This window comes from Mirounga leonina, unplaced genomic scaffold (assembly GCF_011800145.1).
Source record: "Mirounga leonina isolate KUSES-001 unplaced genomic scaffold, KU_Mleo_1.0 Mir_169, whole genome shotgun sequence".
Taxonomy (NCBI): Eukaryota; Metazoa; Chordata; class Mammalia; order Carnivora; family Phocidae; genus Mirounga; species Mirounga leonina.
Window position 1 is genome coordinate 9,474,089 of NW_023270431.1, and position 144,179 is coordinate 9,618,267.

At 34.6% G+C, this 144,179-nt stretch overlaps 1 long non-coding RNA gene and 1 pseudogene across 1 annotated transcript; both read right to left on the bottom strand.

Moving 5' to 3' along the window:
* Window positions 1–52,581: 52,581 nt before the first annotated feature.
* LOC118017416 lies at window positions 52,582–119,508 on the bottom strand. Its single transcript, XR_004681144.1, has 2 exons — window positions 119,458–119,508; window positions 52,582–52,716 (listed from the first exon to the last, which is right to left on the bottom strand). It is a non-coding gene; the product is annotated as an uncharacterized LOC118017416 (long non-coding RNA).
* An 8,628-nt stretch (window positions 119,509–128,136) lies between these two features.
* LOC118017440 lies at window positions 128,137–128,289 on the bottom strand (annotated as a pseudogene).
* Window positions 128,290–144,179: the final 15,890 nt, after the last annotated feature.

The following is a 144,179-nucleotide window of genomic DNA, read 5'->3' on the forward strand; positions in this document are numbered from 1 at the left end:
TTACAATTTCCATCAAGTATCACCTTGTCCAATCATTAATGGCAAAATGTTAGCAATGAAAGAGAAGTAAGCCAAGTGACAGCTTTCCTTATGTTCACTCAGCAAATACATGCTTAGCCATTTTATACCATCTGGTACACAAGTGTTAGAGCAGTGAATGACTGGTGGAAAAATCAGTGGTGGGATATCAGTGGGGAGAGTCAACTAAAAAAGAGAAAGATTTCCAACTGTGACAAGAGATATAAACAAAGGACCTGAGTGGTCATGCCCCATAAAGTACAGATAGCTAAGAGAGAAATTGGAGGCAATGGGAATTTAGAGTTGATAATCTAGGTTGGAGGCCCCACCGCTACATCCTTTAGTCTGCTGTACTTTAAGAAATAAATAAACACTGTAAAAATAACACTTGGCTGAAAACCAAGCTGCCTTCCAACACACAAACCAAACTGTTTGTAAAAGAGGAATTTTTGCTGAGAGTTGTGGCTCATGCATGTTGTTATTGCATGTGTGACTATTTAGTTGGTCGGTTTTAATACTTTAATTGCAGTTAATTATGGCAGGTATTAGTAAAGGTAGAATTCATGATCCTGCTTTATTTTGCCATAATTATTTCCAGGTAGTTGAAAAATACTTCTCAAAAAAGGTGCTATAACTATCCTTAGTATAGATAACATGACAAGGAAAGACTGGGGGTACTGGCGGTCAATCAAATGGTAGAAATTTAAAATATCAGAGGAAAACAATAAGCTATGTAACTTGATAAAATATAATTTCCAAATTCCACTGATTTAGTGTATGAGGGTCTTCCTGCTACTGCACAGTGCAGAAATGGTGCTTCAGAAACTTAAAGCAACACGTTAAATCTAAATTACATTTGAGGTTTGTATCATTTTTCAAAATCTGGTATACCATTTTATGTGCCTGGTTATACCTCCCACTAAACTCCAAAGTGAAACCTCTATTACAACTAAGCTCATTTTTATTTTTCATGGTTCACATGTAGTGTTTGCTTCGGCAGCACATACACGAAAATTTTCATCATTCACGTGCAGAAGCTACTTCCAGTCTGTGCAGTGTCTTCTTCTCTTTTAGCCTAATTCAGCATTTGTCTGAGTTAGACATTCTCTGAGTTAAACATTGTTCCTCAAGAATGTTTCCCTCATGATGGCTGCCTATAAAGAGCATTTCTATTAAATGACACTCTATCTGTGACCTATAACTTACTGTCATGTTCTCTAATGGTATCAGCATAATTTGGCATACTTGTCATATCACTCTTCAGGATCATTTCATATTATATTGTTTTCCTACGATTTCTGTGTATGAACAATTAATCTCAAGTGGATTATAAATTATTTTTGAGAAAGGAGTGAAATGTAGTACCAGACACAAATTCATTTTAGTTAGGGTTTCATGACAAAGTCAAAGACCATTCTAGAGTTCCTGTTTGCTTAGCATGAGATTAAGCACAAGAATTTGGTGCTTCAAAATTACTGCATAGGCTGGAAGGGCAAAGACAAACATGAATGCCTCTAACTACCCTTTTTTACCTACAGCTTTCAGGGAATTAGAAAGATGTTCCTCCCGGGTGCCTGGGTGGCTCATTGGTTAAGCGGCTGCCTTCGGCTCAGGTCAGGATCCTGGAGTCCCGGGATCGAGTCCCGCATCGGGCTCCCTGCTCGGCGGGGAGCCTGCTTCTCCCTCTGACCCTCCCTCCTCTCATGTGCTCTCTCTCTCTCTCTCATTCTCTCTGTCTCAAATAAATAAATAAATGAAATCTTAAGAAAAAAAAAAGATTTAAAAAAAGAAAGGTGTTCCTCTCATTAAGGTAAGGAATTGCAGGGTTTCACTATTGATATGCACAGCTTCCTGTCATATCCAAGCAGGTGATTCAGAAGGGAACACTTCAAAATCATTTGGGAAATTATTTTCCCCAAGTTTATCTGTCTGGTGATGTTAGATGAAGAATAATATTTCTTCGATCTTACTTCTAACTTCCAGATTTCACATGATTTCATTTCATTGGTGGAACAAAAATGAGGTGTCTCTAAGCACAGGAGTCTGGCAAACATAGTTCCTAGACTTACAGCTCCGGTAAGAGAATGAAGAGTGCAATATGAGAGAAGGGTGGTGAAGAGATTTTTCTAAATTGTACCCAGCTGTTGGTTGCATATTTACATAAAAATGTGTCAATTATTTGAAGTCATTCATCTCAAAAAAATCCTTTCAGTAAATTAGTTAATTCTTATAAATTCACTATTTTAAGATTAAACCTACTATTTATCTGTATAAGAGTCCCTCAATTAGGAAGAGCTGATGAGAATAGTTTTGTGGTGCCCTGTACAGAATAACAACCCTACTTTTCAGATAGAACAGCTGGTGGCAGCAATACACCAGGAGAAACTCCTTGGAGATGCGTTCATGATCCCCATGGGTAGATGGGACTATGGGCAGTAAGTCGCTGAACCTAAAGTTTTATGATAACTTAAGATGTTTTAAAGTTTTAAAGATTTCTCAAGGAGCAGATCAACCACACTCCTTCCCCAAAGCATTCACACCACATCAGTTTCTTGTAAACGTTAACACCACCCTGGGGGTGGTGTGAAATGACGAGTGAGGTTCAAGTTAAGGTTTTCCACCAGTTCAGCCATCCATTTGGGATGGCAACCCAAACTGAAATTTTAAATGAGGTATAGAGTCCTGAAAAGTTCTATTTCTGCAATACTCAAGCATAAATTAAGATTAATACCTCCTAGAGAAGGATACCATATCTTGATTAGATCTTGAGTTTATGAAGCTGAAGGAAGAATTTTATGGGATTCTACATTTATATATATTTTTTAAAGATTTTATTTATTTGACAGAGAGAGACAGTGAGAGAGGGAACACAAGCAGGGAGAGTGGGAGAGGGAGAAACAGGCTTCCCACCGAGCAGGGAGCCCGATGCGGGGCTCGATCGCAGGGCGCTGGGATCATGACTTGAGACAAAGGCAGACGTTTAACGACTGAGCCACCCAGGCACCCCTACATTTATATCTTTGTACTTGAAAAAAATATCTATGTTTAAACAGTGAAGGTGAAAATGTGTCTCTAAGGCAAGAATGCTAGGTGCTTCTTCTACTCACACAGCTTTGGAAAACAGGTTTACATCTTCATTCAACTGCTATAGGATTACTATGTATAGCTATATAGTTGTAAATCGTACTTAATTCTCCCTCTTATGCCCCTTCCAGTAGTCCAGAGTGGTGGTGTCACCCTTCTAAGGCATTTTTGATCAACATTTCACTAGTCTATAAGGGACTAGTACACTGGGAATTATTTTTAGATTTTATTATAGATATTAAAAGAGTTATACTCATTTTTATATAGCTTCACTTTTAGCCTAATGTTCTGTTAGATTTGTTATATGAACTGTACAGTGTCAGTTATTCTGAATCTGTTGCCATTCATACCTCAAATGATACTAATAATAAAAGTTAGTAAAAGTAGGTGAAAGAACAAAAGAAAAGGAAAATTTACAGTATCACTAGATATCTATAATATGTTGTAATATATAAAATATTCCATTTTTTTCTACCATTTGAACTCAAGCCTTATATCTTTGTGGATAATTTGCATTTTACACTCCATCATTATATTAAATATATATGTATACATATATAAATACATGCATATATATATAAAATATATAAATAAATATAAATCCTGGGCAATTTATCTCAAAAACTCCTTTCAATAAATTAGTTAATTCTCATAACTATTTTAAAATTAAAACTACTATTTATCTGTATAAGAGGTCAATTATGAAGAATAGAGAATATATAGTCTATATAGTGTGTATATATACTGGATAATTTATATATATATATATATATACACACACACTATATATATATAGACAATGTTGATATTTATACTATGTGTTACATGTTATATATACCATATTTACTATATGTTACAATTATGATATAATGTCTATTAATATGATTATTTTTAATAGGTCATTTTGATATGTATTATTTTCACATGTTAAATTGTCAAGTCAGAAGATTTGGAGGGTCTGAAGTTTTACCTTAATAATAAGTTCAAAATTTAGTCCATCACAGTTTCATAGACCCTGGCAGTCAAATACAAGGCCTTTGGATCATAGACAAAAGACAGTCTATTGATCATAGCAATGGGTGTGAATAACATCTTGCATCTGTTCCGCAAGCCCTAATTTTCCCATGGTAACACATTAAAGATTGAATCATCTATGCATACAATGGGGTGCATTACAGGAGATAAACCCTAAGATTTTATTATGGAGACTGTTCATAAACTTGCCTATTTCTCCCACACTAGAGAAAGACATTTTCTGGAATGCCACTGAAACTTCTCCAGGAAAAGAGAAAGAAGTCTCTATCTTTGCTATCTGGAAATGTAAGTAAATCTGCTTCAGTGTGTGCCACTGTACTTTTCCAGGGCTATGCATTTATATAAGTACAAACAGAAGAAAAGGTAGTCTGATGGAATTTGCTATTAATACCTAATCATATAAGAACATGAAAGATCTATGGCCAATTGTTTCCTAACAACACATACACATACAAACCATAAATCTATCACATCTTTGTTTTTATAACTGAGTAAATATATGTATATAAATGTAAATATAAATTCTCCTTATGCTAAAGGAGTTATCATAGCCTTGGATTATATTATATCATAGCCTTGGATATGAAGCACATATATATAGTAGTTTTGTTAGTTAACTATACGTTAATTAAAATATTCAGAATAATTTATCTAATTCTTAGAACATACACGCTATTTAGATTATGCATTTATAGTGATAAAAGGCTAACAAAGTAAAAATGGTTGTGAAATCAGTGTTTATAATATTGTGGGTTGAATGTTCAGATTATAAACTTCAATTTACATAAAAATGACTGCTTTGAATGTGAGATTTGAAACTCTTTGTATTGAGAATTACTGTCTCATTGATTTTTTTCTTATGGAAAAGCAGATGCTCCATATTAGATGTGATTTCAATTCACATTCAACATTTTTATTGCTAATTATTCTTAACTAAATATGTTGTCCATATCAATAGCCCACTTTGGAGAATACAAAAAGGCTTTTTTTTTTTTTCTTAAAACTCAAAATATTTATGTCTAGGGTGGAAAGCAGTTTAATTTTAGTTATCCTCTCTGCCCTTCCCTGAGAGATTTCATCCTACTAGCTTTAGGCATAAGAAATGATGTTAATAGTGGTGGCACTTTGGAAAGCAAACCAATTATTATATTTAGAGGTAAGTTAAAAGGGATTTATTATACTTTAGCCTTTGACAATAGAGAATGTTCATAATGAATTTTTTCATAGGAATAAGGACAGTGGTTCAATTCTGGTTTTTAGTAGTTTGTGATTGGCAGGGATCCCATGCTACATAGGAAACTCCTTTTAATACTCATGATAGGGGCACCTGAGTGGCTCAGTCAGTTAAGCATTTGACTCTTGGTTTCAGCCCAGGTCATGATCTCACAGTCCTGGGAACACGCCCTGTATTGGGTTCCACACTCCGTGCAGAGTCTTCTTCAGATTCTCCCTCTTGATGCCCCTCCCTGTTTGCTCTCTCTTTCTAAAAGAAATAAATAAAATCTTTATATACTCCAAAAAATATATACCATTGTATTTGCCTGATTGATTCCTGTGGTAGAGAATTATCACTTTCCAGCTGGAATTTCAAATTCTTCAATTGCTGCATAGTTATCACAGATGTATTTTTGGTGTCATATTGTGCCAGTATTTGGTGATAGGTACTGTATAACTTCTAGAAATAATTTTAATATACAGTAATATACTCCATTTTGCAAATAAGAAAATTACCTAATATTATCTAGTGATAGACCAGGGCCAGAATTTATTTTTTGTTTGTCTCCAGTGTTCATCATCTTCAACGTGCCATCTGGTAAGAGAAGTTCTACTCTTTATACCCATTATGGCTTTTGCTATGGGCCTAGCTGACACTGAAAATCCAGGATAGATGTTGATTTAAAATATAAAGAAAACATTTCTAAAGTGAACTGAGGAATAAACTGAGCTTTATTTACCTTGAAGTTAATTTATCATCTGAAAGAGAGGGAAGAAAAAAGCATCTTTTGGTAATTGTATAATTGAGAAATTCATAATGTGTAAGACTTTACTATTTGAAGTGAAAGAATTGTTTGGTACAATATAGAGCATTTTTTTTTAAGATTTTATTTATTTATTCATGAGAGACAGAGAGAGAGAGAGAGAGAGAGAGGCAGAGGGAGAAGCAGGCTCCCAAGGAGCAGAGAGCCCGATGCGGGACTCGATCCCAGGACCCTGGGATCATGACCTGAGCCGAAGGCAGACGCTTAACCATCTTTGCCACCCAGGCGCCCAAGCATGTTTTTAAAAGTCTATAAGTCCCTTCATTTCAATCAAAATTATTTTTAAAAATATAGATTGTTAATATGGTAAACTCAATTTCATTATGTGCATTAAGTAAATAAATAAAATGTCTTCAAATTAGGTTACCAAAAATGTATAGAAGTGATTCTATATACTCTTGATGCTCGTTAATTTCTTGTTGAATCGGAATTACCAGTCTGAATCTTAACCTCAAGTGAGAATTCACATCTGAGAGCCTTTTATTGAGCCTGAATAGTGTGAATAGGCAGCCTAGATAGATGTTTTCTTTGGTCCTGCTCTTCTCCATATGCTTCTTTGCTAGGATCCAATTCCTGTTGTGAGGATTATCATCTATTGCCAGGATATCATAAGGAAGTAGATGATTCTATTCAACCCCAAATACTTCATATTTATTCTGCATTAGTAAAACTGACCAAATGAAATGAAATTATTTCACTGTGATTTTCAAAGAGTAAAATGTGTACAAATTTATTTTGTGCTTTTGTACTCAAAGTAGCTCCAGAAATTGCTTAGAACTTACATTCGCATAGTGTTCAACTACATCATAATTATTTCCCATACTATTAGAATCACTTAGTCTCCTTTTCCACTCAGCATAATTCTAAATCTAAATTATCACTCATACAGATTAAGATAATTGTAAAAATTATTTTTGTGCTTTTGCCACAAGTCATTATTCTAATGAATACATTTGTCTTTTTAAAATCTAGTGGGCTAAACCATTTTCCAGGTCAGCTTAAGTACCTTAAATAAAATCTACTGAATAAGCAATATCCAATCATGTCTTTAGTATAAATGCACAAATTTGGAAAGGTCAGGAAGCAGAGCTAAGCTTGGAGAGCACTAAAGTAAACAAACTGAGCAGGGTGAGCATTGGAGCAAAACAAAATGATGCTGAAACAAGAGTGAACAAAGCTCAGCTAGGTTAGAAGCCCAGCTAAGCAAACAGAGAACAGTGCTGTGCTCAAAAGAAGAGTAAGAACTCTAGGGAAAGCTTTGAGGCAGTTAACAAAATTCATTATGAGTTCCTCTACCTTCAAATGGACTTTAGCTATTTCAATCCCATCTGTGAACTGTCTGGACATACAGAGAGGCATTGCCAAAAACATAATAGTGATGGGCTAATTAGGGGAAAAATCAGTAGGCCAGTTTTATTAGACTATTGTTCTATCAATTCGTTTTTCAAAAATAAGTTATGTAGAGCTCCACTTCCATTTATAAGAGATTAAGTGCTACTTGATCAGCCCTACCATTGTAAATCATATTTAAAATAGACAAAATACAAGAGGCAGTTATTTTCAGGTATTGGATAACAGGAAGTTCAAGTTTGTAATTCATGATAGAAGAAAAATTCATGAGGTGAACCACATGATTAGTCTTGCTCTAAGCTGCATTGAGCTAGAGTCCAAAAAAACAAGGTGATTCCCTGCACAAAATGATCAGATCAGAAGAAACACCTAGAATTTTCAGGGTAGGTCCTTAGAAAGTAGATGTGTAGGTGGAAGGGGAGCATCAGAAATCACTGTGAAAGTTCCCCCATAAATCCTTAGATGACAGCAAGTCTGTATATGCACAGGGCAAAACCCGAGGCTTATCAGAGAGAGTATTCATTTGTCAGAACTACTACAAGTTTGAGAGACAAGTAGATACAGAAGAGGGCAAGCAGTGCTGGGAGATTTTAGATATTGGTTCATCCAAAGTAGAGCAATATGTTTATCACAAAAGGCATCTGGGTGAGATGCCAGAATTACATGTAAGAATCACAACTACTCCATGAGAGAAGAATTTATCTTCTAGACTTGCTCTAACAAAGTTGAAACCAAGGCTTGACAAGATCTTCACTGAATGCAGAGATTGGATTATAAGTCATGACAAGTTAGAAGGGCTTTGGAAACAACTTAGATCTTTAATTATACATTTGTATAATTTACAAATCCTAAATTTAAAGAGTACAAAAGATCAAAATGATTAGCCAGTAATTCAACTATCTGCTAGAACCAAAATCAATACAACACATGCCACAGGAAGATAGCTCACCCCAGAGTCTCTACAATAGTTAATCCATAATATAAGGCACATAATTAAAAATTATTGGACATGCAAAGAAACCAGAAAATGTGATCCACCAAGATTCAAACTGTCAACAGAAAGGCTTAGACACAAATTATGAAACTAGCAGACAGTGATTTAAAAGCAGCTATTTATAAATATGTTCATGATCTTTAAAAAATATAATCTTAGGGCGCCTGGGTGGCTCAGTTGGTTAAGCGACTGCCTTCGGCTCAGGTCATGATCCTGGAGTCCCAGGATCGAGTCCTGCATTGGGCTCCTTGCTCAGCAGGGAGTCTGCTTCTCCCTCTGACCCTCCCCCCTCTCATGCTCTCTCTCTCTATCTCATTCTCTCTCAAATAAATAAATAAAATCTTTAAAAATATATATATATAATCTTAATGAATAAATAGATAAGTGATTTTGTAACCCCTGAAAGAGTCTGCATTGTGTGAATGGAGGTCTCAGTCTTTGGATTCCCCATGAGAAGAGTTATATGGGGATCCACAATTGAATACAGACAACCAGAAGTACAGTAACAAGTACCAAAGCACTTTATTAAAGCAAAAAGTATTCTCTCAAGGTGGGAGAGCAGGCAGATTCCAGGAGGTGCAACCAGCCCTAGGTTGTTTTGGGATTGGATAGTTGTTGTGCTTCTCTGGGCTACAAGAAACTATAATGTACAGTGGGGTGGTCTTTATGGGAGGTTGCTTCCAACCATTTGGGGAACTCCTCTCAAGTTTTTGACCCTACAACATTTATACCAGAACCATCATGGCAGCATTCTTCAAGGGTAGAGGAAGGGGGTGGTATCCACAATGCAAATGCATTATAATAGGTCTAGGGGTTACCCTGTAGCAGAGGTAGTAGAAGAGAGTGCATGCTCCTTACCTGTGGCTCTTGATCTGTCAGCCCTGAGGTCTTGGAAGCCACAAGGTCAGGATGTGCCCCCCAGGGCTTTTAGTGTGTAGCTTATTTATCGTTGTCCTTGCCTCCAGCTCATGTCTCTATCATTCCCCTTCAAGGACTTGGGACTCTGCTTGGGGGCATTCTTTCCACTGCTCATGTCTAGCTTCTACCTAACAATCTCAATATAGAAACAGATGCTATAAATAAAGTACCAAATAGAAATTCTATAATTGAAGGGTATAGTCATTAAAAGGAACATTGCACTGGATGAGTAATACAGATTTAGTGAACTTGAGCAGTAACCAGTTTGAAAGATTAAATCCAAGAACCAGAGATGAAAAACTAAAGAAAATTAACGGAGGCCCCAGGATCCTGTGATAAAATACTAAATGTCAAACATACCTGTACAGGAATCCTAGGGGAGAAAGAATGAGAGTAGGGCAGGAAAAAAAAAAAAAAAAGAAAAAAAGAAAGAAAGAAAGATTTAAACATATAATAATTGAATTTTTCTAAAATTAGAGGGGGGGAATCAGTAATATACAGATTTAGAGTTTAGCTATCTCTTAGCAAGATAAGTACAAAGACAACCATACCTAGTCAAATCATAGGTGAACTCATAAAAACCAAAGATAGAGGGAAAATATTAAAAGTTGTCACAGTGACAGATATAAAGAAACCAAATACATAAAGAGTGGCTGATTACTCATTCATCAGAGACAATAAGGATAGAAATAATGGTTCAAGATTTTAAAAATACTGGAAAGGAAAAACAAAATAAAACACTTCCATCCCTGGAATAAATTTATTACTCATCCCCCATATACTTACTTGATTAATCCAATGCATTTTTCATATTACAGCTTTCTAATATGTAAATATACTCATATAACATTCCTGCTTCTAATTCTTTACTAACTTCCATTTGTCCCGATGATAAAATCTAAACATAGCATTTCTCAAGTTGTATACAAGACACTTCAGCCTAGTTTTTCAACTCCACCTTCATACTTTATATAAAATCAAGTTATATTGAACTCTTTTTTCCAACCAAATGCCATGTTTCCTCTTTCATCCCTGACATTTGAACATAAAGTTTTCTCTTATCCCAATCTCTTCTACATACAATCCTTCACATTATGTTCAGTTAGTATATTACTTAGGGTATTCTAGGTTATAATGTAGAAACAGACAACCCTCAATTAGAGTGACTTAAAACCCCAAAGGTGTAAAATTGTCTCATGCAAGTTATGGTGCTGGTTGAGAAAACTCACCAGAGAAACCAGCCTCCAGTCTTTATACCATGTGCTTCCATGATTGCTGGGGCAGAGGAAGAAAAGTGTAGAGTGGTGTTCTAGCATTGTTATAACTGTACTAGGAAGGAACATGTAACTCTTCTGCTCAAAATCCATTGGCCAAAAAGGCAGGAAAGTATCATCTCCCACTATGCTAGAAGGAGAAGACAATCAAATTGCCTATTGCAATGAATAGTAATTATTCATATCTAATAACTGCTACTGATCTTACCTCATTTTAATGTAGAATGTTATTTTCTCTTGAAGAATTTCTCCCTCACAACTCATTCCATTTCAGCCTCGATACTCCTCTCATATTTTTTCAAGTACATATCACAGATTTCTTACATCAGCAGTTATGTTGTTCTACTACTGTTTATTTAATTATATATGTCCCCCTTGGTAAAAGGAAAGCTACAGAAGGTCATTTTGCAACAGAATGCCTACTGTGATGGCAAAATTATAGTTAATTTATTGATATTCCTGGGCGCCTGGGTGGCTCAGTTGGTTAAGCGACTGCCTTCGGCTCAGGTCATGATCCTGGAGTCCTGGGATTGAGTCCCACATCGGGCTCCTGGCTCAGCGGCGAGCCTGCTTCTCCCTCTGACCTTCTCCCCTCTCATGCTGTTTCTCTCTCTCTTGCTCTCTAATACCTAAATAAATAAAATCTTAAAAAAAAAAAAGTCAAAATCATATCTAAAAAAAAAATTATTGATATTCCTTAAATACACATATATATCAGTCATAAAGCAAAAATCATCAATAGTTTTAGGAAGAATTTAGTCCTATACTTTCATAGTATTTTATCTAAAATGAAAAGTTAAAAACAACTTACATTTCACCAAAGTATTATGCAACTCATCATTCTTAGACATACTGTACAAAATAGTATTTAACAAGATAAAGAAATAATAAGCTAAAATCTACTCATTAATATGGAGAATTAAAAGGAAAATTAGAAAGTAAATAAAAATGCTGATAGTGATGATCTGATATATCATTTGTAACTATTTTATATCTAAGATTCTTGAAGATCTTGCAAGTATCCAATTTTTTTAGTCAGTAGTTTGAATTTCCAAGATTCCTATCAAACATATTGTAATCTAAAAAGTGTAAGATGACCTCTTTAAAATACATTGCAACAAAACATGTCACTCCATGAATGCTTTTGTGGCTTTAGTGTACTGTTCAAATACCATGCCCCTCAACATTATGTATGACCAGCGTATTTTAGATTTGCCCTACTTATATTATAGAAGGCATACAAAAAGAAGCAAAAACACGAGTTTGTTTGGTTATCTCCTATATTCACATTCCATATCCATCATAAAGGTTTTTTTCATGTTTAAACAGCAAAAACTTATTTATTCTCATGTTTGAAGGAAATAATGTAGTGCTAATACTTACATAACTGAAGCAGAGAAAACTATATTGAGTTTTACCAAAACAATCATGGAAATTTATATGAATCAAGAATTATCCAAATGCTTGGGAACAAATAATGGCTTGTGGAAATATTTATGAAACAAATAAGAGGGAATTCCAAAGATAATGCCACCAAACTATCCTTTACAAGTATGTATGTATATGTGTGTGTTTAGTTATTTTTGTCATAAAATAAAATTGATTCCTTAATTTTAATAAAGGTAAAATATAGTGGAATGTTTTGTACCAGTAAAATTATATCATTGAATATGATTAATAACTGTTTAAAATATATTATATAAGATGTTAATATAAATGTATGTTTGAGATAGGCTGCAAATATTATGAAAAATATGTAATCATGGTTAATAATGATATTTAAATAACAGCTGATATTCTTTGAAAGAATATGTCACTTGGCTAAGTAAATAGAGTATTTCTTTTTGTTTTTAAACTTTTTTTAATATGTTATGTTAGTCACCATACAGTACATCATTAGTTTTTGATGTAGTGTTCCATGATTCATTGTTTTCATATAACACCCAGTGCTCCATGCAGTATGTGCCCTCCTTAATACCCATCACTGGGCTAACCCATCCCCCTACACCCTCCCCTCTAAAACTCTCAGTTTGTTTTAAAAATAACATATAAAACAAAATTAAACAATTGCAAAAAAGGATACTCAGTATTTAGTGTTTTATGAAGGAACAAAAATTTATTGTAGTCATCGAATTTGAAGACTTTTTCTTTATATTCAAATTTAGCACCAAGAACTGTTATTAATTCTACACAATAAATGCCATAAAAATTTAGTTCTTTTTAGTCATCAATTTAACATTAAAGACCATGTACAAAATGAAAAGTAAATTTAACAAAATCCTTAATTTGAAGAACTAAAGTAGCAGTTGCATTAACAAAAAGAGAAACATTATAAATATAATCCAGGTAAATTTTGCTACCTTAGTAGTAATGCATTCCTTATTTCAGAAAACAAGCACTTAATATATAGAACTATAAACTTCATATTTTTTCTCTGTTCTCTCTTCCATTTGTATAATAATGGAGCCATTTGGGGTATGTACAGGCAATGTATGGTAAATTGCATCAGCCAGTAGAAGACAGTTGAGTTCTATAGTACTGTAGTCACATAGGAATTAGAAATCATTTTCTCTTCAGCAGATATTATGAGGAAGGAAAACTGTGAGAGTAAATACTTCCCTGGAAGACATTCTGAGTGTCAAGGAGATTATGAGTGTCAATGCTCTTTCTTTTGGGGGCTCTTGGGAGTGTGTCAGGCCAAAACATGCTAGTTCACAAAATATTTTTGTAATTTTTCTCCACTTCACAAATATATTCTTTATGTATTTGCTTATTTTTAAAAGAAGAAATTATTGCTGGGCAATGCCAAAAGAAAAGAAAATTACTTGTGTCAGGTCTGATCCCAAATTGACTATCACACTCAAGTAATCACCATGACTCAAATTCTTTTTCTTCAGAAGGCAATTTAGAGACCATCTGTCTTTTCTAAAGCCTAGATCTTAATGCAGGGGAGAATATGCATTGTTCTGACACTCCATTCCAAAATGTTTCAACACATACATTCATCTTCCTGAATAGTTTTAAATAAACACAACTTTCCTCACTTTGTCATATAGATAAGTACTGGATACCTGCAATGATGCTGATTTCCTTGAATCCAATTGTGAGCTATATGAGAGCCAATGCTAGACAAGGAGAAAGCAACTGATTCCAATGCAGATACAGTAGAAACGCATCTTGAAGGACAATGAGGTCCACACTTCAAGGAGAACCTGTCAAGCTTGAAGAAAAAAGCAGTTCAAGGTCCTGGTTTCTGATAAGATCACAGGGCAGAGAAAAAGTAACAGATATCACAAGTGAAGTAAATGAAGAATATATCTCTTTTCTGTCGTGTATTTTCCCAACTACACTTATTAGCTAAATTAACTAAATGTTTTAATATAACTTTTAGGTATTCATGCCTCTTCTGAAATTTGGATATTCTAAACTGTTTTTCCAAAAAGTAAATAAGGAGAACTGCAAAAATTTTATAAAAGTAATTAACTGTAAAAATGAATTTTAAATTGATTTTAGTGTTCTGATCATATATTCATGTTTTTATTTTCATAAAAATGAATTGAAACAATTGCCTAACTTTGAAAACTCTTTTTTTTTTTTTTTTGAGAGGGACAGAGAGAGAGTGCGGAGTGTGAGTGGGGGTGAGAGGGAGTCGGGGGAGAGGGAGAGAGAGAGACTCCTAAGCCGGCTCCACACCCAGAGTCGAACCAGATATAAGGTTCAATCTCACAACTCTGAGATCATGACCTGAGCCAAAATCAAGAGTTGGACACAACGAATGAGCCATCCAAGCACCCTGAAAACCCTTTATATCTCTAAAGGAAGAAGTACAAAAAAATGTTCTAGTTCTTTTGATAATTTGTCTTTTTTTCCCAGTCCTAACAAAAACATACAACTGCCTATAGAAAATAATGACATTTCGTGCGCCTGGGTGGCTCAGATGGTTAAGCGTCTGCCTTCGGTTCAGGTCATGATCTCAGGGTCCTGGGATTGAGTCCCACATCGGGCTCCCTGCTCATCGGGGAGTCTGCTTCTCCCCCTCCCTCTGCTTCTCCCCCTGCCCATGCTCTCTCTCTCTCTGTATCTCTGTCTCGAATGAATAAAAAAAAAAGAAAAGAATGACGTTTCCTTCAAAAAAAGAGAAGAAATATTCTAATTACTTAGTAAAGAGTGTCTTTAATTTCATAGTTGCTTAGAAGGTTCTTAAGGCATTGTAAAAAATTTTTTTTTAAAGATTTTATTTATTTATTTGACAGAGAGACAGCGAGAGAGGGAACACAAGCAGGGGGAGTGGGGGGAGGGAGAAGCAGGCTTCCCGCCAAACAGGGAGCCTGACGTGGGGCTCGATCCCAGGACCCTGGGATCATGACCTGAGCTGAAGGCAGATGCCTAACGACTGAGCCACCCAGGCGTCCCATTGTAAAAAATTTTAATTACAGAAGCAATGAAAGCCAGTTTCCAGTAAGATTCCATGTGTATTCATACATATATATGTATTTATATAAATATGAATACACATATGCATTGATTGCATATGTATTTATATGTTTGTATATAGCTGTATATGTAAATATGTGTGTGTGTGTGTATATATATATAGAGAGAGAATATGAGAAGTGAGGCACTTGGGTGGCTCAGTCAGTTAAACATCTGCAATCAGTTCAGGTCATGATCTCAGGGTCCTAGGGTCAAGCCCAACACTGGGCTCCCTGCTCAGTGGGGAATCTGCTTCTCCCTCTGCCTTTCCCCCCACTCATGCTTTCTTTCTCTCTCTCTCACTCATTCTGCTCCCTCTCTCAAATAAATAAATAAATAAAATCTTAAAAAAAAATGTGAGAAGTGATCACTATTTTTAAATTTGGAAGAAAGTTGATATAGAGGGTTTAAAATTATGTCATGGAAATGTGAAATGAGAGAATAATTTTTGATGTCTCTGATTGTTAAATAAGGTAAAAGCAGCAAATCCAATGAATACAAAAAATAACAGCTTAAAGCTGCATACATATAGGTTTCACAAGGATGATGACCTTAGCAAAAGTTTAACCATGAAATGAAATGGCATAAAAGGAAGAGAAAAAGAATTTAAAATAAGAATAGCCCTTCTTATATTTTTTACATATAAACAAACCTTAATTTCTCACATCAACACATATAAGTGTATAGTTCATTGCAGCTGCTTGGTTGTAAAAATAAAGAAAAGTAAATTACAGATAATTTTAATGAAATAAGCTGCCAGACGGTCATGACTCTCAATAGTGCTTATCAAGGAAGATATTTTCTTTGCTCTTTAAACATGAAAAAAGGAGGCACATTTAAAGGCTCCATAGGGATGATAGTTTGTTTTCAAATCTGCTTCGCAAAATGTTGGCTTTGAAGATGATTTTTTTTATGTTCTGAGATTCGAATTTTGGAGTTCTTGTTTTTCATACTGTGTTTCTATAATCAAAAGATAAACATAATAAAGTGTTTAAAGGAATAAAGAATAATTCTGTTTGAAATCATAAAAAAGTCCTAACAAAATATACAAAACCAAACATGATGTCTTTGTTTAAAACATCAACAGTAAGAATAAATTAAGTCAAATATTCAACACTTTCTCTTTTAGGAGGTTTTTATTTTTGAACAGATCCTTGCTATGTGTTTTGCATTATAAGCAATATGGAGAGAAAAGATTTTGATGAATGTTAGAACCTGCTGATAGTTAATGGTTGCCACTTTAACAAATGGATACACAAACACAAATACATATAGGTTAGCATCCCTGAAAATATTTTAATAAAGGACTGATTTGGAAATTTTTTATGACTTAGTAGATACATCAAATTATCTGAATTGTTCTAGTTCCAACTGTTTTTGAGCTCAAAAGATTGTTGCATTGTAGATCATGTGAGAAAAATTGGGAGACATTTATTTAAACCAGAGCATTCAAGACATAATTTACTGATCATTCTAAAATGATTTATTTATTTTTTTTAAAGATTTTATTTATTTATTTGAGAGAGAGAGTCAGAGAGAGAGCGCACAAGAGGGAGGAGCGGGAGAGGGAGAAGCAGACTCCCTGCCGAGCAGGGAGCCCGATGCGGGACTCGATCCTGGGACTCCAGGATCATGACCTGAGCCGAAGGCAGTCGCTTAACCAACTGAGCCACCCAGGCGCCCCCTAAAATGACATATTTATTAATTACTATTTTCAAAAATAAATCTGTGTTTTAAGATACTAGGAAATGGCTGGTTAATATAATGATTTTAGTGTTTTACTAGTTAAAAATTAATCAAACCAATAGTTAGTACTTTTACTTACATTAAAATGTACAACCTTGTAAAAAATAAATAATAAAATGTACAACCTTGAAAAATAATAGGTAGCACATTGAAAATTACTAGGAAAAAAGATAAAAAGGATTTTTAAAATCATCACACTTTAATCCAAATTGTGTCAATAATTTTACTACTTCTTCATCCTGGTATCTAAAATCTATTCACAGCTTCCAAGAAGTAGATATCAGAGATTAAGATCTAAAAACCAAGAACTAGTTCTATAATCTCTTGCTATTTATAATTCTCAAACTCTCAAGAAAAAATGAAGACCTTTAGAATGGTGTCAATTTCCCTGAATTTACATAAAAAGAAATTAGAAATAATGTTAATGTTATAGCTCTTGCATTGCACCACCCTGCATAACACACACCTGCTTTAAAAACAGTTAATTTCATCATTGGATTGTAGTAGCTAATTATTTATTTTAAAATATATACTTCCTTATCACTCTAATCATGATCCATTCACCTGTGTCTTTCTACACATCAAAACACAAAATTTATAAATTCATTAGAGTTGGGCACTATATTATTCTGACCCACAAAATACATAATATTCATCACCAGTTTTGATGCACATCTAATTTCGTGAACCTTTTTACTAGGTTCCAGAAATTGGTAAATATACAAAATAATAACTGTATTATAAAAATTAAAACACACACACACAAGCAAAAAAAAAAAATAGCTCAAAGATGAAGAGAGCTGGAAGAAGTAGTCTCCCCAACGTTACAGGAAAAAAAAAAAAAAAAGTTAGGGAAGTGAACATGATGATCATTCATGAACTTGTCAGAAAACTCAGGTCCCAGGACAGAGTCATATAAAATCTAGAGGTATAGAACCTGAGCATTTATTTAAATGAAGGAAATGTCAGTGGATACAATATAATCTGATAGACTATTTGACCAGTGACACTGACAAATTGTTGCGCTAGCATGAAAGTATGAAGCTCCTGAGTTTAGTCATAGAAGAATTCCCACTCATTTACACCCTTTCCTGCCAGGAATCTCACTAGGCTCTTCCAAGGAGGATTAGGGACAATATGAAAAAGTACCCCCCACTTAATTCAGGCTAAAGGTGGGGAATGGCAGCCTTTGTGAACTCCAGCCAGATTCCTTTCCACCATCTCCCTCACAGAACATGTTATTTGTAGGATAAAGGATACCAAGGCCTGTGGCTCAGTGCAATGCTGGGATTTTGTCACAGTTGAGAGAGAGGAAGGAAGGTCTCTACTGAGTCATCTAACTTATCTCACCTAAGTAACAAAATAATTAATCCTCAGAAGGAAGGGCTTCAACCATGTAACATAAGGATCCTAAGGTTTACCAACTGCACATTGGGGAAAGGAATTGGATGGAGGAGAGATCCATACTTTGATGAGAAGCAGGACTATTTGCAAGGGCCAAAACTGATATGCAAATCCATTGTGTTGCCCAAATACAAGCTTAATCGTATTCAGCTTAATCCTGAATTGACTATCAGGAAAGCCTCTATCACCATCACCATATAAACAAGCCTTGAGTAAAATAGGACATTGGGAGAACTGGAATAGCTGTCAGAAAAAGGGTCTCTCTGAGGAGCAGCCGAAGGAGAAGACCCAAAGTCGAACAAAGAGGGAAAAAAAAAAATGATATACTCTAAGAGGAATTTGAAGTTACTTGTGCCTATAGAAACAGCAAACTCTAACTCTGATAACAACAGGAACAAAGAACCACAAACAGAAACCAACTGTTGCTTCGAATAACAAAAATCCCTACATTATAGGTCCAGCAGAAACAAAAATAAGTATTCTTCCCCATGCATAATAAATATTTACTTCAGTATCTGCTATCCTATAAAATATGTCTGGTTTTCAATAAGAAAATTGAGGCATATAAAAAAAATGAAAAAATAGGCATTGTCTGAAGAGAAACATAAATCATTAAGATCAGATTCAGATGTTGCAACCATTAGAAAAGGAATTTAGGGTAACTATGATTAATATATTAAGAACTATCATGGAAAAAGTGCGCAACATGCAAAACCAGCTAGGTGATTCCATCAGAGAAAAAGAAACTCTAAGAAAGACTAAAAAGAAAGACTAAAAATCAAGACCACAGTAAAGGAAATGAAGAACGCTTTTGATGCGCTTATAAGTAGATTTGTCATAACCAAGAAAATAGTCCATAAACTTGAAGGTAGAGTAAGTGAACTTAAACACAGAGACTAAAAAAAAAAAAAAAGAAGAAGAAGAAAGAAAGAAAAGAAAAGAAAAGAAATAACAAAGAAAAACAATACATGTAAAACAATTCATCCAAGAGCTAAGGGCCAATAGCAAATGTTTCTAAAAATGAATGACAGAGGGCGCCTGGGTGGCTCAGTTGGTTAAGCGGCTGCCTTCGGCTCAGGTCCTGATTCTGGAGTCCCTGGATAGAGTCCCGCATCGGGCTCCCTGCTCGGCAGGGAGCCTGCTTCTCCCTCTGACCCTCCCTCCTCTCATGTGCTCTCTCTCTCTCTCATTCTCTCTCTCAAATAAATAAATAAAATCTTTAAAAATAAATAAATAAATAAATAAATAAATAAATAAATAAATAAATAAATAAAAATAAATAAATAAAAATGAATGACAGAAAGTGAAAAAAGAGAATAAGCAGAAACAAAAATATTTGAAGAAAGAATGCTTAGAAGTCTCCAAAATAGATGAATCCCAAATCACTGATTAAGATCAAGAACAGCAAGCAAGTTAAATATCAAAACACAAACACACACTCAGACACACCTAAGTGTAACATTTAGTATCCAAATTTCTTAAAACCAGAGACAGGAAATCATAAAAGCAATCAGGTGGTTTAAAAATTGTTTTCTTAGAGAAACAAGGATAAAAATTACAGCAAACTTCTTGTCAGAAATCATAGAAACAAGAAAAAGAATGACATTTTTTTAATTCTGGAAAGAAAAAAGAAATAACTGTCAACTCATAATTCTATATCTACTAAAATATTATGCAAAAAGAAAAAGAAATAAGGCCTTTCTCAGGAAAATGAGAGCTGATAGAATTTACTGTCAGACCTCTCCTACATGAAATGCTAAAGGAAGCTCTTCAGACAGAAGGATATGCTATGGAACAAAATATTAGATCTACACAAAGAAATGAAGAGGAGCCAAAGGAAAATTAATATAAAATACACTTATTTTTTTTATTGTAATGGCTATAAAAGTAGTACTGATTCTTTAAAGCAGCACTAGTAACAATGTGTTGGGTGATTATAGTATATGTAAGTATAACATAGATGACAATAGTGCAAAAGGTGGGAAGAGGAATTGGATTCTATATTTCACTACCTGTGAAGCAATGAAATATCATTTGAAGGTGGAAATAGCATATTTAAAAATTTATATTGTAAACCCTAAGGAAACCACTTAAAGTAGATAAAAATGCACACACAAGAGTCAACAGAGGAAATAAAATAGAATCATGAAAGCTGCTCAAACAAAACCATAGAAGGCAAAATAGAAGTCAAAGAAACAACAAATTCAACAAATAAACAGCTAACAAGATGGTTGATTTTAATTTCACTCTATCAACAATCACCTTAAATGTAAATTGTCTAAAATATATGAGCTAAATGTCAGATTTTCAGATTACACACAAAAGAAAAAACTATATGCTTTCTATAATAAACTCACATAAATATAAAGAATGAGAGAGGTTATAAAAAGGGATAGAGAACAAGACACTGAAAAAACTAAGAAAAAATTAAGTGTTGAAACAGCAATATTAATTTCAGAATGTGTTAACCTCATTACATGAGAGATTATCAAGGATAAAAAGAAACTATGCATAACTGATAAAGGAGCCAATTTGTCAAGAGACATAATAAGCCTAAACAACATGCATGTAACAATAGAGCTTCAAAAATATATGAGGTAAAAACAAATTGATCAAGGGGGGTAAACAAATTCTAAATTATAGAGACTTAAACACTGCTTCTTCAGTAGTTGATTTTTAAAAAATGGCAAAAACTCAGTATGCAAATACATGACCCCAACAGTACTATTAAATTTGATCTAAATGACATTTATATAACACTCTATCAAATATCAGCAGAATGTATCTATGTTTCTTAAGTGCACATGATACATTCACTCAGATTTTTAAACTAAAAATGACTAAGATTTTTATGTAAATCATACAAGGTATATTCTTGGACGTAATGTAATATAACATTCAGAAACAGGAAGATATCAGAAAACTCCACAAATACTTGGGAATTAAGCAATACACTCTGAAGTGTTCATTAGCCACACACACACACACAGGTGACCCTTGAATAACATGGGTTTGAACTGTGTGGGTCCACTTATATGTGAATTTTTTTCAGTAAATACAATACAGTATTGTAAATATATTTTCTCCTGAAGATTTTTTAAAAGGATTTTATTTATTTATTCGAGAAAGAGAGAACATGCTCGAGAGAGAGAGATTGAACATGAGCAGGAGGAGGGGCAGAGGGAGAAGCAGAGTCCCACTGAGCAGGGAGCTCAATATGGGACTCCATCCCAGGACCCCAAACAAGATCATGACCTGAGCTGAAGGCAGACACTTAGCCATTTGAGCCACTCAGGCGCCCCTCCTGAAGATTTTCTTAATAACATTTTTTTTTTCTCCAGCTTACTTTATTGTAAGAATACTGTATGTAATACATACAACATACAAAATATGTGTCAATTGACAGTTGTAAGACATCTGGCCAACAGTAGATTACTAGGAGTTAGGTTTTTGGGGAGTCAAAAGTTATACATAGATTTGCAACAGCAAGAGGGTAAGAGTGCTCTTAATCCCCACATTGTTTAAGGGTAAAACTACATATATATATACATATTTTAAAAACATATTTAAATCTACATATTAATATATACACATAAACTTCAGTCCATTTCTTATGAACATAGATCAAAAAATTTCAAATAAAATATTAAAACATGAAATTCAACAATACATAAAAGGGATAATAAATCACAACCAATTAAGTATCACCCCAGGAATGCAAGACTGGTTCAACACTTGAAAATAAATTTGTGTAATCATTATTTTAACAAAATAATAAAAACCATAATCATATCAATACATGTCAAAAACACATTTCAAGAAATGCAAAATTATATTGTGATAAATAAACCTGTCAGCAAACTAGAAGTAAATGCCCTTAACCCAATAAATGGTATCTAGAAAATTCCTACATATATTATCATACTTAATAGTAAGACATTGAATGATTTCCCACTAAGATCTTCAATAAGGCAAGACTGTTCTTCCTCACTCTATTCAGCAACAGGAATTCTCATTTATTACTGGTGGGATTGCTAAATGGTACTAACACTTTGGGAGACTGAATATATGGCCCAGAATTCAAACTGCATATTCACACTAAAACCAGTAGGTGAATGATTATAGAAGCTTGTTTCATAACTATTAAAAACTTCAACGAGGGAATAGATGCATAAAACTTGGCACATCTATAAAATGGAAAGCTATTCAGTTATAAAAAAGGAACATGCTATTGATTCATTTAACAACATGGATGAAAGTTAAATGCATTTTGCTAAATGAAAGACCCCAAAGGCTGAACACTGTAGGATTCCATACATTTGACCTTCTGGAAAATACAAAACAATAGAGACACAAAGACATCTGTGTTTGCCAACGGTTGGAGGATAGAGAGTAGTTACCATAAAGGGCATACACTGGGGAAATGTTCGGGTGAGGGAACTATTCTGGATAGCATTGTGCAGGTGGAATCATGGTTTTATGTATTTATGAAAACCCAGAGAAATGAACATTACAAGTGAACTTCAATCTTTTCAACACCCCCCAAACAAAAAATCCAAGATATTGAATAATCCTAAGGAATTCAGACTACGTCATAATTTTAGTTATAAGTTTCATTCTTTCATTGTTTTCTACATCTCAAGCTCTTAAAAAGGAATTTGATGTAGACTGTAAAGCTTCCAACCGATATTTGAAATTGGGTGCAAACTTTCAGGTAAATAGGATGATTACACTTTCATACTCCCTTGAAAATAGACATGCATATGTGACTAACTGAGGCCAGTAAAATGTGAGATGAAGAGGAGGGTGTCACTTCTGGATGGGAGCATTTAAGAGTTACTTTATGATTTCCCATATCTGTTCCTGTTATTATATAACAGGATATTATAATACTGGAACTGAAGGCTAATAGGAATGTCATAAAATCAAACTAGCCTGAAATGTGGCAATGCATTGTTCATCGATGCCCTGGAGAAACATTTAGAGACAGAGCAGAGCAAACATTGTATGAAATAAATTTATATTTTGTAAAGCCACTCATAATTTGAGGTTGTAGGTTATAGCAGCATAATCCAGTATACCTTTACTTATATAGAAATTTTCATTCAATTATTTAAATTTCCAAGACTCTCATTATTTAAAAAAGACTTTACTTATTTGAGAGAGAGAGAGCATAAACAGGGGCAGGGGCAGAGGCAGAGGGAGAAGCAGACTCCCCCACTGAGCAGGGAGCCAGATGTGGGGTTCAGTCCCAGGATCCCAAGACCATGACCTGAGCCAAAGGCAGACGCTTAACCAACTGAGCCATCCAAGTGCCCCACAAGACTCTCATTCTTATTGATAATTTGGTTCTACTCTCTCAGCCCTCTACTGAAAATGTTCTCTTGCATATTATTATTGTAATTAACATATTCCTAATGTATTCCACCTGGAGCCTTTTAAATAGCATTTTACATTGATAACCAACTTTATAAGAAAGTTTTCAATATAATACTGTCATCTCAGAAGTTTATAACAGATATGGGGGGGAATCACTCATACTCAGATCATTCAGAAATGTGGTCACATCCTCAACATCTTGAAATCTTCCCCAAAACATATTTTTATTTAAATATGTTCAATTTTTTTGAAATGTTCATTTTTATATTGTTTTGAAATATAGGTGTGTGTCTATGTGTGTGTGTGTAACTTCACCACCAGCATGTCATGAGAGTTTGTTTCCCATGTTTCTGCAGTACTTAATATTATTCAATCTTCTACTTTTCATAATTATGATGAATCTAAATGCCAAATCCATTTTAACTGCTTTGCCTGATTTGCTAGAAATGGATAATATCTGCTAATGTAAAAATAATCTTTGTCTCCACTACCACTGTATTTATGTCCATTTGCTATATTATGACAGCAAAGTTCAGTATTTTTGCTAACAGACCCGGAAAGCAAATTCTCCATGACACAGTTCAGAGGATACCTTTCCTTTGAAAACTCTTATAATATTCAATTCAGAATTAATTTTTACTTCTATGTTTAAAAACAAACAAAATACCCCACCCCCCAGAAAAAAGCTTTATGGGCTTTTCTGTATCCTTTTATATAAAGTATGTAACTGAAAAAGAAAGCAGGCTCTCTATCTTTTCCAACTTTGCATCCAGTGTCTTTCATTTTAGAGGTCTTCAATAAACATTTGGTTCAATTGATAAACATCTTAAAAACTCTTAACTAGAATCAAATAATAAGGAAAATAACTTTAAGACATCAGGAAATGTTTTGGGAGTGATATATTATTGAAATGATATTGTCTTAATTAACTTTTATAAAAAAATAATTAGCTTTTCATTATAATTGAAAACAAGTAAAATATCATGCAATAAGATGTTTAGCTCCAATCATTACATTTAACTGCAATCATTACAAATATTTCAACATAACTCTTTGTCTTTCCATAGTTGTACTTCAAATACAGTGACATGAAATGTAAAAGGAGATTTTTTATCCATTTTTTATCCCCAAATTACTGCATTTTGTCTTAACTTGTGCCTCAAGTACAATGGCTTTCAGAGTTGTGGGGGTTTTTTTTCCTCCTTAAATAGTCCCTCAACTTTATGTATTTGAAATGTCAGTAAATGTAAAATAAATCATGACAAATATTTTCAATCTAAATATTTATATTTCATAAATATTTTGCAATTGCTTCCACTGTTTGCTAAGAATTGCTAGCTAAAAAGGGTTTCAGATATTCCTTTAGGCAATCAATGTGTTTTCAGAGAAATACTGGAGGTAAGAGGCAGTTAGAAAAGCAAAACTAATTTACTCATTTAGTTTATTTAAAATGTACACATTGCCCAAAGCCAGTAGTGTGATGTACAGAACATAAATTATAACACTTAAACCAAATGTAGCACCTGAGTGGAATAAATAAATACTAATGGGTATGACATACATGGAAACAGTAGGCAAAAAAACAACGGTAAAAGGACATTCTGATATAAAGCTCACTTTATCAGAAAATCGGTTAAATTCCAGAGATAGTTTATCTGTAGAAGTTTAACACGAGGATACAGACATGGATTTTCAGCAAAGGAAATGCAGTTAATCTTAACGTTTATGTTGAGGAATATAGTGAAATATAAAATACTATAAAATTATATGTGAATTAAAAGTAATAATTCTCTTAAATATATTGGAATATGAAGAGATAAAAATTACTTAAATAAACAATCCCAACACAAACTGGCTATTTTTAGAAAGGGAATGCCATAGAGAAATTGTTAGCTAATTTTTCCCATGAAATCTTTGCATAGTATTTAGTAGGATTTATTCTACTTTAAATTTCTGTGTATTGAAACATTACTTTTAAATTTCCTATAAAAGAATGACAAAATAAACTTCCTTAATAAAAAAACCAAACCAGTAATGTTTTCATGGGTTCATGTGAATGGTGGGCCCATATTTCTACATCCCAATACCTGTGGGCTGTGCATGTTAAATGGAAAAAAACAAGTGTACATGTAATGAATTAAGGCTTTTGAGATGATGAGCTAATCTCAAATTATCTGGGTGGGTGGACCCTGAATCCAATGACATGTGTTTTCATAAGAGGGAAGCAGAAGGAAATTAGACCAGTGGAAAAGTTGCATCCACCCTGAGGAGGTGATCTGAAGCAAGTGGCCCTGGAATCAGGCAACTACCAGCTAAGAAACACCAACAGCAACCAGAAGCCAAGAAAAAAACATGAAATAGATTCTCCTCCAAAGCCTCTGGTGAGAGAGTGGTCCTATTAACACAATGATTTTGGACTTCTTAGCTCCAGAACTGTGAAAGAATGCATTATTGCTTTAAACATTGAATGTGTGTCTTGTTTTACAGCAGCCATCAGCTCTTCTTGTTAAGTTCTCCATGACAATGGAAAATTGGAAAAGTTCCAATTTATTCTTGATTGCATTTCCAAGTCAGTGGAATGCTAAAATATTTTAATAGATTTAATTCATTCCTGTGTAATCCCATCATCCATTCTTATTCCCACTGCTTATTAGAACATTGCAATGAAATTAAATAGTACTTAATAGTTATTTGAAAACACCTTCTCATAGTAAAATATGAAAGAGACTACTTGAATGTAAAGTGATGGAAATAAATTTCAGGAAATTAATAATGAAGATAAAATTACATAGCTATGTAAACATCAAAATAGCTGTAAGGCCAAAAGGCATTAGTCAGGATAAAGACAACAACATTATAATGACAAAAAGAAGGAAATTGAACCTGAATGCATTTAGCAAAATAGACAAAAGTATGTGGAATAACAGTTGTCAGAATTATAAGAATAATGGACAATCATACTGATAGATTTTAGGACCTTTCACTAAAAAAAATTGATGTGTAAAGTCACTATCAAGCAGAAAAAATAATATGGACAAAGAAGATTAATACGGATATAGAAATATTAATATGAATATAGAAGCATCATTAGGAAGCTGGACATGATGCCTGTGCATTAGTAATCTAAAAGAGGATTTAGGATCACATGGGTGGTGCAGTCGTTTGAACATCTGAATCTTAGTTTCGGCTCAGGTCCTGTTCTCAGGGTCATGAGATTGAGCCCCAAGTCAGGCTCCATGCTCAGTGTGGAGTCTGCTTGGGATTCTCTTTGCTTCACTGTCTCTTTCTCTCTCTCATAAATAATCTTTAAAAAAGTAAGATAAAGTAAAAGAGGTTTACATTCTGACTACAATGCTATTATACTGAAATCATTGGCAAGAAGTAATTTAATATACATCTTTTCAGAAATGTTAAAATACTAAAGAATATTTTTAAAATAAATTATGATATATGAGCTACTAGAACTAATTTGCAATAAGTCATATATTTTTTAAAGATTTTATTTATTTGACAGTGAGAGATATAGCGAGAGAGGGAACACAAGCAGGGGGAGTGGGAGAGGGAGAAGCAGGCTTCCCGCTGAGCAGGGAGCCCAATGCGGGGCTCGATCCCAGGACCCCGGGATCATGACCTGAGCCGAAGGCAGATGCTTAATGACTGAGCCACCCAGGCGCCCCTATGACAAGTCATATTGTGTGGCAAATGCTCATACTGTATCACTCCAAAAATTTCATTTCTATCTACATCTGAGATACCTCCTTACATATGTCCATCGGGAAATTTATATAAAAGGTTGTTCATTGTAGCAACTATTTGCATTTTTGAAAACAAATGTGAAAACCTAATACTTCATCTATAGGAAAACTAATAAACTTTATACAATATGGAACTAAAATTAATGATATAATTTCACATAAATCCTTGATAACGCAAATTGAAAAAAGCAAATTGCAAAAAATACATAAATTGATAATAGTTACATATTATTTAAGAACATACAAAACAATATTATCTATTTCCAATAAGTTCATAGGACTAACACAAATCAAAACAGGAAAGGCATCTATTTCTGGCCCATGAGGTTAGCTGGAAAAGGTAGAGTTGATAATAGAACTTTTATTTTATAGTTTTTGCAAACATACATGGCAAATGCATATTTGTTTTAAATAGCGTTTATGTGGAGGCCTTTTTTTAATTTGTATGCAAATATTTGTTTACTCACTTAAAATGAAAAAAAAAAAAAACACATGAAGAGATTTTTATGATGCATATGTCCTGAGTCTTTGAATTTTTTAAAATGTCTTTCTTTCACAAATAAACACTGACAACTTAGCTTAATATAGAATAAATGTCACAATATCTTTTCTCAAAACTATATATTGCTCAATTAAATTAGTAGCCATTACAGAGAAGTGTGGGATATCTGTTTTTCATTTTGTTTTGTTTTATTCGAAATTCCAGTATAGTTAACATACAGTGTTATATTAGTTTTAGGTGTGCAATATAATGATTGAACAATTCCAAACATCATCCTGTGCTCATCACAGCAAGTGCCCTCCTTAATCTTTACCATCTATTTCATCCATCTCTTCACCCATCCCCCCTCTGGTAGCCATCTCTTTGTTCTACATAGCTAAGAGTTTGTTTCTTAGTTTGTCTCTCTCTCTCTCTCTTCCTTTGCCTTTTTGTTGTTGTTGTTGTTTCTTAAATTCCACATTATGAGTGAAATCATATACTATTTGTCTTTGACTGACTTATTTCACTTAGCATTATACTCTCTAGCTCTGTCCATGTCATTGCAAATGGCAAAATTTCATTCTATTTTTATGGCTGAATAATATTCCATTTTATATATATATCACATCTTTTTATCCATTCATCTTTTGATGGACACTTGGGCTGCATCCATGATTTGGATATTGTAAGTATTGCTGCAATAAACATAGGGGTGCATGTATCTCTTTGAATTAGTGTTTTTGTATTTTGGGTGTAAATACCCAGTAGTGTGATTGCTGGATCGTAGGGTAGCTGTATTTTTAACTTTTTGAGGAATCTCCATACTGTTTTCCAAAGTGGCTGTACCAATTCTCATTCCCACCAACAGTGCAAGAGGATTCCTTTCCTCCACATCCTTGTCAACACTTGTTTTTTGTGTTTTTGATTTTAGCCATTCTGATAGATGTGAGGTGATATCTCATTGTAGTTTTGATTTGCATTTGCCTGATGATCGGTGATGTTGAGCATCTTTTCATGTGTCTGTTGGCCATCTGGGTGTTTTCTTTGTAGAAATGTCTTTGCTGTTTTCTATTTTTTAATTGGATTATTTGTTTTTTGGGTGTTGAGTTTTATAAGTTCTTAATATATTTTGGATACTAACCACCCTTTATCAGATAGGTCATTTGCAAATATCTTCTCCCATTCAGCAGCTTGCCTTTTAGTTTTGTTGACTGTTTCCTTTGCTATGCAGAAGCTTTTTATCTTGATGAAGTCCCAATAGTTTATTTTTGCTTCTGTTTCCCTTGCCTCAGGAGACATATCTAGAAAAGAGTTGCTACAGCTGATACCAGAGAAATTATTGCCTGTGTTCTCTTCTAAGATGTTTATAGTTTCAGGTCTCATATTTAGGTCTTTAATCCATTTTGAATTTATTTCTTTGTATGGTGAAGGAAATTCTTTTGCATGTTGCTGTCCAGTTTTCCTAACAACATTTGTTGAAGACACTGTCTTTTTCCCATTGGATATCCTTCCCTGCTTTGTTGAAGATTAATTGACCATATAATTATAGGTTTATTTCTGGGTTTTCTATTCTGTTCCATTGATTTGTATGTCCAAAGGTTCTACCAAAAAACTATTAGAACTGATAAATGAATTCAGTAAAGTTACAGGATACAAAATCAATTGTTGTTCTATACAATAATAATGAAGCATCAGAAAGAGAAATTAAGAAAACAATCCCAATTACAACTGCACCCAAAATAATAAAATATCCAGGAATAAACCAAAGAGGTGAAAGACCTGTACTCCAAAAAGTATAAAACACTGATGAAAGAAATTGAAGATGACACAAAGAAATGGAAAGACATTCCATGCTCATGGATTGGAAAAACAAATATTGTTAAAATGTCTATACTACCCAATGCAATCTACACATTTAAAGCAATCTCTATCAAAATACCAACAACATTTTGCACAGAAACGGAACAAACAATCCTATAATATCTATGGAGCCACAAAAGACTGCAAATAGCCAAAACAACCTTGAAAGAGAAAAGCAAACCTGAGGGTATCACAATTCCAGACTTCAAGTTTTTATTACAGAGCTGTGGCAATGAAAACTATCTCTGTTTTCTACATAGATTGACGCCATTTGTACTGCCATAAGAGATACAAAATTTATTTTTTAAAATTCAAAATTTCATCTTGATACACATGGAGGTGCATATCTCTGTGTTTTACCTGATACTAGTGGGGTCCTTTTTATATGTTGACTTTTTTCCTCTTGCTATTTCTTTAAGCCTTTTTTGTCTTAAAAAATTCTTTGTACCCTCTTGGGGCACCTGGTTGGCTCAGTTGGTAGAGCATGCAACTCTTGATCTCAGAGTCGTGAGTTCGAGCTCCACGTTGGGTGTAGAGATTATGTCAGTAAATAAATCTTTAAAAAAGTCTTTGTTATCCTGAATATTACTGATCGTAAAGTAAAACTTGTGTCTTACAGATTTTCTGTTTAAAATACAGTTTTCTTTGCATCCTTAACATTGTGTTCTTTACTTTTTTGTGTTATGAAATGCTTTCATGGCATTTTTTGTTTGTTTGTTTATCCATCTTGAAGAAGATGATTAAATAATTCTTATTCCTTGTAAGTGGGAAGCACATGTAATTTAGATTGTCCTTTTTTTTTTTTTTTTTTTTTTTTTAACTGGGCCCTTGTTTGCTGTTGGGATTTTTATTTGTCAGAAGTCTCATTGCTACTTATAACTTCTATCTATTCATGTGATATTATATAGTCCTAAATTTTAAATGTTAATTATTAACATAAGAGGAAATATCCTGGTCCCTCCCTCTAACATATTAACTTTATCCATTAATATACTTGTGAGGGTAAGAATTTATATAAAGATACTCTGAGAACATGTAAAACAATACTTTGCAAGGAACTCTGAATAAAAATATTTAGCCAGCAAATCCTAGCCATAATTCTTTTAGGCCCAACATTTTCTTCCCAGGACTTTATTTCTTCAGAAATGAAATATTTTCTTAAATCATTTTTGCCATAATATTCATTGAGTAGGTTGAAATATAGACTTAAGAATTGGTGTAAGTAAAAAATATTAATGGGCCAAATTTGAGAGTGAAGTTGTTCTAATTGACTTGGAAAGCAGAAGTGTGTTTTCTTTCCTGAGCTTTATCCTTTTCTAAAGTTCACAAGAAGAAATATGTGAATTGACAGATATTAGATATGGATTTTTCTCCAGTGACCCCACAAATATTTCTGTGGTTACTTCTGAAAATTCCTCATATTGACAAGCAGATAGACAATTTTTTTTTATGTTATGTTCATCACCATACAGCACATCATTAGTTTTTGATGTAGTGTTCCATGATTCATTGTTTTCGTATAACACCCAGTGCTCCATGGAATACGTGCCCTCCTTAATACCCATCACTGGGCTAACCCGTCCTCCCAACCCCTTCCCCTCTAAAACCCTTCCTACTTTCCCTTCCTACTCCTAATGTCCTCCATGCTATTCCTTATGTTCCACAAATAAATGAAACCTTATGATAATTGACTTTCACTGCTTGATTTATTTCACTTAGCATAATCTCCTCCAGTTCCATCCATGTTGATGCAAATGGTGGGTATTCATCCTTTCTGATGGCTGAGTAATATCCCATTGTATATATGGACCACATCTTTATCCATTCATCTGTTGAAGAACATCATGGCTCTTTCCACACTTTGGCTATTGTGGACATTGCTGCTCTGAACATGGGGGTGCATATGGCCCTTCTTTTCACTAAATCTGTTCTTTGGGGTAAATACCCAGTAGTGCAATTGCTGGATCATAGGGTAGCTCTATTTTTAATTTTTTGAGTAACCTCCATATTGTTTTCCAAAGTGGCTGTACCTACTTGCGGTTCCCCTTTCTCCACAACCTGTCCAACATTTGTTGTTTCTTGCCTTGGTAATTTTTGCCATTCTAACTCATTTAAGGTGATATCTCAATGTGTTTTTTTTTAATCTATTTATTGTTATGTTAATCACCATACATTACATCATTAGTTTTTGATGTAGTGTTCCATGATGCTATATATGTTAAGAAAAAAAAAAGAAGATGATAGCAGGAGGGGAAGAATGAAGGGGGGGAAATTGGAGGGGGAGATGAACCATGAGAGACGATGGCCTCTGAAAAACAAACTGAGGGTTCTGGGGGGGAGGATGGGTTAGACTGGTGATGGGTATTAAAGAGGGCACGTTCTGCATGGAGCATTGGGTGTTATGCACAAACAATCAATGTGGTTTTGATTTGAATTTCCCTGATGGCTAATGATGATGAACATTTTTTCATGTGTCTGTTAGCCATTTGTATGTCTTCTTTAGAGAAGTGTCTGTTCATGTCTTCCCATTTATTGACTTGATTATTTGTTTTTTGGGTGTTGAGTTTGAAAAGTTCTTTAAAAATCTTGGATATCAGCCCTTTGTCTATAGTGTTATTTGCAAAAATCTTCTCCCATTCTGTGGGTTGCCTCTTTTTGTTGACTGTTTCCTTTGCTGTACAGAAGCTTTTTATCTTGATTAAGTCCCAAAAGTTCATTTTCACTTTTGTTTCCCTTGCCTTTGGGCACGTGTCTTAAAAGAAGTTGCTGTGGCCAATGTCGAAAAGATTACTGCCTATGTTCTCCTCTTGGATTTTGATGGATTCCTGTCTCACACTGAGGTCTTTCATCCATTTTGAGTTTATCTTTGTGTATGGTGTAAGAGAATGGTCGAGTTTCATTCTTCTGTATATAGCTGTCCAATTTTCCCAGCACCATTTTTGAAGAGATTTTTTTCCATTGCATATTTTTTCCTGCTTTGTCGAAGATTATTTGACCATAGAGTTGAGGGTCCATATCTTGGCTCTCTATTCTGTTCCATTGGTCTATGTGTCTGTTTTTGTGCCACTACCATGCTGTCTTGGTGATCACAGCTTTGTAATATAGCTTGAAATCAGGCAACGTGATGCCCCCAGCTTTGTTTTTCTTTTTCAACATTTCCTTGGCTATTTGGGGTCTTTTCTGATTCCATACAAATTTTAGGATTGTTTATTCCAGCATCACGAAAAATGCCACTGGAATTTTGATTGGGATGGCGTTGAAGGTATAGTTTGCTCTGGGCAGCATAGACATTTTAACAATGTTTATTCTTCCGATCCATGAGCATGGAATATTTTTCCATCTTTTTGTGTCTTCTTCAATTTCTTTCATGAGTATTCTGTAGTTCCTAGAATACAGATCCTTTACCTCTTTTGTTGGGTTTATTCCAAGGTATCTTATGGTTTTTGGTGCTATTATAAATGGAATCGATTCTCTAATTTCTCTTCTACAGTTACATTGTTAGACAAAATTTATTACTTTTGCATCTTTAATATTGTTTTCATGAACACTTCAAAGGAAAGATTTTGTGAAGTAAACTACATATCACTAGCTTTTAGTCAAACTAAAATTGTTACAAAGGACATAAAATTTTACCTTCATGCATCAACTTTCTCATATTTTAAAATGCTTAAAAGCAGTTTATTCTTTAATTTGTTTCTTCGATTTTAGTGTTTAGTGCAGTACTTGCACATGGTGAAACTTCAATCATTTTTGTTCACTAAAATAAATGTTCATTGTATTTTATCATAGTCAAAATTAAACTTACAGGTAATAAAAACATAAAAACCCAATGACCTGAAGTTTTCATCTCTGAAGAGTTCTCAGCCAGTATAATGGATCTGTAGCTGATTATAATTATGAAAAAGAATAGTAGAATCCAAGAGGTATATTGATTGCTTCTAAAAATATGAAAAACATTAAAATAGCATATAAATTACATTATTAAAAAGAGCAAAATGGGGGCGCCTGCCTGGGTGGCTCACTCGGTTGAGCATCTGCCTTCAGCTCATGTCATGACCCCAGGGTCCTGGGATCGAGCCCCACATCAGGCTCCTTGCTTGGCGGGGAGTCCGTTTCTCCTTCTCTCTCTGCCTGCTGCTCTCCCTGCTTGTGCTCTCTCTCTCTGCCTGTCAAATAAATAAATAAAATCTTAAAAAAAAAAAAAGAGCAAAATGATGTAATGTTTTAATCATTGCTATTTCAAAACCTTTCTTTTGAACCCCATTTTATTATTTCATCTCTGCAAATTTTGCACTTCACTTCATAAAACTGCAAGGGAATTATTAGTGAAGTAACATATCCCCTTCATGGTAGAAAAACCATTATTGAAGTAGCCTAGAAAAATTTATCCCCCAAAAGGCTAAAACCATTAGATCACTGTAGCAACAGACCAATATATATATATATAAGCTTGTAATGCACGTATTGAAAAATTAAATGAAAGTAACTGAAGTAAACTTTTGGAAAGACAGAATTGAAGCAGAATTGTGAACCCAGCGATTTTACTGTGCAATGCTTAAAAAAACTTTTAATAGGAGGATGATAGAATTACTAAAACATGGAAAAGCAGAAGGTAAGTGTTTCACCAGCAATGGCCAGGAAGATACTGCCATAGAGAAAAATATTAATACCTTCAGCAGTTCTCTGTAAATTGGAGATGGTTACATGAACCCATCATAATCGTATAGCACTAGACATTAATATGATCCAATTGATTTCCCATGCGATTCAACAGTCATCAACAAACCTCCTAAATATAAATTTACATTGTTTTCAATTTTATAAGGGGAAATATATGGAAGAGTAAAAACTGCTTTTTGCTGTAAAGATGTCTCTTTCTATGACATTAATAGATACCCATTCAGCATAGATATAACCTTATTAGGTATGGGTAAGGATATAACAGATTATGTAAAAAAAATTACTCAGAATGATGAATTTTTTTTAGATGTGAAAAGCTAAAGACCAAAAACTGGATAGGTGTCCACACAAAGATAATGCTTTACAGTGATATCCTGCCTCTATGTATTAATGGTGCCTATATCAATACTGATAATTTCTATTATCTGTTAATATAATAATGAAAGACTTTGGATTTTATTACTGCATTGGGGAGAACTTTCATTGTCATGTGCACAGTTTGCACAGTTCAGAAAACATGGGATTTTAGGTCTGGAAATTTAAAATGATTTTCCCTGTTAGATATTATTTCATCATCATAACTATATATTTTCAGTTTTCTAATCTCTATGCCAATAATATCTGTTTTTAGCTACATCAAGATAGTGTCAAGATTTGCCAATTAAGAAAATAAATGTGAAAAATTTAGAAAGTGCTATGTAAAGAAAACCAATGTTTGAGGTGCTAATTAATGGATTTCATCAATCTGGATAAAAATTTATCTTCCCAAAATGGTCTTCCAATAATCTCCTATTCAGCTGCTTTATTGAAGACTCTTAAATTAATAGAACATACAAATTTTATTCAGGTCATTTTTCTTATTTCTTTTTCAGTAGAGCATGAAAAACAGTTGCCAAATTACTAATAAAGACTGAATGACTTTCATTGAGGATAGGACCAAAAGGAAGAGATGATAGTCGACTGTCCAATAATATTGTCCCAATACCTAAGAAAAACTTGAAAGCCATTAGGTGAATGGTTGTTGATGATTACGAAGCAATTCTGGTATGACAGATAAATAAATAAGTACTCAAAACAAAACAAAACAAAAATCAATACTTAAGAACAGCTGGCTTGCATTTACAATTAGATTTGAGCAATCATCAAAATGTAAAAGTGGTAAACAATCAAGCTTTATAAGACCTAAAGTAGTTCTACATATAGACATAGTACATTGTTTTATCTCCCTGTGATCTAATTACTACCATGAAAAAAAATGCAAACATAATGGAACAAAGAGGAATTTGAAAATTCTTAGCTAGCGTTTTTTTCTTAGCTAGTTTTTAAATGTACTTGGTCACTTCTAAGTGAGTTTAAGTTAAAACAAATCATTTTACTCCAACAAAGGAACAAGGAAATAGAACTAGATAAAGTGATACATTTTTAGTTAAAGAGAAGTAAAAAATCCAAGGTAAAAGGTCTACTTTCACAGGAGAACAAGATTCATAGGCTGTATACTAAATTGAAGGGAGAAAGCTAATGATTTTTAGCTGTTATTTCACTGTGAGAATCAGAACTTGAATTTTATTATTGTTGCTGTTATTGAAAGTATAAATAATTAAAATGTATTGCTTTGCTTATTAAAAAGATTAAAAGGCAAACACTTTTGTATTATTTAACATTTTTATATTACTGGAACTATAATAGCTATTTGCGTGTGTGTCTCTATATATCTACTTTAGACAACAATTTCTCAATAAGACACATTCATTTTTAGGCAAATTATTCTAATGCCACTGAAATTACAAAGAATGTCAACAGGGATGCTTTTCTGTCATTTTCCTCCTCCATATATATTAATTCAGTTAAGATTTTTCAAATGTCGGGGCGCCTGGGTGGCTCAGTCATTAAGCGTCTGCCTTTGGCTCAGGTCATGATCCCAGGGTCCTGGGATCAAGCCCCGCATAGGGCTCCCTGCTTGGCGGGAAGCCTGCTTCTCCCTCTCCCACTCCCCCTGCTTGTGTTCCTGCTGTTGCTCTCTCTGTCAAATAAATAAATAAAATCTTAAAAAAAAAAAAAAAAGATTTTTCAAATGTAAAAGTCCTAACTTAATCAAGTTCAGCTTTACTATAAAATCATATTTTAATCAATGATGCTTATCAAGACTGAACTTATACATTTTGATCAGGAGGGTAGAATATATCTGAAGAACATTTTTATTGGGGATTTGTGAAAGTAATGCATATCAAGCAGAAAACCTGATGGAATATTCTAATTTTGTTTAACACACACACACACACACACACACACCCCAAAAGTGAGAATTTCTCTTTTACTTCAGATTCATAAACATATAATCTAAGAATATTTAAGAATAAATATGAATTTAATACAGAACTCTACACTTTCAAGTTCGTCTTCATATTCAGTAATCAGAGCACTCGTTTTTCAATTAGTTGAGGTTACACAGTTTCATTTAATATTTGAATTATTCAGTTTAATTAAAGTAACAAATGCAGACTTAAATGTGCTCAAAGGGGTTGAAAAATTAATTGCAATTTAGAATGTAGCATTTAAAAAAAATATGTCCTCTAGCAGCCTGGAACTTAAAAATATTTCAGTTAAAATTTGAAGAGTTACTCTTTTGAAACTCAAGAAGTATGCCAACTTTATAAATATTAAATAAACAATGTTGTTGATACATTAGCTGATAACTTTATAATTTGTTTGCACAGTGAACGGCACAGGGACAATAGGACACAACATAAAAGTAATATAAATATTATAGCACTGTAAACTATTTTCAAAAGGAATAATAAAGTACTGCTTTTATTTAGAAATATATTTACAGATTGAATGTTCAATATATGAAAGCGTTCAGTATTTAAGTCACAACAAAAGTGCAAACATGTACTTTATGATACTTATAGAATACTTAATATGGGTCATTGTGCTAGAAATTGCACAAGTATTGCCTCCTTTTTATATTTCAATTACTCAATAAAGTATTATTTTTTTACATGGTACACTGATATAAAGCATTAGGATAAAACTTTCATATTGTAAAGTGTGTTTGCCATTTATCACTTAATTTTTTTTAAATTTTATTTTATTATGTTAGTCACCATACATTACATCATTAGTTTTTGATGTAGTGTTCCATGATTCATTGTTTGCGTATAACACCCAGTGCTCCATGCAGAATGTGCCCTCCTCAATACCCATCACCAGGCTAACCCATCCCCACCCTCTCCCCTCTAGAACCCTCAGTTTGTTTCTCAGAGTCCATAGTCTCTCATGGTTCGTCTTCCCCTCCAATTTCCCTCCCTTTATTTTTCCCTTCCTACTATCTTCTTTTTCTTTCTTTTTTTTAATCATTTAATTTTAACAGCAGCCTCAGATAGATTGCACAGGTACCATTATAGTAATTCTGGAGATCGGGAGACTAAGAATGAGAAATGCAAATAACTTCCTTATGTATGTACATCAACTGTCTAGAGCTAAAAACCTAGCTTTATAATTCACATTCTCTTGCTTTTATTAATGGCTAGGCCACATTTAGAGTAGTATTTACTGCTGATTATTAGTAGTAATGATGATTATTGATAATGAAAAATATAAGTTCTAGTATGTGCTAAAGGAAAATAAGATTATCTTAATTATCATTTGATCTTCAGTGTGTTATCATATTCCTATAAATATATACTACAGTATTTCTTTTAATGAGAGATGGATTCTTTTTATAAGTATTATGCTGAGTCCCCCACTTTGACTTTGGCATAACACTGCCTCTTAAGTATTTTTTTTCACCTTTTAATCTCTCAGAATTGGAAGGTATTGTACAATTAATGTATTTCCTTAATGTTTTACTGTGTTAGTGTTACAATCTGCATACCTCATAACAGCTAATAAAAACTGTTATCCAATCGATAACATTTCTTATAAGCTAGAACTTAAGATCATGAAGATTCATTAATTCTTATTAGTGTTCCTGCCTGTTTTCTATTGGCTAGATTCATGCACAATAAATTATTTTAATACTGCCAATTTATGACAATATCTGCTTGTCTTCTGGCAATAAAAATATTTTTTAAATACATAGTTTATACTGACGTAACTGACTCCTTTCATTTGACAGTGAAAGGGAAACATATATAAAAAAATTGTCTTTTTAATGCTTCCATGTGATTATCTTCAGAATTTCAGAATACTCTTCTCATGTGTAAATGTCTCTAGAATTTGCCCTGACTCTAATGTATAACTCTGGGAAAAAATTATTTTGGGTGTTGGTAAATTGTTATGTAAGTGAAATTTATGGGAAGTTATCAGGTTTCAAAAGGGGTGAGGGTGTTACCTGGGTTTGCCAAACATTTTATAAACTATTGAGAACTATTGCCAATAGTTCTTATCAAGAGTGAAAGGGGAGCTACTAAAATTGGGAAGAAGTTGATAAAACTTTCCATCTCAAATCAATTTTTGGAATTATACTGCCACAGATTATGGTATATCTGGGTACATGTATTCCTATGATACTATTACCATAAAAGCAAGAAATAATCTATCCCTAAGAAATTTAAAATTTAAAAACAATGTTAATAATCTAATAGAAAGTCATAACAATCTAGAATGAAGTTACCTACAGTGCTACCCTAACAATTGTTTACAAATTGCAGGTAGAATCAAGAGACAATTTATTCTTTCCAAAATTCCCTTTGTTCCCATATAAAAATGGACAGAAATTGAGAATTTTATCCTTCTGCTTTTCCTCATAAGGTGTGTTTTCAGTGCTTCTAAGAATTAAATGAAGGCAAAAGTAGATATAACTAGAAACTTATTAAAATTTCATCTTCAGAGTAATCCTATTTATCTAGAGTTTAAATGAAATAGGAAAAAAAAGATAAATTCAAAGCAAGCAAAGTAGAAAGGCTTATGCAAATAAAACAGTAACATGAAATATTTAACTTTTCTTATTGTGAAGATGGAGCTTGGCTGCCAAAACTATTTCATTTAACTGATGAGAGACAGTCGAGTTAAATATAAAGGGCCATGTTTTTAATATTAGCAGGTTTTTTGTTATTACATATTCTGAGTTATAGTTAAAAGATCCAAGTCCCTAGATTTGTTGTTAATAAATTAAAAAGCTTGATCTTCTAACTTGTGCTTATACGTTTTAATGAGATGAGAATTGAAATAACATGGAATATTGGAGTTAATGTGTTCCACACGTAAATTCAGGATCCCTCTACCATGTGCAAGATCATGATCCTTGCTGGGAGAAAGAACAGATAGGAGCCTTTATTTTTCCTCCTAAGAATAATGTTTCAATGTCTCCTCTACTAATAAGAACATAAAGCATAATTACAAATGAAATTAAACCTGTTTGGATAGTTGCTTTCAGTCATTTAAACTAAACATTTTTCCTTATTACTGTCACCTTTTCCAGGTAAATTTCTAGCATCCTTAGATTACCAATCATGAAAGATTAGAGAACATGACATTAATCTTCACTATCAACTCCATTTGTACCATTGCCTAAATATATGAAGGAAAAGAAATGTAAATACAATGTTTTTAAAAGAAAACATTCAAGAGATTGCACAATTATCACAATGTTGATCTATGGAACACACTCCAGAGCAAAAATTTCAAAGCTAAATTGCAGTTTAGAGCAAGAGTGGTCAACTGTAGTGTCCTTCACAGGTGCACAACCATATAGTGATTAAACAATAAAATGCTACAACTAGTGGACACACGTCAGGGAGATGTTCAGAAAACAGAATTTGAGCTGAGCCAGTTATGTAATGTGGTGTAGAAAGAGACTTAAAGTATCAAAAAAACTTACCAAGTTTATAACAAACAACAGTTTGTTCATGTTTTAACCAGAATATAGGATTGTGGTCAGGGCTGTAAAATTGCCTCTCAAAAGGTTTTAACATACTCGGGGTGATGAAGAGAAGAATGGATACCCAGGAACCTTTGCTGCGGTATAATTGTGCTGCAGTTATCACTGACTCGATTATCTTGAATCATTTAGTTGCCTTATAAAAAACTAAATCATCCTAGTATTTGAAATTGTACTAGGAAGACAAGAAAGGTGTGACAAGCTGATATAGAATCTGTAATTTTCAGCTTGATTTTCCACATTTTCTAGAAATATAATCATATTTTCTTGTTTTTGCATGAATGAGGGTTTATGTTGGAGGTGACAGAAAGCCCCATGTTAACTAGGTGACTAAAAAGAATTTATCTAAAACTGTACCTGAAGGCTCAAGACACCAACCATGACATTAGGATTTACTTTCTCTGCCTCTAAGCATTCTGGATCTTATCTTTATACTCATACTAACTCTTACAACATCAAAAAGATACTCTTATATTCTCACACTCTGCCCCCCGCCACCAAAGATATAGCAAATGACTCTTTATTTCTTCAGAGTTGACATCCTGAACTTGCCTCCCTCCTATCATTTCAGGGCTGATATATGTGTGGTATTTCTCCCCTCATATATATTTATCTTTATCCATTTTATCAAATATTTGAAAGAGATGTTAGAAGCTTGTATTCACCCTATAATACTTTTGAGATAAGTTTTAATAGTTATAAAAATGATGTTGATGCACTGTAAATAGCTGATTTATGGTTAAATTTAAAGTTCAATAGGCTAATTGTTCTCTTATGTCTTATATAGTTTAATACTTTTTTCATCATTTAAATATAAGTGTTTACTTGATATGCATTTTTCTTTATTTTAGTTGCAGATATGCAGTTTTTTAAAATATAATTTAAAAGGATTTGGTATATAAAATGAGAAAAATAATCCTTTCATTTATAAACTATTTTAAATAAAATTACCAGAATTTGATACCTACTGGATTTCATGAATCATGATTATTTTCCCAATTTACTGTCATTTTTGATTATGAAATATTAGAATATTCTTTTGCTGGAAGCTCCTTTTCTATTATTCTAGTACTGTATATGCAGTTTTGTTCATCATTCAACATGTTATTTTCTCTCAACACTATTTGCAGAAAACAACTATCAAATGTTCCTACTCAACTAACTAGATAATTACTACTTAACACTGACCTGTCTTTTCAATAAACACCTACTCATTTTCTTAATGTAAAAAGATCATGGAAATTAAAGATGCGGGTTTCTTAAAGCATTAAGAAATTATTATTATTTTTTAGAGATTTTATTTATTTATTTGACAGAGAGACACACAGCGAGAGAGGGAACACAAGTAGGGGGAGAGAGAGAAGCAGGCTCCCAAGGAGCAGGGAGCCGGATGTGGGACTTGATCCCAGGACGCTGGGAATCATGACCTGAGCCGAAGGCAGACGCTTAACGACTGAGCCAACCAGGCGCCCCTAGAATTAAGATATTCTTTGTACTAGTACAATGAATTAAGACCAAACAAAACAGCATAGCTAATATGTCTTGAATTCTCAGTGAATTATTCTTTTTCCTAAATTATGAAAATTTTTAAATGATTTTAGTTATTTGAGAGAGAGAGAGAGAGACTGGGAGAGAGACAGCATGAGTGGGGTGAGGGGCAGAGGGAGAAGCAGACTCCCTGCTCATCGGGGAGCCCAATGTGAGGCTCAATCAAGGGACTCCAGGATCATGACCTTGAGCTGAAGGCAGACGCTTAACTGACTGAGCCACCCAGGCACCCCCCTACGTCATGAAATCTAAGATAAGACATAACTTTACAAATTCCACCCTTTTAATTAACGTAATTGTTTTCCTTACATATTAGTGAGAGAACAATTAAATAATATGTATCATTTGAGAAGTAACTTACATATTTAGAATAACATAATTTAATATATACATATGTATTTCCTAATTTTCTACAACTGAGCACGACACACAGGCTGAAAATAATTTAACCACCAGTATCCCAATTTTTATTTGCTGAGTTTTTAACGCATTTGTTTACCAAGTACTTAATAATTTTTTTTCTGTGCCAAAATCATTTGATAATTTCTCCTGTTCTTTTTTAATGGATATATGCTTCGAGTGTACTTTGATCCAAAGAAATGGCTTATATAATGACAATGCAAGCTTTTGTAAAACATAGAAACCTATTATAATCAAACAACTCCTGTGTGTTAAATGGCTATCTAATTTATCATCCTTGTGCTATGCATAGTGAAAGAATGCATACAGCTCATGTTTAGTTTTTTTGTTTGTTTGTTTGTTTTTTAAGATTTTATTTATTTGAGACAGAAGGAGAGAGAGAGAGCACATGAGAGGGGGGAGGGTCAGAGGGAGAGGCAGACCCCCCGCCGAGCAGGGAGCCCGATGCGGGACTCGATCCCGGGACTCCAGGATCACGACCTGAGCCGAAGGCAGTCGTTTAACCGACTGAGCCACCCAGGCGCCCCCCTCATGTTTAGTTTTTAACACAGTATTGCAATATTGTTAACCATTTATTTTAAATTTTCCATATAAATGGATACACAAAAACAGTTCTATGTTCTGTGTTTTTTTTCCTAAGTCCATATTCCAGTGGCCACTGGTGCCCTACAAGATTTGTACTTTACAAAGCCCTTGAACTTTTAGCCCAATCACACTGGGCAGGCTTCCATATTCATTAGGACAGCAAGAAGATAGATTTGAACATGCTTCTAAAGTGACCAGTATATTTATCAGCCAATTTCCATATTCCTCAACATTTCCAGCTTGTTTAGGAGTGTTACCATATTGACTAATACAGGAAATCTTTTGTACCCAAATGCTAGCAATGTTAAACGGTTGCAATATTCCCCTCATTATAGGACTGTGATCAAATGTAAATAATAAGTACTTGGGAATACACAGTGAACAATTCATATTTCATATGTGCATGCATATTAGAAAAGCTAGTTATATAACAAAGATACATTTAAGCTAAAAAATATTTCACATAGGAATCATGGGAACTAGTCTATAAACAACAATAAAATTGGGTTTAAGATATTTATTTTTGAATATTGATTGGCACCCATGTAGAAAATTTGTTCTTTACTGAAATATATATTTCTATATATAGAGTATAAAGCACTTCATAAAGTTCCTGAAATATAATACATATTCAAAAATATTAATTTTTATTAATTACAATTATTGAGTGAAAATTCTATGTGCATGCACAGGTGATATGTGGGGAAAGAAAAAAATATTTGTAACAGTTTTAGGAGTTTCTGTGATTCATGTGCCTGTCACATTTTAAATAATAAGCATCACATTTTAAAATTATAGCCAAGGGGCGCCTGGATGGCTCAGTTGGTTAAGTGACTGCCTTCGGCTCAGGTCATGATCCTGGAGTCCCAGGATCGAGTCCCGCATCGGGCTCCCTGCTTGGCAGGGAGTCTGCTTCTCCCTCTGACCCTCCTCCCTCTCATGCTCTCTGTCTCTCATTCTCTCTCAAATAAATAAATAAAATCTTTAAAAAAAATAAAATTATAGTCGATAATTTATTTTTCTTTCAAAGAATATGTACTACTCTTATTAGAATAAATGTAATAATGGTTTGACTGGAGAAAAATTTTCCACATTCTATAAATGAAAAAATTCAAAGTAAATATTCACATGCAGGTCCAAATGGCTTCAGTCCACCAGAGAATATATTCAAAAGAAGAAGAGAGAAGGTATTTTTTTTCTCTTTCCAGTGATAGTAGAAACAATGATTCCTCATTCATTATTATAGCTATACTTCCTCAGAATGTCTGTCCATTCTAGCTTTTATAAGCATTTCTCTTGGACTAGTATTTCTCTTTTTTACTCATCAATTGAGAACCATTTACCAGTATTTATAAAATGTTGCATCAGAAAGTTCATCTCCCCTCAAATTTTCAGCAAATGGCAATAATCACAGAATGGATCTTGGCCCCCACAAACAATTAGGTCTCGATCTCTTTCTTGTCAGCCTTCATAGCCATGAGAAGATGGCCCCTACGTCACCTCCACTTTCTCTATTCATTTAAGTGCTTCTTGTCACAACTAACTTAAATTGCTCTTACCTACATAGAGATCTGACAAACGTGATTGTTTAAATATAGTCGTCCTATGGTAAGGGAAGGAACATACAAGGTAGTGGGAAGTGATGCTGAGTAACCATAAGCAATACTCATCTCTATCCCAACATGGAGTACAAACAGCAAAAACATAAAATACAGGGAAAATAATTAAAATTGAAAAAAAAGCCTAGTTAACATTTTATTCCACTGCATTTTAATTATCTAAATTACTTAACACCAAACAACAATATCTTTCTTATTCACATGTATGGAAAAATTGTGAATACATAATATACATATCAAATTTCATTGATATACCTTATATTAGTAGACTTTATCTCACTTATAGTATTTAATATTAAGCATAAGACCACCATAAAGGAAATACTTATACATTTGAAAATCAGAAAAGAAGACTATAGATATATTTTCAATTGCACATAGGTAAAAATGTAATATATTATGTTACCAAAGTAAAAGGTAAAAATACAAAATGGAAAAAAAGGAAACAAATCAAATCTAATGTGGGCATTCTGATAACTGTGAAGAGGACAATTTTTAGGCAGACTTGTAAAACCACATTTTGAGTGTAATTTTTCCTCCATATTTTTAAATAAATGTTAACTTTATCAGTGGAATGTTATTTTTTTGCTAAAAAAAAAATCCCTACTCTATTTCTGTTCAATTGTTCTTACATTATATAACTAAAGAGTTCCTTAAATGTTCACTGACTGGTCATAGCAATGCTTTGTCTAACTTTACATGTACCAGTTTCATTTTAGAAACTGCTAAGCGTCAGTTAAACTGATACTTGATTACTATGGGTAGTGAGTGTTAAATTGACACAGAAATGCAAACAATAATGTACAAAGTCAGGTAGAATCTTGGAATCACAGACTTACTGTCTAGAAGCGACCTCCAGGAGCAGAGATTTGGCTGTTTGGGTGATTCTGCAGCATTAGCTCTGGCGGCTGAGAGTCAAGCTTTTATAATGGGATTATTCACAGCTGTTCTCAAACTTGAGTGAGCATCAGAATCACCTGGAGGGTTTATTAAACCACAGATGGCTGGGCCCCACCACCGGTTTCTGATTTGTAGGTCTGAGTAAGGTCTAAGAATTTGCATTTCTAATGAGTTCCCAAGGGATGATAATAATGCTGGTCTAGGACCACACTTCAAGGTCTAGACGAAGCTTCTCTTTTTGAGATGGAGAAACAGGTCTAGCTAGTGAGATTAGAAGGAACCTGACCAGGGGGCACCTGGGTGGCACTGTTGGTTAAGCTTCTGACTCTTGGTTTCAGCTTAGGTCATGATCTCAGTGCCATGATCTCTGCAGGGTCATGAGATCAAGCCCCATGTCCAGCTGTGCTCAGCAAGGAGTCTGCTTGAGATTCTCTCTCTCCCTCCGCTTCTGCCCTTCCCACTCTTGCTCTCTCTCTCTCTCAAATAAATCTTAAAAAAAAAAAATAGTGAGTTGCCCAGGATCAATCACACTATCAGTTTTTGACACAGCCAGAAGTCAGTCTTTTTTTTTTTTTTTTTTTTAAGATTTTATTTGACAGAGAGAGATACAGTGAGAGAGGGAACACAAGCAGGGGGAGTGGGAGAGGGAGAAGCAGGCTTCCCGCAGAGCAGGGAGCCCGATGTGGGGCTCGATCCCAGGACCCTGGGATCATGACCTGAGCCAAAGGCAGACGCTTAACGACTAACCCACCCAGGCGCCCACAGAAGTCAGTCTTTTAAGCATGTGGCAGTTCTATTATTTCTCCTTGCTCCCTCTTCTTCCCATCAAATTTATATACACGTAATATATATATATGCATATACTATATATATCTATATTAGTTTTTCCTTTAAGACAACAGAAAGCTTGTCCCTCACAAGAATAAGTGTGAAGAGTTAGGAAATGATTGCATTGAAAAATACAGTAGGACCATGTTTCTACAATAAACTATCTCAGAGTTGAAAAAAAAAAATCTCCAATTTCAATACTTTAAAAAAACAAAAGTTTATTTTTCACTTAATCTGCATTGTCATCAATGGACAACTGGTTTTTCAAATCTGGCTCACCCATGGATCCAAGCTAAAGAAGTCATCGTTGGGATTATTGTTAGTTACAGAGAGAAGGAATGAGATATAAAAAATGCTCAGTGGCGGGCGCCTGGGTGGCTCAGTTGGTTAAGCGACTGCCTTCGGCTCAGGTCATGATCCTGGAGTCCCTGGATGGAGTCCCTGGATCGAGTCCCGCATCGGGCTCCCTGCTCGGCAGGGGGTCTGCTTTTCCCTCTGACCCTCCCCCCTCTCATGTGCTTACTCTCTCTCATTCTCTCTCTCAAATAAATAAATAAAATCTTTAAAAAAAAAATGCTCAGTGGCTCTTAATATTTCCACCTGGAAGGGGCATAGTTTACCTCCACTCATTTTATTATCTAGAGAAATTCACTCAACCACACCTAAAGTGTGACATCTTTTATGCCTGATCTCAAAACCTCTCAGCCCTCCTTTTGGCTTTGACTTTTGCTGTATGTAACCAACAATATATGTATATGTATGTATAGCCTTGCAGCTTAGTGGCAGGGTGCATATCTTTCTTTCTGCATAAAGGTTGCCCACCCAGCCATTAAAAGGCATTTGTAGGTGAACTCACTTAGTCATCCTGGGATGTGCAAAAACCCATGTCTGTGAAAGGATAATATCCCCAGATCAATCTTAGAGATATAGGAGATGAAAATAACCCCCTTTTCCTTCTTCCCAGGCAGTCAGTTCTATGTTTGACTGCCCTATTTCTCAGAGGGTTTTCAGAGAGATTGAGTCCCGGTTGTCCACTGGAAAGATCTAACGGCTCAATAACTCATGTTGAATTAACCTTGCCCCCTTTCTTGTTTTGTTCTTCCTCGTTTCTTCATTCCTATCCTCTGGAATTAGTTCCCAAAATAAAATACCTATATGTAAACCCATCTCTCAAACTCTATTAAGACACCTATCTTCAAAAAGTTTAGGAAAGTACATTTGTACAATATTCCCAGAAGAAAGAAAGCCAGAAATATTTATTGACCATCATTATTGATTAATATAATTAGCAAATGAATTATACCAACATATCAAAAGTAAAATATATTTTGATGAAATGAGATTTATATTAGGAATGCCAGGCTAGTTAAACATGAGGAAAACTATCCATATACATCAGATGTGTTTAACAAATATGTGAATATTTGTTAACTGAACACATTATTTTAGTAGAACAAAAGATAAAAACACCTGACCATGTGGATGAAAAGGCATTTGCAAAGTTATTAAAAAACTACAACCACTTCTCCTTCCCTTACAAATAAATATTTATTCTTCCTAGTTAAGAAGATATTTTTTCCTTTTGAATAAGAATTATGAATCATGAGATCCTGTAATATAAGTACATCTTTATTTTTAGCGAAAGAAGTATAATAGATATTGTATTATTCTGAGGAAAACAATTTAAAAGTTTTTTTTTTTAAATATTGGTTATTTTAAAATCCAAAACATTTTCTAGGAAAATCACACCTAATTATAATTATGTGATCACTCTAATGCATAGATGATTAACTTTTTAAAATTTACCTTACATTTTTTAATAATTTACATTACAAGGTATTATTCGAAGTGACTTTTTAATTAAATTTTAAAGATATGTATATATGTGTGTATACAAATTTAATAATTAAGTGCTAAAAATGTTGAACTCAAGACCATTTCGTTGTAAACTGCTACGGAATTTTTGTTAAGCATACAAAGATAAAACACAATATATAGCTTTAAGTTGATTTTAACTGATAGAAAATATATGATGTGCATATAAAAAGTGAAGATCTTACCTCATTAGAGTAGCTAGAAGGAAAAAATAATGAAATAAAGTTCAGAACTTTTCCAACTCTCTACAAATTTATAGCATGTCATATTTATCAGGTAAAGAGAATATTGGAACTACCATATTTCAATGAAATCATACCTTGTGTTTCATTATCAGAGGAAAATCTAAGGAGTCTGAACAAGTAACTAGTGAGACTATTTTTAATGACTTTACAGGTAGTGCTGGATACATTTCTACTTAAGAAATGTTTTGGCTGATATTGCCAAATATCACTGTCACCATGGCAATAGTCACTTCTAAAAATGATTTAAAATAGAAAGGGCAAAAGACAAAGTAATTCTCCAACATATGAAATATAATTGTATGAAGTCTGCTGATTTATTGAGGAAAAAATTCACAGATAAAAACACAATCACTTCCAGAGAATACAAGCAGAGGGAACAATTCCTAACTGTCTGTAAGGCCAGCAACACTCTAATATCAAAACCAAAGACAATTTGGAAAAAGAAAACTACAGACCAATTATATCTCTCATAAACATAGATACAAAAGTCCTCAAAAAATATTAGCAAATTGAATCCAACAATGTATAAAAAGAATTATACATCATGACCAGGTGGGATTTATCCCATGTATGCAAGGTTGGTTTACTATTCCAAAATCAATTAATATAATCCGTCACATTAACAGGCTCTAGAAGAAGAATCACATGATCATATAAATGGAAGGCAAAAAAGCATTTGACAAATTCCAACAACCATTTATGATAAAGACTCTCAGTAAACAAGGCATATTAGGGAACTTTCTCAGCTGGGAATATCTACAAAAACTGACAGCTAACATCATCCTTTATGATGAGACACTATGAACTTTCTTACTAACAACAGGAATACAGCAAGGATGTTCACTTTTACCAGTCCTATTCAATATCATACGAGAAGTTCTACCTAATTCAATAAGGCAAGAAAATAAAATACAAGGTATGATGATTGAGAAGGAAGAAATAAGTTTTTATTTGCAAGTGACACAAATGACTATATATAGACTCAAAAAGGATCAACAAAAAACTCCTGGAACTTACAAAAACTTAGAGCAATGTTATAGGTACAAGATAAATATAAAAGTCATTCATTTTCCTATCTACCACAATGAACAAGTAGAATTTGAAGTTAAAACATAATATGATTTACATTAACACATCCTAAAATAAAATATGTAGGGGTATAGTGAACAAAGCATCTATGAGATCTATGTGAGAAAAACTACAAGATCTGTTTAAAGAAATCAAAAATATTTCATGTTCATGGGTAGGTAGACTCAATAGTATTAAGGTATCAGTTCTCAGGGTGCCTGGGTGGCTGTGTCGGTTAAGCGTCTGCCTTCAACTCAGGTAATGATCCCAGGGCCCTGAGATCAAGCCCCACATCAGGCTCTCCACTCAGCAGCAAGTCTGCTTCTCCCTCTCCCTCTATGCTCTCTCTCTCTCTCAAATAAATAAATATTAAAAAAAAAAAGGATATCAGTTCTTCCCAACTTGACCTGAAGATTCAATGCAATTCTAATCAAAGCCCCAGGAAGTTATTTTGTAGATTTTGATAAATTCATTCCTAAATTTATGTGAAGCAGCAAAAGACCCAGAATAGCTAACACAATATTGAAGAACAAAGTTGGACGGACACTACCCAAATTCAAGACATAGAAAGCTAATCAAGATAGTGTGGAGTTGGTGAAAGAATAGATAATTAGGTCATGGAACAGACTCAAGAGCCCAGGCATAGACTCACATGAATCAACTGATCTTTGACAAAGGAGCAAAGGCAAAACAATGAAGCAAAATGTTTTTTTTTTTTTTCAATAAATGGTGTTAGAAGAATTAAACATCCATATGCATGCATAAAAAAATGAATCTAGTTATTAACCTTACCTCCTTCACAGAAATTAACTCAAAATGAATCATAGACATAAATGTAAAACACAAAACTATAAAACTCCTAGAAAATAACATAAGAGAAAACCTACATAACCTTGAATTTTGCAGGTACTTTTTACATATGACATCAAAGGTATGATCATGATTCATGAAAAAAAGAATTGATAAGCTGAACTGCTCTGTGAGAGATATTGTGAAGATAAAAAATACAACCCACTGCCTGGAAGGAAATATGTGCAAGAGACTTACTTGATAAAAACTATTATCTGTAAGACAAAAGAACTCTTAAAACTCAACAATAGGAAAACAAATAACTTGATTAAAAATGGCCAAAGACCTTAACAAATACCTCACCAGAGGAGATTTACAAATGGCAAATAAGCATAAGAGGAGATGCTCCACATCATGTGTCATTAGGAAAATGCAAATTAAAGCTATGAGACACCACTACACACTTATTAGAATGGCCAAAAACACTGACAATACCAAATGCTGGTGAGAACTTGGAGCAACAGGAACTCTCATATTCATTGCTAGTGGGAATACAAAATGGCACAGCCACTTTGAAAGTGGTGGTTTCTTACAAAACTAAATATACTCTTTCTATATAATCCAGCAATCATGCTCCTTGGTATTTACCCTAAAGAGTGGATGGAAAACCTGTGTCCACACAAAAAGCTGTATATGGATGTTAATAGCAACTTGATTTATAAATGTCAGGACTTGGAAACAACCAAGATGTCCTTCAGTAGGTAAATGGATAAATAAACTTTAGTACATCTAAATGATGGAATCTTATTCAGTGCCATAAAGAAATAAGTTCAAGCTATGAAAAGGCATGGTGGACTCTTAAATGCATATTACTAAGCAAAGTAAGCCAATCCGAGAAAATCACATGATTCCAACCATGTGTCATTCTGGAAAAGGCAAAGTTATAGAGACACTGAAAATATCTGGTTGTCAGGGGTGGGGTAGGGAGAGATGAACTGATGGAACACAGAGGAGTTTAAAGCAATGAAAATTCTCTATATGATACAATTAAGATGGATACATTATAAATTTGCCCAAACCCACTAAATGTACAACACCAGGAGCGAAACCTAATTTAATCTATTGACTTGGTGATAAAGAGGTGTCGATATAGGTTCATTAATTGCTAATAATTAGAAAGCCTATGACATGTGGGTACAGGGTATATGGGATATCTCTGTATCTTTCACACTTAAAATTGATCTTAAAACAAAGCTCTTTTCTGAGATAATTCAAATTCAAACATCAGTTCTATGGAAGCTGAATGCTTACCACTCTCCCAGGTGAGATTCCAAGAGCTGTGCCTGAGCGTGTGTAGGTTAGGGATAATTCAAGGGCAGCAAAGCAAACTGTCCTAGGTAGGAAACACACTTTGAAATGGAGATTTATATGCAAGCAGTTAACGGTGACAGTGCTGTCTGGGAAAAGTTATAAGGGATTGATGGAATTAGGATTAGGAGGAGGGGAAAATTTAACTAGTTAGAACAACAATTGAGGCTTCAGGAAATCCTACAGGAATCACTGCAGAGTTTTTCTAATTGGGACTAGAGAATCAGAGGTGTATTTTTGAATTCCCACATTAATCACACGTTGGATTCAACTACCTCTAGTGAGGAGTCTAAAATTGGGTGAGGCAGCTCTTTTTTTTTTTTTTTCCCCAAGATGTTACTTATTTGTCAGAAAGCGAGAGCGAGAGCACAAGCAGGGGGAGCAGCAAGCAGAGGAAGAAGCAGGCTCCCCGCTGAGTGGGGAGCCCGATGCAGGACTTGATCCCAGGACCCTGAGATCATCACCTGAGCTGAAGGCAGATGCTTAACTGACTGAGCCACCCAGGGATCCTGAGACAGTTATTTTCATCCATGTGCAATTCAACATTCTGTTGGTTTTTAATAATTCTACATATTTTTGTGAGTCACTAACTCCCCTTTGTTCATGATTATCTTTTCAAGGATGTTTCTATAATGAGCATGTTTGGAAGATAGAGCTATTATCTCCCTCCAGAATGAAAAGCAGGGATGCTTACTATTCAGTGTAATGAGACAATGCCTCCAGTTAGAGCCAAGCACAAGCGTGCTACCACCTATTATAAAAAATTCAAATTCCCTTAGTGAAAGGTCACTCTTATGTGCTGTAACCCAACACATGTATACACATCATCTTTCACTCTTTATGTTACTTTTTGGGAAATGGTGCTGATATACTGATTACTGTGATTGTACTGAATCAGGAGCCTTATGTCTTCTACTAGCATCCATCACATTGTGGCAGGCCAAGTTGGTAGTTTGCAAGTAGAGTAAAATCTCAGATTCTTCATAGTTCTGGACAGCCATTAGCAGCAAGCACACTTTCAGCAGCTGAGAAGAGTACCTTCATCCTGAAAGAAGGACCTGGGTAGTGCATCTTGACACTCATCCAGAGAACATGGGAATCTGCAAGAAAATGTTCAGGGAAGAATCAAGACTTGGGATTCAGTCTACTCATATGAGAAAACATCAAACAAAGAGAGATAGAGAGAGAGAGGGAGCACAAGAGAGCTCACCTAAAAAGCATCGGTATGCAGAATTGGAAAGCATTCATTAGAAAAATATTAAGAGTTAAATTCATCAGTGACTAAATACATGCTAGAATGTTGTTATAAAGTTATGGTGTGGGATGGTTTTGTGTAGGGAACTCCAGACATCCTTAAGCATATGGAGAATACTGTAAAGCCAGAGTATGCTCTGATAATTATGCAATATTTTAGAATACTTTGAACTTAGGATATATAATTAATACCATGTATAAACGAGAAGTACATTTTTAGCAGAAAACTGTGACTATCTCGCAGGTTACATAAACTTTAACACAGTGTCATAATAAACAAAGAAAGCAAACAAAAAACTAAGGAAATGTTATGGTTTAGCTGATTTTTTCCCCATACATATGTTATAGACCTCAATTATTTAATTTCTGCAGTGATACGCTACAGATTAATTTATAAAGCAGCCATGTTATCTTAAAAAGAATTTGGTAACTACTGAATTAACCCTAAATCATCATTTTTTAGATGTCAATACTCATTCTTTTTGCTTTTTCCCCAAATGTCAGTTAAGAGCTTTCTAGTTGCCAGTGATCTACTTGATGCAAGACATAAATGAGAAAGTATGACACAAAGTTCACTCACAAGCTATGGCTTTAAGTGAGGAAACAGTTGTTATTCCATGTGAAAAATTCACTAAGAAGATCTACAGCAACAGAGTGAACCAAAAATTTGCTGTGGTGAGGTAGCCGATAGTCCAAACCGATACAATGACTTACACATAATCAAAAACTCAAAAATTATAATACATTAAGTCATTTTAAAACAATTATATAGTCAATAGGATGCCAGAAAAGGGGTTAGTTATAATACAATACATTGCTAAATTTATGGAACTATTTTTTAATCTCACGTTTTTCTCTATTTGAAATACATGTTTTGGTTTTGTTGTTTGTTTTTTTCAATGAATTTTTAAAGAAGTTAAGATATTAACTAATATCCACATAAGGAGAAAAAATATCTGCATTAATATTTGCCAAGTAATTTTTTTAATGTAGTATTTTAGTTGACCTTGGATTTAAGCTGAAGTGTGGGGAAAGAATATGTAGATCTCTGAGAAAAAGTAATTTGAACCTAAGGAAAACCATTTATCATTTCAACAGTGAAAATTAGTTCATAATTACCAAATCAAAATTTATAAATCCTTGCAATGGTTAATTTTATGTGTTAACTTGACTAAAGCCATTCAGTGCTTAGACATTTAGTCACAGATTATTCTGGATGTGTTTGTGAGGGTGTTTCTAGATGAGATTAACATTTGAAATGGTAACTGATAAAGCCCACCGCCCTCCTGAATATGGGTGGGGCTCACCCAACCAACTGAAGACCTGAATGGAACCAGAAGGATGAGTAAGAAAGGAATTCTTTCTGCTAAGTGTTGGAGCTTGGACATTGCCTTTCTCTTGCCCTCAGACTGGAACATCATGAGCTCTCCTGGTTCTCAGACCTTGCGACTTGCTCTGAAATTACACCACAGGCATCTTCTCTGTCTCTAGCTTTTTGAGTGTAGATCCTGGGACTTGTCCCTCCAAAATCATGTGAGCCAATTCTTTATAATTATCTATCTATCTATCTATCTATCTATCTATCTATCTATCTATCTATCTATCTATCTTCATCTACTATCTATCTATCATCTATCCGTCTAGTTTATCTAGTTAGTTAGAAGCTAGATAGGACCAGTGGAAGGAACACCCTGAGGCAGAGCCCCAAGTCCTTGAAGGAAGATGACAGAGACATGAACTGTAGGCAAGGGCAGTGATAAATAAGCTATACATTAAAAGCCGTGAGGGTACAACATCTTGACCTTGTGGCTTCCAAGACCTCAGGGCTGACAGGTCAAGAGCCACAGGTGAGGAGCATGCACTCTCTCTTCCACCTCTGCCCCAGGGTAACCCCTAGACTCATTATAATGCATTTGCATTGTGGGTACCCCCACCCACAGAGGAAGGCTGGTTTTGGTACAAACCTTGTAGGGTCAAAAATGCCTTCCAACCTGTGGGAAGAGTCCCCCAAATGATTGGAAGCAGCCTCCCTTAGAGACCACCTCACTGTACATCACAGCTCCTCCCAGCCCAGAGAGACAACAAATATCCAATCCCAAAACAACCTAGGGCCAATTCCACCTCCTGGAACCTGCCTGCTCTCCCACCTTGAGAGTGTGCTTTCACTTTAATAAACTGCTTTGTCCTTGCTACTTTCCTTCTTGCTGTCTTTATTCAATTGTGGATCCCCACATAAATCTTCTTGGGGCACCCGGGTGGCTCAGTCATTAAGTGTTTGCCTTCGGCTCAGGTCATAACACCAGGGTCCTGGGATCGAGTCCCGCATCGGGCTCCCTGTTTGGCGGGAAGCCTGCTTCTCCCTTTCCCACTCCCCCTGCGTGTGTTCGCTCTCTCGCTGTGTCTCTTTCTGTCGAATAAATAAATAAAATCTTAAAAAAAATAAATCTTCTCATTGGGAATCCAAAGACTGAGACCTCCATTCACACAGTGCAGACCCTCACATCAGTAACACACACACACACACTCACACACTCACACACACAGATACATTTCTATCCTACATCTGCACTCCCCACCTTATTCAGAGTCCATATGTTGCAGGAATTCTCTGCCTTTAGTGCCCTCAGGTCTTGGTCATGCTGCTTCGAAGAATGAAGAGATAGACCAGACGAAGACTGGTGAGCAGCAAAGCAAAGTTTATTGAGCAATAGTATAAAGCTCCTGAAAGGGAGGGGGGACTCAGAGGGTTGCCCTTGGAGTTTCTAAGTTTAAGGGTTTTTATGAGCTCTTTTGTGGAACTATCTTAAGCAATCAGGGTGTGCTGAGTCATGCCATCAGGGCTTTGGTCATGTATCTGTCTAGGTTAATGTCAAGGTGTGGATGGTCTTTTTTGCTGACTTCTGGGGGCTTATGTCTTAACTGCCCCTTGCCTGTGATCTATTGACCAATGCTTTGTGGTTAATTGCTTTATTTTATGACATTTTGCAGAAGTCATTTCTGCAAAGGCTGCAAAGCAGAATGCTAGTGTGGTCCTGTCTAAGCTGCAAAACAGGATGTTAGTGTTGTTTTGTCTTAGTGCTGTCCTGAATCCATATTTTCTTGTTGGGGCCCCTGGCCCTAACTATCTAACTGTCCAACTAACTCCTAACACATAGAGAATAGTCAATTAATAAATATGTCAGCCTTTGAAAAGTATATTCATTTTAAATAGTTTGTAGTTCCCTGAAAATGACAGAAAGGTAAATATTTGACACACATGTTGGAGTCAAAATAGTGGCGTGCTGGTAAATGTTTGACGGTCAGCTCTCCAACTCTCCAAGAAGGTGGAGGAGCTGATTTGAAGTTTCTGCCAATTCCCATGGTGTAAAATCTCCCAAGGTCAGCTTTATGCTATCAGTTTAACATCCTTCAACACAAATTTTTAACCTATGAAAACAATACTTGTTTGCAACATTTTCCATTAAAAATGCTTTTCATTTTCATCATTGACTCTCTTTACTGAATCCCCAGTTTTTGACTAAATATTTTATAGATTTACACAATTATATGTCACATAAAATTTTATACCAGTTATTCAGTAATTATTTACTTCATTTGTAGCCAATATATAATGTTACTATTATCAACCTTAAAAATAAATAGCCAGTTATTTAACCAGAAAAAAATAAGTTTATTCAGGAATAACAGGAGAATGGCAGTTGAAGACACATGAACTATGGCAAACCATAGGCAAGTCTGAAGAACAAAGGAGAACATCCTTTTTATAGAAGAAAGTAGAAACTTGGGAGGGGTTGTTTTGAACAAAAATTCACCAGAGGAGAGCAAGAGTTTGGGCTTATGGAGGCCTCTCCCTGACTGAGTTGTGATGGGTTTCTTAGTTGCTGGTTTGTTGCTAGGCAGAGAGAAAATCTTTCTTTTTCTTTCTTTCTTTTTTTTTTTTTTATTTATTCATGAGAGAGAGAGAGAGAGAGAGAGTCAGAGGGAGAAGCAGGCTCCCAAAGAGCAGGGAGCCCGATGTGGGGCTCGATCCCAGGACCCTGGGATCATGACCTGAGCCAAAGGCAGACGCTTAACCATCTGAGCCACCCAGGCGCCCCAAATCTTTCTTTTTCTTACTAATCTATGTAAAATAAGCTTCTTCCTGCTGGTGTATGTAAAATCAGCTTCAATGAGTGGTGTGTGAGTGAGAGCCTTCCTTTTCTAGCTTCCCGGCTCCATTTTGAATTAGGCTTCCTTTATTCATTTTCACACTATAATAGCATCAATGTAGTCACAAAGAAAAAAAAACGTGTTTAATACTTGTTTTTGAATAAAGCACATGACATCACCATATTAACCTACCTCTCAACATCACTCAGGCTTCTTTGTATCATTCTCCTGTAAATAGAGGTCTGAATAAAGCACATGACATCACCATATTAACCTACCTCTCAACATCACTCAGGCTTCTTTGTATCATTCTCCTGTAAACAGAGGTCTGACCTACTTTCAAGGCTCCACTACATATTGCATATGCAAATGTCACCTTTGCTTTATTGTGTTCACGATCTGCAAATGCTAACACGCAGATTCTCTCACACAGTGTTGAAGAGTTTGCACTATGCATTGTATTCTAGTATCATTATTTTTCATCTCTATCAGAACATATACAGGGCCTAAGATGAAGTTGAGAAAACCCAGGCACCACCAAAGAAATCACTTATAGGCTCTCTTCCCTCCCCGGAAAACTTTTACATTACTTGTCAGCACTTGTCCAGTTTCTATGAGGAATACACCCCTTCTCCTGACCTTGGGTAAAGGAGAGGATTCTAAGAATGCCTCATTTGACAAACGTGGTTATTGAAATGGTGGTTTCCTTTTTAAAAAAGATGGAGGTCTCCCATCCAAGTACTAACCAGTCCCAACCCTGCTTAGCTTCCAAGATCAGACGAGATGGGGCGCGTTCAAGGTGGTATGGCCGTAGACTGAGGGTTGCTGGAGTGGTGGGGGGTGGGAGGGATGGGGTGGCTGGGTGATAGACACTGGGGAGGGTATGTGCTATGGTGAGAACTGTGAATTGTGTAAGACTGATGAATCACAGACCTGTACCTCTGAAACGAATAATACATTATATGTTAAAAAAAAAAAAAAAGGTGAAGATAGTAGGAAGGGAAGAATGAAGGGGGGGAATTCGGAGGGGGAGACGAACCGTGAGAGACTATGGACTCTGAGAAACAAACTGAGGGCTCTAGAGGGGAGGGGGTGGGGGGATGGGTTAGCCTGGTGATGGGTATTAAGGAGGGCACGTTCTGCATGGAGCACTGGGTGTTATGCACAAATAATGAATCATGGAACACTACATCAAAAACTAATGATGTACTGTATGGTGATTAACATAACAATAAAAAATAAAATAAAATAAAATAAAGTAGATGGAGGTCTTGGTTTTAATTAAAGATTTCATATTTTCCAGGGAGGCTGAAGAAATTAACAAGGGCTCAGAGACGAAGGCTCCCTTTGAAAAGCAGAGTTGGTAATAAATAACTCAGGATTACCTAGCAATCCTAATTTCAAATTCCAAAGCTGTTTCCTCTGGAGATGAGTAGTGTTGAAAGTAAATTTAGTCTTGAGATTTTTTTTGTTACAGATATCTTGTGTCTTACTCTAGAACACTCTGCACAGGTAATATCAGTAACTCCACAAATCTCATTTCACTTACATTGAAAGTTTGAATTTAAGCCGTGTTCTCTGAGGTAAAAGGGTCAGGGGTTTTATCCACTAAGCCACAAACCCCTCATTTCAAGTACTTCTGAGTCCTGGTATTTCTTTGTGACAGAAGATACTCATGAAGAATTATGCACTGTGCCTGAGGGTGAAGAAGTAAAAGAAAAACAGCCTTATTAAGAGTACATGTGCCACAGCCAGAAAGATTTTGACCTTCACAATGACTCAAAGGCAGAGAGGAATGCAAAAAAGCTCCATTGCTGTTAAACACTGTAACAGGACAATCCTTAGGGCATGTAAAAAAAAAAAAAGTGTAACTGTTTATCAATACTGGGAGGATGAAAACAAATTTAGGATTGGACTGAGATTAATAGAGAAAAATTCAAAGATAGAAAACTTCAAAAACTGAGAGTCAAAGAAGAAACTAAGGAGATGGGATAGGAAGTGATTGGTAATCTTGTTTCATACTGTCTGATACTTTTTGTCTCCCATAAATGATTAAATGGTCATTTAAACCATTTTGCTGCTCTCATTTTGAAAACAGAAATGATTATCATTCCCCAAGTAAGCACCCATGGACAGAATACTTTTCAGATTACTTTTGAAGAGCATATTCTGATTGAAAGATAAATATATCCAGATTTAAACACAAAAAGCTTTGAATAAATACAAGAACGCTAGTAACTTAATTATATTTTGATGCTAAATTAAGGGGTGTAAAGTATTATAAAAACAAGATAGGAAAAGCTCACCTGGTGCCATCAATAAGATGTTGAGCAAACAGCATTTGTACAGTTGAATAAAACCATAAAAATTCATACATTTAGCTTTAAGTAAAAAATATTGCCACATTCTGTCATATAATTTTTATTAATGAATTACACTACACTCATGTTCTCATTAGCAGCAACTTGTCTCCTCTTCCCTGACTTCTCACAGCTTTGCCCAAAGCATCTTGGCTTGTGTCTTGTGTACAATCTAATTTAAAGTGGTTTAATTCTCCCTTCAAATGCCAGGAAGAACACAGCATTGGAAAGCCCACTGCAACTATTGCTTCTCAAGCTGTCAGAGTCCTCATCAGCAGCATCCAATTACAATTGCTCACGCTAATATCGTAAAGATCTATTTTCATCTCAAAATAGAAAAATAATAAATCACAACCACCGATATGTTAAATTATTTTAGAAAAACCTAACACTCATCAAGATAACCTAATTTAAATTAATATTTTTTATCCATGAAAGCTTATATTATGGAATTTCTTAAGAACACAAATGATTCTGAATTTTCCATTCTTTTAATTAATTAATTAATTAATTAATTTATTTATTTATTTATTCGAGAGAGAGAACACGAGCAGAGGGGAGGGGCAGAGGCAGAGGGAGAAGCAGACTTCCTGCTGAGCAGGGAGCCTGACTCAGGACTCAATCCCTAGACCCTGAGATCATGACCTGAGCCAAAGGCAGACACTTAACTGACTGAGCCACCCAAGCGCCCCTGAATTTTCCATTTTTAAAATTACGACTATAATTAAATTTAAATTTAAAATAATTTTAAGTTGTATTCTAACATAATTTCTTAATGAAATTTTCAATTATTGATATTGTACTCATTAGGAGGAATTAATTTTATATAATTCTCATTGGTCAGAATTCATGACCATTTTTATTGGCTGAAACTATATCAGTTACCCTGTCATAAATATGGCAGTGATATATCCGTAAATTTAAAAGGTATATTTTAATTCCAGGACATAATTTCAATACATGTTTTCCAAACCTTCTATTTAAATTTGCCCGAATATATTCTTTTTCTGTTCACTCTTTAGGTGACATAAGAAATGGACAGATACTTCTATTTACTATATAAGGGCTCATAAGGTAGTTTTAAAAAAAGTTATGGAAGTAGCTGTTGATAACAGTAATCTAGAATGAACATCAACTTATCAACTATGTATGTAGATATAATCTCTTGTTCTTTGATTATTAATCTCCCACTGTTCTATATCAAAGGTAAACGTATTTCGTTCTATCAGTTAACCTGTAGGATAATGGGTCCACCTCTTTCTACAGCATTTGCATCTTTAGATAGGCAGTATTTTCCACACTCTTTATCAAATTCATTCTAAATAAATGCTAGATAAAAAAGAACACTGCCCAGGATAATTAACTCAAATCATCTGGGATGCAGTTCCCAAACTTTAGCCTAAAATCAGAATTACCCAAAGAGAAAACAGATTTCTGAGTTTCATCTCCAGAGTTTATGAGTCACTGGACCTGGGGTGGGATGCAAGAATCTGTATTTCTCAAAAAATCCCAGTGATACTAATATTACTAGCAATGGGACTTCACTTTAAGAAATACTGCCCTAGGGCAACTGTGTTTTTAAGACATTATCAGTTGCTTCTGCTGGTTTCCTAAGATGAGGGCAAAGCTTTTATACTTGCATCTTGGCCCATCCTGCCCTATTGCTGCATTTCTTCCTGCCACACTCCTCTTCATATATGAGCACGATATATCTGTGAAATATAAGTCAACACAATGCACAAATTAGAATTTGAAGAGATTAGTTACTTCTTTCTTCATTTGACATGTAACTCTTACAATTTTTATGATTATATTCCAGCTATGATTTAATATTCTGTCTCTCTGACCAGATAGTGGGTTACAAATGTAAACGCTCACAATGGCTAGGCAGACAAAATAAAGGGGATAGATGGGTTGGATGGAAACTGGTGAACTGGATGGTCCATGCCGTGTCTAAAGGTAAAAACAATTAACTATTACTATAAGGAATACAGGACCAATATTAACAAGCAATGAGGATTTTTTAAGAGAAAAATCACATTTAAATGTGTGAATGTGAGCATTTAATATTTCTTGAGTGAATGAATGAAGAAAATGATTACAAATCTTATCTAATTAGCTATGATTTTCATAAACTTTATTTTAGATTAGTTTTAGATCTGTAGAAAAGTTGCAGATAGTATAGAATTCCCATATACTCCTTATCATTTTTATTTTTAGCATTTTATATCTTCATGATACATTCGTCACAACTCAGGAGCCAAATCTGATACAATATTATTAGCTAAACGACAATTTATTCAGATTTCACTAATGTTCTTTTTCTGTTCCAGGACCCCATCCAGACAGACATAGTTAATTGCTATGTCTTCTTGGACTTCTTTTGCCTGGGATGTTTCTCATGATTTACTTGTTTTTGATGGCCTTAGCTGTTTTGAAGGAATACTGGTAAGGTATTCTGTACAGTGTCACTCTAATAGGGTTTATCTGGTATTTTTTTTCTGTGGTTAACCTAAGGTTATATGATTTGTAAGAAATTCCGCAGAAGTAAAGTACCATGTCATCACATTACCTGAAGTACATGTTATCAACAGGACTTAATCATTAATGATGTTAACAATTAGCTGCCTGAAGCAGTGTTTACCAGGTTTCTCCACAGTAAAGTTACCCCTGCCCCCTTTTTATAATCTACTCTTTCAAAGCAAGTCACTAAACAGAACCTACACTCAAGAGTGGGAAGAGCAGTTATACCTTCTTTTTTTTTTAAAGATTTTATTTATTTATTTGACAGAGAGAGACATAGTGAGAGCAGGAACACAAGCAGGGGGAGTAGGAGAGGGAGAAGCAGGCTTCCCACGGAGCAGGGAGCCCGATATGGGACTCGATCCCAGGACCCTGGGATCATGACCTGAGCCGAAGGCAGACGCTTAACGACTGAGCCACCCAGGCGCCCCGCAGTTATACCTTCTTAAAAGGAGAGTATCTTCATAAATTATCTGTGATTCATTTGTAAGAAAGATTTGTCTTTTCTCCCTCATAACAATAATCTTTTAATAAAAAAAAAAAAGAAGAAAGCATTCTTCAATTTGACATAATCTGACACTTTAAGGGAAAGTATACTATTCTTCATTTTATTCTAATGGAGCAATCTTTATAATTAAAATATTGCTTTCTAAATTCAGATAGCCTGTAATACCTTTTACAAATGTGGCTTCTAAATTGGGTGCATATTGATGAAATATCATAATCAGAAACTATCTCCATATTGCAGAGGAAGGAGCACAGGCCTGCATGAGTTAGTAAAGCAAATCTTCTCTGGGATAAAGCAGGAAAATGTACAGCTTTGTAGAGCATGTAATATACAAGGGGCAAGGATAAACAGTACATGTTGCATTTGATTGACTCAGCCCTCCTTAATATATTAAAGACTCTAACCGCTAACCATATTTTTAGATTTTCTTTGCTATGACCAACAAAGAGACAAAAAACAATAACAAAGAGAAGAATAGAGTTTTGGGCCAGGAAAGGACCTCAGCCATCATTAATCTGATAAGCTCATTTTGTGTATAAGGAAATGTTTAGTCTGAAAACGTTGAAAGACTGGCATTGTGGTATACAGCTATTTGAAGGATAAATAGCATTATCTTCCATTTTTTGGACTTCCAAGTCAGTGTTTTATTATTACACTCTATTTTACTCTGAAGAATGAGAGAAGAAAATTAACCCTTACCTGGAGAGAATGCTGAATTGCAGTTTTCTTTCTTTGTTCCTGTTCTGGTTTGTTACGTGCATTTGGCTAAGGCTAAGAGTATTGCTTCTGTGAATTCCCTTCCCAGGGTTTTAGATTATAAATGGCTAAGAGTAAAATTTACATGAAATTTGGAGGGTTAAAAAAATAATAATAGGGGCACCTGGGTGGCTCAGTCGTTGAGCATCTGCCTTCGGCTCGGGTCATGATCCCAGGGTCCTGGGATTGAGGCCCGCATCGGGCTCTCTGCTCAGCGGGAAGCCTGCTTCTCCTCTCCCACTCCCCCTGCTTGTGTTCTCTCTCTCGCTGTGTCTCTCTCTCTCTGTCAAATAAATAAATAAAATCTTAAAATAATAGTAATAATAATAATAATAAAGAAGCTTCCCAAGAACTGGAAATTTCCATTTCCACAGACCTGGCTCAGAGATCCCTCTTCCCCATTGTTCTTCAGTTACCAGATGTGTTTGACTTTTTGGATTTTCTTGCAGCTCTGATTTGTGCACAGGTACAGACTTTTTCTCTGATTCATTGACTTCCCCATTTCAGAGGATTTTTTTTTCTCAAATTCTCCCTAAGCCCCCATTTTTTTCATTGTGTTTTATTTTGTTTATGTTTCACTCCTCTAGATTACTAAATGAAGGAAAAGGGAGTATTCCTTTTGGAAATAAGGAGATGCTTCACTATAAATCGGATGACTTAAAAAACAAAGAACAATAGAAATTACCATCAAATTTGCTACTTGTATTAGTATGCTCAGGCTGCCATAATAAAATGCCATAGACAGGTGGCGTAAGCAACAGGAAATTGTTTTCTCACAGTTCTGGAGGCTGGAAGTCCAAGATTAAGGTGCCAGCATGACTGGTTTCTGGTGAGGGATCTCTTCCTGGCTTGCCGATGGCTATCTTACAGTGTTTTCACATGGCCTTTCCTTAGGTGCAAGCATGCTGACAGAGATGGAGAGCTGGATTTCAGGTAAGCTTCTTATGGGAATGCTATTCCTATCAGATCAAGGCCCCTCCTTAATTACTTCCTTAGAATCCCCACTCCAAATGCAGCCACACTGGGATTCAGGGATTCAACATATGAACTTTGTGGGTAAACAACCATTCAGTCCATACAGTTACTTAGTCAAATAGAAACAAATGATAAAGCAAATAAATGTATAAATATATAAACAAATAAGGACCAAAAAAAAAGAGAGGACCATTGATTTGAAGGTTTCAGATCAGATATTTCTAAATGTTGACCTTAAATGTGTGCCAGTCTGACTTCTTAAAAATTAAACTGAGAGTTGCTGGAGTGGAGGGGTGGGGTGGGAGGAATGGGGTGGCTCACCATAGTGAGCGCTGAAAATTGTGTTAAGACTGATGAATCACAGACCTGTACCCATGAAACAAATAATACATTATATGTTAATTAAAAAAAGAAAGAAAGAAAAGTAATTTAAGGAAAGGATGAAAATGAGCCAAATATAAAGTTTAAAGTTGACAATGTTCTAATGAAAGCAATAAACACTGATTACTCTTTCAAATGTTTTTCCAAATTTAAATGACAAATGCTAAAGCCAAGCAATACACGGTGAATGAAGAAAATATGGGTGGTTCTAATTTTAGAAGACAGGGATATTGTCTTTTCTGGAGATCATTAATCCATAAAACCAGCATAAAATGTATATATCTACATACCCACGTAATAAAAAACTAAAATTTCCCACCTAAATAAATAAATAAATAAATAATAAAAGAATTAATTAGGGATTTCCATCAAAATGTACATTCCCAGTGTGTATCATGACAAACCTCTCTGAATGATTCCGAAAAAAAACTGATTTATAACAGTTGGTTTGAAACACAAAATCCAATTCATGGGTAGTCTGCTTTAGTCACATTACAAGAAAGATTTTAAGGCCAAGCTTAACCCTAATTTGGAAGTACTATACATGATGCAGAGCTCCTACTATGGACACAGAAGGTTATAGTGATGGAAGATATGGCATATGTGTGTTATACTTGTTAAAAATTTAAAAAGAGAGGGCGCCTGGGTGGCTCAGACGGTTAAGCGTCTGCCTTCAGCTCAGGTCATGATCTCAGGGTCCTGGGATCGAGTCCCGCATCGGGCTCCCTGCTCCTTGGGAGCCTGCTTCTCTCTCTGCCTCTCTCTGTCTCATGAATAAATAAATAAAACTTAAAAAAAAAAATTAAAAAGAGAGATGTGTAAGATTCATATCTACAATGTTGTCCTTTAACTGAATATGATTTCCTAAGTTTTTGAAGTTTATTTGAAAGTAAATTTTAAAAAGTTTGAAACCTGCTGTGAAACTTTATAGCAAAAGCTAAACCACATATTCTATAAATGTCAAATATTTCTAAAGTTTTATTATATATACATTAAAAAAGATCAAAAATACAAGAAAGGTTAAATAATGGGAGATGTTTTCTTGACTAATACAAGAAACTATAAAATTAAGTTTCTTCCATATTTATTTTTTTAATAAAAAAAAGAAATGTCACTGTTTTTGGCAAAGAGCTAATTCCTAGAATTAATTAATGTTGGCAAAATGCAACTACACCTGTCTCTAAATGAATTCTTAAAAGCACAACCAATTGGGACAGAATTATTTGTCTTAGAAAAAAGAAGTTTGTAGAATGAATTAATTGTTTAAAAGTGCATAAAAGGTTATTACAGAGGAATATTGTACAGTTGTTTCTGTCTCCAATGAAGTTATGACATAACCAGGTGCTCTATTAAAGGAGAAATCTGAAAACTCACTGTGAGCATACCACTAAGTGAGCTGTGTTTAGGAATAATCCAAAGAGGCAACATATCTTCTAACTTAAAAAATGAGGGAGTTAAAGGCAGGATAAGCCAGTGCAAATAAACTAGACATAGTTAGCTTGAGTGAGGACTGAGAAATAATGATTTAAAGAAATAAGTTAAATTGAACAATATTAGAAGCAATTAAAAAAGTAGAACTTTATTAAGGTAAATAACTCTTCAGCCAGATTAATCTTTTTTTTTTATTTTTTTCAAAGAATTATAATCCTCTTTTATATTACTAGTGCCGATATTTGAGAGCAGACAATGTAAATAAATGTGATGAAGATACTTCAGGATTATCTGAATGGGGACCAGGTGTGGAAGTTAATATTCTGCCGTTAAGACAGCAATCTGGTCCAGCGCCTTAGAATTTTTAAATTCATCACTTTGTTCATTATTTATACATATCCATTGGCAGCTTGCCAATCATGATGTATGCACAAAGACAAAAGCCATATAATTAGCTGTGGATGACCTGTTTTGGTAGAAACCTCTCTGCAATACATCAGAAATATTATTTTGAAGCAAGTATTTTGAAAAAATATTTTTTAGGATAGACATAGCTGTCACTAACAAACTATGTCCACATTAGAATGTGCTCATGTATTCTTCCCAAAATTATTTGTTTGTTGTTATAATGACATTGGCTGACTTGGGGGATGTAAATTATTTTCTATGTAATGTTTGCTAATATTATGCATCAAGATGGAGAATAATAGTGCTGACTTTTCAGTAACTTAATAGTTGACTATATTTTCCCATTTTATTTTATGTGCATTTTGAACTGCATATGCACTATATTTCATAGTTGATTTTAGCACAGGATCCAGATGTTCCTGACACATCTGTTTTCGTACCTTTATATAAATGAACTTCAAAATGATAGTAGCAACTCTAGGGACTGCATTAGTCACAATAAAAAGTACATATTTTTGTCTTGTCTACACAGGGATCATCTATGTATAAAGTAGATGTCGACTAGCTAGTCATTTTTTACATATCCTTGCAATGCAGTTATTTACGTACTACTGATTTGGTATGCCTGGCCATCTGGTTATGGATGAAATGTTGCACTTACTTTTTTTTCTTTTGCCTTTGTTTAAAAGGACTTTCTAAATGTTATCAATACCAAATGTTCTATGATTATTTATACTAATAACCTACAAAAAATTTTATATTTTTCCAGATTGTTGCATGATACATTTCTCAATTTACATACCATTTGATTTTTAGCTGACTTTGTAAAATGGTAGAATTAAATATAATGTTTTGAGTGTTTTTATAGATGTTGTACGACACACACTATTTCTTAATAATTATGTGAAACAGTAGATATACACCACCTGCTCTTTTGCCAGTAAAGATGCAGCTGGGAAGTTAAAAGCTCAGGCAAAGCAGTCAAAGTGTTTTGTGGCAAAAATGGCTGTTGGCTTTGTTCACTGTGTGAATTTGGGCAAGATGTAAATTTCTCTAACTCCCAGTTTCTTTATCTGTAAAATGAGGATAGTTGTAGAATTAATTCACACAGTTGTTGCCTGGGTTAAATTAGATAACCTATTTAGAGAACTTAACACAACATCAACCATATAACAGGTACTTTTGAAAGGATAACCTTTTAGATTAATATGATTAAATAGAGAGTAATTAAAATATTTTATATGATTTTGAAAAAGTTGAATTTATTACTACTTACTTAGCTACATATTTTGCTAATTTTAATATTGAAGATAAACTATTAAATAATATATATTCTTATTTTAACCTACTTAAACAACATCATTAGAAGTTTATGATGTCATGCCCTAAATTTTTTAAGTGTTATTAAAAACTCTTCTAATGAAAAGGTTAGAGTGCCTGGGTGGCTCAGTCAGTTAAACATCTGCCTTCGGCTCAGGTCATGATCCTGGAGTTCTGGGATCGAGCCCTGCATCAGGCTTCCTGCTTGGCAGGGAGTCTGCTTCTCCCTCTACCCTTCACCCTGCTAATGCTCTCTCTTCACTCTCTCTTTCACTATGTCTCTCTCAAATAAATAATAAAAAATCTTAATAAAAAAAGTCTAAAATACATTTATACATAAAGTCTTTTCTAAGTCTTCTAAAAAAAGAGCTTTAATTAGGTATGATTAATATACAAAAACTGCACATATTAAATATATAAAATTTGGTCAGTTTAGGTATATAAATACATCTGTGAAACCATCACCACAGTCGAGGTATTGGACATATTCATTATCTCCAAAAGTTTCCTTGTGTCCTTGTGTGCCTTTGTTTGTGTGTCTGTGTGTGTTATAAGAACACTTAACATAAGATCCACCCTTTTAACAAATTTTTGAGTGCATAATACATAACCGCTGACTAGAGACACTATGCTGTATAGTTTGTCACCTGTCTCCTCCATGACAACACCTTCTAGTTGGAGTCTCTGTCCTCTGCAGGAATTTTGAAGTATCCTGTTGGGGCACCATAGCAGAGAGCAGTGAGACTCAGTTGCTGGCCAAGAACCTGAATTTCTGCTTTCTCTCATTGGGGCCTGCAGTTTGCTATAAGTTGTAGCCCCACCTCCTTTCATAAGCAGGAGAGCATTACCTCTTCCTCAGGCTCTAAGACTCAAGCCTGGGCTCCAGGCTACCCATCTTGCATGAAACACATTTTAGCCCCATTGGTCAAAAATTGCTGAGTTCCCAAGGCCCCAGAGTCTGCTTCTAGACCTAGAGGTCCCTGCCCCATGGTTGGTTTGTTTTGTCCCGTTTGTGTTGTTTGTTGTTTTTTTTTTTTCTGGTCTACATTGATGTTTTAATTATTTTTCGACCTAACTATGCATTTTTATTTATGTGGATTTGGAACAAACGGTTTGGCAGGGTTTGAAATTACTGTTTCTTTTGTACCAGAATTTTTTTGTATCATTTTTATAGTATCATTCTTCAACCAAATTTTGATGTATTGTGCACTGCAAGTTATAACCCTGTCATACCAGAGAGCTTCTACTACCCATAAACAAGTTTTGGGTTTTGCTAAAGTTTACATGAGTACCCTAAATTTTAAATAATGGCATGACTAAAGTCTAAATTCAAAGATATGGCTTTATTTCATAGACTGCCTAGAATGCAGTTTTTTAATCATTCACAACTGACATCTTAAATTTTTTTTTTTTTAAGATTTTTATTTATTTATTCATGAGAGATAGAGAGAGAGAGAGGCAGAGGGAGAAGCAGGCTCCCAAGGAGCAGAGAGCCCGATGCGGGACTCGATCCCAGGACCCTGGGATCATGACCTGAGCCGAAGGCAGACGCTTAACCATCTGAGCCACCCAGGCGCCACTGACATCTTAAATTCTTAAATACATATCTAAACTACATGTTTTCTTTGCTCTGGTGACATTCATATTTTAAAAAGCTGCATTATTTATTATATTATGTTAGATATCAACCATACCCAATTTTAGAGATTTATGGTAAGAACCTAGAAAAATTTAGTGAAATAAAAGGAATTCACTTGAATCTAAAGAATGAAAAGAATACAACAAATGCCCATGTCTGTAATCTTCCAAATATGGTGTTACGACACTGGCTCTTATGAAAATTTTCTTCCTAATGATTATGGCAGTTATCATAATATAGATTAAATATCATGGTGGAAAAGCCAGTATCATAAGGTTTTTGACTTGTGGTCTGTTTCAAGATCCTCAGATAAGGAATGATGTGGAATGTGAACTTGGCTCATTGATTAAAAGGGATATCAAAAATGTGAATTTAGACACACATTTTTAAAGGCAAACATGGTTTTTTGAACTTTTTAAAAATTATAACACCACATGAAATCATTGATTAATCAGTATCATTTCATTGCATGGAAATTAGTGCATTTACTTTTGAAGTTCCACTTTGCTTACCTGGGTAACTATCCTCCAACTTATAATGTTAGCTTATCTCCTGACATATGTTAAAGATAGCATTTCATAAGCTCCATTACATATTTGAAAATGAAAAACAAATCTTTGAAATTAAAATGAAAAATATTGGCAATACAGCTCTGACTATTTTTCTTTGGCTCTATAATTCAACACTTCCATTAATGAACAAGAATAAATTCCTTAGTGAATATTCATCTTTAATCTATTAAACTATCTGGCCAGTATATAAAAAATATGCTATGATTACATAAATGTGTATGATACCACATAAGTAGAGTTTACTATGTTAATTTGGCACCAGAAATTCTGCCTTTCATTTCACTTGTATGAGAGTGTGTGGCAAGGTGTGAAGTGCACTAGACTGGAGGGAAGGGCTTTTAAGTCCTCATGTTTACCCTGATTTAACAAACAGTGTCAACTAGGGCCACCCTCTTTTTTCCTCAATTTTACGATGTGTCTCTCATCTATGACACATCAAATATTATGCATCTCTTTCTGCTTAATATGTTCTATGTATCTCTAAACCAACCTGGAGCTTCTGGAAAAACAACAACAACTTTAAAGTATTCAATAGGATGACATATTAATGAAACCAAAGTTCCTTTAAGGAAGCTCAATGCAGAGGAGAGGAAATGATAGATGGGGAGGAAACTGAGATTTGGAAATAATTCTTTTAATTGGCAATAAGACTACGTGAAACGATGGTTTTAGAAATCAGAATAAAATGTGGCAGAATGCAGTTCTGACCGGAAGTCACATTGTGACTTAGTAGTTGTGGATGAAATTCTTATATAGCTGATTGCATTTCAAAGGAATAGTGAAAAATATTGCTAGTTTCCAATATCTGCCTGCTCCAGTGAGAATTACAACCCGATTTAAATGAGTCCAATGAACCCTCCTATTGAGGAAAGAATCCGATTTCATCAAAGTGGCTTCAGCCTTTGGCATGCTGTGTTTGCATGTGGCCCAAGGCACAGCCCCCTGGGAGTGTCCGCCCCTGCCATCAGTGTCAGTCAGGGAGCAGACATTTCTCTCTGTGTATTATCAAGGAGCTCCAGGCTCTTGGGCGGGTCAGACCGCCCTGAGATGCTGACAGTGAGCCGCTGCACAGACAGACCAGGGAGAGGCTCTCACCGTGTATTTAAAGGGCCCAAGAGCTGCAGGAAGACGGTGTTCCTGCTTCTTCTAAGTGTCATGTGTGAAGAGATATATGATTTAGCAGCTCTGACAGCCCACAGGAAACTTGATCCAGACAGAAACAGAATGTGAAATAACAGGAGCTCCCATCCTTGAGTTTCAGAAAGAGGAGAGGAGACTAAGAATTCTGAGTGTCTCTGATAAACCAGGCATCACGTTGGGTGTGTTAAACATATACTTTCATTTAATTTCCCAAAACACCATGTATGCTTGTAGAGTTTAAATAATGTAACTTTGGTCGTCCGGTAAATAAGTAGTTGTGGGTAAAAAAAAAAATAATAATAATCTGATAATCTGAAGCAGCAATTCAAACACAGGGAGGAAATGCGTGGGTTCTGGAATCCTGCAATTTGGTTTCAAAATTTGTTTCAACCACTTCCTAGTGATGAGACTTGAACAACTTTTCTAAATTTTTGTGCCTTGGTTCCTCATCTGCAAAATGTAGGTAGTGTTTACGTAACAGAGTTGTAAGATTCAAATTAGATTACCTCTATTAATTGCTTAGACAAATATCTAATGTTTACTAACTCCCCAGAAAATGTTTGATATTATTTTCCAATGATCTTCAAAATCTATGCTATTCTAAAATGTCATTCTAAAATGTCATTGAATCGTAAGATTCAAATTAGATTACTTCTATTAATTGCTTAGACAAATATCTAATGTTTACTAACTCCCCAGAAAATGTTTTGATATTACTTTCCAATGATTTTCAAAATCTATGCTATTCTAAAATGTCATTCTGCTTCCTGTATTTGAGTGTGACAATCATAATACCCATTGAAATATACTTTTCATGTTTCTATTAAGATTAATCTTAATTATGGTGATAATCTTATGCCATTTGTATATTTGTTAAAACTCAACTTACTTTACCCCTATTGTTTGAAAGTTGCTCGTTGATGAGCTCTAAGTAATACATTATTGGAAATGGAAAACTTAACTGGTAACTTTGTAGCCTTAGGAATTGTGAATAGAGGGCAATGAAGACAGAAAAAAAATTTTAAATAAGTGAAATGAATAAGTGCATTAAAAGAAACAGAGAAACCAATAAAATGCTTCAAAGAAAATGCTATTTTTGTACCATCCGCTGAATGCCTCACAGCTATCTTGAGTTTAACACATTGAAAAGAAAACTACTTACTTCCCCATCTCTATTGCAAAATGACTTTTCAGTTTGTTTTGTATGTCCTGTTAAATGAGATGGATTAGTAATCTGATAATTCATTTGCTCTTATTCAAACCAAATCTTTGTGAATTATATAGTATTAGAGAAATATATTGTAGAGTGTACTTATTCATAGTTAGAAGCATACATTCAATAAATATTTGACTAATGCTTCTCATGGGCATTCACTTTTTTTTTAAATTTATAAACAATAGTGAACAAATTCTTCTTGCCATAATGAGTTTACAGTCTTTGAAGAAATAGACAAATCCATACATAATACATTTAAAAATTCTGATAGTACTTACTATAAATAAACACACTAATAAAACAAAACAACATAAAAAGAACAGTGGAAGTAGTTGGAAATTCAAGGGAAACATCCAACTACTATTTCTTTGGTCTGGAACACACCTTCTCAGGTAGTTATATTGTCCTCTCAAATCTTCAGGCCTCTGTTCCAATGTTGCCTCTCCATCATCTATGTAAAATATCAACCCTCCTCCAATATGAAAGGGTTAGACTTCCCTTAATATGTTTTTTTTTTTAAGATTTTTTTTATTTTTATTTATTTGAGAGAGAGAATGAGATAGAGAGAGAGAGAGAGCATGAGAGGGGGAGGGTCAGAGGGAGAAGCAGACTCCCTGCTGAGCAGGGAGCCCGATGTGGGACTCGATCCCGGGACTCCAGGATCATGACCTGAGCCGAAGGCAGCCACTTAACCGACTGAGCCACCCAGGCGCCCCTAATATGTTTTTTTTTTAATAATAATACATATTGACAGCTGACTGTGTGGCATATTTACTTGTATATTTATTTTCACTACCACCCACCGGAATGAAAATCTGAGAAGGACTGGACTGTATATCTCCTTTGTCATATCCCAGGGCCCAGAAGAGCCAGAGACATACTAGATACTCAGTAAACTCTGCTGAACAAATGAATGAGATACATTTGCCTGCAGGCCTCAAGAAAAGGTGAGGCTTATGTGTTAGAGGTGGAAGGAGGCAAGAACTCATTAGCAAAGGGAGCACAGAATCTACCTGCAATAATATGTAAAGAACATAACAGTTTAGAAAAATTAAGGAGCTAGTATATCTGGGATACAGTGAAAAGAAGAAACTTGGCTTAAGAGAGATTGGAAATATGCAGTGTCAATTCTTTCAAGGCTTTCTTATGAAGCGTGAGAGCTAGGTTCTTGCCTCACAGAGTCGAAGAATGAATCTTGTGGACAGCAGAGGGTGAGTAAAGCAATAGAAGCTTATTAAGTGAAGATACTGAAAAAGCTCTCAAGAGTGAGAAGGGTCCCGACAGGGTTGCTGACGAGGGCCTTTAGGGTTGGTCTTTTATACAAAGCTAACCAGGGAACTTAAATCCTTTTAACATCTCTATTGATACCACCTTCAATGGCTTACTTCCTTTTTAGGGGCTGGTTATTTTTTGTTGGTCACGGGTGATTATCATAAAGACACCCACCCCACATGACCCACCCCCATACACCTAGGGCAGTGTGGTCTGATTTGTCCCCTTATCTCTGGTTTCCCCACACCTCCACATTTTGGGGATTTCTGTGAGCCTGGTCACCTAGCCCCCTATCTTTCCCTACCTAGCTCCACCTGTCCCTTACTCACTTAAGAATGTTTTGAATTTCTTTTTAATAAATTAGAGTGACTGAAGGTCTTGAAAGTAAAGTAATATAACCCCATTTATTTAGTGTTCATTTAAAGTGGTTCCTTAAGTATTTTTGTAAATTTTACACAATCATATTGAGGTATAATTTCCATAAAATTTTCATATACATGTGTTCTAGTAACTCTATAAATTGTATAACCACAAACTCAGTCAAGATATCAAATATTTCCATCACTCCAAAAAGAACCTTGGTTCTCCTTTCTAGGTAGTCCCAAAACACCAATATTAGATTGGCAATTGTGGATGGACTCTGTGACACAATGGATTTGTTTCTCCCGTTCTTGACTTTTAAAAAAAATAAATGTAATCATACCTAATATACTCATTTATGTCTGTCTTCCTTTGCTTATGATTATATTTTTGAGTCATCCATGTTATTGAGTGCATTAGTAGTCCATTTATTTTTTATTGCCAAGTTGCATTTCATTGTCCTAATACTACAGGATTTTTTCTTTTTTAACCATTCACTGGCTGGTGGACACTTGGGTTGTTTACAGTTCAGAGATATTAAGAATTAGCCTGTTTATAAACATGTAACAAATACATGTGCAGACATATATTTCATAACTCTTGGGTAATGAAGGATTGAGATGACTAAGTCATGCAATAAATTTATTTTTAAATTTATAGACATTACCATAAAGTTCTCCAAATAGTCCCATCATTTCACATTGTACCATCAGTGTTCTCTGAGAGTTCCGGTCCACATCTTCAGCAATACTTGATAATTTTAGGCATTTTAATTGGTATGTAGTTGTGTATTATTATGATTTTATTTAATATTTTCTTGCTGTGTAATAATGTCTACCATCTTTCCTATCCTAGAGGCTATTAATGTATCTTCTTTCTTGACGTGTCCATACAAGTCTCTTGCACAGGGGAATGTTTATCTTCTTATTGAATTTTAAGCTTTTCTTTTTCTAGATGCAGGTCCCTTTCATATATTTGTATTGCAAATATTTTTGACCAGTCTGAAGCTTGCCTATCACTTTCTTAATTTTTTAAAAAACACTATTTTATTAAATATAAAATAATTTTTTAACTACTTTAAGCTTCTTATCTCTTTAGGTGTCTTTGTCTACTTCGAGGCATGGGTTGTTTTATATCTTTTGTCTAATTTCCCAATATTTGTAGATTTTAATATGATGTTTATGTATTTCTAATTTAACTTTTTGGTGATTAGAAAATTTTCTCTATGATTTCAATTCATTTACATTTTTTTCAGATTTCTCTTATGGCCTTCCATCGTCTATGTTGTAAACATTTCATACGTGCTTCAATAGAATGTGTATTATGGTAGTTTGAGTTGTAATGCTCTAAAATGTCACTTAGGTCAAGAAACTGATTAATATTGTTCAAGTTTTCTATATTCTTCGTGAATTTTTCTCTGTTGCTCTTTCTCTCATTGCTAACAGAAGAACACCAAAGGATCCAATTATGATTGTGGACTTGTCCATTTCTGCTTTCAGATTTTTGCTTCATAGCTTATTAAAATTTGTGGTTATGAACATATACATTTTGAATTACTATGTCTGCTTAATGAATTGAAGTTTTTATTATTAAAAAGGTCCCTTTTGTCTTTAGTAATATTCCTTTTTCTGAAGGCAACTTTGTCTAATGTTCATATTGCCACTTCAGCTTTTTTATGATTGTATTTTAGTATAGTTAATTTTATATTGTGTTACCTAAAGACAGCTGATAGGCTTTTTTTTTTTTATCCTTTCTCATATGTTTAGTCCTTTACTTGGAGTATTTGAATCACTTATCTATAATGTAATTACAAGTATAGTTGGTATACTGGGCTGAGTAGTTTCCCCCAAAATTCATGCCCACCTGGAACCTGTGGAAATGACCTTATTTGGAAATATAATCTTTGCAGATGTTATTGAGTTAAGATGAAGTCAGACAGGATTAGGGTAGGCACCACATCCAGTATATCTGGTGTCCCTATGAAAAGAAGAAAATTTAAACATAGAAACACACTCAGAGGGAAGGTGGCCACGTGGAGACAGAGGCACAGATTATAGTTATCCTTCCACAAGCCAAGGGATGCCAGGAATTACTGACCATCACCAGAACCTAGAAGAGGCAAGAAAGGAGTCTTCCTTAGAGACTTTGAAGAGAGCATGGCCCTGCCAATTCCTCGATTTGGGACTTCTAGTGTCCAGAACTGTGGGGGAATAAATTTCTATTGGTTCAAGCAACGGATTTTGTGTTAGTTTGTTACGGCAGCTGTAGGAAAGTAATATAATTGGTTTTAAGCCTAGCGTCTCACTGTTTCTTGTGTGTGTGAGTTTTCTTCCCTTTTTTTAATTAAATGTGTACTTTGTAGTTAGTACTCCATTTTGTCTCTTCTATGGGTTTACTAGCTGTGTATGCCTATATTTTACAATGTGCATCTTTTGTTTCATTTTACAATATTCAACTTCAGCTTTTTAGAATGTACTTTCATTTCAAATGTACTTCCATTTCTCCCTTACAGTCCTCTGCATTATTTTTTAAGACATTCTGATTCTACGTATTTTATAAACCTCATATTGTTATTCTTGTACTTTTCAATTCCAATATAAATTGGTTATTTTCATTTGATTATTTCATCTAATTAATTTTTATAGTTTCTATTTTCCTCCTGATATATCCTATTTTTGAGGTATAATCTTAATTTTTATTATTTCTTTGAATACAGTTTCCTTTAATTTTTAAAATTTATTTATAATATCTGAATAAAGGTATTGTTTGATGTATCTAACATGTGGATCCACTCAGAGTCAGTTCCTGTCAACATTATTTTCCTGAATTTGTGCCATATCTTCTTATTTTTTGCAAATCTGATAAATTTTGTTGAAAACTAGACATTTCAGTTACTATTTTGTAGCAACTGTGGATTTTGCCACCCTTCCTCCCTTGAGGGTAGTTGTTGCTTGTTAAATTTTTATTAATTTATGTGTTTATTTATCTATTTCAGTAACTTGCCTGGACTTTATCTGTGGAATTTGTCTCCCTTGCAGTGTATGGCTGGTTATACCATTTCTGATTTTTTTTTTTTAATTTTTACTTTTTTTATTCTGACTTCCTTATTGTCAAAGTTCAGCATAGCTTAGTGGTTAACCCAGAATTGGAAAGAAGTTGTGCTTAAACAATTTGATTTTATATGACTCCAATCTCTGCCAATAAATCTGTATGTGAGTTAGAGACCATATTCACAGTTGAGGCTAATTTCAGCTCCTGCTCAGCATTGGCTTTCCTCACGCCCTCTGCTGTACCCTGCATGCAAACATAGCTTCCTACTTGGCCAAGGATGTGGGAAAGTTATATATCCTTCTATGTTTCTCTAATTTCAAAGATTCCCCACCAGTTTTCTGGCTAGATTATCACTGACCCAACAGAGATGCTAATCCCAGAGTAACAGAATCATGGGATTTCCCCATTGTTTCCAATAGAGTTGGCTACATTTACTGATGATCCAGTCAGGTACTCACCTTCTGTCCCAAATCAAGTCTGCCCCTTGGCAGTGAAGCTGTTTGTTTCCCCTTTTCCAGACCAAACATAGTAACATTACAAAATCAAGCTTGACAGGGTGGAGGTTGAGGTAGTGGAGGATACCACACAAGAATGGCCCCAAGCAAGAAGGCTGCAGACTCCCATTGTGTTTACCCATTATTTAATAGTTTTTCTTGAAGAAACACTAATTTATAATTGGTCTTTGTTCAATTTCCAGAGATGGGAAATTGTGAGATTTTTTGAGGCATATTTTCCAGTTTTTAACCCGGATTTTTATATTTTAGAGGAACAATTTGCCAATCTTTGTACTGCACCATAGCTGGAAATCAAAAATCTATTGGATTTGCTTTATGCCATTTTAAATTAAATCACTTTAAAGTTTTGTTTTGTTTTTTTCAATTAACTTTACCTGGATGCTATTCAGGAATGTCATTTATTTTTAATTACCCAATATGAAATGAAGTTATTGAATTCACTTTTTATTTTTTATTTTTTAAAATATTTATTTATTTATTTGAGAGAGAGAGAGTGAACATGCACAAGTGGGGGGAGGAGCAGAGGGAGAGAATCTCAAGCAGACTCCCCACTGAGCATGGAGCCAGATACTGGGCTGGATCCCATGATGCATGAGGTCGTGACCTGAGCTGAAACCAAGAGTTAGACACTTAACCAACTGAGCCACCAAGGTGCCCCATTGAATTTGCTTTTTAATTCTAATATTTCTGTAGGTTTTTCTGGATTGTGTATATGCACAATCATTTGACCATAAATAATAACTAATAACAAATTTATTTCATTCTTTCCAGGCTTATGTTTTTCATTCCTTTTTTTTCCCCCCCTTTTGGATCCTTTAAGATCTCAAGTATGATTTTGAATTAAAATAGTGATAGCAAATATCTTCACCTCATTCCTATTCTTGGGGTGAAGGATTAAATACATTCTATCAGATTAGGAATGCATATGCATTATCTTTGTCATTAAATTTATGCTGAATTGTATAAAATGCTTTTGCAGCATCCATTGAAAACGATATAGTTCTTTTTCTTTTATTCTACTGATGTGTAGATTTATTTGGTTAATTTTATTAAAAATAATATTACATTCCTCAAATAAATCCAACTTGTTAATGAAGTGTTGGACATCTTGTAATTTGCTGGCTTTGAATCTTTAATTTATTGTTATCGTTTAAATTTCAGATTTTGTGTTTATGAGAGAGATGGTCCCATAATCAACATTTCATGCTGTGCTCTTATTAGGGTTTTCCTATCAGGATTATACTGGTCTCATAAAATAGTTGAGAAATGTAAATATATGGAAGAATTATTAAAAACTAGTGTAATTTCATTCCTAAATGAAGGAATAATTTCAACCAACAAAATCATCTGGGCTTAGATATTTCTTTGTGTTAATTTTCTTTATTGGGTATAGGATTATACTGGATTTCTATTTATTCTTGTGTCAGTTTTGGCAAATTGTGTTTTTTGCATGAATGTTCATCTTTTTTTTCTAAGTTTATTTGATAAACTTGGTCATAATATCTCTGTTATCTGTTTAATATTTAACACATAGTTGGTACTTCAAAAATGCTGACTTTTATTCAGAAAGGTATTGCTGTGTATTAATCTAAAGTTTTCAAAAAATGCTTTATTTGTTCCAGATACAACAGGTTCGCAAGAAATGGATGAAAGGCAAAACTATATGTTAAGAGGTGTTTACTACTCTGAGATCAACTCATGTTTGTAACTACCACTTTAAATATTTCTTTTCTATAAAATATAAATGTGTTAATTTGAAAGACAACTGAGGCATTCTTGCTACTGCCATCTTAAATCAATGCTTATATGGAAAAATAAATTATTTCTAAAACATATATTATTTATATTTATAATAGATTCTAGCTAAGTAAAATAACATTCTTATATATTCTCTTATTTGATCTAATTTCAGCTTCCCACATTGACACTGTATTGGTACTCTAAAAGGACATTTTAATTAATTAAAATCTATTTTTCTATTGCTTAAATCATTATTTATTTATAAATAGTTTATAAAAGAATTGAAAATGTTTTGCAACTGCATTACTGATGAATCATTATCATTATGATGTTTCTAAGTCATTGTATTATTAAAGGGTTTTTTAAAGCAGTTAGAGACTATGAGTCATTTTTTCATATATATTATCTTTTTCTACCTCATATGAGTCTTCTGAAATTAGATCTTATTAATATTCAGATTGTTTTATAACAGGAAACTGAGTCTCAGGCAGATTCTTATGGAACGGAGGAAATATTAACCAAGATATGGTCTTAAAACCTCTGAGAATATCCAAACTCATTACCCCCATGTAATGTGTACTTCATAATTAATAGAGGCCAAAAGAGCAGTTTGAGTTGATGATATGCTCTGCAGAATATGTTCATTCACTTCCTATGTGGTTTTCTCCTGCACATCAGCTTTGAAACATAAGCAATTAAATTTTTTACCTAACCTCAGCAAAATCACAAACTACTATGAAAAGTCGAAAACTTTCTAGGTTACCCACAGATAGCTGAAACTGTAATTGTGTACTTTGAATGACAATCCTATTCAAAATCCTATCTTCTTCTCAGTGTAGTAAGGAAAGAGAAATCCAATTTCATTAATCAATTATTTGGTATCTCAATGTATTCGTGCGTAAGCAGACTATTAAAAATCAAAATCAATATAAGAATTTCATTATATTTCATATAAAAATTATAAGCACATCAGAATATTCACTGCATTCTTCTATTATAATTTTCTGTAAGATTTACCTATGTCATGCTATTTAAATATATTCTCTCAAATTTTTACACATGATAGTGTGTATATCCTTTTATTATTTTTTCTGAATGTTTCTCTGGAAAGAAGAGTTAGACACTCCCTCATCCTGAATATATCTCTTCCTCTCTCTCTTTATGAGGACCATAAACTAATTAATATCGATAAGATAAAAGAAAAACAAATGCATATGTCTCTTTAAGAGTTTCACATCAAATCAGCTCTTGATGGACTTGCAGTTGCCTATCTGGTTACATTTCTTACAATGAACATGAGGTGCCTTGCTGTGCCCTAAGAGGCATAATTGCTTTTATAAATTGAGCACATGTTTCCAACCTCAAACCTCAACCAAAAATCTTCATCTTACCTGAAACATTCCCAACACTCCCGATCCTGATATCAGGTTTTCGGTAATATTTATAATATAGTTAGCATCTGGCAGTTAACTAAAGACAAGTATAAAAGTCTGCTACTGTTTATATTACCATTTATCTTAGAATATTTTTGTATTGTTGTCCTATATTCATTTTAATTGCATTTTCACAGAAATATTACACAGTTGCTTCTGTCTCATAAAAACATGATTTGCGAGTGCTTTTACACATAAATCATTACTGCTGCTTCTTTTCTATTTATTTACTCTTCATGACCATAACACCTTTTACCACAGTCATGGAAGCCATTTAAAAGCAAACAAAACAAACAGGCAAAGAAAAACCAACCAGGAAAAAAAAACAAAAACTGCTTTTAAAGAATCACTGGAAGGAAGTGAAAGAAAAAATATATCAATGAAAACAAGAAACAATATTGACTATTTCTCAGAGTAGTCATTAGCTCTAGTTTTATCAAAATCCCGTCTTGATGTTAAGATGCAGATTTCCAGGCTCTCATTCAGATTTATTAAACTAGACTCTCTAAAAGTATAGCACCAGAATACATTATGATTTCAGCTAAAACCCCATGACATTGACACACAAGAAATCGAATAACCTAATTTTGTGGGCCTGGACTGGAGCCCCATGACCCAGTATTACAAACAAGCATTCACTCCTTTTAATGAGGTTATTCATTCAGCAAACACTTTCCTAATATTCTCCATTGGACTCAGGAAGATTGACAGAATCAGAATCCTAATTCTGGAAATGTAAAAGTAATTTTGGAACATGGCCTTCACAGAGTGATAAGGCTGGCATTGATGGAATGTTATGTGCAATGTTATGTTAAGGTTACTTTGTCACCAAAAAGATGGACATTCAAACTTGGAGGATTTGTATTAACAGAGGGTGGATTCATAAATTGTTTTAGTCTTCTACTTATCTTTGGCTTGATTAGAAAATTATTTTTTTTTAATATTCTGATAAAACCTGACCTCCTTTTCCAGGATGCCAGACTGTTTTATTATACACAAAAATAGAAAATTATTGTATTCTAGAAATAAAAAAGAAACTGCTACTGATGAACAAGCATAAGCTACTAGGAGTTCTAGATCATAAAAGCTAGATTTTGAAAACCCATGCAGAGACAGGGAATGAGAACATAGGTTTAACATGAAATAGGGAGCTAGAGGAGGTTATTTGCATAAAGCAAGGAGCTGAAACATTGCTCCATCATCCATAAATGGGAACCTATCTTTGCCTGGACAACCTAAAAAGAGCTCTGAATACAATTTTAAACTGTATTATTTTTCTATAGTTGTGTACTAAATTGCCTCAAAACTTAGTGGCAAAATAAGCATCTCCCAGTTTCTGAGGGTCCAGAACTTACAAGTGGTTTAGCTAAGTGGTACTGGCCCTGGGTTCCTTATGTTGGTGTATTAGTTAGGGTTCTCTAGAGAGACAGAACCAATAGGACCTAAATACATACATACATACGAGATTTATTATGGGAACTGGCTCATGTGGTTATGGAAGCTGAGAAGTCCCATGATCTACCATCTACAAGTTGGACAACTAGGAAATCTAGTGGTATAATTTGGTTTGAGTCCAAAGGCTTGATAATCGCGGCGGAGGGTTGGAATTGACGGTGTAAGTCCTGATGTGAGTCCAAAAGCCCAACAATTAGGAATGACAATGTCTGACGGAGGATAAAATGGATGTCTCAAGTTGAGCAGAGAGAGACTGATTCACCCTTCTTCCACCTTTTTGTTATATTTGGACTCTCAACCAACTGGATGATGCCTGCCTGCATTGGGAAGGGCCATCTGCTTTATTCAGTTCACCAATTTGAATGCTAATCCATTCTGGAAGCATCCTTACAGATATCCCCAGAAATAATGTTTTACCAGCTATCTGGACATCCCTTAGCCCGGTCAAGTTGACAAATAAAACTAAACATCTTATGTAGTAAAAAGTCAGATGTTGTTCAGAGTACTTCATCTGAATGCTTGAATGGTGTGAGACAATCTATTTCAATATGGCTCACACACACACCTGGCAAGTTAGGCTGTTATTGGCATGAAGCCTCAGTTCCGTACCATGTGGATGTCTCTATCACCTTTTCACGTGGTAGCTGACTTCCTCCAGAGCAAGTGATGCAAGAGACCACAAAGTGGAAGCCATGATGTATTTTTATGACCTATTATTATTGGATGTTACACACGGTCATTCTTACAATATCCTTTTGGGTGGGAGGAGAGTTACACAAGTGTATAATGTGAATAACACAGTTTGGTGTGTTAGGTTTGCATATGTCAGGGATGTTGAATGATGAGAGAGAGAAAGAGAGAGAACAGAAACAGAGAGAGAGACAGACACACACAGAGAAAGAGACAGGAAGAAAGACACTAGATATCTCTAAATTCTGAAAACCAAGATCTTAATGCATCTATGAAATAATCAAGTAGAAGCTACTGAATATTGCCTAGGCTTACCAGTGTTCTCTGTTACACTAGAAACAAAATAGAAAGGAAACCAACACCATACTTCTTATTAATGGAATTTCATGAACACATTTCATCTCAATTTATATTTCATGGCACCCAGGTGCTAAGTGCAGTTTCAAGCATACTCTATCCTCCCATAAATTATACAGTAAATCATCACTTGGTAATGGGCATTTTATTTTTCATGCTGATTTCCTTAAGTGCTCCACTCTGAGGTCTCTCAGTCATGGCCATATGCTTTTCTTTCCTTTCACATATTTGAATATAGAGCCATACTGATAGTTCCAAGATTTTTTCACTTTTTTTTTTTTTTTTTTTTTTTTATGAACCCTGGGTTATTCAAAATTGTTCTTTCAGATCAAGAACAGAGTAAAAATCTTTCACAGAAAACCAACATGTAGGGAACTCTTTTTTTTTTTTTCTTTTATCATTCCTGCTAAGATTCATTTGAAAAAGATTTTCCTGAAAAAGATGAAAGAAAGTATGACAGCTTTTGAATCAAAAATGTCTTGGAAAGTAGAAACATAAAGCTCAAGAAAATGTGTTTCAGTTTTTAAGAACTTTGACACATTAAAATATGTGTTATTTTATTTGTTTGTTTTGCTTTGCTTTTTTTACTCTCTTGCTCTTTTACTTGGGTGTAGGTATACTTGGAGTCAGATATGGGATAAAAGATAAATCATGTTTTACCAATGAGTAGCATTTAAAGTTGTACTACTATAGCCTGATAAACTCTTCTTTTCCCTTCTTCCTTAGGAATTCAGCACAATTAGCTCATTTGCATTGTGACAACCAAACCCCTAGGCAGTCTTGGGCTGCTGTCTGGGCAAATGTTTCTCCATGCTGCTAATTCCATGTACTGTTCTGGCCTGCTCCCAGCTGTTCAGTTTCCCTTGCCTCAGAATGTAGTTTTCATTTTTCAAAGGTTCCTAGCATTCTTCAAAACAGGTTTTCAAGTGAAAATGTTTCTTGCTTGAAAAGTTTGTTACCTAATTCTCAAATATCACATCTGTTCATAATTCCTAATTATTATGGGTTGTTATGACTTGAACCGTGGAAGATAGGATGGAGGAATTATTATATCTAATTCACTTTGGTTTTCTATAAGATGTGATTTCTTCCTGTATTTTCCTTTTAAATTATTTATAACACTAAGTAGAAAATTAAAATAATTCTTGGGGCGCCTGGGTGACTCAGTTGGTTGAGCGTCTGACTTTTGATTTGGGCTCAGGTCATGATCTCCGGTTGTGAGATCAAGTCCCGCAGTGGCCTCTGCGTTCAGTGTGGAGTCTGCCTCAGATTCTCTCTCCATCTCCCTTCTGCACTCTCTTTCTCTTTCTCTAAAATAAACAAACAAGCAAATAAAGAAATAAATAAATTTCTTTAAAATAATTCTTTGAGTAATTTATAAGAATTTATGCAGATGTTTCTCTGTGGTCTCGGAGACCAGGGGTACAAGAACGGTTCTTTTTTTTTTTTTTTTTAAGATTTTATTTATTTATTTGAGAGAGAGCACACAAGCAGAGGGAGTGGCAGAGGGAGAGGGAGAAGTAGGCTCCCCACTAAGCAGGGAGCTGGACATGAGGCTCAATCCCAGGACCCTGAGATCATGACCTGAGCCAAAGGTAGACGCTTAACCGACTGAGCCACGCAGGTGCCCCAAGACTCAGTCTCTTCTTGTCTTAACACTGTGAGATGTTGTGCTACCTGCCATTTATATCTTGTGATAATTTTTTGTATTGTTGTTCTATTTCTGTTGATAACATCACTTTGGCTCTTCTTTGTGGTGAATGCTGTCACTGCTCCTTTGTTAAATGTTGTCCACCCATATGGTCATTTTCACTAGGATCTCCACCAGGGAGTCTACAGATGTGAGATCAGGACATAAAACTATCAGCTTCAGGTTCACAATGGCACCAGATGGTCCCATGTTCTGACCAAGAGATGCAGCACATGGCTTGATTCCCCTCTTTAGTCCTGTGCTTTTCTATCTGAAGGATGCACCTCCATGTAATAAGAGTTATAGGCTAAACATTAAGTCTCTAAACTAGTCTAAGGTATACATAGGTTTAGGTTGGGCTTTAGGAGAATTATTTATGTGTCTCAACTATTCATGTGTTCTTGTCTTTTTTTAGAGTGTTAATGCTACAAAGCTAGTTGGTTAGAAGTCTGACCTTAGGACATACTAAAATACTATAGATTTTTTTTTTAATATTTTATTTATTTATTTGACAGAGAGAGAGACAGCGAAAGAGGAAACACAAGTAGGGGGAGTGGGAGAGGGAGAAGCCGGCTTCCCGCAGAGCAGGGAGCCCGATGCGGGGCTCGATCCAGGACCCCGGGATCATGACCTGAGCCGAAGGCAGACGCTTAACGACTGAGCCACCCAGATGCCCCTAAAATACTATAGATTATTAATGTAGAGTTAATTTCTTTGACCACTCTGCCTGCTGTAAAAATGAGTATATTTTTAAATATATATCCTCTGATGCAATTTCTTATTTATATATCTATATCCATGAGATTGTGAATTCTCTGATGAAGTCTACACTGTATATGTTTTGTAATTCAGAATCTTGCCACAGAGTATGTACTTAGTAGATACAGTTGTTGGGTAAATCTATTACATTTATTAATTTCCTTTTATATATTTAAAATATGAGATACTGGTATTAAATGACTTAACAAGTCATTTAAGTAAAAACATGTATTATGAATTATTATGTTACTGTTTGTGGTACACTGTTGAATGAGACTGTTATTCTCTTATAGAGCTCTCACTCAATGAGGGATAATAAAAGTAATATATAATCAAATAAAGATACATAATATCAGGTATAGATTCGTCCTCCGGAGAAAAATAAAAGAGTCAAAAAATCAAGAATGCCCTGGGGGCAGAAAGGATGAGGTCCTCTTTCAACCTTGAGGAAAGGAGAAAGTAAATAGTATATGAATGTCTGGGAGAAGAACAATCCAGGAAAAGAAACAAAAAGGCAAGCACTCAACAAAAACAAAAACAAAACAAAACAAAAAAACAAATAAATAATGACAAACAAAGACCATTATGACTGCAACAGAAATAAGCACTAGGCAAAAGGGGAGGTTGGAATTAAAGAGAGAACCATGAAAAATGTTCACATACAACTTTACAAGTATGTAATGGTTTTGTATTTTATTCTAATGAAAAGGGTTGTGACTGGGACAGGAAATGTAGATAAGTGAGATTTTCTTTTTAAAATTTTTTAAAAATATAAAACCTATTAAATATGTTTAGGAAAGAGCTCACACGAAAGGAAAGCTTAAAAAACACTTGAAAGTGCAAAGTTGATGAAAAGGAAACTAGCCTAAGAGAGGAGATCTCTTCTATATAATGGGAAGAAAGGAAAGAGTGACGTGTATGTAAGTGTGATGGTGTGTTTCCTAATATGCTCATGGAGATGCACTTGCTCTAATCTGCCTTCAAGGAAGCATTCATTGCTGTCATCTGGGTGTCAGCGTTGGTCTCAGCTACAGAGAACCACCTTGCTCAAGGGAATGGTCTTCCCACATATATGACTGATTGAAGCTGAGGCTTATTTTCCCAAAACATCAGACAACTCTGTGGGGGCATATATGTTCTGGAGTTCTCACAGGATTGTCCAAGATCACAGTTCTAATTCTCTTTCTGCTCCATCCTGCTCTCTCCCACTTCCTTCAATAAATCTTGATCTCTAATAAATACCCAGCAAGACAAACTCTCACAGAGACTCTAATCAGTGACAGAAACCTGAAAAAAGTTATCTGGTAGCATTCTCTGAGAATGAGTAATGAAATGCATGGAGGTTTAGGAATGGTAAGTTCAAAGTAGATGTAAATGTTTGAAATAGTTGCTAGAAAAAAATGGGGTTAAGAATAGTCTAAGGAAACAGAAGAATTGCTGGGCACTCTTGGTAACCAAATTGAGGACATAGACCCAGAGGCCTGTGAGCACTCCTTCCTCTTTAAAAAGTATCTTCTAGGGGCGCCTGGGTGGCTCAGATGGTTAAGCATCTGCCTTAGGCTCAGGTCATGATCCCAGCGTCCTGGGATGGAGCCCCGCATCGGGCTTCCTGCTCAGCGGGGAGCCTACTTCTCCCTCTCCCTCTGCCTCTCTCCCTGCTCATGCTCTCTCTCTCTCTCTCTCTCTCTCTGTATCTCTGTGTCTCAAATGAATAAAAAAAAAAAAAAAATCTTTCCTTTAAAAAAAAAAAAAGTATCTTCTATCAACTGTTTTGGAAACATGTTTATGGCTTTCCTTCTATCTGTCTCACACTCCTTCTCATCTCCTCTAATGATCTTTTTTCTTATCCTTACTTATCCTCTTAAATTTAATGCTATCAGAATCTGTCCTGACTCACTTCACACATTTTCCTGAACAGGCTCATCTATTTCAATGCTTCATTTACCCTCCATATACTGATGAATCTCTAAACTCTTGTCTGGTCCACAAGTCTTTCTTAAACATATGACCAAATATCCAGTAGTCTGATGGTCATCTATTTTTTTTCTTAATGTCAGAGATAGAATTTAGTGATTCATCAGTTGCATATAACATCTGGTGGTCATTACATCAAGTGCCCTCCTTAATGCCCATCACCCAATTATCCCCTTCCCCTACCAACCTCCCCTCCAGCAACCTTCAGTTTGTTTCCTAGAGTTCAGCGTCTCTTATGGTTTGTCTCCCTTTCAATTTTCATCTATTTTTCCTTCCCTTCCCTTATATTCATCTGTTTTGTTTCTTAAATTCCACATAAGTGAAATCATATGGTATTTGTCTTTCTCTGACTCATTTATTTTGCTTCACATAATACCTTCTAGTTCCATACATGTTATTGCAAATGGCAAGATTTCATTCTTTTTGATGGCTGAGTAATATTCCACATCTTCCTTATCCATTTATCTGTCAATGAACATCTGGGCTCTTTCCATATTTTGGCTATTGTGGACATTGCTGCTATAAACATTGGGGTACATATACCCCTTCGAATCACTACGTTTGTATCCTTTGGATAAATACCTAGTAGTGTAATTGCTAGGTTGTAGGATAGTTCTATTTTCAACTTTTTGAGGGAACTCCATACTGTTTTCCAGAGTGGCTGCACCAGTTTGTGTTCCCACCAACAGTGTAAGAGGGTTCCCTTTTCTCCTCATCCTTGCCAACATCTGTTGTTTCCTGAATTGTTAATTTTAGCCATTCTGACTTGTGTGAGGTGGTATCTCATTGTGGTTTTGATTTGGATTTCCCTGATGCCAAATGATACTGAACATTTTTTCATGTGTCTGTTGGCCATCTTTACTTGGAAATCGCATTGGTGTCCCAAACCCAGCATACACAAAATTTAGCTATTTGTTTTTGTTTTTGCTTTGTTTTGAAAAATTTATTTCTCTCATCTTTAATGTTACATCCCATAAATTACAGGGGTTTTTTTCCAGCTTTTAAATGAAGATAATTCTCTATAATTTTCTCTTTTCTTAATTATTAAATGCTGTCAATTTCTTAGCCTAGATAATATTTGAATCCATCTAATATACCAGATTTATGGCCTCCAATATGCCTAGCCTACATTATTACCATAATAAACCCTGTAAGTGTGTCTTCCGACCTTACCTTATTTTCTCCCATTTTTTTTAAGTTAAAACTTATCATTTTATTAGATCTTCATTAAATTGTTGGAATGGCACATCAGACATAAATTTAAAAACCTCAAAATGGGTCCTGAAAAGCACTTCCTTCTTAGAGCAAACAGTCAGAAAAAGCATGTAAGCATGCTGGCTTGTCTGAACCACACCAACCAAGTCAGTTTTTCTCATAACTGGGCACAAGCTCTGTCATCCTTTCAGTTAACACCATTCAAACACCCTGTAGATCCAACACAAGGCACGTAGGATGCGTTGGCCTACCCAGGAATGCTGGAAACATGTTCTTCTTCATACTGTTGAGGAGGAAAAAAAATAAACTTCTAAAAGCTGCCATTTGAAGCGATAGCTTCCTTGTACTTACGGCATACCTCAGTATATAATGAACAAGAAACATTCAAGTATAGTAAGATTTCTTCCAAAAACACCGCTCTCAAGGAAATTGGCTTCTCAGTTGCTATGCCACCTGCTCAGAAAGCTCATAAGACCAGGTTAAAAAAAAAAAGTTAAAATTCTAGGATAAACTGTGCAGTATGGAACTCTCGGTCTGCAACCTACAAACCCTCAGGTAGCACCTTGCGACTTCCCCTGTTTGACCACAAGGCTACCGATGGCCTGCTTTTCTCACACTACCAGTCTATGAGGTTTGGCTAGTGCTTAGTCTGATCTGTGTTTTGAAAGAATATCTAAAATTCCTCTTCTGCTTCAAATGCCTCAATGCTTTCCCAATGTCCTTGTAATAATTATAAATTTGAAATGTCTTAATATGGCTCACACAGTCCTTTAACATCTAGCTCTTGTTTACTTCCCCCCCCCTTTTTTTTTAAAGATTTTATTTATATGACAGGGAGAGAAACAACGAGAGAGGGAACACAAGCAGGGGGAGCGGGAGAGGGAGAAGCAGGCTTCTTGCTGAGCAGAGAGCCTGATGTGGGGCTCGTTCCCAGAAGCCTGGGACCATGACCTGAGCCAAAGGCAGATGCTTAAAGACTGAGCCACCCAGGCGCCCCTCTTGCCTACTTTCCTGTCTCATCTTTTTCCAACTACCAGCTCTATTCCCAACCCCACTCTATAAATTCTAGGTTCTAACTATACTGAATCCCTTCAAGTTCTTAGAACATATAATGTTCTCATGAAGCTTTGAGTCTTTGAGTATCAAGTATCTATATCCACAATAATATTGTTCCATAAAAATCACAAACTGTTTGTGGCTTCCATGCTAAATGTTTCATTAGTGCTTGAGTCTGTGAATCTGTGATTTAGGCTGGTCTTAGTCGATCTATAACAGCTCTGGCTGGGATGACTGCACATGGTAGGCTGAAAAATAGCCCCCCAAAGATGTCAGGTCATAATCCCTGGCACTTGTAAATTGCTGCATTTGGAAATAGGGTCTTTGCAGATATAATTAAGGATCCTGATATGACTAAGGATTTTGAGATGAGGACATTATCCTGGATTATCTGGGTGGATCTAAAATGTAATAATATATTTTCTTATAAAAGAAAAGCCAGAGCTGTGGTTCCAGAGGGTAGAACCATGAGTCCAGGAGCTGGAGCCTCCAACCTTAGAGGTTTATTCTTAGGCCTTAAGATCTAATGGAATTTGCCCTGCTGGCCGATTTGAAGTTGCTTGGTTGGGATTGGTGAGCTTTTTCTTCCTTCCATTTTCTGCCCTTTGGAATAGGAATATCTATAACTGTTCTATGCCTGTCCCATCATTGTATTTTGGAAATACATAACTTGTTTTCTAGTTTCACAAGTCTACAGATGGGGAGGGATTTTGCTCCAAGATGAATCATACACAGTCTCACAAATACCTGATTTAAATCATGAGATTTGAGACATTTGATCTGATGATATTTTGATGAGCTCTTGGAATGGAGTTGATGCTATCATTAATTAAAACATTTGGGAATGTTGGGATGTGGTAAATGTATTTTGCATGTGTCATGGATGTGAATCTTTTGGACCAGAGGAAAGACTGGCAGACTAAAAAACTGCACTAAAAGATATGAGACACTAATCCCCAGAACTTGTAAATGTTGCCTTATTTGGAAAAAGGGTCTTTGCACATATGATTGAGTTAAAGATTTTGGGGAGATGGAGAGGTTATCCTGAATTATCTAGGTGGGCCCTAAGTGCAATCACAAATGTCCTTATAAGAGAGAAGCAGAGTGAGATTATACAGAGATACACAGAAGAGTTGACAATGTGACCATGGAGGCAGAGATTGGAGTGATGTGGCCACAAGCCAAGGAATGTTGGCAGCCACCAGAAACCAGAAGAAATTTGAATAGATTCTCTCTTTAGCCTTCGGAGGATGTGTGACCCTTGCCAACAGCTTGACTTTAGCCCAGTGATCTGATTTCAGACTTCTGGCTACTAGAATTGTGAAAGAATAAATCTCTCTTATTTTAAGCCACCCAAGAAACCAATACACTTCCACATGTTTCTCTCATCCTCTTGCATTCTGTCACTGTGCTTCTTTTTGTGGCAATTTCAAAAAGTTGAAGCAGAATAGGAAAAAGCCAGGGCTTTTATAAGTTTCCCTTTGCATATGATTTGCTGACAGCCTACAACTGGTAAAGGAAAGTCACATGACTGGTTGGCCCAGAGTCCAGAGAAGGTACTGCAAGTTTGCACAACAAATGATGTGGATGTGGGGAAAAAATGAAGTGTCAGGAACATTTTGGCAATCTGCCATCCATAAGTTTATTTTCTCTTAATTTTATTATCTTTGATTCTATCTTTGACTAAATCCCATTCATTTTCAGGTGTTGCCCTTCTTTTATTAAAAGATTTATTTATGGGGCACCTGGGTGGCTCAGTTGGTTAGGCACCTGCCTTCGGCTCAGGTCATGATCCTGGAGTCCCAGGATCGAGTCCAATATCAGGTTCCCTGCTTGGCAGGGAGTCTGCTTCTCCCTTTGACCCTCCCCCATCTCATGCTCTCTCTCTCTCTCTCATTTTCTCTCTCAAATAAATAAATAAAATTTTTAAAAGAAATAAAAAAATAAAAGATTTATTTATTATTTAAGAGAGAGAGAGAGTGCACAGGGGTGTGAGCTTTGGTGGGGGGGGCAGGCGGCAGAGGGAGAGACACTTCAAGGAGACTCCCCATGCTGAGCCCAAAGCCTGAAGCAGGGACTCCATCTCATGACCCATGAGATCATGACCTGAGCCGAAAACGAGAGTCAGATGCTTAACCAGCTGAGCCACCCAGGTGCCCTAGGTGTTGCCCTTTCTTAGTGCTTAGGTGTTATGTTTTACTATTGTGGTATAATTGTATTTTCATTATTACAGCAATTATCTCAAAATTTTAATTTAACAGGTCCTCCCTAGACTGTAATCTCAGTGGCAGCAAGCATACAGTTCTTGTCATCTTTATATCTCTAGTAAGTAACGCAGAACCATAGACATACTGCATGCTCAGAATATGCTAGTTGAATTAATATGCAAGTTATACTCTGTTACAATAGATATTCTGCCAATGCACTAAAAAAGATGTTAATTTTTTATTTCAAGGGATTTTAAACAAATATGATTCTTCTTTGCAAATAAATTTGTGTATTTTATTCTCATGTCAATATTATGAGCAGTATTAAAAATCAAAGTTGATTATTTTAACTACAATTTAAAAAGTTTCGGTAAGGTAGCACTAATTGCCATATGATTATATTCAAACTAGCCGACAGAATTTTTTTTTTAAAGATTTTATTTATTTATTTGAGAGAGAGAGAATGAGAGACAGAGAGCATGAGAGGGAGGAGGGTCAGAGGGAGAAGCAGACTCCCTGCCAAGCAGGGAGCCCGATGCGGGACTCGATCCCGGGACTCCAGGATCATGACCTGAGCCGAAGGCAGTCGCTTAACCAACTGAGCCACCCAGGCGCCCAGCCGACAGAATTATTAAAATTAAAACTTTCTTTATTGTTTAAATTTTCTATCATTCTCCTAGTTTTCCAAGAAACTTTAGGAAACAGGTTGAAAACACTACAAAGTTATTTTTGCCCACATATACCTATTTAAACATTTACCTATTGTTGAAGGAATATGTTCAATTACCTGATGCTCCTGTTTATTGATAAGTAATATATTTTACATGGTTTGATTTCATTTCAACCCTTTTAATAACTGGGATGGTGAGAAAGGGTGAGCATCACTCTATCTTTGTTTTCTTCCTCTTTGGTTTTACATAAAGTGAATAGAAATATTTAAAAGTGACCTTAACTTTAACCAGAAAATCAGGTGGAAAAAATTGAATGCTATAAAGTGTAATTAAAGTTCCAAGGACACACTGACACACACACACAGAATCACCATCCTGTTTATTTTACTTTATATTGTTTCTTGTTGATGTTACTTTTTATCCTTTTTCTGATACTGATATTCATAATGTTCTTTTTAAAATTGTAATGAGGGGCGCCTGGGTGGCTCAGTTGGTTAAAGCAACTGCCTTCGGCTCAGGTCATGATCCTGGAGTCCCGGGATCGAGTCCCGCATCGGGCTCCCTGCTCAGCGAGGAGCCTGCTTCTCCCTCTGACCCTCCCCCCTCTCATGTACTCTCTCTCATTCTCGCTCTCTCAAGTAAATAAATAAATCTTTAAAAAATAAAAAATAAAAAAAATTGTAATGATAATAAATGTATCAATTCCAGCAATTTCACTTTCTTTCTTTATATTTGCTTGTTTCTAATTTGATAAATATTTATGAAAAAGAAAAAGAAAAGTAGTAGTTAATATTGGCTAGAAAAATATTTTAGACACACTCCCCATCAGGTTCTCTCAAACAGCTGTGCCGCTACACCTCCATCCAAAACCCCTTGTCAAGATCTGGGCCTTTGCAGAGCTCAGGACGCCAGCTCTGCGAGCCCGTGCCAAACCCTGGAGAAGTTGCCTAATGCTGATTCAGATCCAATTGGAATTGTATTTAAAAACTCCAAATTCAGTACATTTTTATTTTAAGAAGAAAACCACATATGCCTGTCCTCTTTTTCTTCATAATATTGCTTTTGAAATGATATGAACTGTATAAATAAGAACCACAAAATGAGTGTCCTTACTGAAATCATGTTTGCCATTTTGCAGCTTCCAGACCACAAAAATCTCATAATCTGTGGAAAATTGGACTTCATCCATTCAAACATAATTATTTATCAAACTTTTTCTGGCAAAAGACTACAGTACATAGTAGCTTAATTTGCACACATGCAAGCAATACAAACATTCTGAGTTATTGAACACTCATTAGCAGAGTGGTAATCACTGAATTCTGTTATCCTGGTCAAGGTAGTGGTCTATATAGATGTAGTTTCTATGGGAGCAGAGCCAAGTGTTAGAATAAAGTCTAATAAATTAAATCACATAGCATAATAGACCTTTTGCTTTCCTAAATATATTTGAAAAGATCACAATAAACTAAAAAAATCAACAACAAAGAAATGCTGTGGATGCCTTAAAAAAGGGTTTCATCTTGAAATAATTAAAGAAAATCTTATTTACAGTCCTTAATAGAGCAACGTCATAATAGTTTTCTTAGGAAAAAAAATAGGACAGACATTTATCACAAAAAGTGTATTATCTGTAGCCTGATCTTACACCTAGAAAAAAATAAAATAGAAAACATTAATTGAAATGATACTTCAAAAGTTGAAAAAGCTAACCATGAAGAAAATAGAAAATCAAAATATAAATTTGATTTTCTCATAAGCATGAAATGTTTCAGTACTGAAAAACACAAAATATTATAGTACGTGTAGTGTGCTGAGTTAACTACTAGTGAACTGTTACGATAAAAGAAATAAATTGTTACAGAAGATAATGCACCCCTTCCTTTGCCCTCAATGGACACTTATTTTTCACAGTCCTTTTCAGGCTGACATTGTGGAATCAGTTTTTAAAAATATTTCTGCTTATGAAAATTGTGTAGAACAGTTACTATCTCACAGGATTAATGTAAATAAAGCATTAGCATATTTTGTGGTTCAGAGTAAATGTTGAATAAATGGTTAATTATTGATTATTATTTTAAAAAATTATTATTGAATTTCATTAAAATGAATGTTTACTTTCACTAAACCAGTTGCAGTGGGATATTAATTTGTGATTAAGTGTACACAGATCTAATCTAGGTTGCTTTAACTGTGCTCTAATTCGGAGAAAAAGTGGGAACTTGGAAGGTTTTCTTATACTAACTGAAAATTTTAAATTTCATGTATATCTATATATATCTATATCTATCTATATATATATATAATCACATACCCCCTTTAGTTCTCCTTTTACTGGTGTTTTGCAATAATCAGTGATATAATGATTTGCAATCAGTAAAATTATATCATTAGGTGGATATTCGGAATGGCAATTTTTGAGTCAGTATTTTTAATAATTAGATCTAGGTTTTGTAGAACCTCTTTAGAAATTCAGTTGAGAGAATTTAATTTTGATTTGGGACATAGTCATGGGACTATAAGTTGATGATTTTTCTTGGTTAATATTAACAAAAGAGCAAAAATTCTGTATCTTCAATAAAGATATCAATTTGTGAATACATAGGTATATACAACATGCACATGCACATGCTCATATTAATTTGTTTGCAAATAAAAGCTATTTCTATTCTATATCTTCTATTTAATAATAGAAATAGTGAACATACAAAAATCTTGCAGCATCTCCTTTTAAAGTACCAAGGCAAATTTAAGAATAGGTAACTTATTTTTATTATGTGTTTTGGTAACACTTGCTATAAAAGGAAAATTATAATTATAAATAAAATAAATCTCTATGCAGGCACTTTTGGATGCTAGGATCTTTTTTTCTAACACTATTCCCAAATGACAGGTCCTCGTGAAAGTGCATTGATGGAGTCAGATAACACTCCTGCCTGACCCCATTGCAAATCTCCCTCAGTTGGATCCGGGGTCCCAATAGCTTCTCCCAGTATTAAATAGTAACTAAATTTACCACACATCAAAGAGTTTACTAAATTTAGGGCCGGCTAAGGGCCAATGAAATTATTATTCTGTAACCTAGAAACATATTCAAAATTAAATACTAAGGAGAAAATTGCCTAAGATAAATAAATAATAGGCAGAATAAGAGAAGCATGCAGAGAATCACTCTAAAAATAATTTTGTGATTTTGTGTCTCCAGAGACTCTTTAATTTCTCAGTAGTCCTAAAGGAGAGGTTCTTCCAACTCCTACTTTAGTTCTCCCTCAGCTTGAAATGCAGAGCTGAATTATGATGTGCTGGCATTATTTGTGAATATCCTAAATCAGAAGATAGGGAAATGAGAAAAAAAAATTGGTAATTCCATCAACTTTGGGAAGAAATAAAGAATTGCTTAAAAGAAGCTGGCAGGAGAAAACTCAAGTCACCTTCTGAGAAAGAAAGTTAACTGTCATGAGTATTTGATGTGTGACTGAAATAGGGAGAAGATGCAGAAACAAAACTGGAGGGATTTTTCTACCCAGTAGAACATCTGCTGTCATCCTAACAAATCAGTGTTTGGGGAAATGGATGGTTTAGTAGTTATTCAAATGAATTAATACCAAGTAGAAAACCACCAAAAGATTGACTGCTGGGCAGTCTAGAGAGACATTGACAAAAAGAAGGTTATTTATTTATTTGGGTTCTTTTAGATGGTAGAAAAGGGCAGTTTTATTGTAGTTACCAAGTGTGTTGAAACAGTTCTTACAACACAATCACTAAGAAGTGATTACACTACACAAAAATGTAGACAATAGAACTCCATTAGAAGAAATTATACACTATTTGCATATTAATTTATGTAGCAATCATTAACTGCTTTAAAATGCAGTATCTTAAATATAGAAACATTTATGCTGTTTGTGGAAAAAATGATACTTACATGGCTTAACATCATACCATAATGAAAGTCTGTCCCTTCTAAGTAACAACTATATAAGCATATATTCTAATACAGTTTTTGAAATTGGGAAAAATTTAAAATGTATAATTAATAATTATATAAACTAATACAAATATTTAACACATTTTATAGTGCTTAAACTTAGAATTTTCATAATGCCCAGATGTTTTAGGGTGCATAGTCAACTTATTTTTAAAGGCAGCTGTCCGAACATGTTAAATCACAATATTTCTTTTTAATATCCGCTAACCCCAACAGAAATTATCCACTTAGAAGCACAAATTAACAAACCACATATTTTTAAAATCATATCACTGTTCAGGTGCATGGGTGGCTCAGTTGGTTGAGCAGCCAACTCTTGGTTTTGGCTCAGGTCATGATCTTGCAGTCATGGGATTGAGCCCTGCATTGGGCTCTGCACTCAGTGCAGTATCTGCTTCAGATTCTCTCTCCCTCTCCCTCCAGCTCATGCTCTCTCTCAAATAAACGAAATCTTTAAAATAAAATGTATCACTGTTGATAGCTGATCAATATGAAACAGTTTCACTGTAATGTGCAAAAGTGTAATGCAAATATTTAGTATTAAAGCCTCTTTTTAATAACTGCTGGTGGTTACTTAGTTCCTGTATCATTATAGTAGAAAGCAGTATTTCTTGCTTTCTCTTCTGCTAGGCATTAGGGATGATTATACTTCTCTGTCCCTTTGTAGTTTAGTGTAGTTTTATGACTTACTTTTTTGTCAATGAAAGATAAACCAATGAAAAGTAAATCAATTCTTGGAAGCTCTACATAAGAATTAATAGAATATTCTCCAGTCTCTCTTGCTTTGTCATCTTGATTGTGGAAATAGAGAATTCAGTAATCTGAACTCTCCCTTAATATGGATTGTTAAGATGTCACATAGAAAATAATTGCCCTAGAAGGACACTCATATTCACAGCTGATTTGGTGAGTTAAATGTAAATATTAATTATTAAACTACAGAGATTTGGAGGTTGTTTGTCACCTTAATGTAACCTAGCTTATCCTGATTCATAGAATTTTCTTTTCCATAATGCTTACAACTGGATGATCTGAGTCTTAACCCACTTGACTAACTTCACACGTTTAAAGTTATCCTATTTCCAGAGACAAGAGGTACAAAGGACACTAGTTTGAAATCTGTCAGAAACATCTAGCTGCATTGAGTGCTTTGGCAAATATCATTTAAGTAACAGGCTTAATGTTAAGTTACTTATTCACAATAATGGTAAGATCAGTCCTTGTTCTCCAGGAGCTATGTTCTAGAGACAAAGCAGATAAAAATACAAATGAACTGGTTCAGTACAAGGCAGTCACTGCTTTAATGGAAATACATACAGAAAGAGTAAAAACAGACAGAAAGAAATCATGTCCCTGCCTGAGGGTGTTACAGAAACCTTTATAGAGAAGAATAGATTTGATGGTGGAACAGAGTCTGAGTACATTCAGGGCAAAGGGAATAGGCAAAGTGCTGACAATGAATGTATGAGCTCAGGACAAGTTTGTGGTTAAATATTGCTAAATACAATACAGAAGAGTTATCAGGACAGCTAGGTTTGGGACAGCTAGGACACCAGGACCAGGCCATAACACAATGAATCATATAGTCCATGTGAAGGGCTCCATACATTCATAAGTGAAAAACTCCGAAAGAACTTGAATGCAATATCGAAAGGATCAGGTTGCATTTTAGAAATAAAATAACACAAGAAAAACGGTTGATAAGTTTAGCATTGATTAGAATAAAGTGAAATAAAAGAAAGGAGAACATTATAAAACCAATAGAAAATAGAAATTATAGAAAAGGACAGCAAGGGAGATGTAGCAAAAGGAATTCACAGAACAATATTCTTAAAGGAAGAAATATCTGGGTGACAAGAATTGGAGAATGGGGACTGGAAGGGATCTAGGATGTCTTTAACTTTCAAGTTTGTAGAAAAACATATGGAACCACTGACTGAGATGGCGGATTTAAGAAGAAAAACTGGTTTGAGGAATGGAAAGGAGACAGTAATGAGTTCATTTGGGGACACTCTGAGTTTGTATTTGTGTCTCATTTGGGTGAAGATGTCTAGCAAGAGCTCAAAATAAAGCTTTAGATCTCTGATTCATAAAGTGTGAACCAAATTAGTCAAAGAAAATATATGGATTGAGTTGAAAAAAAGTGAAGATGAAGTAGAAGGTGATAAAGGAGACAGGAATAAATCTTTCTGAAATTTCTCTGTGTTTGAATCCCTGGCTCGTTTCCCTTCTTTCCCTGAGAAGAATGCCTACCTTATGATTCATTAGAGCCTAAACTTTGTGAAATTAAAGACTACACTTAATTCATATTTTACAGTCTATAGAAGTTATAACAGTGTTTATTGTTAGGAATCACAATAAATTGTAGGTCAGAAATTAGCCTTTAATGAAATTATCTAAGTATGCAGGTACTAGGAGAATTATATGTGGTGTCAGAATTTAACTTAAAGAGTCACTGTATACTTGGTTCCCCAACTATGGAATTGATGACAATGAGTCTTAGCCATGTGGTCATCATTATGTAGGAATTAAGTATATCTAGATATATCAAGTAGAAGTGGCTGATGATTATTCTGCATTGTTTTGACATGCTCTTTTGCCATCTTTGCAAGGTTAGGACAATCTGAAAGAAAGTACTACCTTTTGAATATTCTTTTTGGAAAGGATTTTCTGACCCTGTAGCAGTTTGGTTTAACACCATATTTGGCTTCATGAACAAGAGAGATAATTTGTTTGGTTCCCTCCATGATGATGAAAGAGTTTTAAAGATGAATGCCCCTATCCAGGCTTCTGAACCTTTACAGCATCTGTGACATCTCAATCAGCAGAGAGCCCAAGAAGGCCTGTGTGCAGTAAGTCATATATATTCAATGAGACACAAGTCTATTTACATTGTCATATAACAAATGAATATAGCAAAGGTCTGATTGTACCTGAGCTCTGTCTTTATACTCATGTCCTCATAAATATTTATCTGTCCTTAAGTTTTACCATTTAAATTTTTCCATTGAGATTCCATTTCAATGACACCGCAATACAGATTATCTGACTTCTGAGATGCCATTCTAAAATAATTACCCAGTCTTTCCCTGCTTTCCTTCCATGGCCCTGGTCATATAGACATATGGGTATTAGGTTTTGGTTTAGAACTTTCACTTATGGTGATAATGCCAGGTATTGTCTATATACCTATAAATCAGTTTTTAGTCTCAAAAGTCTGTTTGGAAGCATACTCATCTGTCCTACCCCTAAAGCCTTGACCCTATTCTCAAATCAGACCCTTGGATATGTACACATTCTTGTTTTAGTCTATCTGCCAACTGCCATAAAACACTATGCTTTATGTTCAAGTCGATCTGGCATATGGTTTCCTAATATTTATTAATTCAAGAGGCTTGTTCCAAGTGAAGAAACAAGCATTTTTTGAGAGATCAAAAATCTGTAGAAAATGAGGCAAGTAATTGGGTTTATATGTCTTTGTTTCAGAATGCATTTATTGAGAGATCTATTTATTCAAGCTATTTAATAATGGCACCACAGATCCAATGATGTTAAACTGGCAAGAGTTTGTTTTATAGACTAGGAAGTCTGTATTATAGAGATTACCAGAAGATTAAAATGACTTTTGTGATCTAAAGAAAGGACAACTAAATATGAGATTGGCATAATTTAGTATGATGTGGGATGACACTTATTTATAAATATTCTGAATCATAGCATGCTTACTATTTCCAACCCAAAACATAAAACATACGTAGATAATTTGGATTCATTTTTATTGGCTCCCTCCAATTTGGCTTTAAGCCCTTTAATTTATTCTTGATTATATTTATGTTTAAGCAGTTTGTCATTTGCATGATTTAATCAGAATTTATATTCCATTAAAAAATGTCATGATTTAGGCATTATCTCATAGAACCACTTTTTAAGGAATTAGACTAGACTAAATCTATACTTATTTTTTTGCTCCATGCTTATTCCCATAATATTACAAATCTGCTGTGAACTCTTAAGTGGTTTACAAATAGGTTTGTAAAATATACATGTGTGTTGTTATTTTTCATGTTACATATCTAGAGACTTCTGGCGATATTCTGATGTGAAACTTTCTAGAATACCTGCTGAGCTCTTTGAGAATACACAGGAATCCTTAGAAATCATGGAGGATAAAATGTTTATTGAAAACCAATATGGGGGCACCTGGGAGGCTTAGCCTTTTTAAGCATCTGGTTTTGGCCAGGTCATGATCCCAGGGTCCTGGGATTGAGTCCCACATCAGGCTCCCTGCTTCTCGGGGAGCCTGCTTCTCCCTCTCCCTCTGTCTTCCACTCGCTCCCCGTGCTTGTACTCTCTGTCAAATAAATAAATAAAATCTTAAAAAAAAAAAAAAAAAGAAATGAAAACCAATATTTTAGTGTATTCATAAGTTTCATGCCAATTCAATAAATCTCAATGAAAAGTGGATATTTACAAAGTTTACTGTAGTGTTAAATCATAATAAGTAAAATAATAAAAAGGTAAAAAATACTTTTACTATGCCAACCATATTACTTGCAAGTTCCTAATTCAGAGTAGTGCATTTGATACAACCACGGAAATAAAGTGGTGAGATGGAAAAGATCTTGAAATTGATGTGTGGGGATCCAGGTACTGGGATAAGCTCTGTCACTAATGATATCAATGAATCTGAGTTGAACAAGAGGTAATCTTAGAGGTTCTTTATCTTTTAAGATCTGTCGAATCATTTTTTGGATAATTTCTCTCTTGTTATGGGCTGAATTGTGTTTCCTCAAAATTCATATGTCAATGCCCTAATCCTCAGTACCTCACAGTGACTATATTTGGAGACAAAGAATTGAAAGAGGTAACTAAGAACATTCATTAGAGTGGTCCCTAATCCAGTATGCCTGAGGTCTTTATAAAACAAGATTAGGAGACAGAGAGAGAGAGAGAGAGATCAGACACATGTTTGCACAGAAACAAGCATGTTAACACACAAGAAGACAGCATCTACAAGCAAAAGAGAGAGGCCTCAGAAAAAATTAAACCTGCTGATACCTTGATCTTGTAGCTCTACCCTCCAGAACTGTAAGAAAATAAATTTCTCTGTTTAAAGCACCCAGTTTGTGGAATTTTGTTATCTCAACGCTAAGAAACTAATAGATTTCTCTTGGCCCCTAGAAATATGTAATTAAATATCCTTTGATCTATACCTATTAATTATATTTGACAATAGAAGATGACATGATGAAAATTTACTTTGGTGGGAATTCATATGAATATGAATATGAATGACTTACAGAAATAGAGAAAGTAAAGGCATTTTGTTTTGTCTACAGTTAACAAAACATAGCAGCAGATTAGTCTCCCTAATCTTATACTCTGGTGCCGTAGAAAATAGAGACTGTTGAACTATAAGATCTCTTCTCTTTTGGTAGAAAGGAGATTATTTAGGGAAGTCTTCACAAAGTATAATACAACTCTAATGTATAATGTGTAATCATTGGGCACTATGATTCTAAATAATCATAATACATGTGGCCTCTACAGTGATTCTTTTATCACTGACAATGACCTCTATTTTGTGTCATGACCACATTAAGTGTTTTCTCTGATATGTTTATATAAAGAAAAGTATAATATTCCTTTAGAATTGTTTACCTTTAATTTATTACCAAGCATTTCATACAATTAGACAATAGCAAAATATAATTTAAAACACATTGACTATATCATTCAGCATTACTCAGGAAAATAGAAGCTACACTAATTATTTTAATTGAACGGGTTTAATGATATGAAATTGGTTAAATTCCTAAAATTTTAGGTGTTAGAAGTAACAGTAATAGGGAACACTGATGGAAACGAAATAGCTGCAGGAAGCATCTAGTCTTTCTAGCAAGAAGTGAAACCTAGGGGACTATCAGAACCTAAAAGACAAATACTGCATTGTATCACTTATAGGTGGAATTAAAAAAAAAGAAAAGTCAAACTCATAGAAACAGAAAGTAGAAAAGTGGTTGCCAGGGGCTGGGAGGTTTGGAGAAATAGGGAGAAGTTGGTAAAAAGGGTACAAACTTAACAGCAATAAAATGAGTAAGATCGGAAGATCTAATGTAAGATATGGTGACAAAAATGCATATATTTAGATATTTACTTATGTGAGATTTGTTGGCTAATAGTTTTATACAGATTTCTGCATAATTAAAATGTAAAAGATATAAATCAAGGTACCTTTTGTCCAGGCACAAAAGTTTAGAACTGACAGTTTGGTTATGCCTATCTAAGTTTACATAAGTTTTAACTTATAAAAATAAGAGAAAATATAGGTGGAAAAATAGAAAATAAAGAAAAAGACCTTTCAACAGATAACTATTATTAACTTTTTTTATATTCTTGCTCAGACTTCTCTTTCCTATGCAAAAGAGATAGATATGTTCTCCCAAGTGAAATCTTACTATGTAGATGTTCTTCTCACCTGAATTTTAAACTTAAGAATATGCCATGAATACCAACAAGACAACACACACACATACACGCACAGAGTTGTTTTTAATAACTGCATGACCCACTGTCTATTGATGGACCTTTAGGTTATTTTCAATTTTCTTTCTTTCTTTTTAATTGTTATAGAATATTGAAGTTCCATTAGGCAATAGGTAAAGTGGTGAGTTAAACAACCATATCCTTAGACGTGTAGACAGGACCTCACTGTTCTGTGTCAGCTTTAGAACACCAAGTGTTAGCTGGGCTTCCATTTCCTCGTAGGGCTTTGCATTTTTTTGAGGAATTTCTTTCAGTTATTCTTTGGGATTATAATTAAAAACATGATTAAAACACAATTGGAGAGACTTTTCTTAATGAATATTAATGGGTAGTGTATTCTCCACAGATAGTCCTGCTCTTCTTAAGGATTGTATTTGGAAGTTTAACTGATTGATCAATTTATATTTATATTTATAGATTATATTTAAATTGATTCATTGGTATCTTTCTTCTAATTGGTTGTGACTGTAAATATATATTTTTAGAAAGATTATTCTGATTTAAAACCAGTTTATACTTGTAAAATACAGCAAAACTAACTAGAGAGCATGAGAATTGAACCATTGGCTTTGGATTCATGAGTACACAGTTGAAACAAGTCTTAAACAAGTCTTAAGAATTTCAGTTGTAACTTTTTTTCTTTTCTTTCTTTCTTTCTTTCTTTTTTTTTTAGAGAGAGAGAGAGCTTGCCAGCAAGTGGGGAAAGGGGCAAAAGGAGAAGGAGAGAAATCTCAAGCAGACTCCCTGCTGAGCATGGACCTGAATGCAAGGCTAGATCTTATGACCCTGAGATCATGACCTGAGCCGAAATCATGAATCAGATGCCTAACTGACAGGTGCCCCAAGATTTCCCCAAACATTTTAAATACTGCTGCTGCAGTAGTTAAGTAGTTTGTAGCATCCTACTCACCCCCCAAAAGATAATAACTCCAGGAAGCATCCGCCCATTCTAGGGCTGACTGAACAAAGCATTTTTATTATGATCTGTATATCTGTAGATCTTTTTGTAATTTTTGTACTTGGAATTCATTGAGCTTCCTGGATTAGTAGGTTATAGTTTTTCAGTAAATGTTTGAAGTTTGCAGGTATTATATCTCTGAATAATTTTTCTGCTCTTTCTTCTCTCCTTCTGGTATTCTTGCTATGCATTTGGTGTACTTAACAGTTTCCCACATTTCTCTGAGGCTCTTCTTTATCCTTTTTCCTTTGTTCTTCAACGTGGGTGAGTTCCCTCGATTTCTCTTCAAGTTAACTTCTTCTGTCATTTCAAATCTACGGTAGAGGCACTCTAGTGAATTCTTACTTCAGTTATTATCCCTTTCAACTCCAGAGTTTCCATTTGTTACTTTATTATAATTTTGATCACTTTATTGATATTCTTTATTTGATGTGATATTGGCAACATACCTTCCTTTACTCCTCTAATCATAGTTTCCTTTAGTTCTGTGAAAATGTCTCACAGAAATGCATGCCTCAAAAGTTTTTGTTTGAAACTGTAAATTTTAGATAATATAGTGTTGCAAACCTGGGTACTATTCACTCGTCCCCATTTCTGGCACATCTTATTGGTATGTTTTTTATTTGTTTAGTGACTGGCTGGATTATTTTTGTGATATTTTCTCCTAGCCCCCCTACATACATTGTTAGCCCTCTTATTTTGCTCCTCAGGGAGACAGCCCACTGGGTACTCCCAGTCACCCTGAATCTTGAGGTGGCAGGAGATTGGGTAGTGTTTTTCCTGACTGCCCCAGCTACAGAATTCCACTAATTCCCTGCTGATTTCTCTATTGTTGTCAATAGTCCCCTAGAGCATGAATTGCTCTACATGCTAATCCAATTGTCTCCTTTGGAGGAATAGCTTTTTCAGGTCAGTGTTTGATATTTGCTCAGCCCAAAGGAGGGTTTCTCCCATCTGCTTTATGCCCAGGTTCTCTCCTGAAAACTAGCTGGCCTACATTTTAGCCTCTCTCGAATGTCCTCCCAAATGCCTTTCACTACATCTCTACTGTATTCAAAAGTGTGCTTAGTCTTGAACTTCTTTGTGCTCTGTTGCAAATGAAGTTAGTTTCGGGGGGAAGAGATTAGGAACTATCTGTTTTATGATCTTCTTCTTCCCCCAGGCAAAATTTCCAATTCAGTGCTCTGGAGTCCACAATGGGGACAATGACAAGCTTTGCTCTGAGGCCCCAGATCTAAAAGGTGATTGTTTAGTCAGTGGGTTTAGACAACAGGGTTTTCTCAGCTTTCCTCTCCTGTAGTGAAACCACCACCTCATAAGCTGGCAAGAGCTGTCAGAGCCCTAGTATTCCCAACACACTGTGACAAGGTGGGGTCTCCATTCCATGAGGGGAGTTGGAAGAAGGATGTTCCAACCATTCAACCACTCATGTGGGATTTACTCTTGGCAATAAGTATCTGGGAGCAGGATGTAACACTGACATCCTACTGGTCCTGAGAATAAAACTGTTGGATGGGAGCTGAGGAGAGAGGGAAAATCAATTCTTGGTTGCAGCAGTCAGGAGTGGAGTACCAGCTCAGCTTCACTATACCGGGATGATAGAAAGAGAGAGTGGTCTTGGTTCAAATACTATATACTCTCATTTTCTTACAAAGTTTTGGAGATTTTCTTAAATAGATAATTGTTTATTTTCTGTTTCTTCTTGGAACTATTACCAGAGATATTAAAGGTTGCTTTATTTTAATTTTCATCAGTTGTACTCTGGTGCTCCAGAGTCAGCAGAACTCTTCACACTGTTCTGTCATAGGTCAATCTCTTCTTAATATGTTTTGCTTTTTATTTTCTGATTGAATTTAGTTGTGCCTTTTTTCATTAGTTTTTAAAAATTTACTTGCTTTAAAGATCTAATAAGTAAAATGACTACTCACTAATGTGAGATATAAGTCTCAGCTTGGCATTTTTTTTAAAGCAGTATTTTTACAGAAACCTTATTGATCACACAAGAATGTCAGATATAATGATGTATATATACAATCTTACTTTAAATACTACATTCTCTTATGAATGTAGTTAAATTTTATTTACTGTAAGACTTTAAGGTGTATTTTCTTAACAATATTTATTTAAATACATAGTTGTATATGAAAATATACATTTACATGTGTGGTTATATATCAATATATCATATATATCATTATGTTACAAAAGAAAACTGAATTACATAAGACAATAACTTAATAATTCTTTTCAACAAGATCTCAGCTAATTATGGGATTTAGATCAAAACCTCCTGAAACTTATTATTTTGTTAAATACTCTTGATTGAACTAGTATTGTTAAAATAGAAACTCAACTTAATTTTTAGAAAAACCATATGCTTATTATTCACAAGTCAGTAGAATAAATCCATAGTTTCTAAAAGATGACCTTGTTCCCATATGGAAAAAATAATAAAATTATCTTTAAAATTAGGATAACAAGTATATAAGTATATTGTATGAATATACTAGGGAAATTGATTTTAGCAAGTTTAAAAGCAGAAATAGAGGGTTATTTTTCATTGAATTAAGATGATAGGGATATTCATATATACTTTTTTGTTTGTTTCAGTTTTTATTTAAATTTTAATGAGTCAACATATAATGTTATATTGGTTTCAGGAGTAGAATTTAGTGATTCGTAACTTACATATAATACCCAGTGCTCATCACAAGTACCCTCCTTAATACCCATCACCATTTAGCCCATCTCCCCCCACCTCCCTCCATGAACCCTCAGTTTGTTCTCTATAGTTAAGAATCTCTTATGGCTTGCTTCCCTCTCTTTCTTTTTCCTTCCCCTATGTTCATCTGTTTAATTTCTTAAAGTCTACATATGAGTGAAGTCATATGGTATTTGTCTTTGACTGACTTATTTTACACACCACAATACACTCTATTCCACCCATGGTGTTGCAAATGGCAAGATTTCATTCTTTTTGATGGCTGAATAATATTTCATTGCATTGTGTGTGTGTGTGTGTGTGTGCATTCATCAGTGGATAGAAATTTGGTCTCTTTCCATAGTATGGCTATTGTTGATAATGCTGTTATAAACTTCTAATTTCAGGATAATCTTTTTTAAAAAAGAAAGCTTATTAACAGTATTTTCAAAATTTACAATATATATGAAGTAGTCTTTAGAAAGTATTGGTAAAAACAAAAATCTCTAAAATTTTATCAACTAGGTCACATTACATATATTTGCAACCCTTCCAAAAGAGATTGTATTTATCTTCTGATTCTTGTAAAGGCCCATCTATGATCAATTTAATTTTGCCATTATGAGTATTTTGTTTCAATGTCCTGACAGAAGAAATTTCTGAAAAGATCTATAGAAGGCATTTGATTTTCCACTTTTATTTGACAAAATTTGTCTCTTATGTGAATTAAAAGTCAGTGTCTTTACATATGAGTTTTTTATATTATGTGCTCTCTAAGATTTTTTTTTTTAATGAGTGTATGGACCTAGATTAAAATCAAACAAACAACAACAACAAAAGCAGCAACAACAAATATCTATTCCCAGGCAGGTACAGAAACACATTTATTTTATCATTTCTTCACTGAAAAGCACCCCATGCTGTGTAACTACAATATTTTTCTAAGAAATAGATTTGTGGAAGACTTCTCCCAGAGTGCAATATCTTAATCTTAACACATTTACTGGAAAAACAGCATAGTATTATAAAGAAATGTACTTTTCAGTATAATGATAATCAAATTTTATTAAAAAGCTTATGTACCAAACTTATTCTATGAGGCCAGAATTACCTTAATTCCAAAACCAGACAAAGACCCCACTAAAAAGGAGAATTGCAGGCAGTATCCCTGATGAACATGGATACAAAAATTCTCAACAAGATACTAGCAAATCGAATCCAACACTACATCAAAAGAGTTATTCACCACTATCAAGTGGGATTTATTCATGTACTGTAGGGGTGGTTTGATATGCACAAATCAATCAATGTGATACACCACTTTAATAAAAGAAAGGATAGGAACCATGTGATACTGTCAATAGATGCAGAAAAAGCATTTGACAAAATACAGCATTCATTCTTGATACAATGCTCAACAAAGTAAGGATGGAAGGAACATCACTCAACATCATAAAGGCCACATATGAAAGACCCACAGCTAATATCATCCTCAATGGGGAAAACCTGAAAGCTTTCCCCCTAAGGTTAGGAACATGACAGGGATGTCCACTCTCACCACTGCTGTTCAATATAGTACTGGAAGTCCTAGCCTCAGCAATCAGACCAAAAAAAAAAAAGAAAAAAGAAAGAAAACACATTCAAATGGGCAAGAAAGAAGTTAAACTTTCACTATTCACAGATAACATGATACTCTGTAGAAAACTCAAAAGACTCCACCCAAAAATTGCTAGAACGTATACACAAATTCAGCAAACTCGCAGGATATAAAATCAATGTACAGAAATCTGTTGCATTTCTATACATAAATAATGAAGTATCAGAAAGAGAAATCAAGGAATCAATCACATTTAAATTGCACCAAAAATCATAAGATACCCAGAAATAAACCTAACCAAAGAGGTAAAAGAACTGTATTTTGAAAACTATAGAACACCAATGAAACAAATTGAAGAGGACACAAAGAAATGGAAAGACATTCAATGCTCATGGATTGGAAGAACAAATATTGTTCAAATATCTATACTACCCTAAGCAATCTACACATTTAATGAAATCCCTATTAACACACCACCAGAATTTTTCAGAGAGCTAGAAATACAATCCTAAAATTTGTATGGAACCACAGAAGACCCAAATAGCCAAGGCCATCTTGAAAAAGAAAAACAAGCCCAAAGGCATCATCTTTCCAGACTTCAAACTATATTACGAAACTGTAGTCATCAAGACAGTGCAGATCACTATCAAGGCACATAGATCAGTGGAGCAGAACAGAAAACCCAGAAATGGACCTACAACTATATGGTCAACTAATCTTCAACAAAGCAAGGAAGAACATCCAATGGAAAAAAAAGACAGTCTCTTCAATAAATGGTGTTGGGAAAACTGGACAGCAACATGCAGAAGAATGAAACTGGACCATTTTCTTACACGATACACAAAAATAAATTCAAAATGGATGAAAGACCTAAATGTGAGATAGGAAACCATCAAAATCCTACAGGAGAACATAGGCAGTAACCTCTTCAACATCGGCCACAGCAACTTCTTACAAGGCATATCTCCAGAGGTAAGGGAAACAAAAGCAAAAACGAACTATTGGGACTGCATCATGATAAAAACCTGCACAGCAAAGGAAATGATCAACAAAACTAAAAGGTAGCCTATGGAATGGGAGAAGATATTTGCAAATGATATATTTGATAAAGGGTTAGTATCCAAAATCTATAAAGAAGTTATCAAATTCAACACCCAAAAAACAAATAATCCAGTTAAGAAATGGGCAGAAGACATGAATAGACATTTTTCCAAAGAATACATACAGATGACTAACAGACAAATGAAAAGATGCTCAACATTACTCATCGTCAGGGAAATGAAAATCAAAACTACAATGAGATGTCAGCTCACAACTGTCAGAATGGTTAACATTAACCACACAGGAAACAACAGATGCCAGTGAAGATGGGGTTAAAAGGGAACCCTCTTGCACTGTTGGTGGGAATGAAAATTGGTGCAGTTACTGTTGAAAACAGTATGGAGGTTCCTCAAAAGGTTAAAAGTAGAACTACCCTATGACCCAGCAATTGCACTACTAGGTATTTACCCAAAGGATACAAAATACTGATTTGAAAGTGTACATGCAGTCAGTGTTTATAGCATCATTATCAACAATAGCCAAATTATGGAAAGAGACCAAATTTCTATCCACTGATGAATGGATAAAGAAGACGTGGCATATATGAGAGAGAGAGAATGGAATATTATTCTGCCATCAAAAATAATGAAATCTTGCCATTTGCAACACCATAGATGGAGATAGAGTGTATTATGCTATGTAAAATAAGTCAGTCAAAGACAAATACCATATGGTTTCACTCATATGTGGACTTTAAGAAATTAAACAGATGAACATAGGGGAAGGAAAAAGAAAGAGAGGGAAGCAAGCCACAAGAGCTTCTTAACTATAGAGAACAAACTGAGGGTTCATGGAGGGAGGTGGGGGGAGATGGGCTAAATGGTGATGGGTATTAAGGAGGGTACTTGTGATGAGCACTGGGTATTATATGTAAGTTATGAATCACCAAAATCTACTCTTGAGACTAATATAACAATATGCGTTAACTAACTAGAACTTAAATAACAATTTGAAAAAGAAAAAATAGGGGTGCCTGGGTGGCTCAGTTGTTAAGCATCTGCCTTCGGCTCAGGTCATGATCCCAGGGTACTGGGATCGAGCCCCACATCCGGCTCCCTGCTCTGCAGGAAGCCTGCTTCTCCCTCTCTCACTCCACCTGCTTATGATCCTTCCCTCGCTGTGTCTCTCTCTGTCAAATAAGTAAATAAAAATCTTTAAAAATAAAAAGAAAAGAAAAAAGAAAAAGAAAAAATGTAAAATAAAAATAAAAACAGAAGGAACAATTGAAAAAAGCATATGCATCACTCTATTAACTGATGAACTGAAATAAAATAAATGTTCTTTTTTTTTAAGATTTTATTTATTAGATAGAGAGAGTGTGAGTGGGGGTGAGGGGCAGAGGGAGAGGGAGAATCAGACTCCCTGCTAAGAGAATCTGATGCAGGGCTTGAACACAGGACCCGCACGACCTGAGCTGAAGGCAGACACTTAACTGACTGAGCCACCCAGGTATCCCTAAAATGAATGTTTTATAGAAGTTTATTTAATATCTATTTCACTGATACTTGTATCCCATGAATAAAAAAAAACCCCATCTTTATTACCATATGTAAATCAAATTTGATCCACCAACTTCAAATAACTTAAAAATAACACAATAAACATCCTGGGTCAGTAAATCCAGAATATCAACAATACTATCTTTTGTAGTTTTCTGGGGTAGCATACAAAAAAATGCTGTGGTTTCAGAGTCAGTTCTATGATTAACAGAAAGAAAAATTAACACAGGCAAATATGCCTCATGAGCAGAAACATAGGTTTTTGTTTGTTTGTGGTGTGGGATTATACATGTGGAAAAGAAAATAGAAATTCCAAATGAAGAGACTGTTTTTATGTCTCAATTTAAATCTCTTGCTTTTTTTTCCTCCCATTCCATCTAGCATCTAATACAATGTAGTTCATAACCAGATTTCTGACCAACCAATGCAAAACAGAAAGATAAATTGTCACTTATCACCCAAAGATAAATGTAAAAAAAAAAGAGAAACAGAGTAGAAAAAATGAAAAATAAAAAATTAGTATGAAAAAAGAAACAAAGGAGAAAGGAAATAAAGGAGAAAAACAGAAAAAGAATATAAAAAATGGATGATGATCTATCAATTGCACTACTAGGTATTTACCCAAAGAACACAAAAATACTAATTCAAAGGGATACATGCACCCCAGTGTTTATAGCAGTGTTATCTACAATAGCCAAATTATGGAAATAACCCGTTTCCATCAACTGATGAATCGATAAAGAAGAGGTGGTATATACATACAATGGAATATTACTCTGCCATTAAAAGAATGAACTCTTGCATTTGCAAAAATGTGGAGGGACCTAGATAATATGCTAAGTAAAATAAGTCAGTCAGAGAAAGACAAATATTGTATGATTTCACTCTTATGTGGACTTTAAGAAACAAAACAAAATGAGCAAAGGGAAACAAAAGAGAGAGGCAAACCAAGAAACAAACTCTTAATTACAGAGAACTAAATGATGGTTACCAGAGGGGAAGTGAGTGGGTAGACAGATGGGATAAGTAGATGATAGGGATTAAGGAGGTCACTTGTGATGAGCACTGGATGTTGTATGTTGAATTACTATATTGTATACCTGAAACTAATATTACACTGTATGTTAACTAACTGGAATTTAAATAAATAAAAACTTAAAAAAATGGATGAATGTTTTTCTTTCTTTCTTTTTTTCTTTCTTTCTTTTCCTTTCTTTTCCTGTTTTGGCATTTCAAATTAATTTGAAACAATCAATGTCACTATAATTGACTGATAACTCAGAGATAGAACAGATTGGCAGAAGTGATTGTAACCCTTGAGACCATGCTCTTCTGGGTTAATATCGTCTCGCAGCTATTTCTTTGGAAAGATCCAAAGAGATTTGCTTAAGGATATTCTCACAGCAGAATCCACTTTTGCTACCACTGAGCTAGGAGTTACCAATGTAAACCTTTTTTTTTTTTTTTTTTTTTTACATATTTTTCTAGAGAAAAATGAGGTGGGGGCTGGGGATATGTGTAATCTGTAATTAACTGATGCTAAAGTAATTTAATTTTGTGCCAGTGGCTAATATTCTTATCTTGGAGGTATTTGAATTTAAATTCCAAAACCATTATTAAATATTTCTACTGGTTGGAAACACATCCATAAGGTTGCAGTCATAAAAATTACTTAGGAATTAATAAAAATAGGTGTACTTTCTATATTGCACCATATATGCTTGACACTAAACTTGAAGTGTGATAGAAGAAAATCCTCGTTTAAGCATTTCATTATAATTTCTCTAGTAATCATTTATTGTCATTTAATTTGTATTTGTTATTTGGAACTTGAAGTTTCTTGAAGAAAATAAGATAACCACAAAGATTCCCCCCCTTTACCTTCTTGACGCAATTGGATGCAAAGCATTGTTTTAACCTTATATATCAATCATCTAGCTACGCTTCTATGTCTCAACGTTGTTTGATATTATCTTGATGAGCTAAATCATTTCAATATTACCTGATAAGCCTTATCTTTTGTCTTTGTATTTAATATTTTATATTGGAAAAAAAAAAGTATACAGTAAGCCAAGTTACCGAAATTAACTAACAGGAGCAAATGTGGTTTAATTTGTACATACCGTGGGAAGTATAAATGGAAAGCCTTGTTAGTTAGACATGTGTTACTTAAAGGAAAATATTTATGCATCAAGTTTTATATTCAGTTTGGAAAAACTCCAAGTACCTTATAATTCTAAGAAGAGACACATTTTGTTTAGTGGTTAAGAGAACAAAGAGACTTCAGTTTGAATCTTGACTCTACTAACTGATTTTATTACCTTTCATATGGCTACCCTAAGCCTCAGTATACTCATATTTTTAAAAAGAGGACACTAATAAAAATCAAGCAAACAGATAATGGTTATTACCTATTTCCAGACCTGTTCAAGGACTGACTTAAACACTATAAAGATTATGCTCCTTTTTAACAGTAAGATTAGTAGCTATTTTCATTTATTATTAAAAACCATTTTGAATGTTGATATTAATACATAACTACTATAGTTATTATGAGTTATTGATGAAATAATATATTATGAGTTATTGATGAAATAATGGTTTTCATACTAATAATCTAATATTTTCCAAGCTATATAAAATTAAGGAAGTAGAAGATTGTATTTTATTTCTCAAACATATATTACTCACAATCAATTTGTCATTCTTTTAATATGAATCAGTTTTGCCCAACAGGAAAAGCCTTACTATTTTCCTTTCTATCCACTCCCAGTTCTCTGGGTGTTCACTTTTTGATTAAAATTAAAACTGGATTAAAAGCACAGAAATCACAAGAGGCAGACTCGTGAGCTATTCCCTGCTGTTTCTACATCTCTGCTTTCTTTCCTAATTTTTCTGGGATTTAGAATAATGTGTTTCTTATTTTTCCTCCTCAGTACCACTTTTTGGACAGCTTTAAGTGTAGGCCAAAGAAACACAGTTTTAGATTAGGGGAGGATGTGAGAGAGAGAAAAAGTAAACTAGGAATCTTCAAAGCATCTTCTTAGTCAACTATCTTCTCCCCTTTCTTAAGCTAAATAAAAGTAGCAGCAATTACAATGGTTCATTAGCATGTCTATGATGTGTCATAGTTAGTCATTTTCATGGTGATATTTTAGCTTAAATTAATATTGCATTTTAATTGCAAATTTTACTTGAATATATTTTCCATTGATTATCATTATGCTGTATTATTGTATATAAATAACTAAATAAATGCAGAGATCATTGGTCATCTGTTTCTGCATGACAGATAAACAGAGTAAGCCATGTATACATTTGTTGACTACTGGTTAATATACTAATAGGAGTTATTTCAGTGATAAACATGACATAATTACTTCCCAATGAAGCATAAAAGGGGGCAAAACAAGTTAGTAGGCGATTGCTCTGATAATGCTTGAGAAGTGAAGATCACATAGAAGAGTCACAGACTGTGGTCCTGTTGACTTATGTAGCACTGAGGGAGGCATCTGGCAGAGACCTAACGGATTCACAAAACAAATCATACATTAAGAACTCTTTAGATAAAAAAGGAGTTAGCCAGGCTAAGAAGGTGCAGGAGAGTGTCACAAGATAACAAACAGCTCAAACTTTCAGAGGCTAGATAAAGAGCATCATCATCAAGGAATTGAAAAGAGATTCTGTGGGGGACATGATGAGAAGTAGCTGTGAGAAAAGAGGGTGAACATGTAGGCAGGGACCAAACATAAATGATTTTGGAAGTCATGTGAGTAGTTTGAATTTTATTCTCAGTTCATTGGTTTATAGATCTTTCTTGCTTTTTAGGAAAAAGCAATAAATGATGCCAGTTGGCAAGGACAGTCAAGTCTTAGATACCCTGAAGCAGTCAAGGAAGAGATTATATACCCACCAGATGCGCTATTTACAGAGAAACACAGAAAACAAGTATTTATTGATAATTAAGTTATATGCTTATTTTATATGGAATTCAAAAAGTCATTTCTAGGTTTCCAAAAGAGAATGAAATAAACAATTTCTAACAACTGAAGAGGCACACCATACAGAAGTTATGTGAAACCGAGTAAATCATCTCTGGAATTAGGATCAAGAGATAGAAGAGGTTGGCCAGGCTAAGGTCATTGGAGACTGTATATCTTGACATCCACGACCACTACTTTAAGATAGAGAACATTAGGTGGTAAACCATTTACACAGACAGTGTAGTGAAGCAGCAAATTGTCTGTAGACTCAGGAGTTAACTGCAGGGATCAAAGGCTGGCTTTGTAAATGACTGCCTATGAGAGTTGAATTATTTAAACTCCTTTTCTATAAAATGGAGATAATAACAGCACGTATTTCATCCTTGGATTACTGTGATAATTAGATTAATTGGCATCTGTAAAGATGTTGAACAGTATGTGGAGTACAGGGAGAAGCAGACTCAAGTTTAAGCTATGACTATTATTTCAGGATCTGAGAAGTAGATTCGGTGAACTCATTTTGAAATTATTTATCATATCATCCCTAGCTAATGAATTTGTCTTTAAATTCTTAAGTACACGTGTATTAAATCCTTGTGGTATGAACAATTGAGTATATAAATAAGGTCACAATATACTTTATTACCTAAACAGAGACACTTTTTACAACAAAAGTGGGTGTTAGCAACAATTAGGGTTGAAGAATAGTGACAGTAGGACTACCTTCAATAAACAGGGAACTTGTGCCTTCAGAAATAGGTCTGATGTTAAATTTGTTGCTCTAAGAGCCAAAAATTCCTTGATCACATCCTTTTAGTAAATTTTACATGAAGTTTTCAGGAGTGACAATAATAATTGATGACATTTATAAAGTCCTTCAATACTTCATACATATTACATGGGTTATTTCCCACAATAACCCCGTAAGGCAGGTAATATTTTTATCAGTGCTTCACAGATAAGAAAACTGATACATGGTAAATATAAATAAATGTCTCTGAAGTCAATTTCATTTAGCTAATTAATATTAAAGCTAAGATTTGAAAGCTGAAGTTTTGTTTGTTTCTCATAGGCCACATTCTTTTTTTTAAGTTTTTATTTAAATTCCAGTTAGTTAACACACAGTGTAATATTAGTTTCAAGTGTACAGTTTAGTGATTCAACACTTACATACAACATTTCACTTATATGTGCAATTTAAGAAAGACAACAAATGAGCATAGAGAAAAAGAGAGAGAGAGGTAAACCACATTCTTAAATGGTATACCATAGGCTCTTGAAGGATTTTATCAGGAGGATGACAAGACCATATTTATGTTTTAGAAAGCCGATCCAGTTCTAATGAAGAGAAAAACTTGAGGGGTAAAGAACTGACATAGACAGAAGAGTTACAATATTGTTGAGGGAATTTGGCGGGTCTAGAGTGGGTAAGTGGAAAGAAAGTGAAGAAGTACAATTAATATGGATTTAGATACTGATTAAACAGGAGTGGAAAGGAAGGGAGAGGAGAGGGAATGTGGCTGCTTCTTAAAATCCCTTAGGAAAATGTATACATAAGATTACCATCTATTCATTGATTATTAGTTGGTGGATACTTTCTCTGTTCCTCCCGAAATATGTGAACTTTGATTTAGCAAGGTGTTAGCTAGAGAAATGAATGTTCTTATTACCATAATTATTCTAGGAAGAAGAAATTTTGGAGTAATCAATTTTGAAGCTTCAGATTACAAAATATGCTAAAAATGTTATAAAAACTTGAATTTTAAATAATTATGTAACAATTGCTTTCACTTGCTTGATTATATATTGTTCTTTTACATACATAAATAAAGATATTTTAGGGCTAAATTAAGAGATATTTTCAAAAGTTTTTATAATAATTGTTTTCTTATTCTTAATATACTTATTTTTAAATAGGGATGAAAGATGTTCATTTAAAAAAACTTTCAAAAAAAATAAAAAAATAAAAAAATAAAAAAAACTTTCATGATTCCAATTTATTTTAGCAGGCACTGATAATAATTTCAAATTTTAAGTTCAATACAGGTCTTCTCCTTTTCCCAAGGAGATTAAAACCTGGTGTTATGGGTTGAATTATGCCCCTTCAAAATTCATTTGTTGAAGTCCTAAACCCGGGTACTGAAGAATGTGATCTTATTTGGAAATAAGGTTGTTGCAAATGTAATTAGTTAAGATGAGGTCATTAAGGTGAGCTGTAATGCTATATGACTAGTATCCTTATGAAAAGGGAAAATTTGGAGATGGAGACACACACAAGGAGAACACCAAATGAAGATAAAGGCAGAAGTTGGGCTGATAACTTCTACAAGCCAAAGAACACAAAAGATTGCCAGCAAACCACCAGAAGCTAGATCAGAGGCTAGGAACAGGTCCTTTCTCACAGCCCTCACAGGAACCAACCCTGTTAATACCTTAATTCCAGACTACTAGCCTCCACACCTGAGACAATACATTTCTCTTATTTATTCTACAGAGTTTGTGGCACTTTGTTATGGCAGCCTTAGCAACTAGTTCACCTGGATATATATACTTAACACATTTATATGGTGGTTTTAAACATATTAGTCAATTAAAAATATGTATTTTGGGTTTTCCTCTATATTACAAATTGTAGCATCGCTTCTCTTTTCTATTTATACATTAGCTAGATGAAATATAATAGTATAACTCTAAGTTCCATACTCAATATGACAATGTTTTTCAAATGTTAAAAGTTAAAAATCTGAAACTACCTTGGGACAATCCATCATTATTAAAGCAGTCATAACTAACTAGCCATGTGGCTTGAAGCAATAGCTTAACCATTCTGGGTCTCAATTTCTTCATAAAGCATAGTCTTTGAAGTAAATGATCTCTATGGATCTTTCTAATTATAAATTCTGTAATTTATGATATATTTAGGGATCTTTACACGTTATGAAGTTAAATATATTCAGTAACCTATTTCAGTGCTTCTCAGTCTGAGGTGTATAAGCATTATTTGAAATTCTTGTCATAAAGCAGATTCTAACTCACTGAATCTGGTGTGGTCCTGAGATTTTGCAATTCTAACAAGCTCGCAGGTGATACCCATGCTGCTGGTTCTGGACTATATTTGTGTAGCAAAGGGTTTTAACTTCCCCAGGGTTATTAGATGAGTTCTAATCTCTACCTTCATCTAGGCTTCATCATTAGTGACATTAGTATCAAGTTTTCATGTTTTTAAAAAGCCTAGAATTGAAATTCCTTGGTCTACTTATTTATAATTATGCTAACAATAAAATAATAAATAATAAAGGTAATAATTGTTAACCACTTATTGATTGTTAACCAAAGGTAATAACTGTTACCACAGTAACCTGGCTGAAGTTAGAGTTATTGTTGCTCAGTGGCTGTGCTGGGATCCAACCGCATTTTAATTACAGGTCTCGCCTCTTGAATCACTGCATCGGCAACCACCTTGTGTGCAAGTGTGAGTATACACGTGTGCATGTATTCATACATGCTCATATGTATATATATGTGTGTGTATATGTATGTACTATTCCTCTGAGACAATTTCAGATACCATGAACAATTTCAAAATTTAGAAACTTTTTTCTCGGTGGATCATCTCTAACTTCAGTGTACTTACTATGCGCATCTCTAACTTCTTCATTTCTTCTCTACTATGAATTTAGCCTCTGTTTCATGTTTCCTAGTTCCCTCATAATTCCAGATTTACCAACCAGGCACCACAGTCAATTAAATTCTACTCTTTGTACCAGTCATAAATTGCTAAATCTATTGGCCCCTCCACGCTCATCAGGCCAATCTATGTTTTATAGTCCATCCTCCCTAATCCCTCATCTATTGTTCCCATGCTTTTATAGCAACCATTCCACAGAAGTCTCATAAAACACAAGTTCATTGGACCTATTTCAGATCCAGGTATCTTACTCATAAAAAGTATACAAATTAGTCTGTTTACCTGTTACTCATTTGAAAAATTTTACACTATTTTTAAGTAAAAGGTAGAACAAATAAATTAGTCACTAATACAGGACCCATGGATTATTTTTAAATACATGGAATATAAAGAGATATGTCCAAAATCTTGCACTTCATTTAAAAAATGAACTATATATATATACCAGTGGGTAACAGTTCAACTATACTTTCATATCATTGAACCACACCTGAGATACGAAATTCAATTATTACCACCACATATGTAGAAATTTAAACAAGACTATAAAATTTGAGTACAACAATAAAAATGAGTAAATTATTTATACATTCAACAGTAAGGGTGAATCCTTTAAACATAAGTTTGAACAAAGTAAGCAAGACAAAAATTGTCTGTATTATGGGATTGCTTTTATTTAATATGCATAAGCAATCCAACTCACCTCTGTTTTTGGAAGTCAGGATGGCTGTTAACTTCGGAGGCATAGTGGATGGGAGATGGTATATTTGCTATTCAAGTTTGTAAAATTTCATAGAATTTCATTCTTCTGTCTGGTGTGCTTTTCTGTATGAATAAATGTTTAAATTAAAAGTCTTTTCAAAAAAGGGAAAATTTTTACCAGTACAAAATGTTAGAAGTTGGTAAGTTTGGGTGTTAGCATTTTCTAAATTTTTTTAAATACTTTAATATTTCATGCAAAAATATTAAGCAAAACCATATTGTATTTGCTTCATTTAGTCTTGTGTCACACTTGTCAATATAATATTAAAGTCAATGAAGACAGTATGTAATACAGGTTTGAATAATCAGCTAGCTATTGTACTAATCCCATTAGAAATGATTCCTAATCTTCTGATTGAGCATCACTAGACAAGGTCTGGTGGTTCTAGAGGTTTGGACCCTTGGTGAATGTTTAAGCTCAAGTAACTGCTGGTCCCATTCTTGCCTTTCTCCTCTGATTGACAGGGTGGGTTCTGGGGCACTTGAGAATACAGCCTTGTGTTCTTTCCTCGGGCTGAGAGACTGTTTGAATATATATATGTATAAATAAATATATATATATTTATATTTATAAAGATTTTATTTATTTATTTGACAGAGACTCTGAGACACAGCAAGAGAGGGAACACAAGCAGGGGGAGGGGGAGAGGGAGAAGCAGGCTTCCCGCAGAGCAGGGAGCCCGATGCGGGGCTCAATCCCAGGACCCTGGGATCATGACCTGAGCCGAAGGCAGACGCTTAGCGACTGAGCCACCCAGGCGCCCTGCTGTTTGAATATTGTTTCACTGTTCTGAACTATCTTCTACTCTGTTGTCTTGTCTGCTGCTTATTCTGTTGTCACGAACTGTCTTGGCTGCAGCTAGCAGCACCGCGACCTTTTATTTTTTCTTCTTATCTTGTTCATTATCTGTAGCTTCCTCTCGTTTACACAAAAATTCTCCTCCTCCTCCTTCTTCCTCTTCTTCCTCTTTTTCTGTCTCTCTCTCTCTTTCCTTCTGAATCTAAGTATTTTTTCTCTCAATATGAAGAATGAATAAAATTTGGAACCCTGTGTGTGTGCATTGACTAAAGTTGCCAAAATTAGCTCATATTTTGAAAAGTATGAGAGATATTCTGGTAAAATTAATAAATCAGTTAATAAGGTAACGATAAATTGAGGGATACTCTGTTAGATTGCAAAGCCAAGAACACTTGCAGAGATTTGGTGCACAAATCATTTATTTTTCAAATATCAACCTTTAATTAATTTCAGGCCTCAAATGAATCAGCCCCTCCAATCCTGTACTAACAGAACTAGTGTAGAATTTTAAGTTTATTTTAATAAATTGTGTTGAAAAGAAGTGTGTAATTACTAACTTTAGCTCTTCCTATACTGTTTAGGAATCTCAGAAATTCTGCTAGATAAATATTGTGTTGCTTCTTCATTATTTAACCTGAGTAATTTTTTTTCAGGCAGTCTTTGAGCTTCTTTTCCAATCTACCTCATTGTTTGGTTTGATATTTAAATGTGACTACATCTTAATAGCACTTAGATTATGTCTCATATACAGTAATAGCTCTAAAAGGAATATTTATATTTTTCTTGTCTATTACTATAATTCTTATTATGTAAGTTGGAAAGCATTATTTTTGCTGTTATTATTAGATAGGAATATAATAATTAAAAAAATATGACAATATCAATTTCTAAACTGCTAAAGCCAATCTGTGAAGAGTTTTTATGATGTAGAGCAGACTGGGATATCTTGTTGCTGCCAGAAAGCAAGTATGCTTGCAAGAAAATCAAGAGAGAGTTCTAAGTTACCAAAAAGCCAAAGTAAGTTATATTTATGTATTTTAGTCTTCAAAAGAGAAAAAAGAATATTGTTTAATGAGTAAACCTAGTAATCTCTTAAATAAAAAGGTAATATGCTAAGACATATAGCATTTGGCTTTGGTAGCCACTTATCATTATCTATGTAGAAAAGAGCAGAAAATAATCCAATAATTAGTTCAAAAATGATGAAATAACCTAGTGCCTAGAAGAAAGCTAATTCCACAGATAAGCCCCAATTTCCCAGCAGAGTGTAGAGGACTCTTCTAATTATAAAAAAAGCATTAAAAAAGAACAGAGGAGGTCAAATAATGAATATAGCACAATGGATCAGATACTAATATAAAAGCAAATATAAAGTAAACCTCCATTCTGGGAAAGTCCTATGTTTCAGATATTGAAATTCATAAGAAAATCTCAGATATTATAATATCATATAAAAGTGAAATTATATTTTAAAAATGATCTAATGGCTGGTAGATTGGTACAGAATTAATTCATAAGATTCATACAACTGGAGGGTATTATGCTGAGCGAAATAAGTCAATCAGAGAAAGACATGTATCATATGACCTCACTGATAATGAGGAATTCTTAATCTCAGGACACAAACTGAGGATTGCTGGAGTGGTGGGGGGTGGGAGGGATGGGGTGTCTGGGTGATAGACACTGGGGAGGATATGTGCTATGGTGAGTGCTGTGAATTGTGTAAGACTGATGAATCACAGACCTGTACCTCTGAAACAAATAATACATTATATGTTAAAAAAAAAAAAAAAAAAAAAGAAGATAGTAGGAAGGGAAAAATGAAGGGGGGAAATTGGAGGGGGAGATGAACCATGAGAGACTATGGACTCTGAGAAACAAACTGAGGGTTCTAGAGGGGAGGGGGTGGGGGATGGGTTAGGCTGGTGATGGGTATTAAAGAGGGCACCTATTGAATGGAGCACTGGGTGTTATACTCAAACAATGAATCATGGAACACTACATCAAAAACTAATGTTGTAATGTATGGTGATTAACATAACATAATAAAATAAAAAAAAAGATTCATACATTCACTAAGAAACAAAGTAACAATAATTATGATTATAACTTTCATGCACAAAAGCCACCTAACTATGAAATAATCTATTTAGAATGTAGTCTGGCTGGGGCGGCGCCTGGGTGGCTCAGCCAGTTAAGCATCCGACTCTCGATTTTGGCACAGGTCCTGATCTCAAGGTTGTGAGATCACGATCCCCGCTCAGCAGGCAGTCTGCTTGAGATTCTCTCTCTCTCTCTCTCTTAAGTAAAAATAGATAAATCTTTAAATAAAGAAAATGTAGTCTGGTTAGTAAGAAAAGGCTTCTTTGAAAAAGGGGTGTTATTATTTTTCAATTGTTTTCTTTCTATTCATGAAAAAAAAAATTTTGCTCTACTCTCAACAATTCAGAATACCATTAAACAGTGAGAAAAATTCTGGGTCCCAATATTCTTCATCATCATTTAACATTTGTCAAGTACACTGTTAATTGCCAAGGCTGGTGAAATGTCCAAATTTCAATTATTTGCTTTTACTTTGCACATTCCTCTTTATGGACAAGTCCACACCTGCAAACCCTGCTGTGTGGGGTGGTTTAAACAAAGATATTTTCTATCAGATGATTCTGCCACTTTGGCCATAACTTACTGGTTCAAAAGTGGGGTACAATGAATCAAGCACAGCTACAGATTTGCAAAATTAATGTGATATGGGATTGAAACAAATGTGTAAAAGGATTAAAGAATGACCAAATTGAATTGTGATAGAAATTAGGAGAATAAGGAATTTATATCAAATAATCTTGATCTCAGCAAAGACTAAGCTCAATTTATATGCAGATGATTGTGGTGGTAGAAGTAGATACTGGAATCCCAGATTTTTGAAAAGTAAAGGGGAGAGAGTTGTTGATGACACAGAAAAAAAGGAGTGCATATTGTAAAAGCAGGGTTTTGAATGTAGCATTAAGGGTAAAATGAAGAACATAGAGATAAGTTTCTGAGGCAGGAGAGTCATTCCTATTTATTAGGTAGACTTTATAAAGGCGTGAAAGTAACAATATACAGACAATATTTTTAACCTTTGATCTGAAGTTTCAGCCTTTTCTTCTTTTATTTTAAAGATTTATTTATATATTTTTTATTTTAGAGAGAGAGAGAGCACACAAGCAGAGGGAAGGACAGAGGGAAAGAATCTCAAGCACACTCCCTGCTGAGCTTAGAGCCTGACTCGGCTCTATCTCATGACCCTGAGGTCATGACCTGAGCCGAAATCAAGAGTTGGCCACTTAACTGACTGAGCCACCCACATACCCCCAGCCTTTTCTTTTAATATGGCTCTAATCTACTTTCTAAGCTTTAGCAAATTTAGACATCTCACTCTAACATTTCATTTTATTTTATTTTTATATTTTTTCACTCTCACATTTTAGATTATGACATTTCCTTCCTCAAGAATGTCCATTTGGGTCATCTGTATGTTTTTTCTTGTATCCATTACTTTTGGCCTATATTTGATACCAACATATTCATCCCTGTTTCTGAAACTGCCAGCCATCAATCTTTATTCATACTTTATAGTTTTGATGGATGTTCTAAAATGTAAGCTTCTTGAGAGGAAAGCTTTTTTTTATTATTTTCTCCAATACTTCAGAACACAAATATATACTTTAAGTGTATTTTGTTCACATTCAGTGATCAAATAAATGATTGAATATTAAAATGTTTATTAAAGTTAAGTTGCCTATAATATCAATTAAAATTGCATGCCTATCTACATTAATATCATTAAGAAACTCAATGTGTAATTGTTTATAGGTAAATAAATTAGTTATTGGAGAGCAGGTGTAAAATTTTCTGGGAGAAATTCATATTGCTGATACAAGTAGTCTAAGAAATTTGTCACAATACTTAAGATTCTGTGTGGTTGCAAAGAAAAGCACTCTACTTAAATTAGATTTAATATCAGAAATGGAATAAACCATAATTATTAATAGCTATGTAATTTTTTAAATGGAAATTATTTTCACTTTAAAATGTTTTCATTATAAAAAGTGACACTTGCTCATTGTTAAAAAAAAGCCTAATAATATTAAGTTTATATGTTAAGTATGTATGTATATATACATATGATATACGTGTGGGTATATTTGCTTATGAGTGTAGGCTAAATTATGTCCCATCCCAAAGATTTCTAAACCCAAATCACTGGAACACATTAGATACTTGCCAGAAGGGATTTTTCATATGGAATTAAATTTGCAAATTAGCTAAACATTAAATAGGGCGATTATCTTGGATTATCCATGGCCTCTATGTAACCACAAGGGTCCTTAAAAGATGGAAGAGTTAGAAGAGTCAGACAGAGAGACACTGCAGAAGAGATGAAGCAGAAAGGGAGGTCAGTGAGATGTGAAGCATAACAGGATTTGATGCAGTTTTGCAGTTCTGACATGAAGAGGGCTATCACCCAGGGAATGCAGGCAGCCTCTAGAAACTTAGAAGGACCCCCAGGCAAAGGTCAGCAAAGAAACAGGACGTCAGTTCTACAACTGCTTAGGACTGAACTCTGTCAATAATCCGCATTAACCTGGAAGCATATTCTCCCCTAGAGCCTCCAGAAAGGAACATAGCCCTGTGGACCCCTTGATTTCTGTCTTGGGAGACTAAGCTAAATCCTAGTTGAGCCCACCGGACTTTTAGAAATGTGAGATATTAAATGAGTGTTAAGGCACTAAATTTGTGGTAATTTGTTATGGCAGCAATAGAAAACAGCTTTTATATTTAGATCCAAATATTTTTATAGAGTTTAAAAACAGAGTTATAACATTCTTAATCTCTGTTTTCTTATCATGAAGTTTAAACTTCAGAGACTACACGCACCTATGAGCAGGTTGGCCAGTCTACCTGATTATGAGCTTTGGAATATGGAAAATCTGAACCTAAACAGAGTAAGTACTACAAAGCTCTGACAGGATTGTTGAACACCATATAAAAATGCTGACTATTTCGGAATTTTAATTTTCTAAGAATAGTCATTTACTTACTCTTGCTAAAATGCCAAATTGTGGGCAACAATAATACAATTTTTTGAATGAAATCTAAGCAATATCTACTCATTTTTCCAAGGCTGCTTTCTTCCATCTTATTTCTTCATTTTTTTTTCCTTCAATGCATACTTTTTTCATATTCATCTTGGTTTTTCATTTGCTGTTTTTCACATTTTACATGTTTAAAATTTTATGTACAAATTTTGTGGGTTTTGCTGGGAAGGTAGTATAAAAATACAAAAATAAATCATATATACAGTGGTCCTTTTAAAAAGAATGCTTTTATGGCATGGTGAGATCTGCAGATGTTCAAGAAATGTTGACTTCTGCTGTATCAGCACATTTCAAGAAGTCAGGAAGAACCATATACTTCAGACTAAACTGAGTATAAAAGGAAAGAAATTACTTAAAGCACAGCTGTTGGAATAGTTACTCTTTGCAGTGTAAAAAGATAGCAAATAGTAGCTAGTCAATGAGTTTTGTAAAATGAATACACCACCAAGAAGTAGAACTTGTCAGTGGTTGTATTCTCAGGTCACAATTGTCAAGGAGTTCTCTTAATATTTGTCATTCACTACAGTGGGTGTACTATTTTTGTGAAAAACAGAATTGCCCCAAATTAAATTTAAAGCATAATTCTTAGAACATAGTACATGATTGAAAAATACTTGTGAAATGAAAGGTCAGTTTTTATTATATATATTTAAGAAAAAAAAGAAAAACACAAGTTTCAGAGAAAGGATACTTCATTGAATCATACTAATCTGCAACTGTCGGGCACCTGGGTGGCTCAAATGGTTAAGCGTCTGCCTTCGGCTCAGGTCATGATCTCAGGGTCCTGGGATCGAGTCCCGCATCGGGCTCCCTGCTCCTCGGGAGCCTGCTTCTCCCTCTGCCTCTCCCTCTCTCTCTCTCTCTGTCTGTCATGAATAAATAAATAAAAAATCTTTAAAAAAAAAAAACTAATCTGCAACTGTCTAAAAATGCTGTATTACTTCTTTAAGTATACAATTTGCTGTGCTGGAAGCAAACCAGACTATTGTAATACGTGTTTTATAATTCCTTGAATTTAATATTCTTAACATATGTTAAAATGACCCTAAATATTTTGAATGACTAATATAATAAGTTTTTCTGGAGACATGCTTATACTGATTGCCACAGTAAATGGATTGTGAAACATTTGAGTTCCCATCAGAAGTCTTTGGAAGTTTTCATCTTCTAAATCTCCCAATGACTTCAGAGGTTTGTCACTGTGAAAAGCAGTCTCCTTGCCATTATTTAGTACATAATAATTAATTAATATTTACCTAATACTACAATGAGTCATACTTTGATACTTAGTTTCTATAAACAAATAATCTTCAAGCCCTTACTTTTTTTTTTTGCTTTTCCACTCATTTCCTTACCCTCTATGATGTTGCAATGAGATATAGATTTTATAGAGCAAGATATCATGAAGAGATATCATAGAGAAATATGATGTAATAAGAATTAAAATAGAGCATTTGTCCTAGCCTTAAGGATCATAGAAAGTATCCACTAAGAAGCAAAAGTTGGTTATAAAGTATAAAAAGTGAGTAAAATTTTATCAGGCAAAGTAAAGAGAACCTAGTTCAAGATATTAGAAGCATGAGATCTTGTGAAAAATGAGTACTTTTTTTTTTTTCTCAGACCTGAGAAAAGAGAAGTGTGGCTGAAGCACAGAGTGCTTGATAAGATAGGGTGAGAACTCCATACAGACTTTTATGAAATTTTCTAATGATTTTGTTATAAAAAATAAATGGAAACCATGTAAGAATTTGAAATCACAAGAGCAACATAATTAGGTTTATAAAGGTGAGATATTGTCTACTTGGGTAGACCATTGACTTGGACAGTAGGACCTTCTTTATTTTTTCCTACCATTTTTTTAATAACTCAGCTTTCCGTGCACAAAACAGGTCTCCTTTATTTTTTTCCTTTCTCTCATTTTTGTGGCTCATGTGGTGAAAGCTCAGAGATTGCCACACATGTTGTATTGTTTTTGTACACAGTGTAACAAACTACCACAACATTTATAGCTTTAAATAATGCACATGTATTATCTTAGAGTTTCTGTGGGTCAACTTTCCAACATTGTTTAGCTATGCTCTCTGCAGAGGATCTCCCATGGCTGCAATCTAGGTGTTGGCAAGGTCTGGTTTCTCATTTGGAGAAATGACTAGGAAAGCTTCTGCTTTGCCACTTCTGTGGCTATTGGCAGCATTCACTTCATTGTGATTTTAAGATTCATGACAGCTTCCTTGTTGCCAACAAAGAAAGAGAGGGAGACTAGAAAGAGTCTGCGAGCAAGACAGAATCTTATATAAGGCAACTTTTATGAAAGAGACATCCCATCACCTTTGCTATATCATTGGTTAGAAGCAAGTCCTGCCCAAGTTCAAGGTCAGGATGGTGTGGAAGAGGTGGCGATTATGCAAGAGCATTAACACAAAGAGGTAGAGATCATGGGGCCATCTTGAAGTCTGTCTACAACACTGCTGTTTTCTGACTTTGTCTTTGAATGCTCTTTCCTCCCACCAGGCAACATTTGTGTCTTGATTTACTGCCATGGCTGCATATTAGATGTACAAATACATTTTCACTGCCACCTGTTATTTTTCTGGATTCATTCTCCTGGATGTTTATAGCATGAAATAATTTCATGATTTATAGTGGTAAGATTAGAGACTTAGAGCTTAATGTTTTAGTAAATAGGAGTTAAAACAGAGAAGGATCTTGTAGAGAATTTCCCCATTAAGATGTTAGATCCACTCTCTTTTTGTAAATCACATATTTAAGTAATTGTTTAATAAACTGATAAGAACAGATACTACACTTGATCTTAGCCAAAAGGCCGAGAAGCGATTAAGTAATTGTTTATTAACAAAATAACAAAACCAAACTAAAAAAACCTTTACTTAAAAAGCATAAACAAGATGATTATATTTTGTTTTGTTTTGTTTACCAAAATATTTCCACGCCAAGAGCATTGCTCAGGTCAAGCTGAGTGGTAAGCAAACGATTGACAAATGCTTGAATACATGCATGCATAACAGAACAAATGGATGAATAATTCTGGTTAATATGCCTCCAAATGGGAGAACATGATGTCAATGCCCTTGCTCCTTAAGAGAGTGATCATTTCAGGTTCCCAGGCTAAAGGTCATGCTCTTTGAAGTATAACAACCTTGAAAGATAATCAATGTTTTCTCTGGAGATGTGTTGCATTAGGAAATTACTGAATGCATTTTCTTTTCAGAAACAAATGCACATGTTACATCGTTTTTTTTTTTTTTTCCAAACAACACTTTAAAAAAATAGAAATTATTTCTTAGCATAAAGTTGGAAATACCTCACCTAATTTCAGAATAGTCCACAAGAACATTGCTCTCAAAATTTCAGTTAATTTGCCAAGTGTTTTACATACTTCTCATACTTTTCTCCAGTGTTATAAATTACTTTGGACACCAATTGAAAAATCTAGTTCTTAGAGCCATTCAAATTGCATTAATTTGTAAATAATAAAACTGATTTAATAAATGTACTACAAAATAAAACTAAATATTTGTAAACCACAGAAAATTTCATGGTTAAATACAATGAATAACCCATTGATATCTCCTCTCACAATATGAAACCATTATAAATACTTTTCAAGTTGATCCAATAATTTTTCTTTCTTGGACTTTTTTTCTCCTCAATAATCACATGAGGGAATATGTATAAAAGGAATTTTACTGTCATCTTCTTTACAGTAGTAGAAAAAAAAAATCAAACAGCATAAGAGGAGTACAACTGAGATGACTTATAGCCCTCTTAATGCTGCAGTCGGTCCCAAGGCCATAACTGACACTCATCATTGCCTTCCTAAACCCATTCTAAATCCCCAACTAGTAATTCTACTGGTCTAAGTAGCTTACCTATTGGAGTGACCCAGACTCTCATCAATAAAAAATCAGTGCTTCTGTGTCACAGGTTGGGCTCTTCAGAAAAGAAGTTAAGAATTTTGGGGTCCAGGATTTATATTAAGGATAACCTTTGTGAAAGAAGGAAGAGAAAGTGGATTAAGCAGAAAGAGAGCATAATGTAGGCATGATAAAGTCTTAGCCAACCCAGCAGTGAGTTCTGAGACAAAAGCTACCTGTTGGAGTTATCCTTTGTCAGGATAAAATGGCCAGGCTTCTATACCTATGACTTACTCAGCCATCAGATGCAGGCTTCCCCCAGAAGAGTGGAATCTTGGGAGAAGTGACTCTATGCAGCTGAAGTTAACACTGAAGGAGTTGACAGCTAGAGGCTATCTACTAACTACACTTCCTGAAACTTTCCTTAAAGGGAGAACTAGGTGCTACTTCTTCATACCTACCATATACTGATTCCCATACTTTTATCAGGCCACTGCTGCTGTATGATCATTATAGTTACAGTTGGCCAAGAGAAGCTCTAGCGGATCACCTGTATGTAAAACATTCTTTTCTGCCTCCCTTATGTAATAGTAGCCCTATATCCTCATGATGATCAGGGTCAATAACCCATGTAACTCACTACCAATCTGTATGTGGAAACCAAGATGTGAAGGTAGTAGAAGGAGAATGTTGACTGGGAAACATCTGGACATGCAAAGATGCAATGGTGATATAGGGAAGATATAAATAACTCTAGTATCCCAAGCTCCCAAATGTCATTGTAGCATTTTCCTATCTGATAAAGCTTTTCTTTTTGGGAGGTGTGGGGGTGGGGTGGGAACACATTCTAATGACTTCACTAAAGTTTCTGAATTTAGGATTAGAGCCAGATTTTATCACTCCTTGAATAGTTGATCACAAAATCAAATCCAGGAAAATTGCCACAGAAGACTTGATAGATAGATCTATATGATATACAGATACCTATATTTATATAATCACCATAAAATTCTAGAAATACAGTAGGAACAAACACTTATCCTATGATACCAAGACAAGAAAAAATATTACTAGTTTGAACATGTCATTGTGACATATTTAACAGTCTTGCTCACGTGTGTAGGGGAGTAAACACTTTTTCCCTTTACTCTCCTTGGTTCTCCAGATAGGGCCCTGAAAACTAGACTGTCAAAAGATAGACTAACAAAATAAAAATAGTTTATTAATGCATGCAATGCTCATCAGCAGATAAAACTTGGTGATGAGTAACTCAAAAGGACAGTTAGAACTTGGGCTTATATTAGCATCTTAGCAAAGGACAATCAATTTATTGAGAGGTGGCAAGACAAAGGTAAAGGCTTTTAGACTTTTAGGGACAGCAAGGCATGGGAAATAAATATATGGTGAAATATAAATATATGGGAAAACTATGGAAGATAAGGGCTAGTTAGTAAGGTTTGTTTACGTAAACTCTTTCTCAGTGCCATCTCAACTCTGGTAAGAATGATGTTATCTCCGTCCTGGTATAGGAAATAGGGGAGGGGCACCTTTAAAGGGGAATTTATGTTCTGCTTTCAAGCAGATAAGGGGATGGCAGACAGCTTACCCCGTGTCTGCTTCTTTTCAGTTGCCTTCAGTTCAAAATTATTCTTGTGTCAAAGTGACATATTTGGGGGTGTCATGTTCTGAACCCCTTCACATGCCTTTTGCAACTACCCGATTATGTTTCTAATTGTTTGCTTGTTGATTGTCTGATACCAGTACCCAATAGTGGCCTATTTTGGCTGAGATCCCAGAAATACCTTGATGCAGGGCCTGCTACATGATTTGTGGTACCCAGTGCAAAATAAAAATGTGAAGTACCCTCATTCAAAAAGTAGAAAAACTCTCCTGTTAAAATATAAAGACCTTCCCTTTTTGGGCTCTCTCTTGACTTGTAGTGTTTTTTTATTTGCTATTTGAAACTTTAAATTATTAGCATGGATTTTATAGTTCATTTTCGTATTGTGAAATGCCAGTTTTCAATGCATATGTAAGAGCATTTAATGCATAAGAATCACTGAAATTTGTATTTCATTGTTCTTGATACCTATGCATTTCATTTTCCCAGAACAGTGGAAACACTGCACAAGATTAGCTCAACTGCTTTTATGTCATTTCTTGATACTTTGCACATTCTCTCAACACACTCTTTCTTTGGATTACTGATGAGTAAGGAAAATCTGAGTGATGCCATATTTCCCTATTCCTTGATGACATCATTTTCAGTATGAATTGTCAGCAAACAAGGGGAAGTAACAGATGCAAGATAGGAAGGGATAGAGTTCCTTGGTCATTCATGTTTTTTAGAATGCTATTGCCTTCTTCAGCATTTGAATTAAGTCTTGGTTTGAACAGAAAGCACCCCTGCTTACTTAATTTATAGATGTAACAACTTACCTTGTACTTGCTTTGAGTCTTATTGAATTCCATGAATTGTGGGTGACATGGAATTCTGTGCTCATGGGCCCTCACAAATGCTATATGAAAACAGGGAGGTAAGGAGCAGAGAATAAAAATATTGTACATATCTCCTTTGCTTACATGCATGCTACATTTATCTTGGGCAGCAGAACATTAAGCCAATTGTAGGGGCCTTCTGAGTGCATGTCCCTGTGTGAATACAGGAAGCTGCTCCTGTCTTTGTGAGATGTAGAAAAAGAGGTTTAAAGACTTATAACAATAGAAACATTGTCGTGTTTTATCACATATAATATATAGTATACCACAGGAATTCATATACAGGCTAGAGAAAGTACTTCATTAAAAGAAACATACTGGGGGGCGCCTGGGTGGCTCAGATGGTTGGGCGTCTGCCTTCGGCTCAGGTCATGATCCCAGGGTCCTGGGATCGAGTCCCACATCGGGCTCCCTGCTCCTTGGGAGCCTGTTTCTCCCTCTGCTTCTCTCTCTCTCTCTCTCTGTCTCTCATGAATAAATAAATAAAATCTTTAAAAAAAAAAAAGAAACATACTGGAAAAATATATTGTTGAATATTGCACCAGCATTTCAAAAAAAAATGACCATAGTGAATCTTTTCCATATATGATAAAAATGAAAGATGCTGCCACTGGAATAGGCTCTCTAATTGGCAGAAGCTAATTAGGAGTATTTAATAAGAGCAGGAAGGACAAGTTTACTGTCGTAAATAGCAAGGTGAAATGGTATTCAGGATTGTCTGATCCAGGCAAGGCTGTGTGGTATAGTCCGTTAAGTATCTGACTCTTGGTTTGGGCTCAGGTCGTGATCTCAGGGTTGTGAGATTGAGCCTGCATAAGGCTCTGCACTTAGCATGGAGTCTGCTTGAGATTTTCTTTGCCTCTGCCTGTCTCACTTGTGTCTCTCTCTCTCAAATAAATAAATAAATCTTTAAAAAAATGGTCTGATCCAGTGGCATCATCTATTCCCTAGAAATGAATTAGATGTGTAATTGACCTGTATGTATCATCAGAATAAACAGTGCGGTTGAAACCTGAATGAGAAAACTGCAGTAATGTAGTGTATCTCTGAGCTTGCCTGTATTCAGATCTCTTTTTCTTGATATCTCTCTCTTTTAATAAGGATAAGGTCATATCAGAATAGGGGCTACCTATACGACCTTATTTTACCTTAATTACCTCTTCTTAGATCTTATCACCAAATAAAGCCACATTCTGAGAGTACTGGGGGTTAGGACTTCAACATTTAAGTTTTGGGGGAACATAAATTGGCCCGTAGCATGCAGCCATGAATTCATGGACAAAATAGCCATGGTGGCAGGAGGTAGTTTAAGCAGGAACTCAAAGACATGGCCTCCTTTTACCAAATCTATCCTGGTTGGTAGGTGGGTGACATTGTGCTGGGTGTCTTTTCTTACAGAAGCAGTGACCAATGTTGTACATTAGACATAATATCATAACTTGTGACTCCAGGATTACATCTAGTAGGATAGTGATTTGATTAGACCCTTTCCATAACAACTACTCTGTTACAGAGCTATTCAACAGCCTGTTGAATACTCAGTGTACTTACTGTGAGCATAACCTTAAGAAGTGGATTTTCAGTCCTATATGCTCCAAAACAGTGGATGACATATCATGTTATTTCTTCCAGAGCCAGAATACATGAGTCCAGGAACTAAGGAATAGAATTGGGGGTAGTATATGTCACTATTATAACCAAAAATCACTTGAAAATGTTTATTTTCTGACCCCCAAATCTCGACTCTGTGGGTTTAAGAGGCTCTGCTGGTTTAAGAAGTCTGACCCTGAATCTCAGCTCTGCTGGTTTAAGAGGTCTTATTGGTAACCAAGGGAGTAATCCTTCTACCAGGGGATATAATAAATTTCTATTAAATTGGAAGGTAAAATTCTCAACCTCTCCTTTTGGCTCCTAATAATACCAGATGAAAAAGAAAATAGTATCTGTATAATAGAAGGAATCTGAAGACTTTGTACTCTAGAAATGAAGTTGCAGTTTAATATAATGTGTGACCTGATCATCTTCCCTAACTAAACCCTGTCAGCTAATATTTTAAACAGTAAAATTGCAAAAATAAGTCTGCTTTGGTTGATCATTTCTGTAATTTTGGTTATATGACAAACACTTCCCATAACTTGAAAGAGCTAAACCTGCATTTTTAAATTCAGCCAAAAATGTATGGAAAGCACATGAAAAGATAGAAACATTTTAAATCAAACATGTTATCATTAAAGATATTTTAAAATTAACAATCTTTTAATTTTCACAATCCTTTTTGATTATGGCAGCTTTAAAAATGTGCCTATAAATGACAAGGTAACAGATAAAATTAAGTCACTTGATGAGTCTAAGTATAAAGCCTTTTTTTTATATACTTCCAGAAACTATGAAAGTGAATAAGTCAAATGATTGGGTTTTCAAATATTTTTGTGATTTATTTGGTTTCCAATTCTTTAATTTCAACACTTAAAGTAAAACCTAAATAATCATTAGCCAAAAGAATGTTATTTTTTATATTAGTCATAATGTGACTTTCGTCATATAATTCTGAAGGAATTCAAAGACTTCAGTGTCCAATAAAAACTCCTCAAATTCCCACCTACTTTTTTTTACAAAATAAGATTTTCTGGTGTTTAAGTCTATAGAAATGGAACATAAAAATAGAATCCTGTATCAACCTATCATAACCAAAATTAACCCATGGATAGATGATCCGATATATTAAAGAGACCCATCCATCTCATTAAGAAGTGAATTTTAAATACAATGCTGTTCTTTGTGCTTCAAACTTGCATATCAAAGTGCGCAATATATTTATATTGTTTCGAGTAACACTGACATAATAATTTTCCAGGAAGATATATTTTTAATATATAGAAATTTATGATAACCTAAACTTTCACCCAAAAATGATTTTTAAGATATCCACATATTTTTGTGGCTGAAAATTGTATAGGATAATCAATAAATGAATTTCTAGAGTAAGTGACATATTAGGATAAAACTTTGTTGAGGAAGTGGAATAAAAATACAAGCTCAAGGAGAAAAAGCATTTAATTACTCTTTACTTGTAAGGAAGAGCTTAGTGATGTATTTTTTTTTCAAGGGATGATGATAAATATTGAATATCTATGGCAGTTACATTCTAAAGGATGTATTTTTAAAAGTACTGTAGCATAGTTTTATTTTTTTATTTTTACTTTTTGCATAGTTTTATTTTTAAAGGTAAATATTTAAAATGGTATTTATTTTGCAACTTTTAAAATTATGACACCAATAAATTTAGAGACAATTAAGGAAGAATAAGAGGGACCAGCATTGAAAGTTCAAATGGTATACTCAGGACATAGGAGTAAAATTAAGTGCACATGGTATTCTGAAAATCAGATGCAGTTTCATGAAGTAGGGAATTTCCAGGAGCGTCAAATACTGTTGAGAAGCTAAGTAAGAAGAAGACAGAAAACCAGCCATTGGTTTTGACAAAATAAAATAGGTTAACGTTGGCCTTAATAAGAGCTGTTATTTTTTTTTTTTTTAAGATTTTATTTATTTATTTGAAAGAGAGAGCACAAGCAGGGCAAGAGGGAGAAGCAGGCTCCCTGCCGAGCAGGGAGCCGGATGCGGGGCTCGATCCCAGGCCCCTGGGATCATGACCTGAGCCGAAGGCAGACGCTTAACCGACTGAGCCACCCAGGCGCCCGAGAGCTGTTAATTTTAATGGAAGAGGAACTACAGTATACTGGTAGCCTAATTATAGTTTACCAAAGACAAATTAGGAAATGAAATGGAAACAATGGGCAGGCACAACTTTTTGAGCCCTGGAAAGGGGAATAGAGAGAGAGGACAAAAACTGAATAATAATGGGGGTTACAAAATTTTCTTTAGGTGGGTAGTGACCACTAAGGAATGGTATATGACTATGGTAATTGTATGCCAATAATGATGGGAATGGTTCTGTGGAAAGGAAGAAAATGGTGCTAAAGGAGAAAATTGATACAAGTACAGGATTGAGGATTTTTTGTTTGATTAATATTGTTTTGTTTTGCTTTTGCTAGTAATATGGGATAGGTAATATAACATGGGGTGGTAATATGGGTAATACAGGTGTAAATAGAGAAGTTTTCTTTAGACTGGGACAAGCACTTATTTCTCCATTCTATTCAGAGTGAATGCATAGTGTGTGGTTTCAGGTACAGGATGCTGAGTGAAATGACAGGGGTATCAGCAGAGAGTGATGGGGGAGTTGGCTTAGAGGAGATGTGATGCATGTAAAACAGACGTTGTGAAACAGAAATGTAGAAAGTAACTTTACTGAAGAAGTGTAGTATGATTGTCTGGCAGTGGTGATAAGTATTTGACATTTTTCATCATAATTTTGAAATACTTAACACTTTGTGTGGTTGTCTCTAAGAACATTCAGCAGCTTTAAAAAGTCAGATTAACACATCAGAAAGGAGAGGTGTAATGGAGTTAACCACATTTTCCCAGCCAGTTATAGAGAATGACAATTAGCTCTAGGTTGGGTTAAGAAGGAAGGGGCACATAAGGCCGGTGAAGTATAATTTACAGTATAAATTTATAATTTAACTAATTCCCCCACTTTAAGCATACAATTTGATACTTTTTAAAAAAAGATTTTATTTATTTATTTGAGAAAGAGAGAATGAGAGAGAGAGCACATGAGAGGGGGGAGGGTCAGAGGGAGAAGCAGACTCCCTGCCGAGCAGGGAACCTGATGCGGGACTCGATCCAGGGACTCCAGGATCATGACCTGAGCCGAAGGCAGTCGCTTAACCAACTGAGCCACCCAGGCGCCCCAATACAATTCAATACTTTTCAGTAAGTTTACCAATTTGTACAACCATTACCACAACCCAGTTTTAGAACATTCTTAGAACTTCACTAAGTTTCCACCTATCCTTTTACAATTAATCCCCATTCCCACCTCTATTTCCAGGTGACCACTAATCTGATTTTTATATATAAATATTTACTTTTTCTGAACTTTTCATATAAATGAAATAATATAATCTGTGGTCTTTTGGGTCTGGTTTCTTTAACTTAGCATAACGCTTTCAAAGTTTATACTGCAGCATGTATCTGTACTTTATTTTAATTAGTATAAATAATATTCCAAATAATATTCCATTTTATCAATATACTAAATTTTGTTTATTCATTCACCAACTGACAGATATTTGGGCTATTTCCACTTTTTGGCAATGATGGATAAAAGAGGAAATATTTGAAATCAATAATGATAAAACATAAACATAAACAAGTGTTTTGGGTGCCTATGATTTTGTCGAGAAGGATTGTCCTGGATAAGGAAGTAAAGAAATAGAAATTAAAAGTTTAGATGGTTCATTGATATGGTGGTTTAAGTCATCAATGACAATAAGAAGAGTAGTGGAGTAGAAAGCTAAGGTGAGTTAAGTAATGAACTTATAAGTGAACTTCAATAAATGACAATAACACGAAGGGATGAAATGCAGTGAACTCTGGTGACCTTTCCATGGACTGGACTATACGTTAAGAAGGAAGGATGTGAGACCACTGGCTAGCAGCAATGTGAAACAAGGTTTTACCTATATTTCCTTTATGCCATTGATACATAGAATATGAAAGGAAGAGATTAATAATCTCTATTTAAGAGGGATGTAGATGAAATGGCATATTCAGGAACAGCTAGATTTAAATTAGAGCAAAAATGTTATGGAGTGGCAGGGGAGTTTACTTAGAAATGACACAGTGGAACCATTTGGGGGAGAAATGGGAATGACAGAAATTTAGAGCACTTTTTTTCAAGACTCATATCAGTATCAAAGTCCCATTTTATAACAAATATTATATGATACCACTTTAATACTATAAAAATCAAATTCATAGAAAAAATAAACAACTTGAAAATCAGTGCAATATCCTAGGAGTAATATGGGTAAATAGAAGGAAATAATTTATATTAAATAACGTGAATCAATATGTAAATGTGCAGACATGATTCTACTACAAGATATAAGAGTCAGAAGCTTGCATTTCTACTGAGAATCATCCTAAAAGAGCTAAAAATGCAGACTGCCTGTGGTATATGGCATGACAACTGCTGAATGAGAGGCTATTGGTGAACCAATTTTCCAATATGGTGAACAATTCTAGTAAAGTTCCATTTTTTAAAAAGTGCAGTCTTCCCTTGAATGGCATGGTTAAAATCTTGGGGAAAAATCACAGAATACTGAGAACATATGAAGTTCCTTATATTTATATGTGAATCATAGTTAGGGTCCAATTCATGAATATCTTAAATGTCACAGATGGCTGGGAAATCAAAATATACCTATTATTTCTAAATGAAGACTATCAAATAACAGTAGTCCTTCTCCACAATAATTGCAGATACAAAACACAGCTTCATAGTATGTATTTAATGCTAGTAATTAAAGGGAATATGCAGAGTAGTGTGGGAATTAGCACTCAAAAATGAGGGATTATTTTTGACACTTTTACATTAAATCATAAAAAAGAGAATAAAACAAAGCATGAAAGGATTGGCCCTGGAAATTGAGTATGAAACTACTAAAATCCACAGGAAGCTTCCATTTTTCTTAGCCCTGGGTAAAGGTGGGAGAGGAGAATCTGAAGAACACAGGGAGGCTGGCCCTGCCCTTCAGAGACAGGCTTTACTGATCTGATCATTTGGTAAAATAAATATCAGTACAGGGCCGGGTCTTTTAGGTATCTAATGCTTTTGTGGCAATTGTGGATGCTTCACAAATGAAGAAGAGAGATGTAGTTAACACATTTATTACATCTTCAACCCATAGCACTTTAGAGATGATTCAGAGCCTATTCAAACTATTACACACTCAAATAAGCTAATAATGGGCTGTGTTTAAGTGGCATTTATTAAATATTTATTTTATGGAGAAAAGAGTCTAAGCATTATGAGCATGAGAGGAAGTGGGAAAAGAGAGAAAGAGCTCCCAGTAGAAGTACTCAGCTTGTAGTATATTGTCCAAAGCAAATATAGACCCAAACCTGCATACCATACTTACCCAAACAAATGTCACATAGGTGCTCAAATCCAACCTTCTTAGAAGCAGCTGAGCAAACTAGTGGTGTTATTTTCCTAGCTCATTGAGGGATCATATGGGCCTTTATCCTAAGTGGCTTTTCAAAGTTCTTCTTCTAGCTACCTGTTTCTTTTCCCCTGAGAGGCATTTGACTAAAAAGGACTTTATCTCATTTATTAACTTTTTAAAATTTAAATTCCAGTTAGTTAACACATAGTATAATATTAGTTTCAGGTTGGGGCACCTGGGTGGCTCAGTCGTTAAGCGTCTGCCTTTGGCTCAGGTCATGATCCCAGGGTCCTGGGATGGAGCCCCACACCGGGCTCCCTGCTCAGCGGGAGCCTGCTTCTCCCTCTCCTCCCCCCTTGTGCTCTCTCTCACTATCTCTGTCACTCTCTGTCTCTCTCTCAAATAAATAAAATCTTAAAAAAAATTTTTTTTTAAATATTTGTTTCAGGTGTACAATATAATAGCTCAACACTTCCATACAATACCTGGTGCTTATCACAACAAATGCATTCCTTAATCTCCATCACCAATTTACCCATTCCACCACCTCCCTTCTGGTAACCATCAGTTTGTTTTCTATAGTTAAGAGTCTTTGTCTTGGTTTGCCTCTCTCTCTCTTTTTCCCCCTTTGCGACTTTGTTTTGTTTCTTAAATTCACATGAGTGAAATCATACAGTATTTGTCTTTCTCTGACTTATTTGGCTTAGCGTAATAGTCTTTAGCTCCTTCCATGTCATTGCTAATGGCAAGATTTCATTCTTTTATATGGTTGAGGACTATTCCATTGTATATATATATATATACCACCTCTTATTTATCCATTCATCAGTCGATGGATGCTTGGACTGTTTCTATAGTTTGGCTATTGGAGATTATGTTGCTATAAACATCTGGGTGCATGTATCCCTTTGAATTAGCATTCTTTGGGTTAATACCTAGTAGTGTAATTGCTGGACCATATAGGATAGCTCTATTTTTAACTTTTTGAGTAACCTCCATAATATTTTCCACAGTGGCTGCACCAATTTGCATTCCCACCAACAGTGCAAGAGGGTTTCCCTTTCTCCACAGCCTTTTCAACACCTGTTGTCTCTTGTTTTATTGATTTTTGCCACTCTGATAGGTGATACGTCATTGTAGTTTTGATTTGCATTTCCCTGATGATCAGTGATGTTGAGCATCTTTTCATATGTTTGTTAGCTATCTGGATGTCTTCTTTGGAAAAATGTCTATTCATGTCTTCTGCCCATTTTTTAATTGGATTATTTTTTTTGGGGTGTTGAGTTGTAGAAATTCTTCATATATTTTGGATACTAACCCTTTATCACATATGTTATTTCCAAATATCTTCTCCCAGTCAGTAGTTTGCCTTTTAGTTTTGTTGACTGTTTTCTTTGCTGTGAAGAAGTTTTTATTTTGATGAAGTCCCAATAATTTATTTTTGATTTTGTTTCCCTTGCCTCAGGAGACATAACCAGAAATAAGTTTTTATGGCCAATGTCAAAGAGGTTATTGCCTGTTTTCTCCTCTAGCATTTTTAAAAATTTATTATTTTATTTAAATTCAAATAATTAACATGTAGCGTATTATTAGTTTCAGAAGTATAGTTCAGTGATTCATCAGTTGCAGATAACACACAGGCTCATTACATCACATGCCCTCCTTGATGCCCATCACCCAGTTACCCCATCCCCCCTACCCACCTTCCCTCCAGCAACCCTCAGTTAGTCTCCTATAGTTAAGAGTCTCTTATGACTTGTACTCTAGCATTTTTATGGTTTCATGTCTCGCATTTAGGTCTTTAATACATTTTGAATTTATTTTTGTATGTGATGTAAGAAAGTAGTCCAGTTTCATTCTTTTGCATGTTGCTGTCCAGTTTTCCCAACACCATTTGTTGAAGAGACTGTCATTTTCACATTGGATATTCTTTTCTGCTTTGTTGAAGATTAATTGACCATATAGTTGTGGGTTTATTTCTGGGTTTTCTATTCTGTTGCAGTGATCTATTTGTCTATTCTTGTGCCAGTACCATACTGTTTTGATCAGCACGGCTTTGTAATACAACTTGAAGTCTGGAATCATGATGCCTCTAGGTTTGCTTCTGTTTTTCAAGGCTGCTTTGGTTATTCAGGGTCTTTTGTTCATATTTTAGGACTATTTGTTCTAACTCTGTGAAAAATGCTGGTGGTATTTTGATAGGGATTCCTTTAAATGTGTAGATTGCTTTGGGTAGTGTAGACATTTAAACAATATTTGTTCCTCCAATCCACAATCATGGAATGTTTTTCCATTTCTTTGTGTCCTCTTCAATTTCTTTCATCAGTGTTTTATAGTTTTCAGAGTACAGATCTTTCACCTCTTTGGTTAGGTCTATTCCTAGGTATCTTATGGTTTTTGGTGCTTTCTCTGTCTCATTTAAATTTCTATGGTGCTATAATGCCCCATTTAAATTGGTGCACTTTTCTCCAGCATAGCTGGTGAATCATTTGCTGTGTTTTACAAATTTTTGAAAAATGTAGATATTCTAAAAGCAAAAGTAATGCCCGAAGAGGCTGTCTAAATTCTCAGAGGTAGATAAATGCATAATTATTAACAGAACCAAGATGAATAATGGACTTTCTTATCTTTACTTATTTTTTCCTCTGTGAGGAAAAAAAATATAGGTTAATAGAAAGACTATACATGACTAACTCTAATGTTATTTGCATCTTTTTTTTTCTTTTCCAATTGAAAGCAATAGTAGTGATTAGGCTATTAAGGTAAAGATAATATCATTCATAACCTTCCAGGTGATAACATATATATTTTCCAGGTGTAACTACATTTTTATATTTTAAACAATTTGTAGAAAGCAAGAAAAATTTAGTAGTTTGTAGACAATATTCTGGTTTCAGAAACATTGATGTTCATACGTATCTGTATTCACTTAGGGAAAATAATGAACACTTTATTCTAATTATAATATAGAATCTTTATATATACAGTTCTTGATTAACCTAAAAGTAATGACCAGGTTCTAGGTGTAAAATTAACATCCATTTGTGATTAATTTACTTTTGTCCTCAATATAAAATGAGTGTCCAGGTAAACCCAGAGTTTTCAAAATCTTCATATGCAGACAAGTTTTCCATTGCAAGAGAACCTTTGCTTAATATATTGTTAGTATATGTTAAGTCAAAGAAGGCAGAACATGTTTTCCTAATTGGCTCTCCCCAAAGTTTCTTCAATAACGATGTTTAAATTTCAATTACATTGTTTTATTTCCACGTATGACTGTTCAATCTATGCAGATGAATATGAATGTGTAACATTCTTACAAATAGTTCACAAAAATATACTTCAAAGCATCTGATGCACAACTGATTTGAATAATGTATGGCTTTAGAGTAATATTTCACAGAAGAACTTAAAGTGAATAGTGTTATATTAAATATACTAAAATTATTTCAAATAATTAACAGAGAGAAACATTTTAATTGTTACTTTACTTCTTTACAAAGATTGAGTTTCTTGAACAATAAAATCAGCCATACTGTATAACTAAAATCATCATATATACTATTATATGATTCTCAAAAATGCTTTAGAACACAAACTGAAAGCAAATCAAAGTTTAAAACCCCAAAAATATATGAACTCATTTACATCAAGGATAACTACTGAGAAATTATTTGAAATGTGTTTTACAAGGTTTTTATTAGATGAAAAATATTTCCTTTCCTTCAAAGTAGCTTGTAAAATTCACAACTATATATTTGATTCTTTAATTTTTAATACAAATCTAAAGTCTACCACAGCAAATTAATAATGAAATGATTTGCTACCTATTCAGCAATCCTTAGTTTTTCCACAGGTTCATTTTTTTCCTTTCTCTGGAGGAACACACCATTACATTTTCTAAATCCTTAACATGTAATGATCTTCCATTTTTAACCTGTTGCCAATTATCAGCCCAACAGAAGCTATCTGAACATGTGGTTAGCGCACAGATTAATAGCATTGCCCAACTGTTTTCCATTTCATCCGGTGCTCAATCTAGATTCCAAAAACAGACAGTCGTGCATTGAATTACTCATAAATTGCTTATTAAGGTGCTAACATGACACTCTTATTGCTTCTTGACATTCCACAGGCCTTAGGAGCTATCAGCCATGGCATTTTGTTATTATACTTGCTCTCCATTTTAGGTCAGCTGTGGAATAGCTTTCAGTGATACCTTTCTAATTGGTTTCAGCTCCTTAAGTGTGGTTGGCTTCACGTCCTCCCCATCTGCTGTTCCTTTTTTCATCCCTTCATGTTTAGTTCTTTTTTTTTTTTTTAAAGATTTTATTTATTTGACAGAGAGAGACACAGCGAGAGAGGGAACACAAGCAGAGGGAGTGGGGGAGGGAGAAGCAGGCTTCCTGCGGAGCAGGGAGCCGGATGCGGGGCTCGATCCCAGGACCCTGGGATCATGACCTGAGCTGAAGGCGGACGCCCAACGACTGAGCCACCCAGGCGCCCCCATGTTTAGTTCTTGACCATTTAGTATTCATAATGAAAAATTTTTGATTTTAAAATTGCAAAAATATTGCTTGCAACCACCTACGACTTTATCATTAAAATACAAAAACAAGTTTAAAAAAATGATTCAACCAGTGAACATTGCTCTATTGTGTGTTTGTGTTCAAATAACTTTACATTTTAAAATAACAAGGGCATTCATGGTCATGATTAAAACCTTAAGCAAAGTATTTAACATATAAAGCTTTTCTGAACACCATGCTTCTTTAGCATAATACATAGATGTTTAATAAAATGAAATTTTAACCATATTAAAAAGATTAGTGGTTTGAACTAATGCCATCTTATTTTTTACATGTAACAACATCTTTAATTTTTATATATTAGGTTTCTCAATCAATAACATGTAGCTTCATATTTAAAATAATTCCTTCATGACCGTAATACATATTGCTGCCCTTATTAGTATATTAATAAACCTGAAGATCAGTTTAGAATAGACATTTTTATTAGTTGCCTCAAATGTTAAAATAATATCTTCTGTCTTCTCAGTAATACTTCTCAGAGGCCTGGAATTCTTAGTATATTTAAAGTTCTGAGTGAACAGCAACAATAAAAATGTATGTTTTAAAACATCAGTACCATTTTTCCAATTCATAGGAGGCAGGGAATAGCTGTCACTTTGTTAACGCTTTCACTAGATAAAAATCTATTCAAATGCATGTAGTCATGTTCCTTAGCAAAATGGACTACATATGTAATTATAT